Raw genomic sequence first — 144179 nt, 5'->3', positions numbered from 1 at the left:
GTCACAGGATGCAGGCTGTGATGTTATCCATGCGTCTGGGTAAGACTACTCATTAACATGGTCCATCAGGAGATAGAAGTGGTCGAAAGCGATCGAAGGGTAGCGGTTGTAAGAGCAGAGGAAAAAAAGTGCCAAGGCCAGCGCCAAGGGAAAAAAACCTCTGCGACAGTAGGACGGGTAGTAAGGGCAGTAGCGGCTTGCTATCTGCGACAGTGCATGCAAGGTGTGGTTGTGTTAGTTCGAGGTATCGTGCATCGTTACCTTTGTCGTTGTTGTAGCTTGTTGCGGCGCTTGCTGCAGTTGCTGCGTCCCTGCAACAGTTCAAGGTCGTTGTGGATTAGTGGGCGATCGGTCATAGATCGGCTCACGGACTGTGTAGGGGGGTGTGTGTGGCTGGTTTGCGTGCTGTGTACAGTACGGTTTCCTTGCGGTTGCCTGTTTTTCGGCTAGTCGCACATCTGGGTTTCCAGTAATAACTGTGTTGCAGGGGCTCGCCAGTACTGTCGTGTTAGCGTTCTATAGACCATAGATGTTCAGTTCCTAGCCAGTAATGTCTTTGGTCTGTTATGCTTCCATCTATGGTTGTGGTCATAGTTACCCAGAGAAAGGATAAACGGGTTGCGCGAGTGTCTCGTGTTATTGTACAGTCGTGTGGGTAGTTTTTGGAATACCTGCAAGATAGTATCTAGCCGGTATTCCCGGTGAAGGTCCGCGATGCGTGTGTAGCGCGGAGCGTTGCTTATGATTTTGAGTACTTTGTTCTGTATGAGCTGCAGACGGCGCAGGCGAGTTGGCGCAGCGTATCCCCAGACAGGGGCTGCGTACGTCATCAGGGGTCTAATAAGTGTCATGTACATGGACCTAGACACCCTCCTGTTTAGTGTGCTACGCCTGTTAAGCATAGGGTAGAGTTGTTTGAGCCTCGCGTTAGCTTTGTTGGTCACGTGTTGAATGTGGTCCCCCCAGAGTAGTTTCCTGTCCAGCCAGACACCGAGGTATTTGACCTTCTCGCGGAAACGTATTGGGCGTGTGTGTAGTGTTATTGGGTTGCAGTGCTGATGTTTGCGCAGTTGCTTCGGTCTTCTAGTGAACAGAACGGCCTCGCAATTGTCGACGTTTACTCTAACACGCCATTTCACCAGCCAAGGCTCCGCCGTTCTGAGTGCGGTCTGTAGTCGTGAGTTAATGTTAGACGGCTTCCAATCTTGCGCAAGGATAGCAGTGTCATCCGCGTAGATTGCTACCGTCGTGTTATGTGTAGCTGGGAGGTCGTTGATGTAGAGGTTAAACAGTAAGGGCCCTAGGATACTTCCTTGGGGTACTCCTGCCTGTATACCATGTCGTGTCGATTGTTTGCCCTGCACGTCAGTGTTGAAACTCCTGTCCGTGAGATATGAGTGTATGAGACGTACGAGCCCGTCGGGGAACCCTGCGTCACTGAGTTTGCGTATTAGGCCGTTGTGCCATAGACGATCGAAAGCCTTTTCGATGTCCAGGAACACCGCCCCAGTTGCCTTGCTTGTGTTGTATCCGTGTGTTATGTATTCAACGACGCGGAGGAGTTGTTGTGTTGTTGAGTGGTGATTCCTGAAACCGAATTGCTCCGGTCTCAGGGTGTCGTTTATGATGCAGTGCCTGGTGAGTCGTTTTAATATTACCTTCTCAACGATCTTGCTGAGCGCGCTCAGCAGACTGATGGGTCGGTAATTTTGTGGGAGGGAGTGGTCTTTCCCCGGCTTCCTGAACATCAGGACCTTGGCCGTCTTCCAAAAGGCGGGGAAGTGTTGGTGTTTGAGTATGGCATTCGTAATGTGTGCTAGGTAGTCTACAGCTTTGTCCGTGAACTCCTGGAGGACACGGTTTTGAATGCCATCGTGACCAGGGGCCTTCCTAGCGGTGGTATGCATGATGGCCCATTTGATTTCTGCTGTACTAGCTTGTCGGATGTTGTTGCGCGCTGGTTGGGCCAAGATGCGTGTGACCTCCTGATCCGTATCAAGTGTGAATGCTGGGTCTGAGGGATCCAGGTTCGGTGTGAATGACGCTGCGAGTGTGAGGGCCATCAGTTCCGCTTTTTCTTCCGCAGAATATGCTGGTCCGTCTGGCCCTTGTAGCGTGGGGGTGCACAGTTTCTCCCTGGTGAAGTGTCGGGCTAGCTGCCACACGCCAGGCCGCGTGGTGTCTAGCCCTTCGAGTTTCTGGTCCCACTGTTGTGTCTTGAATGTTTGTATTTTTTCCCGGATTATACCCTGGAGCCTGTTAATGTGCCGTTTGAAGTGCTGGCGCCTGGTACGCTGCCAGTGTCTCCTGAGGCGGTTCCTCATTGAGATTCGGCCCAGGATTTCCTGGGGCAGGGCAGCACTGTGTTGTTGTGGCGTGCGGACTGGTATGGTGTTGGCTATTGCGTCCTGGACGGCGCCGGTGAGGGTTTCGACTGCCTCGTCAATTTGGCCTGTCTCGTTAATTGCGTGGGTTGTTGGGATGCGACTGTCAAGCGTTTCCTTGAACTGGGTCCAATTCGCGCGCCTGTAGTCTAACATCCTGCGTTGTTCCATGTTCTGCAGTGTTTCTTCAATGTACAGTATAACGGGTTGGTGATTTGAGGGCAGATCGTTTTCAACGGCAACGTTGAGTGTCGTTGTTATGCCCTTGATGAGGGCCATGTCTAACACGTCTGGCCTGTGTCCCCTCCGGTAGGGAATGTGCGTCGGTTCGGTCGGCGCTAGTGTGATGTAGTTTCGTCCTAGTGCATGTTCGTATAGTTTCTTGCCGTTGGAGTTTCGTATTCGTGAGTTCCAGTCCGGGTGTTTTGCGTTAAGATCTCCAGCGGCTATTACGCGCGGTGATATGTTGAGTATTGTGCTGATGTCGCATGTTTTGATGTTTTTGGGCTGTTGTATACTGACACCAACGTAGTGTAGGCTCCGTTGAACACGACCCTGACGGCGGTTGCCTCTAGTTTTTCGAGTTCAGGGAGCACTATGTTTGTGTGTTCTATGTCTTTGTGTATGATGATGGCTGTTCCGCCGTGACCGGAGCCGTCCGGTCGGTCGGTACGATAGACGCAGTAGCCGGTGAAGTTTAGTTGGTTGCGTGGTTTGAGCTTAGTTTCGCTCAGCAGTGCGATAAGGATACCCTTACGCTCCATGAATGCGGCGAATTCCGCCCTTTTGTTATTGATCCCGTCTGCATTCCAGAACAGGATCTGTGTCAGTGTCTGGTTGTTTGCGATGGGGGCGGGGTGTGGTGTGTTATCCATGTATGTGTGTAAACAGTGTGGTGAACGCTGTTTGTATGGCAGCCCAGTACCGCCCGGGTTGGGCAGTTGTGAGCTGTGTGAAGAGTGTGGTGACGGCCGCCCAGATCTTGTGAAGGATCTGGGTGGTCGTGTGACGGGGGAATAGTGTTTACAATAAACCCCCAGATGTTGTGTTGGCGTTGTGTGTGTCGGCCTGTGGCTCAGTTGTGGTGTTAGCGGCCGCTGGTGCGGGTGTTGGCGTTATGGATGGGCTGGCGCTTGTGTTGTTGTTGTGTGGAACATTTTGAGGTGCCTGTGTATTAGATGTGGTGGGGGGAGGAGTAGTGTGTGTGCTGGTGTTGCTGGCTTGCTGACTGTGTGTCTGTGTGTCATTGTTTTGTTGTCGCTGGGTATTCTGTTGTGGTGCGCGCGTGTTCCCGCTCCTGTTTCCACGTGTTCGCCTACGCCTTCTCTGGGTTTTTGGTTCTGGGGTTCCCTGTGTTAGTGTGTTTTCTTGTGTGTCATGTGTAGGTTCGCAGGCAGTGGCTACAGGGGGTGGGGTCGTGTTGTTTCTGGGGGCTGGTGTTGGTACTGGTGTGGGTGCAGTGTCGTGTGTTGGCTGAGACGATTGTGTTGCTGTCGCAGCGGTTGTGATAGGTGTGTGTGCTGGGCGCAGAGGTTCCGCGGCCTGCACTGCTCCTCCAGGGCGTGTAGCCATGGCGAACGACACACCGTTCCTGACAGGGTTTGGTGCGGGCCTTGGTCGTGTTATGACGTTGGGTGGCTTCGACTGTTGGTTTTTGCGCCTCTGCGCCTCTCTGTATACGTTGCAGCCCCTGTAGTTGGCCGCATGGGCTTGGCCACAGTTGGCGCAACGGCGTATGTTTTCGTGTATTAGTGTGCATGCGTTGGAAGCGTGATTGCCAGCGCATCCGTGGTAACGGGGTGCCAGGCCGCAGCGGAGGCCCGAATGACCGAACCGCTGGCAGTTGTTACATTGTTGGGGGACTTGTGGCGGTTCGTAGGTTTCTACCCTTACGTCCATCTGCAGAAGGCTTTTTATCTGAAGAAGGCCGCGGGAGGCGGCCGTATCGGTCATCTCGACCAGGTAGTGTGGTAGACGGTGGTGGGAGCGGAAGTCTGTCATCCTGGAAGCACTTTTGCAGTCGAATCCAAGGAAGTTAAGCGCCGCTTGTACTGTGTTGTTTGGGGTGTTTGGGTCCACACTCTTTACCACGTACTGCTGTGTCCGTTCTTCGGCGGTCCTGTACGTATAGTGCTCGATTTCCTTTTCTTTGAGGAAGATAAGGAGATCTTTATATTCACTGTTAGTGGATACGTACAGTGAGGCCCTATCCCCAGAGTACTTCGTGTGTAGCGTGCAAGGTGAGTGCCTTTCCGCGAATGTTGTGTTGAGGACGCTGAGGTCCCCGTAGTTCTGGATTACGACTGGGGGAAAACCAGTCTTCTGTTGTGTGGGCGTAGCTGCGGTTGGTACTTGTGTGGTGTTGCTGACCGCAGGTCGGGTCGTGTTTGTTGTTGTATTGGTGTTCCTAACATGAAGCGCGGGTTTTGGTGTAGGTAGCAGCTCCTTTCGGCTACCTTGCGAGTGTGGTTGCTCGCTTGTTTGCGTGGTGTTTCTTTGTTTGCGTCGTGGGCCCTCCACCTGCCAGGGCCCAGTGTAGTGTTGTTCTGTGTCCGCATCTGCGGCTGCCGGTTCCGCCGTTGGAGTCGGTTGCCGCAGTGGGACAGTGGTGCATGAGTCACCAGATGCAGGTGAATGTAATGTTATGTGCAGTGTACTTGTCCGCGTGGGGGACTCACTTGTGCCGCAGAGGTCGGTTATCAATCGACGCTGGCTCAGCAGTTCCTGCGCTTGCGCAGCGATCTGCCGGTCCTTGTCGGCCAACACCTCCTCAACGGCGGCAAGCGGGACGCTGACGTCGACGGGAACAGCCAACTCTCGCGCCTCTTTAGCTGCAGCCTTGCTGCGGGTTAGGGCGGAGGAAACACCGGCGGAATCTGCCATCGTGTGTTTGCAGGAGCTTTATTTGGTATGGGTGGGCACGACAATTATGCTTTTTCTGAAAAGAAAAGGCTAATAGTAGGTCCTATAGAAGAGGGGGAATGCCCTACGGCCTACCGTGCGCCGTTGGTGCAGTGGCGCGGCACCTAAAGGAGGTGCGGAGGAAGAGAAGTGGCCTACAGTACGCGGGGTGGTCCGACGTGAACGGGCCCCTGGCACTGATCAACCCTAACACAGAACGAGAGAGTCTCGCTAGGTTTGTAACCGAAGTTACGGGTTACTGTGAGTCAGTGACTCTTGACGACAATAGAGCTTCTCCGCGAGCTACGCGGCTTTTCGACGAAAGGGAGCAAGCTCAACCTTCCGCCGATCCACCGAGCGCTACTGGCGCCTCGAAAGGAACTCTCTGTAGAGCAGAGCGGTCAGCGAGGCCTAAACCCCAATAGCTACCGTTGCACCGGCCATCACCGGCTGAGAGCTCCTTCCGCTACGACGGCAGGAGCGCGTCTTTGGGATATGACAGCAGCGTTAGCCTCCATTTTCTCCTGCAGCTCAGCGCAACCTGAGTCATTTTCCTACCAATTCACAAGTGGGGTAGGGAAGGGGAAGTGGATTGTGGAGGCGGGTGAAGAGAAATTAAAACTATGCCAGAAAGAACATAGCCCCCCTACTTCAACTATCTCACATAAAATGGGATATGACAGCAGCGTTAGCCTCCATTTTATGTGAGATAGTTGAAGTAGGGGGGCTATGTTCTTTCTGGCATAGTTTTAATTTCTCTTCACCCGCCTCCACAATCCATTTCCCCTTCCCTACCCCACTTGTGAATTGGCAGGAAAATGACTCAGGTTGCGCTGAGCTGCAGGAGAATAAGGACATAAGGTACTGTCTTTATTTATTAACTTTATTTATTTTTGAAGGTGTTAATGTGCTGGAAGAATTTCCTGAATTTTGGCAGGGAAGCCGATCTAACAATTACCCTACAACCTCAATGATTCAAATTCAAATAAACACAACTGCTTAAAACTGTTGGGATAGTATAAAAATGCCCTCACGAAAAAACGGATCTCGTGACAAGGAATGGGTCTTGAATTCATGCAATATACTGTTTATTTACTTAAACAGCAATTAAATTAATTAAATAAACTGCAGGAAAATGTGTTTAATTGACGAGATGTTGATGTTGGACAGAGAGGTTGGTTCAAATGGCTCTGAGCACTATGGGACTCAACTGCTGTGGTCATCAGTCCCCTAGAACTTAGAACTACTTAAACCTAACTAACCTAAGGACATCACACACATCCATGCCCGAGGCAGGATTCGAACCTGCGACCGTAGCAGTCGCACGGTTCCGGACTGCGCGCCTAGAACCGTGAGACCACCGCGGCCGGCGACAGAGAGGAGATCAATAATTGTATTATCTGTAAGTATACAGCTGAGAACCACATCCACAGCCTCCTTCAGGAGGAGTGGAAGGAGGTTATAATGGATGAGTGTGGGGGGAATACTTTTCAACAGATAATGGGTGGACTGAGGATGCATTTCGCAACTCCTAGAGACTACTGCCTGCACGGGAGCTGTTAGTTTTTTAAATGGCTGGTCAGTCCACAATGCAGGAAACAACCTTGTCATATTCCTCTATCTCAGACTGAATGAAGAAGAGGTGCTTGCCTGGGTGTAAGGGGTTCGACTGAGGCCACTTGAAGAGGATTTTGTTCCCTTTTCCGGTCGCGCGTCTGTGTGTGTGTGTGTGTGTGTGTGTGTGTGTGTGTGTGTGTGTGTATGTGTGTGTGTGTGTTCGCCCTATTGCGTGCCCTAGTCCACAATACCTCTCGAAATTGGCGGGGAACTGTCCTACAGTGGCTACTGGAAGAATGGCCTCCAACTGATCCACAGGTGTATAGTTGCTGAGACACTTATATACAGATACATGAGGAGAAGGGATAGGACAGCAGTCTATTACTGAGATGTAGGAAGAGTAGCCTCCTACCGATCTACATGTAAAATAGCAGCTGAGGAAGTTGTACACACACATACACACATGGTAAGAAGGGACAGGCTAGCAAACTATCACCAAAGTGTAGGAAGAGTTGCCTCTTGCCGATCTAGAAGTGAAATAGCCACTGAGGAACGTGCACACAGATACATGGTAAGAAGGAATAGGACAGTAAACTGTCACTGATGTTTAGAAAGAGTTGCCTCCTACTGATCTACAAGTGTATAGCTGCTGAGGATCTTGTATCCATACATATACGCATGAAAAGAAGCAATGGGGCAACAAACTATCACTGAAATGTAGGAAACCCAGTACATGCTACTACAACCGACAGACACATCGAAATCGTCGTGAAAAACCCATCACTCGTAAACAATGGATCATAATGCAAGAAACATTCTGGGAATTGAGAAAAATCATTGTAATAATACAACTACCACAAAAACTGACCGAAAAATATCGTCTGCGGGCGAGAGTGGTGACAGCTGCACGTGTGTTGCCCTCGATGTGTGGATAGAGAAGCAGGTCAGAACCAGAATTACCTTCCCTTCTACCTACCCTCCTCTCTATCTCTCCTCCCCCCATATGTAGGGATGTCAATTTTCCAGCGTTGATCTAACCTGTCGTTTATGGTACACAAAGAGATCTGTCTGCTGCAGTGATATGCTGTTTGTATTTCTCATAAAGAATGCCCTCCCCTCCCCCCCCCCCCCCTGGAACAATAGCGAAGTACCCGACTATTACCGAGTGAGGTGGCGCAGTGGTTAGAAACTGGACTCGCATTCGGGAGGACGACGGTTCAATCCCGCGTCCGGCCATCCTGATTTAGGTTTTCCGTGATTTCCCTAAATCATTCCAGGCAAATGCCAGGATGGTTCCTCTGAAAGGGCACGGCCGACTTCCTTCCCTAATCCGATGAGACCGATGACCACGCTGTCTGGTCTCCTTCCCCAAACAACCAACCAACCAACCCGACTATTCGTCATAACTCTACAGTTAACAGGTAGAAATGAAACATATTCCTGGGAAATGCCGATCCCTAGAACAATAGTGAAACACTTGACTATTCGTCACGGACAATTCTCTGAGAGAACAGCATGCTACGGCCCTTGGCTACGTCTCGTGGTAGGAAGAAGCGGCTGCAGGGGGCTGCACTCGCCAGAGAAATGAGCGCTGTGACCAGTGGCCGTTGCGGCTGGTGTAAGCTGTTGCTGTTGAGTACGCTGGTGCCGATCATTACCATTACCTCAAGCTGTTTCCATAAGCCTCCTGTAGACTTCGCACACTCCTAGCCTCTGAGTAGTCATAGTTAGTGTCTGTGGAAGTTTTGTAAATAAATTGTCATGTATGTTTGGTATTACATACATTTCAGAGCCACAAATATCAATACAGAACAGTGGCATTCGTGTTATCTGTTCACACACATCGAAAAAAAAGACACGCATTTTCAGACCCAATACCAATCTACAATTCGCATCCCCTTCCTCCTCGTTACTTCATAACATTCAACAGAGTAAATCTACAAACTCGGTCTATGATACTGTTGTCCTTGACAGATGAGCAAACTATCGAGGTTGGAGCTCTATAAGAATCATATCTGTCGCATTTTCCTCAGTTTTTCTTATTTCCCATCAAGTTTTGCAACTGTAACGGATTTTTCATAATTTCAATGCATTTTATCCAATTACTCGAGTTTCAAACTACTGCTCTTAACAACATGCCCCGTTTACAAAACAACTGATCGCACCCATCTCACTTTGATATCAGCCAAAGTGACATTGCAGCATGGTTCTCAATTTCTGCATCATTGCCAAACCACCCTCTCCATTACTTGCGAGAGCTATATGCATGTGGGCATATAATGAACCCTGTTGCACTACCTACTTCGCATGACACAAATATTGTTTTGCAGTGTGGGAAACTGCCAGCAGCAGTCAGGAGATGCAAAAAATATTTTCCTTAGTCAAAACACTTTATAATTTCGGTAAGATTTTGTTATGATTGATCATCTCTCTCTATCTGGATGAGAGTAACAAAGTGTTCTCGCATTCACAGGATAAAGTCGGAGACTGAAAAATATCACCGACATCTTTGATGTTTACCAGCCCAACAAACGAATCATATCCTAGCAGCACTTTAGACATTTGTTTTGAAACGAGCAGCCCCTTCATTGAAGCTATCGGCTAAGAATCCTCAGCAAAACTCTAGATACATCTTGTAACTGTTCCTCTGTATTTAACCCATCCTCTCTGCAACATTGTCTCCGATTTAATTTGGAACTGACCAGAAGCAGGAGAGCACTATACCCGCTACATTCGACATCTCGTGAAGAAACAGAATGAGCTGAGTCCCACATAATCAATACAATTCAATATTTTGCTTTCGGAAAGAGGATGACATGTGTTTGGAACTTGCACAACCAACTGATTCTAGTGATACAGACTGGTATTCTCATTCCACTTTGTACACTGCCATAGGTTTTGCTTTTCTACCATGACTTAGAGGTCTCTGTCAGGTGCTAAATTAACATTAACACATATCGATCCATTGACTCTCACAGAAAGCTGGATTTTGCATAGTGTAAGGTAAGCTGTTCCCACAACACACTGTATGAAATAAATTACAGAGGCGATCTCTCTTGTTGACAAAATGTGGAAGACATCGCGATATATTGATACTGGAAGAGCGGCCTTGTGGAGCGTTTCAGTCAACTGTCTGGAGGTGATGACCTCTATATTTAATCTCATCTTTCGCAGCAGCAGGGTAGTCGAAGACTCGGAGTTACGGTTTCAAAGAGGGCAAGAGCACTGATTCCTCATTTTGTGGTGCATATTGCAACTAGATATAAGATTACAGTTTTGGTGTCCTAGATGTGGTCATCGTGACCTCCAAATCTTTTAACACTGGGTCTTTCATCTTTATGGCTTACAATGCATAGCTGTATGTGGAACAAGGGGGAAATTCTGTAGGTCTTAAACCCATAGAGGATGGAAAGTATGCTCCTCCACATTTTTGTTATATTTTTTTCAAGTTTACCTGCTTTCCACCAACTTTCGAAACTTCACCAGATCTTTCCGTAACTTCAATAATTTTACCCCATAACTCGAGTTTCAAACCACTGCTCTCGACGACTTATCACGTCGGCAAAACGTCTCATCGCGTCAATCTCGTGATGCTATCTGCCACTGACATTGCAGGATGCTTCTCAATTTCTATATCATTGCTAAACCATCTCCTCCATTATTTTGCGAGTGCCTATACATATGGTCATATCGTGAACCCTGTTACATTGCCTACATCATATGACAGAAAAAGTATAGTGTGGGAAATAGCCAGCAACAGAGAGGAGGTGTAAAAACTACTTTCCTTAGCCAAAACACATTATAAATTCGGTACGATTTTATTATGAATGGCCGTTCTGCCTCTGTGGATGGGAGTCACAAGGTATTCTCAAATTCATAAGATAGTCAGAGATTGAAAGATCTCACCAACACTTTGACGATTACCACCCTAACAAACGAATCATATCTGTAGCAGCACTCTGCCCTCTATTTCGAAATGTTCTGCCATTTTGTTGAACCTATTAGCTAGTGATATAGATCAATATTCTCAATCCAGTACTGTAACTGCTGTTCTGTGAAGACTGTTCTATATCAGTCTTACTCGTGTCACCTATCCAAGTATACAGGATCATTCTAAATGTATGCACGTTGAGGAGATTAGCACTCCTTATTGGTGTATAGTAGATATGAGCCTGATAAATTTGAGAGTGTTGTGGTAATATAACAGGCAGTTTAAAAAAATAAGAAACATTTGGTTTATGCATGACAGAGCTCCAGATGGAAGAATTGGAAACATTTTACATAAATCACTTGTGCTATCAATTCTGGGGTATTTAAGAGTTTGAAGTCCATACCATGAAGGTGTTGGAAAGAGAGATATTATCGTAGAACCCCAACATACACTCCTAAAGCTACATGGTTCTGCACTTAAACATGCTATAATGTTACAACAGAAAGAGGAATGATCTTAGAACGTAGACATACACCCTGAAAGCTACATTGATCTGCACTAAAACATGCTAATGTTACAACAGTGTGGTTTCTGATATATTAGTCGTGGGAGGCAAAGCCGTTAATACTCCAATGTAGGAAATATATTTCCAAAACTTGACATACATTCACCCTGCACTTTTTCTATCCCATTCACTATGATGACAGCGTTTAAGATGATAAAACTAACACTTTCTACACGAAAGAAAAATAGAGTCTTTGTGTTTACTTAACAGCCTTTTAAAAATCGCTCTTTATTAAGCCTGACCCTGTATAATTTCTGAACCGTGATCAGATGTGAGCAGTGGGCGTTATGCACCTCTGCAAAGCTATATTGAGGATGTGTCACAAAGGATCTATGTTTTAAAGAAGTAGTTTTTTTCATTTTACAGTTTGTCAACATAGTTTATCGTAGAGAACCCTGCAAGGAGACTGTATGTCAACCGCTGAAGACATATTTCTTACACTGGAACATTAACAGCGTTGCATTCCACATGACTAATAGGTAAGAAACAACACCGCTCTAATGATATAGGATGTTTTAAGTGCAGAACCGTGTAGCCTTAGGAGTGCTTATGTTTATGTTCTCTCTTACCAAAATCTTCTTGGTACTGATCCCAGACATTATAACAATACTTTAGAGTTGGCAGTGCAGTTGACTTATGTAAAATGCTTCAAACTCCATCTGTCTGGAGTTCCGTCATGGATAAAAATCACCCATTTCTTCTTCTTCTGAACTGTCTGCTATTACATCACAACACTTTCATAACTGCTACTGTACACCGATAAGGGGCGGTAATCTCCTCAACATGCGCGCATCTACAGAAATCCTGTGCACTTGTATGGATACCATGAGCAAGATTGGTGTGGAGCAGCAGTTACAGACAGGGGTCGCTCTATTCCTTCACGAGATGTAGGATGTAGTGGTCTACTTCCGGTCAGCTGCAGATTAAATCGGTGACAGTGCTACAGGGAGGATTGGTCAAAGACAATGCGAGGAGATCTTTCAATCTCTAACTTTATCCTAAGAATGCGAGAATGCTCTGTGACCTTCATCCACATAGGGAAAGATCGTAAATTATGCACTATGATCAAAGTGCTAGATCGCTGTCTGGTATACTTTGGTGTATATGTTGGAGAATTAACAATGAATGGATGTACTGCACAGCATCTATCTACATGTGTAATCAAGTATATGGTCCTCGCAAAGTAGTGGAGGGGCAATTTAGCGATGATTGCCGTCCCCAAGCTGATAATACAATGCTCTTCAGTTAAGGAAGACGTAAAGTTTATCATAGTCATACGTGTGGACACTTTATAAAGACCTTTAAGGTAACTTTGGGATCACACAATGCCTTGTGATCCAACCTATATAAATTTATTACTCTATATTTGTTGGTCATCCTCGATCAATTACTGTTTCCCTGGTTGCCAGTTATCTCATGTCGACTTTTTCTCGTATTGTTCGTGCCGTTGCACTCTTGCTCAGTGTACATGAATTCTCCTGCACCAAACAGACATGTGAGTACTCTCTCGTTCTTCCGCAATTTTCCCGCATTTTGTCTTCTTCTTCCTCAATTTATATATTGTTTCTGTCAATTTTCGTAATTTTACCGATTTCGTGTGATTTTTTTCCATATTATTTCGATATGTATATGCTTATATTACTAACAAAACCAGGTGTGGCTTGATTTTATACGGATAATATTCGTCAACCTACTGAAAATCCTCAGATTTTCCCTCTTTCTGATGATCTATAAGTACATGAATGCATTTCAGCTCCCACTAGCATGAAAGTAATCGAACTACAGTGTTGAAAGTATAGTAACCTTCATTTCGTCGCTATATGAGACTCAACAAGTACTGCATGCAAAGGTTATACTGGAAACCTGAAGTCTGGAAATAACTCTGATGTGTCTGAGAGCATATCTGAAGACTCATGTAGTGGTGCAGTTGCTGGAAGTTAAAAGTCTGGAAACAATAATAAGATTGATAATATACTTCAGGATTGATCCAGAATGTTGCACTTCTGGCAATATTGTTCACGCTGGATCCAGCAATCAGTAACATTTTTTCTGGGTGCAGATCTACTCATACGAATCCTGGGTTAGCACCTGGGGTGGATCCATCTCCATAATAACTTCTGGATAATGTTTACTGGGAACCCACCCCACTGTACAGAATGTAAGTTAGATCCTCCTACGTTAGGTTTGATGCTGTCACCACAGACAAAGCATTCAATGTCGGTGAAGTGAGGGAGAGAGAGCGTGGGGCCCCTGCCTGGGAATCCATCACATGAAACAGCATAACTGCATTGTGTTTACAACAGTTAGCCATCTAACACCAAACAGCGATCCATGTACATGTGCTTTATCAACAGATTGTGGGCTTGATTGGGGGTATATGTCTGAGTTAGATGGTGTGAACAGAAATAGCAGACCACATCTGGTAAGAATTAAGAGCATATACTTATGAAAAATCTAGGCACCAGCAGCAGGAGGAATCAGCTCCATACACAGGTCAACTCCCTGTTGCACCTGTATTCACACTGGAGAGGGAATCGAACCACCATAAAAACTGTTTCCAGGCTTTGTGCTTCCATCAACTGCACCTCTATATGAGTCTGCAGACACACTGATGTACCACAGTAGGACCCTAAATTGTTTTCAAATTTCGAGTTTCCACTACATACTTAGCACGCAACACTCATCGAGTCTTACCTAGCTATGAAACAAGGGTTACTACACTTCCAACTTTCTAGTTAGATTACTTTCATACTTGTCCCAACTGAAATGGTTGATGTAGATCATTGGAAAGAGAGAAATTCTCAGGACATTTTAGTAGATTGACAGATACTATACATACAAAATGAAGCCACACCTGGTTTTGTTAGCAATATAAGCATATTCATATCGATAAAATGTGGTGAAAATAACACAAAATCAGTAAAATTACGAAAACTGACAGAAAATAAGTATAAATTGATGGAGAATACAACAAAATTTGGGAAAACTGAGGGAGAATGAGAGAGTACTTACATGAGTGCTTGGTGCTGAAAATGTGTCACACATGGGAATGAGGGTGTGGCAGCAAGAGGAATACGAGAAAAAGTGGACATGGAAGCACTGGGAACAAGGGAAACAGAACTGACTGTGGACAGTGATAAGAAGTCTGGAATAGACTGTTGAACATGGATGACCTCCAAATGTACATAGGGTAATAAATTTATATATGTCAGATCACAAAGTTTCGATCAAGCGTCTTACAGATTTTTATAAAGTGTCCATACATGTGACTATGACAAACTTTATTTCCCCCTTAGCTAAAGGGCATTGTATTACAAGCTTGGGAAATGCAATATAAAAATACAGAATGGATCATGTGTTTGACCCTGTGCAAGAGTGTTCAAGAGTTTTAAACTCTAACAAATATTATTTGCAATGTGCTTCTCTTTGTTCTCTACCAGTTGCAATCATGTGGTGTCACCTAACAACTATCTTCCAGAACAGTTGCTGCATGGTTTAAACAACATTCTGCAGTATGTCTACTGAGGTAATAGGAATATATGTAATTTGGCATGGGTGCTTTCCTAAGAAAGAGAACCATCTGCCTCTAAACTGACATGGGCCTCCGTTAAAGGATGATGGAAGTATATGGAGTAACAGGATAAGAGGGTTTGCAATGAGGTTGACTGATGATCCAGTTTAGAGAGAGGGCGATATTGTGGCAGGTCGCTTATTTCTCAGTTAACCATTTTTTCCATTGTTCTCTCAGGCTATATTAGTTGTGTGGTATAACCTGCGTCTGTCTCATATACACCTGTGTGTTCTAGGTGTGACTTAGAGCGTATCTACCTGCAACTGTTAACAGCAAACCTCCATATACCACAGCCAGCAGAAGACTTCAAACACAAGTGTGATGAATCATGTCCACCAAACCAATAGAAAACATATTTCAGCAACTTCCTATAGGTGAGAAAAGATGCATGCAAAACATACAATTTCCCAGAAATATCTTATGCTTAAATCGAGTCTTCAGTTTCATAACTACAGTTATTCTAAATCAGTGACAGGGTTTTGTGAGGTACTGTAATCCCTGTGTATACATTTGCTTGACAGTAGTTGTCTCTGTTCACAGAGTTAATGTAGCATGGCGTGTAATTTCACGTGTCAAACACCGCTGCTATGTATTTGTATATTTCTTCATAAGATGTCACTGTTTCGTGCATTTGCCATTACTGACGATAATTTTATCAGACTGATGTGAGCATAACATGATTTCCGACCCGTAATCAGATGTGAAAATAGGGCACTATAAACCTACAGAAACGTATATAGTGTATTTATTACAAAGAATCTTTTTTTTTTCTTTGGTGCAGAAAGTAGTAGTTCTATCATCTTAAAGTTTGTCACCATAGTGAGTGGGATAGAAAAAAGGCAGCATGAATGTACGTCAGGTGTTGGAAATATATTTCCTGCGCTGGAATATTAACAGCACAGCATTCCACGACTAATATATCGGAAACCACACTCTTGTAACATTATAGCATGTTCAAGTGCAAAACCATGTAGCTTTAGGAGTGTGTGTTTATGTTCTACGATCATTTCTCTCTTTCCAATACCTTCTTGGTATGGACTGCAAACACTAAACCAATACTCCAGAATTGATAGCACAAATGATTTATGTAAAATGCTTCAAACTCTTTCCATCTGGAGCTCCATCATGCATAAACCATATGTTTCTTCTTCTTCTTAATCGCCTGTTATATCACAACAACACTCTCAAATTCATCAGGCTCGACACCAGTAAGTAGTGCTAATCTCCTCAGCATGCATGTATCTAGAGCGTTTGTGTGTACTCGGATGGGTGACTTGAGTAAGACTGATACAGAACAGGCTTCACAGAATGGCAGTTATGGTATTGGAATGAGAACACAGGTCTGTATCACTAACTAACAGGTTCAACAAAAAGGTAGCTCATTTCGAAATAGAGGGCAGAGTGCTACTATGGATATGATTCGTTTGTTGGGGTGGTAATCATCAAAGGTGTTGATGAGATCTTTCAGTCTCCGATTTTATCCTATCAATGTGAGAATACTTTGTAACACTCATGTACATAGGGGGCGATGACCAATCATAACAAAATTCAATCGAATTTATAAAGTGTTTTGGCTGAGGAAAGTAGTTTTTGCACCCCTTCTCTGCGGCTAGCTGCTTCCCACACTACAAAACAGTATTTGTGTCATGTGAAGTAGGTAGTGTAACAGGGTTCACGACATGCCCACATGCTTATAGCACTCACAGATTAATGGAAGGGGTGGTTTAGCAATGATACAGAAATTGAGAGGCATGCTGCAATGGCTGATAGTATCACGAGATCGACTCGATGACATGTTTTGTTGATGGGGCAAGTCGTCGTAAACAGCAGTTTGGAATTCGAGTAATTGGATAAAAGAAGTCGAATTTACGAAAAATCTGGTGAAATTGCAAAATTGACAGAAAATAAAACTCAGGAAAATTCGACAGATATGATTGTTATAGAGCTCCAACCTTGATAGAGGGCTCATTTGTTATCAACAATAGTATTTTAGACCGAGTTCATAGTTTTACTCAGTTGGCTGTTATGAAATGACGAGGTGGGAGGGTCCACAAATTGTAGCTTGATGTCGGGTGTAAAAATAACTGTGTTTTTTTCCTGGCATGTGAATAGAAAGGGTGAAAGCTACTGTTCTATATTGATATTTGTGCATCTGAAATGTATGTAATACCTATTGCATTACAGTTTATTTACAAGACTTCTACAGACAATAATCATGAGTGATTGGAGGCTAGGAGAACGAGCGAGCTACAGGAGACTGCTGGGAGCAGCCAGTGGCAGCAATGGTGGTCACCGTTAGTGTATAAAATAGCGACTCCCCACAGCGACCTCAATGTCTGCTGGTCATGTCACCCATCTGCAGCCAAGTACAGTGCTCTGGAGCTGCTTCTTCCCATCGTGTGACGTAGCCGAGGGCCATAGCATACTGTTGCCCATTCTTCTCCCAGAGAACTGTTTGTGATGAATAGTCAAGTATTTCGCTATTCTCCCAGGGGACGGCATTTTCTAGAAATACATTTGATTTCTGCCTTTTAACCATTGAATTCTTCATCCTTGATGAATAGTCAGATATTTCGTTATTGTTCCAAGGAGCCAGTCTTTCTGAGCAATATGTTTAACAACTTGCAGGAAGAGTCATGTTTTTGACTCTGTTGTCCATTTGTGACTGATTTCTGCAGACCGGAAGTAGCAGCAGATGGATCTTTTTGTACGCCCTAAGCAACTGGTTAGAACAGACTTGGGAAACTGGTATGCCTTCCTATGGGAGGAGAAAAGGGAAGGAGGACAGATGTAGGAGTGGATGTATGGCTCATTTTAAGCAGCTTTGTCTGTATCCACACATCAAAGTGAACACCCATACAGTTGCTGCCACTCTCTCGTGGCGAGATCTTCTGGTGTCTGTTTTTGCAGCAGTGGTATTATTACAACGTTTCTCCTCACTTTCCAGTGTTTGTTTCCTTATGATTTGTTGTTTACGAGTGGTGTTTTTTCACAATTCCAGTGTGTAGTTGTGGTAGTGTATATTGGCCTTTCTACAATTAGACGTTAGTTTGCTACCCTATCCCTTCTGTCTGTGTATTGATGGGTGTGTATAAGTTACTCACCAAGTAAAAACTTTTATTAGATCAGTACCATGTAGCTCTTCCTACATGCAGGAGGCTATGGATGCAGTCCTCAGCTGTATGGTTACAGGTAACAACACGCTTATTAAACTTCTCTCTATCCAACACCAAAATCTCGCCAATTGAATACATTTCCCAGCAATTTAATTAATTCATTTAATTAATGTTTAAATAAATAAACAATACATTACCTGAATTTACACAGTCCTGAGATCCGTTTTTTCATGAGAGTACATTTCTAGCATCAATTTTAAGCAGTTGTGTTTATTTCAATTTCAAGCAGCAAGGGTGAACAGTAATTTTTAATTTGGTTTCCACAGCAACGTAAACGAACTTCTTCCAGTGGGATAACATCCTCAAAAATGAATAAAGCAAATAAATAAAGGCAGTACCTTATGTCCTTCCTCTCCAGCAGCTCAGCATAGATTGCGTCTTTTTCCCACCAATTCACAAGTGGAGGAGGGGAGGGAAAGAGGGTGAGGGGTGGGCAAAGTGTGGGGCAGAGAGGTAGTGTGGGAGGGTGAGGAAAGGGGTGGCAATGTTATCAGTGTGACTTCGTCGCATCTGCACCCCAAGGGGCCCCACATGCACAGTCGCCATCTTTAATAAATTAAAACTGTGCCAGAACGATCATAGTCCCCCTACTAGTTGAACCAACAGTATGCATTTGACTTACCCATGCACGAAACAGTCACTGGTATGACTCCAGGACGAATTAGAGGAATTGGAGTTATGAGAAGCAGTATGCAGGAGTTCTATAAGTAACCGTACACCTCTGAGTGATAGCATTTCTCTCTCAAGGTAATGTTAAAAATAGAAAGTGGAAAGAGTCAAACTGAAAGTTAGGAGAAGCAGTGACTGCACACCTCTGACTGAATAGTAGCTGAGGGAAACATGTCGAGTAGGTTAGCAGACAGGGCTGGACCTGCATAAACATATTTTGCATCAAATGCTGCAATACCGGTACTCTGGAAGTTGGATTCAGTCTTTACAGAGCCTGTCCTAGTATTCAGAGTCCTTCATTTACTCCGTCAGTATTCTGGGTCGGCCATCTTACGCCGCCATCTTGTATTTTCGACTCGCAGCCGAGCAGCCGACCCGAGGAGACCGCCGCTCTCTGCACATGGCGTAGCTGCCTGCTGATAGCTCTCCAGAGTGGTCACTAACAAGCTGCAACAGGTGAAGCTGCAGGTGACGCTCTTCTGAGCGCCGCGAACCAGCGCAAGCCGCTTAACGCTTCCGAGCGCTAAGCGGCAAGAGCTTCGGCTCAACACTCCACAAATTTGGTTGCAAACCCAGCCACCGGGACTCTCCCATTCTTTGGTAGGATTTTTCAGTATCAGGGGCCCGTTCACGTTGGATAACCCCTCTCTTCTACCCGCGCTCTCTTGCGCCGTGCATTGCACTTCGTGCAGATAGGTCACAGGGACTCCCCTCTTCCATAGGTACTCAATGTATTGCAGTCTCGCCGAAAAAAGCAGAAGTTGTCGTTTCGAAAAGAGCAAAATTGTCGTACACCCCTACCTATTCAAATAAAACGTCCCTATGCAGGAGAGATGTCTGATCTTTCCTGCATATCCCCCTCAGTAAACCGCAGTAAAACTGCAGCACAAGAGGCGGGAATGCTGGCTGTTCCCACCAGCATTTACGTCCCACTCTCCACGTTCCAAGAGGCAGTTACCTCGAAGGACCAGCAGATCGCCGATCAGCATCAGCTGATCGAGCTGCTGATTGGGGGGGGGGGAGGGGGGAGGTGGAAGCACACAAACAGCGACACACGATCCACACACACAAGCGCCTGCTGCAAACACGAGAGATATGCCCTTGCTCGCACCTCTGGCGGCTCAGGCACTGACCGAACTGGTGCCAGAGCCAACAGAAGACACTAACAACTCGGAAGACAGACCATGGCAGCAGGTTGATCCACGATGCAAACCACTTCAAAACGCACGAACAAGTGAGCCCACAAACTCACAAGTCAACCTCCGAGTGCTGCTACCAACTCGAACTACATCGCTAAATAACAACACCAGCAACACAGGGAACAATACGAACAACCGTGTGACTGCAGCACACAGATACACACAAGCAGCTATGCAGATTCCAAACCATTCCTCATCTGGCTTCCCACCAGTCGTCATACACCACTATGGAGACCTTAGTCTCCTAAATAAAGAATTTAATAAGAAACACAACCCCACTACATTCCACAAAAAACTAGTCGCGGACCACGCCACTCTGTATATGACGAAAAAATCAGATTACTCGAATCTGCTGGACTGTCTGAAAGAAAGAAAGGTTGAAAATTTCACGTATAGGACAGTCCTAGAAAAAACACAGCAGTACATGATCAAGGAGATAGACTCAGGAACTCCAATCAAGACGCTACAGTCTGGAACCGCGTGGCCGCTACGGTCGCAGGTTCGAATCCTGCCTCGGGCATGGATGTGTGTGATGTCCTTAGGTTAGTTAGGTTTAAGTAGTTCTAAGTTCTAGGGGACTGATGACCTTAAGTTAAGTCCCATAGTGCTCAGAGCCATTTGAACCATCCAATCAAGACAGTACATGAGGAACTCATCACCCTCGGATGGGAGTGCATTCGTGTAAACCGAATGACAGAGTTCGACACAGCGAGACTATCTCATGACTGTATGGTAGAGTTGGCTGGCACAGCCAAGTCCCGTGACCTGTTGAAGTTAAAATTATTGCTTATCATGGTTGTCAATGTAGAAGTCTACAACATGCTGTGCACCCCCCAAAAATGCCACAACGGCCAGAACTTTGCACACGTGGGTATCCAATGCAGTCTCGCTCCACACTGCTGCAAATGCCCTGGTGGTCACACGACACAACAGTGCAAACTCCCCAAAATAGCACCACACAAATGCGCCAACTGTGGTGTGGCCCATCTGCGCAACCGCAGGGGTTGCATTGCACACAAATAAGCTCTGAGGCCCAAAATAGCGAAACACACCAAAACTACCGCCTTCATAGCTCCGAAACCGCCCCTGCGCCCAGTAAGAAGTGGAATATCCTTCACTGAAGTGGTCGCTGGCAGCCCCAGTAGCGCAGGCCGGTCAGAGGAGACTCAGAGCTCAGGACACGCACAACAAACACCCCCAGCAACAGATACACAACCAATACACACAACACCCAACACCACACCCGCATCAGATACACCACACAACACCAACAACAACAACACCCTACTCCCTGAGATCGCAGACTGCAGCCCACTACAGGCTACAGAAGATGCACCAACACAGGGACAACCACAACACCAGAGAAGGAGAAACAATCAGAACAGGAGGAACACGATCACACCACAACAAGCACACAGACAACAGGACACCAATCTGCACGAACACAATTGGAACACCAACACAATGACTCACACAACACACCCACTCTCCACAGAGGAAACACAGGCGCCCACATTCGTTACTCAAACGGATGACACACAAGCCAGCCCTCACCAGAAGCCGACAAAAGCACCAGCGGCCGCCAACACGACCAACAACTCACAGGCCGACACGTCCAACATTATCTCAACATTCCATAGAATAATGAAGACATTATTCCCCACACTCACAGCCACCAAAGTAGTCATGAAAATTATGGGGTGTGTTACATAACTCCTCACGCAGTTCATATCGGGCTCGCTCAACTGGACTAGCATCCAAGCCCCTATCACGCCACTATTTACTCCACTACACTGATAATACACCACACCAGCCCCAAAACGCAGACGCTAAAACAAATTCACAGACTCTGCTCTGGAACGCCAATGGGATCGCAAACAAAAGAACCGAAATCGTACCGTTCATGGAGCGAAAGGGTATCCGAATTGCCCTAGTGAACAAAACACCGCTTACGCCTCGCAAACAGCTAAACATCCCAGGCTATTGCATTTATCGTCCGACTGTGCGGATGGCAGGAGGAGAGGCGGCACAGCAAGCATCATGCACAAAGACATAGAGCACACGAGCATCAAACTCCCTGCGTTTGAGAGACTAGAGGCCACGGCTGTCAGAGTCAAGTTCAACGGAGCTAACATCACACTGGTACCGCTATACAGTCCTCCTAGAGAAATAGTAACACGCGATATCAGCACAGTTCTCAACACACCACCATGGGTAATCGCCGCTGGAGATCTAAACGCAAAACACCCCAATTGGAACTCACGAATGTGTACTTCCAACGGCAAGAAACTTAACGAACATGTACTAGGCCGAAACTACATTATACATGGGCCGGACGCCCCCACGATCGTACCTACACAGGCCTGACACAGACCAGACGTGCTAGACATAGCCTCATCACATGCACACTCAGCTTTATGGTTGAAAACGATCTGGACTCAGCCTGTAATATTGCACACGGAAGAAATACTGCAGGACACAGAACCACGCAGGACACTGAACTATAAGCGTGTGAATTGGACACTGTTCAAGCAAACGCTTGATAGTCGTATCCCTGACACCCACGAAATTAACAACACGCAACAAATTGATGAGGCTGTGGAGGCTCTTACTACTGCCGTCCAAGACGCAATGACTGACGCCATTCCACGTACAACACCAAAACAACACTCGACGGCCCTGCCCCAGAAGATCCTGGGTCTTATCTCAATGAAGAACCACCTCAGGAGATATTGGCAGCATACCAGACGCCCGTTCTATAAACTGCACGTCAACAGACTCCAGGCTATAATACGGGACAAAATACAAACATTTAGAAACGACCAACGGAGACAGAAACTCTCTGGGCTATATACTACACGGCGTGTGGAAGCTAGCCAGACACTTCACCAGGGAGCAATATTACATTCCCACTCTACAAGGACCAGACGGCCCGCTTACTCCACGATGGAGAAGGCAGAGCTTATGGCCACAACACTTGCAACGTCTTTCATGACGAATCTGGCTCCTTCAGGTCCAATATACATATTTGAAACGGACCAGGAGGTTACACGACTTGTAGCCCAGCCCACACACGATGAAATTAGACACACTAGCACAAATGAAATTACATGGGCTATCAAGCATACCAACGCTAGGAAAGCCCCTGCACCTGATGGCATTCAAACCCATGTCCTCCAGGAGTTCACGGATGGAGCCGTAGAATAACTTGCACACATAACGAATGCCATCCTAAAACACTAACATTTCCCAGACTTTTGGAAGGTGGCCAAGGTCCTGATGTTCAGGAAGCCAGGGAAAGACCACTCCCTTCCGCAAAATTACCGACCCATCAGTCTGCTGTGCTCGCTCAGCAAGATTGTTGAGAAGGTAATATTAAAACGCATCACTAGGCACTGCATCACCAATGACACCGTAAAACCGAAGCAATTCGGCTTTAGGAATCACCACTCAACAACACAACAACTCCTCCGTGTAGTCGAACATATAACACATGGCTACAACATGAACAAAGCAACAGGGGCCTTGATCCTGGATATCGAGAGAAGTTACGACCATCTTTGGCACAACAGCCTTATACGTAAACTAAGCGAAGCTGGTTTCCCGGACTCGCACGACTCATATGCTCGTATCTCACAAACACATGTTTCAACACTGACGTGCAGGGCAAACAATCGACAGAACACGGTATCTAAGCTCTAGTACCCCAGGGAAGCATCCTCGGGCCCATCTTGTTCAGCCTGCACATTAACGATTCCCAGCAACACAAAACATGGCGTTAGCCACCTACGTGGATGACACAGCCATCTCTGGGCAAGATTGGAAACTGTCGAACATTAATTCACGAATACAGACGGCACTCAGAACTGCCGAGCCTTTGTTGGGACGATGGCGTGTTAAAGTAAACGTCGAAAAGTGCGAATCAGCTCTGTTTACACGCAGACGGAAACTACTGTGCAAACGTCAACACAGCAGACAGATAACACTACATACACAACCAATACGTTTCCAAGAGAGAGTCAGGTATCTCGGTGTCTGGCTAGACCGGAATCTTACATGGGGGGACCACATTGAATACGTTGCCAACAGAGCAACGTGAGGCTCAAACAACTCAACCCAATGCTCAACAGGGAAAGCACACTGAATAGGAGGGTGTTGAGGTCACTTCTTCTTCCGTGTGTATTTGCTTTTAGGAAGCGTTAATTGTCTGGTGCTATTATTAGTGTTCCATAGATTTCGTGTTTGTTTTGAATACAGTCAGAGAGTCCCTTTAGTCAGCCATAGTGCCAGTAGAGTCAGTGTCGTCGTAACTGCCGTCTGCTTCACGTCTGCTGTGCAGCGAGCTACCTTAATTTAAGTATTAACTGTATTTTTCTTACTTGTCACTTCTTCTTCCGTGTGTATTTGCTTTTAGGAAGCTTTAATTGTCTGGTGCTATTAATAGTGTTCCATAGATTTCGTGTTTGTTTTGAATACAGTCAGAGAGAGTCCCTCTAGTCAACCATAGTGCCAGTAGTGCTAGTGTTTGGTTTCAATACAGTCCAGAGACAGGTAGTGCAATTTTCATTGTTTTCTACAAGAAGTGGCTAGCAACCCCAGTTTAGTGAACAAACAGCCGCCTTTAGTGAATTAGCAGTCTAGTTAAAGGTTGAACAACTCTCTTCAGTAAATTGATTCTTAGGATGGATAGGATGTGTGACTGTTGTGTACGGACGCAGGAGGAGCTGGCCACTGTTCGCGAACAGCTGAGCGTGTTGATGGCCGCGGTCAGCCGTCTTCAGGCTGCTGCCTCGGAGTGTAGCGGCAGTGGGGAGTCTGGTGCGTCGCAGGGTACACCCCAGGTGTTACATGCTTCACACACTGTCCCTGCTGTCGAGACATCTTCGCCGGTACCGGGCGCGGTTGGGCCACCCTCTCCCCAAGGGGAGTGGCGGGTTCAGCGGCGTTCGCGGCGCACGAGGCGGAGGGTCAATGTGGAGGCTGGCCGTGTGGCATCGCCCGCTCTGCCTGTGAGTGGACTTGTGGCTGCTCCTTCAGCAAGGTCCGAGCAGGCACAGGGGGGGAGGGGTTTATTAGTTATTGGGAGCTCCAACGTTAGGCGGGTGATGGAGCCCCTTAGGGAAATAGCGGGAAGGTCGGGGAAGAAGGCCAGTGTTCACTCTGTCTGCTTGCCGGGGGGCCTCATCCGAGATGTGGAGGAGGCCCTACCGGCGGCGACAGAGAGCACTGGGTGCACCCGACTGCAAATTGTTGCTCATGTCGGCACCAATGACTCCTGCCGTCTGGGTTCAGAGGTCATCCTCAGTTCGTACAGGCGGTTGGCGGAATTGGTGAAGGCGGAAAGCCTCGCTCGCGGGGTGGAATCAGAGCTAACAATTTGTAGTATCGTTCCCAGAACCGATCGCGGTCCTCTGGTTTGGAGCCGAGTGGAAGGCTTAAACCAGAGACTCAGACGATTCTGCGGAGATCTGGGGTGCAAATTTCTCGACCTCCGCTATCGGGTGGAGAAATGTAGGGTCCCCCTGAATAGGTCAGGCGTGCACTACACGCCGGAAGCGGCTACAAGGGTAGCGGAGTACGTGTGGAGTGCACATGGGGGTATTTAGGTTAGAGAATCCCCTCCCTAGGCCCGACAAGACGCCTCCTGAGACGCGGCAAGGTAGGAGTAGGCAAAATGCAACAGGGAATAACAATATTAATGTGCTAATAGTAAACTGCAGGAGCGTCTATAGAAAGGTCCCAGAACTGCTCTCATTAATAAACGGTCACAATGCCCATATAGTACTAGGGACAGAAAGTTGGCTGAAACCAGACGTAAACAGTAATGAAATCCTAAACTCAGATTGGAATGTATACCGTAGAGACAGGCTGAACAGTGAAGGGGGAGGCGTGTTTATAGCGATAAGAAGTGCAATAGTATCGAAGGAAATTGACGGAGATCCGAAATGTGAAATGATTTGGGTGAAGGTCACGGTTAAAGAAGGCTCAGACATGGTAATTGGATGTCTCTATAGGCCCCCTGGCTCAACAGCTGTTGTGGCTGAGCACCTGAAGGATAATTTGGAAAATATTTCGAGTAGATTTCCCCACCATGTTATAGTTCTGGGTGGAGATTTTAATTTGCCAGATATAGACTGGGAGACTCAAACGTTCATAACGGGTGGCAGGGACAAAGAATCCTGTGAAATTTTTTTAAGTGCTTTATCTGAAAACTACCTTGAGCAGTTAAACAGAGAACCGACTCGTGGGGATAACATATTAGACCTTCTGGTGACAAACAGACCCGAACTATTTGAAAAAGTTAACGCAGAACAGGGAATCAGCGATCATAAAGCGGTTACGGCATCGATGATTTCAGCCGTAAATAGGAATATTAAAAAGGGTAGGAAGATTTTTCTGTTTAGAAAAAGTGACAAAAAGCAGATTTCAGAGTACCTGTTGGCTCAACACAAAAGTTTTGTCTCAAGTACAGATAGTGTTGAGGATCAGTGGACGAAGTTCAAAACCGTCGTACATTATGCGTTAGATGAGTATGTGCCAAGCAAGATCGTAAGAGATGGGAAAGAGCCACCGTGGTACAACAACCGAGTTAGAAAACTGCTGCGGAAGCAAAGGGAACTTCACAGCAAACATAAACATAGCCAAAGCCTTGCAGACAAACAAAAATTACACGAAGCGAAATGTAGTGTGAGGAGGGCTATGCGAGAGGCGTTCAATGAATTCGAAAGTAAAGTTCTATGTACTGACTTGGCAGAAAATCCTAAGAAATTTTGGTCTTATGTCAAAGCGGTAGGTGGATCAAAACAAAATGTCCAGACACTCTGTGACCAAAATGGTACTGAAACAGAGGATGACAGACTAAAGGCCGAAATACTAAATGTCTTTTTCCAAAGTTGTTTCACAGAGGAAGATTGCACTGTAGTTCCTTCTCTAGATTGTCGCACAGATGACAAAATGGTAGATATCGAAATAGACGACAGAGGGGTAGAGAAACAATTAAAATCGCTCAAAAGAGGAAAGGCCTCTGGACCTGATGGGATACCAGTTCAATTTTACACAGAGTACGCGAAGGAACTTGCCCCCCTTCTTGCAGCGGTGTACCGTAGGTCTCTAGAAGAGCGTAGCGTTCCAAAGGATTGGAAAAGGGCACAGGTCATCCCCGTTTTCAAGAAGGGACGTCGAAAAGATGTGCAGAACTATAGACCTATATCTCTAACGTCGATCAGTTGCAGAATTTTGGAACACGTATTGTGTTCGAGTATAATGACTTTTCTGGAGACTAGAAATCTACTCTGTAGGAATCAGCATGGGTTTCGAAAAAGACGGTCATGTGAAACCCAGCTCGCGCTATTCGTCCACGAGACTCAGAGGGCCATAGACACGGGTTCACAGGTAGATGCCGTGTTTCTTGACTTCCGCAAGGCGTTCGATACAGTTCCCCACAGTCGTTTAATGAACAAAGTAAGAGTATATGGACTATCAGACCAATTGTGTGATTGGATTGAGGAGTTCCTAGATAACAGGACGCAGCATGTTATTCTCAATGGAGAGAAGTCTTCCGAAGTAAGAGTGATTTCAGGTGTGCCGCAGGGGAGTGTCATAGGACCGTTGCTATTCACAATATACATAAATGACCTGGTGGATGACATCGGAAGTTCACTGAGGCTTTTTGCAGATGATGCTGTGGTGTACCGAGAGGTTGTAACAATGGAAAATTGTATTGAAATGCAGGAGGATCTGCAGCGAATTGACGCATGGTGCAGGGAATGGCAATTGAATCTCAATGTAGACAAGTGTAATGTGCTGCGAATATACAGAAAGATAGATCCTTTATCATTTAGCTACAAAATAGCAGGTCAGCAACTGGAAGCAGTTAATACCATAAATTATCTGGGAGTATGCATTAGGAGTGATTTAAAATGGAATGATCATATAATGTTGATCGTCGGTAAAGCAGATGCCAGACTGAGATTCATTGGAAGAATCCTAAGGAAATGCAATCCGAAAACAAAGGAAGTAGGTTACAGTACGCTTGTTCGCCCACTGCTTGAATACTGCTCAGCAGTGTGGGATCCGTACCAGATAGGGTTGATAGAAGAGATAGAGAAGATCCAACGGAGAGCAGCGCACTTCGTTACAGGATCATTTAGTAATCGCGAAAGCGTTACGGAGATGATAGATAAACTCCAGTGGAAGACTCTGCAGGAGAGACGCTCAGTAGCTCGGTACGGGCTTTTATTGAAGTTTCGAGAACATACCTTCACCGAAGAGTCAAGCAGTATATTGCTCCCTCCTACGTATATCTCGCGAAGAGACCATGAGGATAAAACCAGAGAGATTAGAGCCCACACAGAGGCATACCGACAGTCCTTCTTTCCACGAACAATACGAGACTGGAATAGAAGGGAGAACCGATAGAGGTACTGAAGGTACCCTCCGCCACACACCGTCAGGTGGCTTGCGGAGTATGGACGTAGATGTAGATGTAGATGTAGACGTAGATGTAGATATACATGACACTGATTAGACCTGTGATGACGTACGCAGCTCCCATCTGGGGATATGCAGCTCCTGCACGCCTGCACTGCCTCCAGATCATACAGAACAAAATGCTGCGAATAATTAGCAATGCTCCACGCTACACACGCACCATGGATCTTCACAATGAGCACCATCTTGGAACCCTCAAGGGAGTAATCAAAAAACATCCCACACGACCATAAAGGAACTCGAGACACTCGAACAATCCTTTCATCCTTACTCTGGGAAACTATGATCACAACTATAGATGAAAGCACAAGCGGCCAAAGACACTACGAGCTAGAGCATAACCACCTATGGCAAGCTAACATACACCAACAAGCGACAAACTTCGACAAGCCCCTCATATCAGCAACGTTGACTGGATATACCAGCTGCTATTAAAGCCGACCAACAGGCTACAGCAGGGAAACCGACGAGCTCGTCCACTGACGCACAAAAAATCGCCAACATCACTCTACACTGTGCATCTGATATATGACCTATCGGACATAAAACGATGATAAACCTAACCACTACAGGTATGCTGACACTGACTGAGTTATCAACACTGACACCCAGAGGCAGCCGCTGAGTAACAGCACTGCACAACGTCAAAGGTATCGACACGCATGATATCCACTACTAACATAGCTTACCCTTGCATGACCTGTCGCAGGCAACAAGACAACCGCTCTTGCGTTGGCACTTTTTTCCCCTGCCCTTCAAACCGCTACCCTTCGTTCGACTTTCGACCCAATCTATCTCCAGATGAGTGCGTATTAATGGTTAATCTTAACCAGACGTATGCAAACATCGCAGTACCCACATCCTGCAACACCTCACTTTAGTGGAAACTAATCCTTATGCAGAGATGGCAGTACACCTTTTGAATTGGCCATCAAGCCAGTGTGGGCGTGGAGGGGCTCCACCTCTTCGTTCTTGTATTCTGACGGTGTAGCAAGACTGCACTAATATTCCAAGTCTTGGGCTGTGACGTCATACTAAGAGTGCACCAGAATTCCAGGTCAGCCATGTGTTATCCAGGTTGGCCATCTTGTGTTGGCTATATTTTATCCAGGTTCGCCATCTTGTATTCTGAGAGCATAAGATTGGCAGTATTCCAGGTCTTGGTTTGTCACATCACAGAGCCTTTCCCACTATTCCAAGTCAGCTGTCTTGTGTTGGTTATATTTTGTCCAGGTCATCCCTCTTGTATCACCTTCTTGTTTCTTGATGTCACAGAGCCTGTTCCAGTATTTCAAGTCATGGATTGAGACGTCATAGAACCTGTTCATGTATTCTAAGCATAACAATGGACCATTTTGAATTTCCTAGCAATTCATACTAAGAACAACAGTCCTACTTTCACACTAGCATGGTAAGGCTATTTTTTTAATTTCCCGCCAAAATGAGGAATTTTCTGCTAAAATTTAAATTCATGTCATTTTATACATAGGGCAATTGGCCTTTCTCAAAAGGAGGTGTGAGTGGGGAAATCTCATGGTCCATCAGTGATGTCATTAACAATGTCATAGGTTGCACACTCTGTCCACTGTCTGAGAACCAGGCCTTTTATACGACTCAGTGATTCTTTTCACGAGATATTAATGAGAACAAATACATTAAATTGACACAATCGTCAGCTGAAAAATGGTTCAAATGGCTCTGAGCACTATGGGACTCAATTGCTGAGGTCATTAGTCCCCTAGAACTTAGAACTAGTTAAACCTAACTAACCTAAGGACATTACAAACATCCATGCCCGAGGCAGGATTCGAACCTGCGACCTAGCGGCCTAGCGGTTCCAGACTGCAGCGCCTTTAACCGCACGGCCACTTCGGCCGGCGTCAGCTAAAGACAAGTAATCTACCTCACGTCAGCCACAATTAGAAGCTGACCAATAACATCGATGAAGGAAACAAGAACACAGTGCAAACATAAATATCTTTCGCTCGTCCAGCAGACATCCAAGCCAAATCACCCATCTTTGTGCATAAATCAATGAGAATTTTCCCGCAAGAAGTGAATTTCGCGTCTTACTGCTACATTATCATCTGGACTATGCATAAATGTTATGATCTCAACGGGATGTCTATGATTTCGTTCGATATCTCTTTCTCATGGACTAAAATACAACGTATAAGCGTCTTGCTTTAAGAATATGTCATTATTGATATGTGTGTTTGTAGTGAAGATAGAATAGGACAGGATCAAAATTAAGCACAAATAACTGCAATATTCAATCCTCAATCGCTGATAGTGTTGCTGATTACAGTGTGTAAGAACCATCCAAGGGCAGTGAAAACGTACATCAACAACAAGAATACTAAGCGGTGAGTGCTTCTCATCTCACTTAATGACCTGCCTAAAGTGTTGTCACTCCATGGTTTGGTACGTTTTACACAAAGTGTGTTGACATCAGATGTCGGAATCAAAGATGGCGTTGCAAGATGACTAACCCGGAATGCTGCCTCTATGATGTCAGGATCCAAGACTTAAAATACAGGGACAGGTTCTGTGATGTCAAAATGCAAGATGGTCATCGAACATGGCTACCAGGGAGCATACTTGCGCAGCTCTATGCCTTCAATATCCAAGACTTGAAATAGTGGCACTGGCTTTATGACATCCCAATACAGCTAAGACCTGATAGTCTATTTACAAAAGTGTAGAAATCGAGCATACTGGTCTCTGAGAAGTGTATGCACACTGCATACTGCTTTCTTAGCTCTGAGTGTATATCTCTCTACTTTTTATCCTATACAAACACTGGGGAGGGAAAGCGCCTCCACCCCTGCCAGCTTACTTCCCCCACTCCAAGTTCACCTGTGCTATGCTCCAGTAACCCTCCATACCCTCTCTGTATTACAGTTTAAACTATTTACCCCTCCACTCAAACTACTATAAGTCCAAACGGTGAGAAAATCCACTTACCTAAAGTTTAAGGTGATGGGAAATCTGCTGACTGTCACACTAGTAAGCACTCATCCTAACTTTAGAAATTAATAGTTCTACGTTGTTGTCAAACACTCATCACTGTTGTATGTAGTTGGGGAAAGAAATAGGAGAGGTATTCTCTAGTATCTTTATTTAAACACCGCTACATCCATACCACACTGAACATCAGTCATGTTGTGGATTGACTCACGTCACCTGCTCCACATCTAGCTGTTTGTGCTGCATCAGCCAGCAGTTTGATGTGTCTTCATGCAAAGTGTAATGACACGACGTTATTAGACACCACATGCATTGGGAGGAGGAAGGACACCTGAGACTATCAGTCAGTATGTTTTAAAATAGTACAGGGCAAGTACATTTATTTATCTAAATGAACATTGTGTGTTGAGATCACCACACAGCGTATCCTGTATGTAACATTGACCAGACGTCAGTAATGTTAAATTTATGTTCCAACAAATACTTGACAACATTATTGAAGAGTAGTGTAGGATATGTCCACCATAGAGTCCTCTCTCTCATTTTTGCAGAGTACAGCCTGCACAAGTTCACCACAATTGAATGCTTAAAGTACACTACTGGCCATTAAAATTGCTACACCAAGAAGAAATGCAGATGATAAACGGGTATTCATTGGACAAATATATTATACTAGAACTGACTTGTGATTACATTTTCACGTAATTTGGGTGCACAGATCCTGAGAAATCAGTACCCAGAACAACCACCTCCGGCCGTAATAACGGCCTTGATACGCCGGAGCATTGATGAAACAGATCTTGGATGGCGTGTACAGGTACAGCTGCCCATGCAGCATCAACACGATACCACAGTTCATCAAGAGTAGTGACTGGCGTATTGTGACGAGCCAGTTGCTCGGCCACCATTGACCAGACGTTTTCAATTGCTGGGAGATCTGGAGAATGTGCTGGCCAGGGCAGCAGTCGAACATTTTGTGTATCCAGAAAGGCCCGTACAGGACCTGCGACATGCAGTCGTGCAATATCCTGCTGAAATGTGGGGTTTCGCAGGGATCGAATGAAGTGTAGAGCCACGGGTCATAACACGTCTGAAATGTAACGTCCACTGTTCAAAGTGCCATCAATGCGATCAAGAGGTGACCGAGACGTGTAACCAATGGAACCCCATACCATAACACCGGGTGGTACGCCAGTATGGCGATGACGAATACACACTTCCAATGTGCATTCACCGCGATGACGCCAAACACAGATGCGACCATCATGATGCTGTAAACAGAACCTGGATTCATCCGAAAAAATGACTTTTTGCCATTCGTGCACCCAAGTTCGTCGTTGTGTACACCATCGCAGGCACTCCTCTCTGTGATGTAGCGTCAAGGGTAACCGCATCCATGGTCGTCGAGCTAATAGTCCATGCTGCTGCAAACGTCGTCGAACTGTTCGTGCAGATGATTATTGTCTTGCAAACGTCCCCATCTGTTGACTCATGGATCGAGACGTGACTGCACGACCCGTTACATGTGGATAAGATGCCTGTCATCTCGACTGCTAGTGATACGAGGGCGTTGGGATCCAGCACGGCGTTCCGAATTACCCTCCTGAACCCATCGATTCCATATTCTGCTAACAGTCATTGTAGCACGTCTTCTTCGTAGTGTAGCAATTTTAATGGCCTGTAGTGTAACTTGACAGAGGCATGTATTCATTCTCCCATTGCTCCATATGTAGATGGAATAGCAAAAGACGCCAACTATGTCAGAAACTGCACATTACACCTCTTATTTCTGATGAATTGTAAGAGTGCTTGTACTTGAAAATGTACTATAATAGGTCTACAGTAGCATCAAACTGCTCCCAACTTCTAGATTTACAATATGGTCTTCCTATAAGCCTGCAGGCGCAATATTGTTATACAGTCTACATCATGCAAAAGTATGTTGCACAGGTTCTGGTTCTTAGAGAGAAAAAATACACTCATGCTCATAAATTAAGGATAATGCTAATACATGGTGAAACAACGCTCTGGCTGTTAGCGGGTTTAAATCTCCTCGGGGTATGGCCGTGCGGTGCATTTGACCTGCGGTCGTCGCACGGTGGCGCCGACAGTAGTCCACATACGCAGAGGTGTGTTGGTGCATGTCAGAGTACGGTGCAGCGAGAAGTGTGCGGACGTTTTCAGACGTGCTAATGGTACTGTGTGTTGAAAATGGCTCAAAGAACACATATTGATGACGTTATGAGGGATAGAATACTAGGGCGACTGGAGGCTGGTCAAAAACTGCAGGTCGTAGCATGGGCCCTCCAAGTGCCACAAAGTGTGATCTCAAGATTATGGCCACGATTCTAGCAGACAGGAAACGTGTACAGGCGCTACAGTACGGGACGTCCACAGTGTACAACACCACATGAAGATCGATATCTCACCATCAGTGCCCGCAGATGGCCACAGAGTACTGCGTGTAGCCTTGCTCGAGACCTTACCGTAGCAACTGGAACAGTTGTCTCCAGACACACAGTCTACAGACGACTGAACAGACATGGTTATTCGCCTGGAGACCTGCAAGGTTCATTCCACTGACCCCTGGTCACAGGAGAGCCTGTAAAGCCTAGTGTCGAGAACACAGTACATGGTCATTGGAACAGTGGTCCCAGGTTATGTTCGCAAATGAGTCCAGGTATAGTCTGAACAGTGATTCTTGCCGGGTTTTCATCTGGCATGAACCAGGAACCAGATACCAACCCCTTAATGTCCTTGAAAGGGACCTGTATGGAGGTCACGGTTTGATGGTGTGGGGTGGGATTATGATTGGTGCACGTACACCCCTGCATGTCTTTGACAGAGGAACTGTAACACGTCAGGTGTATCGTGATGTCATTTTGCACCAGTATGTACGCCTTTTCAGGTGTGCAATGGGTCCCACCTTCCTCCTGGTGGATGATAACGCATGGCTCCACCGAGCTGCCATCGTGGAGGAGTACTTTGAAACAGAAGATATCAGGCGAATGGAGTGGCCTGCCTGTTCTCCAGACCTAAACCCCATCGAGCACGCCTGGAATGCTCTCGGTTGATGTATCGCTGTACACCTTCAAACCCCTAGACACTTTACGAGCTCCGACAGGCACTGGTGCAAGAAGGGTAGGCTATACCACAGAAGCTGCTCGACCACCTGATCCAGAGTATGCCAACCCGTTGTGCGGCCTATGTACTTGTGCATGGTGATCATATCCCATATTGATGTCGGGATACATGCACAGGAAGCAATGTCTTTTTGCAGGACACGTGTTTCGGGACAGTTTTCTCAACTTATCACCAATACTGTGGACTTACAGATCTGTGTCGTGTGTGTTCCCTATGTGCCTATGTTATTAGCGCCAGTTTTTTGTAGTGCCACGTTGTGTAACACCACATTCTGCAATTATCCTTAATTTATTAGCATGAGTGTACCTAACAGCACCAAGGAGCTGCAAATAGCAGCTTAATAATGTATTCCTTTAGTCATGGAACTTAATAAATTCGTATATAAATTGTGACCACCTAGGCTATAGTCAGGTCACAACGCAGTTGCAGAAATAGATAGCAACCTTCTATGCCAGGAGCAATAGATGTAACTGTTGTGAGGGCTATTTCCTGTAATTCACCTCTTACTAACATTATTTATAGTGCACAAACCTACCATTGCCATAACCATCTGACCTACTTTCACGTTAACGTTTGGTGTTCAATTACAATAATGTTGTGTGGAGGGAAGTGCAAAAGTAGGAAGATACCAAGGGATTCTAACGGTAAGTGTGAGAGAGATGCTCCAAGAACTTAAATGGAAGTCTATGGAAGAAAAATGATGCAGTTCTCCCAAAACCATTTTGGTTAAAGGGATGTAAACATCGGCATAGATTAAAACAACACCGAGACTTAAACAATTCAAAACCCAATGCTCATACACAGTATTTGTACATACAGTGGATTTTACTACAAATTTACCCAATTTCATTGTGTTTTCTCTGTAATTGCGGTGGTATTGTTAGCATTGTGTAAAGGACTCTTATAACTATTATGAACATATATTTGCAAGGTCATGAAATGAAAAGTGTAGGGGATAGATTTTCCGGGACAGCGTCCCATTGTTTCATCCAACAGTTCTCTGGAGTACAATTTCCGATTACATGTTAAGCAACAGCATTGCAATTTCAACTGAGTTCTCGCCTAAATTAAAGGTATTTTATATTATAAATAAGACTGGAAATACCAGAGTGACACATGATCTTCGATATCAGAAGTCAAAGTCATCCCACACAGGTGAAAGCTGTTGATGGAGACGTCTTTGTCTTTAAAAGGACTTAGCTACATTACACACAAGAGAACAGTTGTCATACACGCCAGAGAATTGAATCTTAAGCGGATAAATCTTAAATAAGGCTGAATCTTTGGTGTGATCTGAAACACCAAATACTCCGAGTGCAGTGCACAGGAGTTTCAGGTACCCTGAACCACCCTACTCAAAACCCTCTATGTCTTTAGTGGAGAAACATTTAACTAATAGAATTCAGTGCGTTATAATATCGGTGTTTAGTCTGTATCTTCTCTGGAGTGTAATTTCACACACTTGATCCTGCAGCTGCCAGTGCATCTGCAGCCGTTAATAATTTGAACTAACTGACCTGGACGAGGGCAAAATAGGAGCTAAACGTCACAATCTACTAGAAGCATATGGAGGTACTATATCTATTGTTACAGCGACATATGTAGCTCCATGACGCTCTGGAGCAGAACCCACAGAATTTTCTCCAGATTTTGCTTTACGGAAGCTTGTTATTTCTAGTCCATTTTAAACTTGGGAGAGTGGATTTTCTCGCCATTTCAATTTATGGTAGTTGGTGTGGAACGATAATTGCTTAAACTCTAATACAGAGAGAGAGTGGAGTGTTGTTGGAGTACAGCACAAGTGAATTTGGGGTGGAGAAAGGGAGCTGATGTGGGTGGAGAGGCCTTTCCCTCCTCAGTGTTTGTTTAATATATAAAGTAGAGAGATCCGAACTTACAGTTAGCAGAAGCAGTATGTGGGGATCATACGCCTCTGAGGGGCTAATATGTCGGAATTCCGCACTCTTCTAAATAGCTCAACGGGTCTGAATTGGATTTGACGTGATAGTGACAGTGCTAGTACTCCAAGCCTTGAACAGTGACGTCACAGAGCTGCGCTAGTACGCCTTCAGCGGCCATGTTCGGTCACCATCTTGTATTCTAACGTCATAGAACCTATCTCAGTATTCTAAAGCCCGGTCCACACGCAACGATCTGTCTGCGCAGACATCGGCGCAGATGTCTGTACATGCAAAAGATCGCTGCAAAGGTGGTGTGTTCACACGACACAAACCCCAATCTACTACTCGCCCGCCATCTGTCGGTGTAGAAAAGAAATATTAGTGGCAAGCGACTACGCTCCCCGAAAACGTCAAAATTTAATTAAGTTATTTTGAAAAATAGAAATGGAGGAAGTTCTGTTGTGGTCTGTGTTCACAACTTGTGTTGCAAAAAACATTCAGACCAACCGCAGGAAACAGAGAAAGCGGTCAAAATGGTGCAGACAGTGGCTGCTAAAGCGAAAGCAGTTTTGTCACGTAAATTTACTGCGAGAGTTGCAGGGCGAACCTGTTTTGTTTTACATAACCTCGTGTTCCATTTCCTCGCACATTGGCACTCCAATTTCATCTTCAATTGTACTCCTGCTTGGTCTTGGCGTTTCTTGATCACTAAGAAAGCCAAGTAGATCAAAATACCATAACGTTGGCTAGTATACTATATCTACTCCTACACCAGATCTTCTAGATTTCTGAACTTTGGATAACTCTTTTCGGTAAACAGTTCGCTGACAGACTAATTTACTTGACTTGCCTTCATGAACTCATCTTTCAGGAGAGCGTAAATAGCTTCACATGTGTTGGGTATTATTTCACTCAATGCTTGTTTCGATATTGCAGATGAAAATTCCAAATCATTGTAGCTCCTTCCTGTTGCTAGGAATCTTAATGTTACTGCCAGGCGTTCATGAGGAGAAATTTCCCTTCTCATACAAGTATTTTTCTCATAATATGAGGGGTTACATGCTTTAAGAGATAATTATAAGTTTCGACATCCATCCGCAAATAATTTCGCCAGTTCGCAACGAAATTATTTTTTTATTACCGTTTCTCTGTTTGCCGAGGCGCCAACTGCCCGCAATTTTTCAATTAGAGCATTGTATGCTGCTGTCTTTTTGTCTCGGTCACTATATTCTTTACTTTTAATCTTCCACAAACATGGGTGGTTTCTGTGTATTTCAATGAATTCACTTACAAACTCTCGAGAACACTGACGAGTATCAGCCATTTTAATGCCCTGTGCACACAAATACAAACAATAGACTGAGCAAACAGCTGTTTCGCGCCAGATTTGCGACGATCTCCTGTCCACACGCTCCAACTTGTCTGCGCAGATGTGGTTTGAACCGACAGATTTGAGAGGTTTCGCTCAAACCTCCAACTTCAACTTCCAGGTTTGCACACACCTCAGGTTGGTGCAAATCTTCTGTTCACACGCAACGATCTGTCTGCGCAGATGTGATGTGCGCAGACATTTGCGCAGATAGATCGTTGCGTGTGGACGGGCCTTAAGACTTGGATTCCGACGTCGTAGAGACAGAATTCCAGGTCAGCCATCTTGCATCGCCATGGCTCTGAGCACTATGGGACTTAACATCTGAGGTCATCAGTCCCCTAGAACTTAGAACTACTTAAACCTAACTAACCTAAGGACATCACACACATCCATGCCCGAGGCAGGATTCGAACCTGCGACCGCAGCGGTGGCGCGGTTCCGGACTGAAGCGCCTAGAACCGCTCGGCCACCGCCGCCGGCTTCGATTCTGATGTCATAGATTCAGTGTCATTGCACTTTGCGTAAAACATACCAATCCATGGAGTGACTATATTTTAGCGATGTCCTTAAGTGAGATGTGAGGCTCTCACTGCTTGGTTTTCTCGCCATTGCAAGGACGGAAGTTACAAGGGTTACTCTGAGATGACGTGGTTGGCACAGGAGAGGAATTTGTGGCGGGCTGCATCAAACCAGTCAGATGACTGATGACACAAAAAAGGAAATGTACGTTTCACTGCTTTTGGACGGTTCTTACACACTGTAATCCAGTAACACTACCAGCGTTTGAGAGTTGAACATTGCAGTTATTCGTGCTGAATTTTGACCCTGCCTTATTCTATCTTACTACAAATACACACACGAACACACACATCAGTAATGACATGTTCTGTAAAGCATGACGCTAGTACTATGAATTTTAGTCCATGACAAAGATACATCGTACGAAATCATAGACATCCCGTTGGGATCGTAACGTTTATATATCGTGCAGACGAATGTGTAGCGGTATGACTCGAAATTCACTTGTTTGGGAAAAACTTTCATCGATTTAAGCACAAAGTTGATTTGGCTTGGACGTGTGCTGGATGAGCGAACGATGATTGTGTTATGCTGTGTTCTTGCTTCGTGCGTCGATTTTATTGGTCAATTTGTAATTGTAGCAGAAGTGAGGTAGCATTAAATATGTGCAGCTGTCGACTGTGTCAATTTAACACCTCATCGTTTTCAGTAAGAACGTGGGAATAGTACGCCAGCGCACACACCCCAAAAATTGTTTCAGTATCTTCCAAGCTTACGTGATGTAGGGTGCTTTTATGTACTATACATGAAACAGCATGAAGACTCTAGTGTGATCAGTTCTAGACTCTTATTTAGTAATTTAGCAGGCGTGGGCTACACATTATATTAAACTTGCCATATTTTTCTCAATATAGTTCGAAGCAAATGTGCAATGCTGCATTCTCATACCTCCCATTTTAATTTAGCTCACATTGAGCTGTGGTTATACGCAATCACAAACATTATTCAAGCTGTACAGGAATGAAGTACTCCTATGGAAACCCACAAATGATTTTTGTTAGACTGAATCGATGTTGTATTTGATGTACAAAGTAGTTTCATCCTCTTAAAGTTTGTGTTGAACACTCAGTACAAGAGAAACTTGCTAGGCGAATGTATACTAGGTGCCAGAAATGGATTTCCTCACATTACAGAGTACACCGATTTTGGCAGGGCACATGGGCAGCCAATAGCAGCTTAAAGGCGTGAGATGTGGTTTGCATTCCTCACTGTATGACGTGACGCTTGGTGCTCTAGAAATATACTGGGAATTTGAAAACAGCTGGTTACACATGGGACTATACAGTGTCCGCAGCTCGTGGTCGTGCGGTAGCGTTCTCGCTTCCCACGCCCGGGTTCCCGGGTTCGATTCCCGGCGGGGTCAGGGATTGTCTCTGCCTCGTGAGGACTGGGTGTTGTGTGATGCCCAAGGGTTAGTTAGGTTTATGTAGTTCTAAGTTCTAGGGGACTGATGACCATAGATGTTAAGTCCCATTGTGCTCAGAGCCATTTGAACCATTTTGACTACACTGGATAATCTAATGGTCAGTTTAAATACAAAATGCGCAGTGTAACTGTCTGAGGATTGCGTCAGCAGATGCCGTCTCTTAGTGGGGTGGGCAAGCTGCAGCACTGGTAAGGTGGCAACAGCAGTAGTGTAGTAGTGTGCAGAGACCATGTACGCTAGTCCAGTAATTTCAGAACCATTTCATTGCACACCTCTTACACAACAATATGCAGCCCTGTTCTAAAATTAGACAATGTCTAAGTGTAAAAACATGTAGTCTTACGAATACATCAAAAAGCACATGGACTGTGGCGTGAATGCACTGCTATAGACAATAGGTGCAGTGGTGGCCAATTCACATACATACCTATTGCACCCTCTCTGTAGCTGTGAGTTCAGGGGACATTTGTTATCATGTTGTGAACTCCTAGCAAGTGCTGAGTTACGCATGACGTATCCAGTACAGCACATGACCTGGCACAGCTCAACACAGTGAGGTGTGTTGGAGTTGACACAAGCCGGCATCCATAACCTGACTGCCGATTGGCAAAGCGCGATATGGAGGCAGCGGCGTTCAAATAAAGATGCAAGTAAATACCTCTCCCAGTCCTTTCCCCCAACTACATAGGACAGTGATGAGTGTTTGACAACCATAGGGTATGTGAATGAGCTGTTCAGTTTTAAATTTGGGATGAGTGCTTTATAGTTTGACAGCCAGCAGGCTTCCCATCGCTTTAAACTTGGGGTGAGTGGATTTTTAATTTTGGCTTCCTATCGCTGTACAGGTGTGGTTCCTGTATTTTTCATGCTTTCCCCTTCATTTTAAGTCGAGTCATGTGGGCTGTGCTGTGGCTGTGGTGCTATCACAACAGTGTATTATACGGCAAGAAAAAAGGAATAAAAGTGAGATAGTGTTAATACTTTCATCCTTCTTTACCTCCTCTGCATTACTGCAGATGACGTGTCACTGAGCACATTTGTAGTCTGCATGCAGTACACGTGAGGTGCCTAGTTGTTTCCACTGCCCTGTGTGGAATACATATGTTCTTGTACACTTCACTAACCTGCTGTCTTCCTGATGATGATGTCCCCAGCGCAGATAACAGCACGCAGGTCGTGGGTTCTTTTTCTTGAGGCTGAAATTAACTTCGCAAGGAACTGCTGCTACGAACAAACTATAACTCATTTGGGATGCCACTCGCGTTTTTATTGATATAGACCTGAGAAACTATTCTTGATCACAACGTATTGAACACATTTTTCCACAGTCATTATATCTGGCTAAAATAACATGAAATACATCCTGCCACAGACAACATGTCTGTCTACTGGAACCGTCAGAACTGCAGAATAACATTACATGAGTCAAATACTACTATTACAGACAACATGTCTGTACCTAGCGACGGTCGGAACTGTAGTAAATAAAACTGCATGAAACAAATACTGCTATAACAGACAACATGTCTGTTTACTGGAATGGTCAGAACTGGAGAGCCGTACTGCCCGAGACACTTCGCGCACCAAGCCAGCAAGGCGTGACCCGAACGCCACCGAAGTGCATCGGCAGTAATATCGTCAATCTTTTGTTTTAGTAATACTTTGATTTTAATAATTTTGAAATGACTGATTGATAGCTGGCTATTGAGAGATGTTTATTTAAAAAAATGAAGTAATTAGGATGACAGGTTTAATTAATAATATCAACTGAAGTTTAACGTTTTGGCACCCTACCGCCGAACACAGCAGCCAATCACAGAGCAGCAGCATCATACAGGCGGTCTTTCTCTAGGGAATGGTACCGAATCTAACATCTGTCACCGGTACCTCATCCCACATTGCGTCATCTCTATGCTTCTTGCATCTCCACTGCCCACGGAATAGTTTCCTGGAGCCTAATATGATAGCTGAATAAGCCAGAAATATTACAATTAGCATTGGTGATCAGGGCTTCTATACTCAATTTGTTAGGTTATAAACTTGGTAGCAGATGTGTCGTGTCTCTTTGAATGGAGCTGTCACTGGAGCATGGCAGGTGGCTCCAGGCTGCTTAGCTCTTAGTGGGGGCACTGCGGACAACTGAACTCACTAACATAGTTGACAAGGGCATAAAATTCAGGTCACAATCCAGATCGAGTACAAAACCTCAAGCAGCTCACCTCAGTCTTGCTACACAGAGCATATTCATTAAAAACTGACATTATGGGGCTTCCCTCTATTTTAAAAGGCATCGTTCCTCCACCCAGTTCAATCGCTGCCTGATGGGCATTCATAAAATCGGTCCTCAGAATTGCTCCCATATTCAGCAACAGCGCAATGAAGAAATGACACTCAAATACCTTCCCTTGACACATAAAAATAACCTGAGCCTGCCTTTTGACATCGACACTCCTTCCATGGATCACTCCCCTCACCTTCGTTCCTCGCAACAGAAAATGAGCCAAGCTCCTGCCTCTTCACACTTCATCACACTTCTCATCCAATTCTTCATGTTTTCTACATTACCTTATAGGAATATTGTCCCCTTTCTCAGCTGTAAGTTTCTTTTTGCTTTAAATGGCACAGTAACTTTTTCCCTGTTTATTTCTAAAATCACAGAATCCTCATCAAAATACATCTTTCCTTTGTGTTTATTGAAAAAAAAAGACTACACCAATCAACATTTCAGTGCTCAAGCCAGGAATTATAAAATAGTTATGACACAACTGTATACCATGTATCTTAATAGATAACATCACTTCATATTTAACAGGCTTCCTTACATTTCCAGTGGCTATAATTATTTCAGGATCCATTACAGGCATTATTACAAACGTCTCCATATTAGGGAATGCAGCTAATCAGCTCTGACTAACAATACAAATATAGCTGCCAATGTCAGCTAATCATTGCACTTTTTCACTTATCGTCAACTTAGTAACTGGTTGTACTGTCTTTTCACTTTATTATTGACTTCAGAATCTTCTTCCTGTAAACAGCGTACAAAAGCCCTTCTGTCAAAACCTTCTCTGGGTCTAGAGATTACATAAATTTGTAGGACTGCTCTAGTAACTCTCCTCAGCCCCCTCCTGACCCCTGCAACTTAAGGGCCAGAGCTAGGATTTCCCACTAAGAGGCGAAAAGTGAACCGTCATCCACCCGTCATCACAAGGATGCTAAGGGGTGGATAGAGAATGTCCGTATATTGTACGTCATGTTAGCTTTGGGCCTCATCCTCTTCTCCCTGGAATTCCTTAGATTCTCTCACAATGTTATCCTCTTCCACACTTCCTCTAATTGACTGCCTGCCATTATTATCATCCTCTGTCTGCACATCTAAATCTGCTACAAATAAATTCTCCTTAACTGCCTCTAACACCTCCTCCATACTTCCTTAATTATGAGATGGCAATCGTTCATTGTGTCCTCTCCTTTCTCCTGATAAAATTCTCTATTGGTTTTACTCTACATGCTTACTTGTATATCAAATAATTTGTCCTTTATACTTAAACCGCTCAACAAATTAGCTGTACTGCAGTGTTTACTTTGTTCTTTACTATTAAAATATTCTTTGCAGCCACCGTTAAACGTGACCACTCTAACATCATTTGTCTCAGTAGCCTCAGTTGTATCACTGCTGTCATTACATTGATACTTTGTTTTTGTATACAAAGGGCATGGTTAACAAGTTCAAACTACTGTGGGAGGTGCAGGGGTGGTGGGTGGCAGCATGTGGGTTGTTGCTGCTGAAGGAGGAAGTTCAACAATTGAAGAAGGAATTGATAAACTGCAGTGCTACTTTATTTATAGTGTATACAACTGATAAACATTGATTCCATTGGGCTGGGTGCAGAGGCCCTCTGAATGTTAACCAGTTGTGCATAACAGCTGTTATTGCAATGTCGTGGAGAGGCCCATAGCACTGGCTCGCATCACGGCAGGCATTGGCAAGGACTCTGGCTGCGCCATGCTCCAAGCTCAGTTGCGGAGACTTGTGTCGTATCCCCAGCAAGGGCAGGGAAGGCTGGACCTCTTCGTCTAGTCCCCTCAGTTGCTGATGGCACAGATGGTGGCTCCTGCAGTAGGCATCCAGGTGATGGGCAAGAGCCCAGGGTCTGGTGGCAGCAGAGGCAGCTACATAATCTGCAGGGGCCGGATTGTCATGGACCAATCATACATCATGGTCCATGATGCTGACAAATGATGAATGACAGCAGGATCAGACTTAAATGTGATGCTGCCTGCTGATTGTATGATATTGGCGTCATTAATCTGTCATACCGAAGAATCTCGTCGTTACCATATTTGGTAAAGTATTTGTGTCTTTCCAAAGGCGCCCAGGTGTCGTAACTGGCAGTAGGTCACTTACAGTAACTTTTCTGGCTGTCTGGGAGCACCATATGATGTAACAACTTCCTCAGCAGGGCGACAGCCAGCATGAAGTATCTCCATTTCTATCTCCTGTGACTTTCTCTGATCCAACCTCTGTTCTGGGTCTTCAGTTTCTACATCAGAGTTACCCAGTAGCAGATGCTAGTCATTTCACGCATGGGATCTAGTTTCCTGTACTCTTTGATTCTGACTCATTTTCTAATCTTACCCCCACCTGCAGTCTATTTTGAAAATCATTATTGTCACGTATTGGAGAATGTGGGTTATAAACAGGCTCTTGCTCTCTGTGTATTGATCCATTTGTTGTAGCAATGCACCAGCCCATTGCACATCTCCCACTATTGTTCTGGAACATGCCTATTCTGTTTACATTTACACTGTGATGGGTTTTTACATTTCCCTGTGGCATATAACTTCTATTAGCCTGCTCCTCTTCCTACAATAAATTTTCAACCCTTACCAAGTAATTAATAAGTTATGTCATTTCTGGGACCAGCAATGATTTTGTTACCCCCCTCTAAATGAGTTATTATCTGTTCTCCCTCTAGTTATTCCTTAAATACGACAGATTAGTAATCTACTTCAAGGGAAATCTTTTCATGGTTTCCTTTCTAGGATTAAACAATTTTTACAACACCATTTGCTTTTATTTACTCTAATATTCTCAGAAAAAGGCTTCCTTAAACTAACATGTTATACTTCTCAGTAGCAGCCCCCCGCCCCCCTCCTCATGTTCTAGATTCGCCCAATAACTGTGACAAAATAAAACGCATCTATCCACAAACTAGGAAAACATTTTCAAAATTATTGCTAATTTCTTTTGGATGCAGAAGTCTTGATGGATCAAAGTGTAAAAACTGTCTATTATGTAGGGTAGTCAAATGAACACCCATCACAATGGGACCATGGACTGTTTCCAATCAAAAGTAATCACCACATGCTTTTGGAAATTTATCCCACTGAGAGACGAGATGATCAATTTCGGTTTCATAGGATATGGTTGGCCGCTGACAGATCCACAGTCACACCTACTCTTTGCATTTTCTCATCCACCTGAAACAGAGGTCCACATTTATCTTTCTCCAGGTCACCAATGGCATGAAAATCACACAGCGAAAAATCTGGATGGAGGCTGTTGCAGTGTTTCCTAGCCAAATCGCTGAAGTGTAACCCCATCCAATTGGCAATGTAAGGGTGGGCATTATAGTGCAACAGGATGATTTTGTCCGACAGCATTCCTGGGCTTTTTAACTCTTTGAGGGGCAGGTAAACACCACTAAAATTTACCCTAGTGGGGCAAGAAAAATTATTTGCAAATTTCAAATTTCTTTTACTTGTAACACATTTATTTTATTGTTTTGACTTGTTTTATACATTGAGTTTGTAAACATTCACTGAAACAACAACAAAATATTAACATTAAATGTGGTCACTACAGGTAACCACCACCCCATTACAGTATTCCAATTCGATATTTGGTGGTTGAACTTTGAAATAACTAGTTTTTAATTTTCGTGGTATCTCTTGAAACAGTTCTTGCCTGCTCTGAGACACAAAGGTATATCCATACTGTTCACACTGGATTTTTCTTTGAACTGCAAACTGCACATCTTCTAGATGATGAGTGAATTGGTTGATGTTTACTGCTTTCGTGGCGAATACTTTCGTCTGCGTATGGTTTGTGTGATTTGATCTGGGTTGCTATACTACTTTGGGATACAGAAGCAAAGTTAGCTGCCACTGAAACTATTTTTGGAACCTAAAGATTCTGTACACCTCTCGATGAAAGTCTTTATTGGAGAACTGCTCCATTTCGATTTCTTTGCGCATAATGAAAACGTTTGTCACACTGTAGTCTAAAAAGTGAAAAAAAATCTCATCCACTATTTATTGCTTTTCCTGTCAATAGCATAGTCTGACTTTAGTCGATCAAAATTATCCACATAGTTCATACTGGAATTGAAGTCTTTTAATACAACTGGACAAGTGATATTGGTTATTGTTCCATCTTTTATTTTTCGAGTTACTGTGGACACATCTGATGGTGAGTGACATGTTGAAATCAAGTTGACTGCCCTGTTATCTTTCTACCTATAGATTACTATGCCATCATTGCTTATTTTGTAATCGAATTCCCCTCTTTCCAGTACCTTTTCCTCCTTGAGTTTTGGCACATTTTTCCTTCTGGGATTTATTGTTCCACAAGCGTACACACCGTTGGATTTTAGGTCGTTGAGCAGATCATATTATGTAAAATAATTGTCCATGAAAATAATGATTCTTTCCATGAAGACCACTGCTTAAATTTAGAACCACTTTCGATCCTAGCCCCACTACTGGAGAATGTGAAGCTTTTCCCGTATAAACATCAAATTTAAGGTTGTATGGCGACTGATCACATAACATCGACACTTTGTACCCTCTTTTTATAGGTTTGCCCCACATATATTGTTTGCGAAATGATCTGCCTTTGAATTTAACCATTGCTTCATCAATAGCAAGTTTTTGATGTGGTTTGTAGCAATACTGGAATTTACTGTTCAAATGGTCTAGAAATGGACGTAAGTTGTACAGTTTATCATAATTCTGACTGTTTTTGTCGGGAGCGACCGAATTTTCATTGAGGTGCAAGTTACTCAGTAGCCAACTAAATTGTTTTACTGGCAACAGCTTTGATATGTAACTTTCACCAAGATCTGGATCAGTGCTCCAGTAATCTCTGTAGCTAGGCTTTTTAGTGATACCCATATAAAGATTTATTCCAATAAAAGTCTTAATTTCAACTTCGTTGGTTGGGCACAAAAGTTTTGCCTTTCTGTGTATCATACAAATTAGTTTGGAACACTGTGTGTTTTATTAGTTTTTCATCGAAAAATTCACAAAACAAGTCAATTGGCTTTAGGTTCACTTTGTTCTTTATTTCTGCGATCACACCACCTTCTCCAATAAATAATGGCACTTAGTCAACACTTGTTTCTTGGCTCCAGTTTACTGTGACTGTTGATGGAACAGTAGATGGTAAAATATTGTTTTCACTGACGTCATCTGTTTCACTGTCATCCCGAGAATCACTACTGCTCGACACACGACTGCACACAACACTAGAACTTGCAGAACTTGTCGTGAATGTGGGGTCATTTCCATCACTGCCGTCACTGTCAACACTGCTGCCACTAGAAGGTATTTCTTCAAATAAAATTCGGTAACATTCGGCCTCAGTTATTCCTTTTCAGCTAGACATATTTGATGGAGACGAAGAAAATATACTGGGTGAAGCAGAAGGGCGGTGGTTAGCAGCACTAACCACACAGAAATTTGTCTGTAAAACATGGAAAATTCTATTTCAATTTAAAGTTACATTACACGTAGACTTATATATGTTCAACACTTAAATATAAGCAATTACTTACCAAAAATAGGTGTATGAAGAAAAGATACAGATAATACTGCCCGCTGCTTCCAAGAACAGTGCTAACAATGAAGAAGTATCAACTATTGTTCTGAATACACGGCAACAATTCGCGCAGAAGACCTGCACTGCCATCTAGCGGCATTTTAGGCAACAATTAGGTTGTTGGCAGACAGACTACTGGCCCCTGAGCGGTAAAGGGAGAAAATATTATGTGGTTAGTCACAGTGACCACCGCCCATTGAAACCGTTCAAATGGTTCAAATGGCTCTGAGCACTATGGGACTTAACAGCTGTGGTCATCAGTCCCCTAGAACTTAGAACTACTTAAACCTAACTAACCTAAGGACATCACACACATCCATGCCCGAGGCAGGATTCGAACCTGCGACCGTAGCAGTCGCGCGGTTCCGGACTGCGCGCCTAGAACTGCGAGACCACCGCGGCCGGCATTGAAACCGTCTACATATGTGGTTAGTTACAGTTTTGCCTGCCCTTCAAAGAGCTAACTCTGTGGTACACTGCAGTTTCTGCAAAGTGTCTTTGTAGTGCTGCACATTGATTGTGGGTTCATGCTCGAGGAACTCGATGACATGAGGGCCCCTGCAGTCAAAGAAGAAGTTCATCATGACCTTGCCAGAACTTATGTGAACAGCTTTTGATTTCTTTGGCACGGCTGATGTGGGATGTTTCCACTGTTGGCTTTACCATTTGCTCTCAAACTCGAAATGGTAGCACCATGTTTCATCCCCTACAATGACACAGGGCAGTAACACATGCCCTTTATAATCGCTCTTTCCCTACAGTAATAGATTTTAAGTGTTGATTTCAACAGATAAAGTAAGCAAATGGAGAAAGTGTGATTATAACAATTATGTGAGCAGTAAAGAAATCGGCGTAACTAGTTGCTGTCAGTTTTTCGTTAGTAAAATGATACGAGACTGTGGAAGGAAAATCAAAAAAATTTTAAGAGCTGACTTGTTTTGTAATAAAACGATTCTTCAAACGTGACATCGATCTTCGTAATGTAATTTTAAAATGAAGGCAGGTTCTTGCACTAATAATGTGTTATGTATTTAAGGCTGCTACAATAGCGGCTATGAATGGCATCAACATATTAAAATGACTAACTTGATTCAAGCTCTCTGACAGAAAGCTGAAAAAATTTTAAAACAGGTTAAGCCAAGGAATGTTTAAAAGCAGTAAGTAATTGTACTAAGAATGTAATTATCATAAGATATAGAATTTAAAAAAATGAGCCACTTCTGCCTAATGTGCAGTCAGGAGTGGTGCCAGGTGAAGAAAGTAGCAGTTGCCGCAGTGGCAGCATTTATTCTTTAAACAAAATACAACTGAAAAGTGAATATAGAGCTCTTTTATATGAGACATATAAATTACATCATATTATCTCTGTCTTTGGGAAGCTGTCAATGTTATTATGCAATGTTCTGTCATACAGCCCCCTTGAATGATGTTGGCATAGTTTTCCACATAACTTGACGAAATCATTCAGCAAGTTAATAGTCAACAAATAATCACTCAGTTGAATTCGCTGTCTCTCACAAATGGAGTCAGTCTATCTTTTCTAGTCCTTGAACTCACTCAATGAATACTAATTGCAGCATGTATTTGTATTTAAATTAACTAACGAACTATTTCTATTGATACAAGTAAAAGAAAGGTTACATGTACAGCAATAAGCTTTCCTTTTCTTTAGTCTATAGAGTTTGTCATCTTGATAGACTTTGTTAAAATTTGATATTCAAGAATAAGATAGATAGAAACGATCGTTGAATCTTCATTTTACAAAACAATTACACATCAGTTTAAATATTCACTTTTCACAAGCAGAGATCTGAATGGGTTTCATTGATAGACTGTCAACATTGTCCCTCTGAAGCATACAACATAGACCCATGGATGACAGGTGACAGCAGATGACAGAGGTTGACAGACAATAGCAATCAGAAGGAGAGGATCAAGATGACGAGTTTCTTGTTTCTACTGAGACAGTGAATAGTAGCAGAATAGGTGGGCAAGTAAATGATGGAAACTGATTAATAATTGTTGCTTGAATAATTAACAAAATTAATTGGAAACAGTAATTGAATGAAATTGGAAGGTGCACATATCCTGGGTGAACTTTAACTGGTACTAATATCAACAGACCTGCAATGTCAATACGTTTAAGATCAATATTCGTCATTTAAAGTTACATACTTCTTCTCATTAGTTGCACTGTTCATAGAGCTGATTATGACATTGCTGATACAGGATCACCCCTCCACTGCTCATGCAAATTCCTCTTGTCTGCTTCGAACTTCCTGATGCAGGATTCTTGGGGCGTGCGAAATGATGAACAGATGGATGTGATTAATGCAAATATATATATGAATAAACTTACCTTCCTAATAACTTTTATAATGCTTTTTAATATATGGTTGTAATACACACTTTTAAACAATATTAGCATGGTGGAGTTAGTCATACATCTGCCCGCTACCACTTACAGAAACAAACAGGTGAAGATATAGAAATTAATCAACTGAAGAATGTATTCTTCTCCTTTGGTTCAAAACATTATCTCTGGCACAAAAGAAATAGTTACTTTACCGTTGGTTTTATATATACATAAAAGGAAAAGATGTAGAAAGAAAAATAATACGATCCGTTACAACAGGGATGTCACTCATGCAGGCATCAAGTGCTCTGTAAGAGCCAGAGCCACGCGGGATTAGCTGAGCGGTCTAAGGCGCTGCAGTCATGGTCTGTGCAGCTGATACTGATGGAGGTTCGAGTCCTCCCTTGGGCATGAGTGTATGTGTTTGTCCTTAGGATAATTTACGTTAAGTAGTGTGTAAGCTTAGGGGCTGATGAAAAAAATGGTTCAAATGGCTCTGAGCACTATGGGACTCAACAGCTGTGGTCATCAGTCCCCTAGAACTTAGAACTACTTAAACCTAACTAACCTAAGGACATCACACACATCCATGCCCGAGGCAGGATTCGAACCTGCGACCGTAGCAGGCGCGCGGTTCCGGACTGTGCTCCTAGAACCGCGAGACCACTGCAGCTGGCTAGGGGCTGATGACCTTAGCAGTTAAGTCCCTTAAGGCTTCACACACATTTGAATATTTTTTTGCAAGAGCCAGATTTCATGAAACAGTTCTAGTGCAGAATCAGTGATTCCTTTGCACAACACATGATGGTTGTGCTGAACTAAAAGTTTTTGAATACAAAATTTCCATTTTAGAAAGCATATAAAAACATACATAAATGTTTTGTCTTTATCTAAGAAATTCGCTCAGTTTTATTATGGGGTATGATTTTTTTACAATTTATTTTTCATAATGTCTCCTCATTTTCGTTGTAGTGCAATTTTACGAGTTCTTTAATCACTACACTATACAACAAGCGTTTAGTCGATGTCACATTCCACCAATATTTGCAACAGCCACAATATATGTCCATATTAAGCCTTCATTTTATATTTATTTTAGTCATATCATTTAAAAGTTGGTAACGGCGCCGCATGAGCGGCACTCCGTTACGACAGTCAGGTTTGTCTTACATAATGGGGATGTCATTGAGATCACTCGTGTGGGCGCGCTAAACAGTCAGTTACTGCATCCGCATAGTGACCAAAGCCTTTGCACGTTCTGTCTATATGGACTGCCTCGCCAATCTTTCCATGGACATCGCTCTTCCACGTTTTGAGCCTCAAGCAACCAGCTGCTCACGGGATGAAAACCAGGTAAGTTAAGTTATCACGTTCTTTAAAGCCCCTGCATCAGTGAAATTCTCAGGTTGCACACAACTACACATGCCAAACATGGGATTTCAGCAAATTCCTTATTTCAATCATAAACATTTAATTGTTCTTTAAAAAGACGCAATGACTTCACTACAGCTTCAACTTAGAGTTTTCACTTTCGAGTTTTGTTAATTATAACACACAATCGTATTTCAGGTTCACCCCTATGGATCTCATTAACTCTATCTCTTAACATTATTTACACAAAGGGATTAGTATTTTACATTCATCTTTGCATTTCTTTCTTGCCCTTTGCACAAACGTTTATATGACACCTTTTTAATAGGTGAATAGATGTTTGGATAACGGTTAAGCCGATTCAATTTTAAGAATTTATTACTATATGGGCTCAGAATTATTATAAGCTTGGACAACAGGCATCGCCTATCCTTTGAAAGTAGACTTATTTGCACATGGCAGACGAAAAATATGTGCAAGTGCTAAAATACGTTTAAGATAAACTGTACATGAAGAAAGTCTCAGTCAAAAGAGCATTACATTTTGACATACGTAAAACTTTCCCATTAAAATGATCATAGATACATGTGTACCTAAAGTTAACGGATCACTGCCTCAACTAGGCGCAAGAATTTTCATTGTATAAACATAAATTATTATAATATAGCATGATTACATCTAAATTATTAGTTCCAGAAGAAATATTTACGTTTCCTTCTCAGGGCTCTTCTTGAGGGCTCATATTAGCTTGAAACACTTTCGTATTACAGTTAAATGACCATTTATTTGCACAGTAGAATTTAAAGACTAATATGTACAAACACTCAAACCAACTGATTGCCATGATAAGTAGTGACATTCGTAACTCCTGGTATGGTATGGTATGGCGTGATACTTATATGACAAGAGCGATTTCTCCAGATGAGCAGTTGACAGCGACTTTAAGATTTCTGGCAAGAGGAAGAAGTTACACAGATATAGAATTTTCTATTGCTGTTTCGATACAATCATTTACTGAAACACAAGAAAAACTATTTATGTTTTTCCCCAAGGAGAATTTCAGGAAAGCTAATAAAGTACTACATACTACATCAATTGCAACAAGTCGTAGGTAACATTTTTACATATTTAGACGTGTATGAAACTCTGTATATTCTCCAAAAAATTGTCCCTTATTTTCTCTGTTGAAGTTTTGTGAACGGCCCCGTGTTCTTATCTCGGTCGCCGTGTTTCTTGCTCTTAATGTTCCGCAAACATGTATGACTCATATATTTCAATAAATTCAACAATAATTTATCTAGAACGTAGAAATGTATCTGCCATTTTAGGATTCACTATGCACACACAGATGAGAAACAATAGACTGAACAAACAGCTGCGCAGATATGATTTGCACGCACAGATTAGAGCAATTTTGCTCAAACGTCCAACCACAACTACCACCTCTACACACATCTTATATATGTCCAAATTTCCTTTTCACACACTATGGTATGTCTGCGTAGATATTATGTATGCAGTTATTTGCGCAGACGGATCGTTGTCTGCAGACCAACTCTAACATGAGTGAGCGCGGCGAGAAAAAGTTAAATTTTTGTTTCGCAGACGACGCCACTGCTCCCACCCACCCTCGAGAAAACTTGGCATTGGTGTCGTACTCTGTTGAAGTTCGGTGTGATTTCCGCTATATGAAATGCATTGTGAAATATTTTTACTTTTTAACCAGCAATGTCCAGTGTGAAGTGACCTTTCCCTTTCAGATACAGGGCCTCGTTTATGAGAAAACTTGAAGGAAACATATCAAGTCCCAATGAATCTTATTACAGCACTACTTCTATTCGGTAGCATAATTTTTAGAAAACATATAAGACTGGAAACTAGGTGAGCAGCTATTCCGAGTAGTGCAAGCCCTTCTACAGTTAAAGCCAAAAAATCATTTATTTGCTGAAATGTTGCTATTTCTGCACTTAATGTAAGAGTAAGTGTGTGTGTGTGTGTGTGTGTGTGCGAGCATAGTCATATTTGTGCACACTTTCATACACAATATTTGCACTATATCCAACAGTCTGGTAAGGTTTTTGGACGAACCAACAAATTAATTTATACTTTTGTTATTTCCCGCAAAAACATAGCAGAGTATATTATAATTAAAGCTCAAGACTGGGTTGCGAACAGCAGGAACTCAGAAAACGTAGCGGATCTGTCCACCATGTACACCACCACCACGAATAGGTCTAGGAGCTTACAAAATAGCGGTTGCGCAGCTTATAGGATTTTCTCAAGCAGTTATGTTTTACAAATTGAGGAATGTAACAGTATGTATCCTCTCTTTCTAATAAAAATACACAAACGGAATTAATAACTTCTTGACCAGTCCAATATTTTTTCTTTTCCTTTACCTCACAAAAATCACTTCGTTTACATTAACCGAAGTTTTAAAAGTCAAGTAGCAACCTGACGAACCAGCCACGACTGAAATGCGGAAGTGTTTGCAGAGCGAAATCGGAATGTCGAAGCTGAAATCCGACACTCTAATCCGCATTTCCAACAGCAATATTGAAATAAAACGTTTCAAAAGCATTTGTGGCTGGTTGCGTCATTCGCCAACAATCATTAACTCCGACGGAGTTCAAAAGATGCTACATGGATAAAATAACAGTGTGTTAATTTACACGACCAATCATAAAGGATATCGGGAATTCAGTTTACAGAAAATTGGACTAGAGTGTGATATTAGATCCTCTCGGAAATCTTGGTTGTGGTGACAGCCTGATCTGCAGCGTAGCTCAAGAGCTAGGTTAATTTGACTAATTTGATTCTAAGTAGGCGGAGAAACGTACGAGTGGACTCAACATAAATTCAGAGAGACTTTTTATTCAATATCGTCTTCCAGTACTTTCTTCACAGGTGGCAAGCTTTGGAACAACTGCAATGAACAGAGATTACAGTAGTTTGGGAACAGTGTTAGCATGCGTAGTGTTTTAAAAAATATCGGTCATATGTAAATGACACGTTTGGAACGGCTGGTCGCTAATGACTTAGGAAGACAGTGCGTTCAATCTAAATTAGTTTTGTGTTGTTGTGTCACAGCAGATCACATCGTTGGAGGTTGTTGGTGTCGTCGAGAAGGCCATCTGTCGTGCATGTGCGCCATTTTGCTAGGGTTTGGCACAGAGCTGGAAGGCACTGTGTAGATATTTAAGTAGTATTTGGTAATCTAGTTGTATTACCATTGTGATTTTAAGATGTCATCCTCTTACAACAATACTGAAGAAAGTTCTTCTGATCGCAACGTGGAAATATGGAAAATAAAGAAGTTAATTAAAAGTCTGGAGATGGCCAGAGGGTGAGTAAACATGTGGTCACATACGTGGCTCTTACATATTGCAAAACATGTCGCAAAATTTCAGAAAGGATATTTTAAATTAATGCTGAAGATGAAACTTCGTGCAGTCAGTTGCTTTTAATATCAACTTGGGGAGTTGATTTTGCTGCCAATATCGAGTTAGCAAATTACCGTGTAGTCATTTTCGTTCTTTTTCAGAAATGGTACCAGCATGATATCGCTCATAATACCACCAAAAGATCAAATATCGAGAGTAAGCAAGATGTTGGCTGATGAGTTCGGAACAGCATCGAACATTAAATCTAGAGTAAATAGATTGTCGGTGTTGGGCGCTATAACTTCCGTGCAACATAGATTAAAACTTTATACAAAAGGTATGAAAAACATTTATTATGTTTTGAGCATTATGAGAAGTCTTAAGAACCTCGTAACGGTGACCGCTTTACCTTAGGCAGATCATGACCTTCGGCAGATCATGCAGTAGTGTGACATGTTTGGTTATGTTATATAGAGGCCGCCAAACCATGACAGTGTAATTCTTGTGGGGTATTGGAGTATATTCCGCGAGAGAAAGAGATATTTTGCTTTGGTGGTAACATTTGGCTATATTATAATACGACTGAAATTTGCAATAGTCTTGTGTTTCAGTGGTAGTTTTGTATTTGTGTGTACATAGACTAGTAGATTTGTCATTTTTGATGAATTATCAGGAATTTGAAGCTCCCTGTGGTTATGATTGAAACTATCTTTGAAAGTGGATTTCACTTCCCTTTCTGTAGCTGAGGTCATAATAAATGCTCCACTAGAAACCAGAGAGCTTTCCAAGGCCTTTATTAATCACTCATAGTGTTTCCAGTCTAAAAAAAAGATGTATTGAATGGTTTTAATGGGTATGCAGAAAATCATAGGTGTATGGAACGTTAGCTTTATTCAAAAGCCTGTTATGGATATAATAGTAAAAGAAATTTAGCTTTTGTACTACTTTCATAGCTGCTTTGTTTGGAGGATATGTGTCTCACAATAATATGGAAGAGGAACTATTCTCATTTCACATGATGTAGACTAAATATTTTTCCTATTTTGCATATGCTGTGTTGGTTCACCTCAGTAGAGCTGTTGTGTAGGTAATTAAGAATTTAAAATTTAAGATTTAAGCACTAAAACTTAATTGAATATGTGATTACCTTGAAGTAGTCATGGTAATATAGTTTTAAGAGAATAAGAAAATTCCGTTTAGTTTCTATTTGGGATTAAGATGTTTTATGTACTTGTTATGTTACTTTATAAATTGAAGAATTGATGTAGAAGTTGTGTGTGTAATAAGATGTGTGTAATTTGATATTTCTTTGCGCTTGAATACTTCGAGTAATCTATTAAATTGTGGATAGAGCTCACACAGAGATCAAGGAACATATACCATATTATTGCCATAATGTGAAAATTTGTGGGGTCTAGTGCAGCAGGGGATACAACCCGTCGGCTTTGAACAATGACGTCATTCCTTAGTCATAGATCGTAATGTCTTCACTTCGAGGCATAGATAATAAAGCAGTTCTGTGTTCTAATAAGCTTTTGCTGTTATGTTTCAATTTCGTTTTTTTACTGATTGCTTAATAAAGTAGGATCAGTTTATTCTATCTCGTGAGATTTTTTTTTAAAAGCCAAAAAAAACACTATTGCTTAATAAAGTAGGATCAGTTTATTCTATCTCGTGAGATTTCTTTTTTAAAAAGCCAAAAAACACTTATCAGCTACTGAAGGCAGCTACAACACTACGAAGAATCGCTTCTCGGCTTTTGACAAGATATTGCTTGATAAAGTAGGATCAGTTTATTCTATCTCGTGAGATTTTTTTTTAAAAAAAGCCAAAAAAACACTATTGCTTAATAAAGTAGGATCAGTTTATTCTATCTCGTGAGATTTCTTTTTTAAAAAGCCAAAAAACACTTATCAGCTACTGAAGGCAGCTACAACACTACGAAGAATCGCTTCTCGGCTTTTGACAAGATATTGCTTAATAAAGTAGGATCAGTTTATTCTATCTCGTGAGATTTTTTTTTAAAAGCCAAAAAAAAAACACTATTGCTTAATAAAGTAGGATCAGTTTATTCTATCTCGTGAGATTTTTTTTTAAGTCAAAAAACACTTATTACGTACTGAAGGGAGCTAGAACATTAAGAACAATCGCTTCTCGGCTTTTGACAAGATATTGCTTAATAAAGTAGGATCAGTTTATTCTATCTCGTGAGATATTTTTTTAAAAAGTCAAAAAACACTTATGCTTTTGACAAGATGAATGTTTATCTCTCTCGCATTCCTTTGTTTCTCAACATTATCCTCAGCTCTTTCATCTCTGTAATACATGCTCTCTGGCGACTTGTGACGTCATTGTTCAAAGCCGACGGGTTGTATCCCCTGCTGCACTAGTCCCAATTTGTGTAATGTACATTACTTTCGATGCTTTAAATAGTAGGGTTGTTATTTTGTGAAAATTTTTAGTGCATTTTTAGATGTTGAAATATTGGCACATATATCTGTAAAAACAAATGTTTTGGAAATTTTCTTATTTTAAACTGGAATACATTGGTTTCAAAGAAAGCAAGCAAGCCATTTTTCCAAACTCGAATGATAAATTTGTGATTCCTAGCTAGAAAATTGGAAAACTGATAAATTACTCTTATAGACATCACTTTTCTTTGTGTCCAAATTCAGAAATGAAAATGTGTGATTGTATGTGGTTTCTGAATTGACAATATTTGAACTATTAATTCTTCAATGTTTCAGTGCCACCAAACGGGCTGGTAATATATTGTGGAACAATAGTTACTGATGAAGGCAAAGAGAAGAAAGTTAACATAGATTTTGAACCTTTCAAACCTATAAATACATCATTGTATTTATGTGACAATAAGGTAAGAGTAATAAATGTTTGTTCCATAAGGAAGTTTATTTTCTAAAAGTAAATTTTGGTATTAATGGGAAATAAATTAGAGGTTAGCAATATGAGTGAAAGTGTGCTGATGGGATGGTGTAATATTTTACATTTAATTTTGAACAAAGTTGGACTGTTAACTGAACATTATCTGCATTTTTTTTCAGGGAAGGGTTATTGCCTATGAACTGAATCATGTTCAGCCTTGTATATTCATTCATAATTGTAATTAACCAGTAATTGAGTTAAATTTGAGCCAACAGTTGCCTTAGAATAATTAGTTTCCTGGTAAGGCTGTCATAACTTTTTAATTAAGGAGTTAGACAATAGATTTAGTTTCTGGGCCATGCAATTTTTCAATGTATGTAATGTGGTAGTTAAAACTGCTACAGCTTTTAAAGGCATGTAAAGGTCTTCCACGCGAGAGGTTATCATGAGAAACTAATTGAAGAAGCCTGGAAGTGTAGACATTTTGTGATTTGTGCATTGCAAAAGTGGTTTAGCGAGAGAAAGTTGTTACCAGTGCAACCATCAGGACAAATCAGGTTTGTCAGTTTCTCTATGGCCAAGCTCCGAACTGGTAATCCCTGGGATCTTTCTGGTCAGATCCAGTACAACATACCCTACTGGTGAGATCCAGTACAAACCAGTTTGCTCACTGAGGTCAAAGCCTTACTCTTTGTCTCACCTGTTCCCATTGTTGTGATTTAACCTTAATATAGCAAAAAGTAAAGTAACTCTGACAATACCTAAATGTAATGTCAGAGATATTCTAAAATCTGAGCAGCATTCTTTTTACTGACAGTTAAAAGTGCAATATTAAATACCTTATTAAGAAATGCTCATAACTTCAATAAGAGTAGATGAGGTTATTTCTTTGTTTTTCTGAAGGTGTATACTCTTATTGGAAGAACAGATAAATATGAGAAATTTCAATTTAAATAAGTCTCCTTTTAATTATTGGAAGCATTGAATGGTTATAAGAATGTCCTTACTTTGGCAATGGTTGAGACATTATAGCTTGTCAGAGAAATAATTAATCATGTGAAACTTTCAAAGAATCCTTAGAATTAAGCTACACTATTTAGAACATTTTGATATTGTACTATGAAAGAACTAATTTTGTAGGTATTATGTTGATTACTCTGAAATCTCAATTCACCACAAGTCTCAATTGATTTATGTGGAAAACTAATAGATATGCCCTTTTTACAGTTTCACACAGAGGCCTTAACAGCTTTGCTTGCGGATGATAATAAATTTGGTTTCATTGTTATGGATGGTAATGGTGCTTTATTTGGAACATTGCAAGGAAACACGAGAGAAGTTCTTCACAAGTTCACGGTAGATTTACCGAAAAAACATGGTAAGTGTGTGTGTGTGTGTGTGTGTGTGTGTGTGAGAGAGAGAGAGAGAGAGAGAGAGAGAGAGAGAGAGAGAGAGAGAGAGAGAGCAAGCATTAAAAATACACCAGTTAGGTATTGTTAATCTGTTGGAATGGAAATAAAAAATAACAACTTTGTACTTACAGGAAGAGGTGGTCAGTCTGCACTTCGATTTGCAAGATTGAGAATGGAGAAGAGACATAATTATGTGCGCAAAGTTGCAGAGGTTGCAACAACTCTTTTTATAACGAATGATAAACCAAATGTAGCTGGAATAATATTGGCTGGCAGTGCAGATTTCAAGACTGAACTTAGTCAGTCAGATATGTTTGACCCAGTGAGTACATTTTTGGCTTTGATCTTTTATTTTATGCCAACTTCTAAGAATTAGTTACCTCACCAAAGTACGTATGGTGTTATTTGCTATGTATATTTTATTAGAACAAAGTAACAGACTTTTGCATGAAGAGCAAATGCAGTTTCGGGTGTGTTCATCAGATTGTCTGTGTGCTAGTTGTTCGGTTTACTTTTCTAAAGGATTCTGACTGAAGTTTTTATTTCACTTATATCAAAGTGTCAGGTAATGTAAATCTCTTGTATCTATATTTAACTGATTTTGCTGGTGTCTGCTATAGTTTCTGAATTATGGTTCACATTCAGAAGTAGGTTTAGAATCCCCATCCAGTCTTTTTTTCCCGTTGTTTCTCTGAATTCCTGAAGTTGAATGCCAGGATAGCTTCTTTGAAAAGTATACAGTTCATTTACATCTCTACCCTTGCCCAGTATGAACTTGTGGTCCATATCAAATTGACAGAATGTTAAACTCTAATGTATATTTTTTGTTGTTGCAGGATATGTGTGTGTGTGTGTGTGTGTGTGTGTGTGTGTGTGTAAAAAAAATTGTTGATATGATTGCATTGCTTGTAGAGTAACAGGGATGTTGGGCATGAATTACAGATGGTTGTATGACGTGCTTTGATACTCGTAAATCACATTTCATTTTAATGAATTAAGGTCGTTTCTGATTGGAAGGGTTGCAGCATGCATATGGCACCTCATAACTGTAATATTAGTTCTTTCGTAAGACACACGTTGATCATCAATCGTTTCCTTGTATGAGGGCATGTAATTGTTACATCAAATAGTTATGTAGCAACAATTCATGAAAACTTGTAAAGCTGCGTGCATGTAATAGCACAGAGTGTGGTGCCATGGAAGTTGGGATTCAATTATATGTAAAAATTTTCAGTGAAAGCAAAACAAGATATTAGCTGGCTTGTGAGATTGTTATTTGCATCAAAATGCAAACATCTTTATCGCAATATCGTCATAACAAAGAAAACAATCAATTTTTAACAAAATAATGTAATTGGATGGATAAAAAATCTACTCTCCAAATGGTGGCAGAATGCATACCTAAAAAGGTTATAATTAGGCAAGCTTTTGGAACCAGTGACTCCTTCAGGTAGAAGGGTTGAAGAGAAAGGAAGAGGGATGAAGGAAAAGGACTTTAGGTGTAGGGAAAGGGGTAGATTTTGGAAAAGTCACTCGAAAATATCGGTCAAGGGAGATTTATCGGGCGGGATGAGAACGAAAGACTGAATCATTATCCAGGAGTGCTAGTTACGCAGGGGAAACCTTGAACTTTGTAAGGTAAGAGGGGTACAGGTAGAAGTACAGCTGTGAGGACAGGTGGTGTGTTTTACTTGGATAGCCCAGTTGGTAAAGCACTTACCTGCAAAGTGCAGATGACCTTGATTGAAGTTCCAAAATGGCACAAACTTTTAATCTGCCACGAAGTTTCCCTAATATTGTTACCAGAATGGAGAGTATTGGAAGGATTTTCATTTGACATATCTAGAGCCATACCTTTCAACATGGGAAATGAACTGGCCCTTTAAGGCTGAGGAAAGGAGCCAAAATTGAGTTTCAGTAACCAATATTAGAAAAATGCTGTCCTCGCATTTGACATTTGTACGTGGAAATCGTGAAAATGTGAAATGCAACATTTCATAAAAATAATCACTATAACATGTTTCGCATTATCATTCATATGTAATTTTCCTGCCCATACCTATTGTTTCGTAAATAAATTTGTAAAATATTTGACAGCTTGACTTATTGGGCTCCTATTATGCAGTCATTTATAAAAGCCAGGACCCTGCTTCAATTACCTTGGTACACTGTCAAATATATTGGGAAATATCTATGGCAAAGTTATTTTCAGTGATGTTACAAGCTATGTATTTGTAATTGGATAGATAAAAAATACTCACCAAGTTACGGCAGGAGAACAAACACACAAAAAGGTTTTACTTGTGCAAGCTTTTGGAGCCAGTGGTGTCTCGTTCCAGCAGAAGAGTTGAAGGAGGCAGAAGAGGGGTGAAGGAAAGGAACTGGAGAGGTTTAGGAAAAGGGGTAGAGTCGGCAGTTCCCCAACAGCCGGTCTTGCCTTCTCATCCCGTCCAGTAAGTCTCCTCCAACAAGGGCTTCTAGGTGACTTTTCTGAACTCTACCCCTTTTCCTAAACCTCTCCAGTTCTTTTTCACCCCTCTTCTTTCACCTTCAAGCCTTCTGTTGGGAGGACCCACTGGCTCTGAAAGCTCGCATAAGTAAAACCTTTTTATGTGTGTTTTCTCCTGCCGCTGCTTGGTGATTGGTTTTTTATCGATCCAGTTACGTTATATTGTCCAAAATTATTCTTGTTGTTAAACTATATTTGGCCACTCAAAGCATATTTCTGCTGGAAAATGTGTGTTTAAATATTACAGTCATTTGATCAAAAATATTTTTGAAATAAAGGAGACAACTGATTGAGAGCAAAAGCTTTGAGTCCTCGACAAGTACACTCAAGAGAAGGAAAACTTTGCTAGGTTTGAGAAAAGATCCTTTGATGAGCTAAAGTACAAATATGCACACACGAAAACACTTCTGCATGCACACTCAAACCTGTAAACAAGTCATTGTTGCTCAACTGGACAAGCTGTAGTAGAATCAGCTCCATTAATGGTATCTATTGGTATTTGTTTCAGGTTAACTGAACTTTTGAAGGATAGACAGCTCTTGAGTGAAAGCTTCCGTATATTGTACAATTTAGACGCAAACAGTCACTTGTAATAACCAGTTTGATATTTGACCAAATGCATTACAGGAAAGATTACAAAATAGATTGTTTACCACAGAATGCTCACTCAAACATTCCACACTTCAGTCCTTTGAATGTTCAGTTCTCGATCCTGGCTTGCACATTGTGTGACACAGGTTTTGGTTAATTTAGAAGTCGCTGATTACACACAAAAATCAGAATTTCATGTGTTCATCTTTCTCACTTGTTTGCGTTTACTTTGCAGTGCTCCACAATCAAGTTTTATTCATTTATATGCAAAATTATCACATACATTCAGAACTGCTTATATTTTCATCTGAACATGGATGGCTGAGCTCCGAACTCCCTGAGACTTCAAAAAGCGATTCTCATAGTCCACAAAATAAACACAAGCATATAATCCTAAAGTATAAAAATAACTCTTTTCAAAAACCTGATTTATTGTTAGATGTTTGTTTTCCCAGTACCATAAACTGGCTAGTTACACTTTACAAACTTTCCTTGTGAGGAAAATTGATAAAATTCCCACAATATCATTTACTCAGTTACTTTATGTAACTACAGTCATTTAATATATTTCTCCGCACTCGCACCACCATTCACAATAATAACTACATGTATTAAATCATCAGTAATTAGTAGAAGATAAAATATTCACAAAAGATACATATTTTGTTTCATAAGCATGGTAAAAACCCTTTCTAACGAATCTCTGGGTAATGTTTTTTGCTGGAGTACATGAAGTCACCTAGGATCATAATTCCAAGCGTTTTATGTCAGGTAATGCTACTTAATTACAAAGTTAATTGCTACAAATTGAAATGCAGTAAATATACAGTTATTAAACTTTTCACAGAACGCATCCTTTATCTTTTTGTTAAAAAAAACTGAGGTCTTGTTTTTGTCCCTCCAGAATATTGTAGTGAAAGTGGTTGTTGCTCTAGCAGGTTGATTTCTAAGGTCTTCAGGATCTGCTGTTCTATTCATAACAAAAGTAGTGTTTTTATGTTTTGGAAATGTCTGGGAATTAATAATGGAGGCAACTTTTCACTTCCATCACAATGTTATTGTCACCATTTCTCTCGCAACAGAATATGATTTTGCAGAAAGTAGACTATAAAAGACTCCAGTTTCACCAATGTTGGAAACATATCTGGGGTCATGTAATGTTCTTCCAATAGTTTCACTTTTCTATGACCGGAGCCTCACTTTCTCCATTTGTGCTTTGAAATGACAGATTGTTGTTTTTAAAACCATTCAACCAGCCATTCAGTGCACTAAAATTTTCAATGTTGATCTTCAGAGTGATTTAATGAGCTATCTCTTGCTGTATGTTATGTTAAAATTGCCATTCACAGCACAGATGATTGTTAGCTTTAGCTGAACTGTAAGCTTTCAACATTTGCAGGCCATAACTTCACAAAAGTAAAATTGAGAACTTGCGCAATTCAGTAAACGAACAACTTACTGCACTTTTGTGCATTGTAGACTCAGTGACTGTGATGTCACATCATTTGACTTAAGTCGCATGGAAATAGATTTCCGATTCTTTAATGCATCTGCTAGTATTGCAACAAGGGAAATAGTTGACGAAGATCTATGTACGTGTCGACTGGTTGAATTGTGTACCATTTACTTCATGTGACAATAAATTTGGCCCGTGTGAGATGAAATGGGAAGAAATCAAAAACTCACTTGGGTATTTCCTTAAAAGTGGGTTTGTTAATTGGAGATTTTACTGTACACTGTTTTGACTATTGGCATTCATAGTCCGTAAGATGCTGACATGTTTCAGCCACAGCCATTACTGTTTTGAAACTGGTGCTGGATGAGAGCGCACATCTATATCTAGAGCCATGATTCGTGTATGAAGGTATCTCCTGGCTACTGTTGTACACAAGTGTGACACATGATGCCAAACCTCAGGGGTAACAGGACAAAGGAAGAGGAAACTGTTGGTTGGATGGTCTGGGTACAGTGGGTAAGAGGAGACAGAGGCCACAGGCATCTGGGAGCAAAGGTTGTGTTGCAAGTATACAGCTTCCATCTGCATTGTTCAGAAAGCTTATACTGGAGGGAGGGATCCAGGGAGAAAGTTGCGAACTGCCATTGAACTTCAGTATGTTGTGCTACCCAGTGGGTTGTGTCACAGGATGGTAAATTTGTTCTTGGCCACAATTTGATGGTTGCTGTTCATCCTAGTGGGCAGCAGTGCCTCATTCAGTTACATTCTGCCAGAAATCTCTTTTCTAGATTTGTGATAAGCAATAATGGAAATTCCTGAATAGAACAATATGTAAAAAAATAAGGAAAAGGCAACCACTCATGTGTAACAGATTGGTGTGTAACATGTAACAGAAAACAATCACTCTAGCTTTTTCTAAATTAACTACACACATAACCACAGTGATACCCAAATGCACACCCCTGTGGTCATGGCCACAGGAGAGTGTGTTTTGGTGTCTGTGGTTGTGTGGATGTGTACATTTTTAATAGAAAAAGAGCAAGATCTTGATAGTTACTGTGAATACTGTTTTCTGTTATGCATTTGTTCTACATGCAGAAGTCTGCTTTAGGCGAGTGATTTCCTTTCCCTTATGTTAAATACATTTGTGATCAAAAGCATTGAAAGAAATACAGCAAGTCAAATGTTAGAGAGACTGTCAAGGGATTTTCTCATTTGTTTATGCATTGTCTGCATTACGGTTTATGTGCACGATCTTTCACGTCGCATAATTTGCAGTGTTTGTCACCCTATTAAATTGCTTTTCTAACTAAAATATAATAGTATTTCCAGAAAACTGATGGAATTTCAGGAATGAGTATTCACTTTTTTATGCTGATGACCTTATTCTAGAGTTTTGGAAGAACATTGTGTTCATTGTTGTTAAAAAGTATTATAGTTGGTCATGAGCTATGGCGGTAGAGTTTAGGCCTGTTGTGCACATGTCATTGTGCACAGCCAGTGAGTCAGTGAGTGCCCAGTGGTGGTCAGAGTGCTGTGCTGTGAACATCATAGTCAGTGTGAACATAAACATGATCATAACTAGTTATTTAGTGAATTTTTCTTCCATTTGTTGCGAGTTGTCCTGGCAGATGGTGGCAGACAACAAATTCTTCATATGCACTTAAAGTGGAAAAACTTATCTGTATGCTTACTGCAACTGTCACTCGGAATTGAGAAAAGTGCCGTTCCTGTCTGTTCCTCAGCCTGTATGGAATGCCATTGTTCGTTAGTCACCTGTCGTCAAGGAAACAGCAGATGATCAGCTATCAGTGGGGAAATTTTGCCTTTAGAGATAACATTACAAAATATTTGGAAAAATATGGTCAGTGTGACTCCTGCTTACATGCAAATATGTCCAGTTCGTGGGAGAAAATAGTTGCAACGTGTGTGTGTGTGTGTGTGTGTGTGTGTGTGTGTGTGTGTGTGTGTGTGCGCGCGCGCGCCATATTTTCAGAAGAGTGTTGTGGGAGCAATTGATCAGTGATATGCTTCCTGGTGTTCAGCAGACTTGTTCACATTTTATACGTAGCATTTTGATGACTGAACCAGCTGCCTTAAAGTGCTTAGTTTTGCTGTTACATGCACTTGCTTTCTGGAGTCCAACTGGACAGTGTGGTCGGACATTACTATTTATAGTAGAGTTCGATTCCAGCAGGCACTCACTTTGCTCTTTCACATTCTTTGGTTTTCCAGAGCATGCACTGATATCCCGAAAAATGCAGATTATCTCGGCATTTTCCAGTTGTTGGATGTGATGGCCCATAAGATGTGAATATGCAGATTCTCAGCATTTTCCAGTTGTTGGATGTGATTGCCCATAAGATGTGAATAAATGCAGTACTGGACCCCAAGTCATCTTTAAATTGAAACCTCCATCCTGTTTATTAGGTTTTTGTTACATCTTTTTGTTAGACTTCTTAATTATGCAATCCCAGAAACTTCGTACATTAAAATCCCCCTTTTTACACTTTCCAGGGGACTGATCCAAAAAGTGTAAAATGCATGAAGGTGTAAAATACGGAAAAGCATAGGAAACGCAAGAAGTGAAAACAAATAAATGACTCCTATTGTACTCTTTGTTGTTCAAAATATAAAATTACAATAATTCAAAATTTTCCTTCTTATAAGAAAATCTGAAATGATTTCTTTCTAACAGGCATTAGCTTTACTCTTTTATGAAACACACATTAAAATATATATGCATAGTCTAATGTGAGAGTTATTGATAATCATTACTAAAACTATGGTAAATAAAACATGTAACACTATTGGCTGAAATTTACAAAGGTTGTCAGTCTGTGTAAACAGAGAATGGGTACGGAATCTAAAGCTTGTTGCTGATAAGGGCACTTGGTTCAGGAGTGTCCTGGGTGAGGAGGGGGCAGAAACTGTTATGTTATGGAGCACTGTAAGGGGGAATTTTTAAGTCCGGCATCAGGTCGTATCAGCCTAAGGCTGCATGCCTGGTACAGATTAGTGTATATTACACAAAAGTAGTGATAATTCATGAAAGCTCATTAAATACAGCCGTCTTCAAAAGTGGTGTTTATTCATGTAAATGAAGGAAGGTTGCCACTAGTCGCTATCGTCAGATCATGGTTATCATTAAAGCAGTGACCCAACATATTTTTCCTATTCCAAACACTGTGAACCTGTAACGCAGGTAGTTGTGTCCCCAACATGCCGACTGAAAATCTTGTTTACCGCACTAACTCTATGTACGTGATCAATAACTTCACAAATAGTCTGTTTTCCTTCTTTTTTTAAAGGCTGTCTTTGAACTGGTATACAATGCACTTTTTGCAGAAATCTGTATGAAAACGTTAAAGGCATAATCCGTATCACTTCAGGCAGGGGGGTTTACCTTCAATTTAGCGTATGTTGAAATTAAGGAGGAAGTAATAAACATAAATTTTTTGTTTTCTCCAAAAAAATTCCTCCCCTGAGATACGGGCCTCCAAAGATGACACTGCAAACAACCATTTTGAAGATGCGAATTTTGGAAATTTTTGTAAAATGCTATGTCTTTAACAGTTTCAGATATTTTGTTAGTTTTTTATTCGAAAGATAATTGCTTTATAATTGCAAGGATATTCTCTGTTTGGACATATCTGTCAGTTCTTGTACTGTCGTCTTTTGAATTTTTTATAATTAACAGAAAATTTTTTTGAACAATGCCAATCCAGGAAAGTTACACATTTTTCTTTGGATTAGTACCATGTAGTACTACGTTCTCTGTAAAGGAGAGCTTCTGCTTTTAAGTTGGACATCATATCCTTGGCATATTATATGAGTGGAGTGTATGAGGTCCGCTCCAGATTTTTATTCAAAATTTCCTGTCACTTCGTACTTTCAGTGTCCAAGTTGGTGCCTCCCACAGTTCCCCTTCACCCAGAAGAATGGGGTCTTGCAGGACTCTGTATTGAATGTATCTCTATTTTTAGTGGCTATTAATGGTCTAGCAGCAGCTGTAGGGCCGCCCATCTTGCCTTCTCTGTATGCAGATGACTTCTGCATTTCATACTGCTCCACCAGTGCTGGTGTTGCTGAGCGGTGCCTACAGGGAGCCATCCGCAAGGCACAGTCATGGGCTGTAGCCCATGGTTCCAGTTTTCGGCTGCAAAGTCGTGCGTTATGCAATTCTGTCGGTGTCGTACCGTTCATCCAGAACCAGAATTTTACCTTAATGATGATCCACTCATTGTAGTTGACACACATCGATTCTTAGGACTGGTTTTAGACACCAGATTGACGTGGCATCCTCACCTTCGTCAGCTTTAAGCAGAGGAGTTGTCAGCATGTCAATGCCCTCCACTGCCTGAGCAGCACAAATTGGGGTGCAAATTGCTCTATGCTGATGCAGACAGAACCCTTGTTCGATCCCGCCTTGACTATGGGAGTCTAGTTTATGGTTCGGCGTTGCCCTCAGCGTTGCGTTTACTCTACCCAGTGCACTGCAGTGTCATTTGCCTAGTGACAGGGACTTTAAGGACAAGTCTGGTGACCAGTGTACTTGGGAAGTCGGAGTCCCTCCATTGCAGGTTAGGAGTGCACAACTGCTGGCCAGTTACGTTGCACAGATTCGTAGTTCTGCACATCCAAGTCACTGTTTCCTTTTCCCGCATCGGCAGCCCAGGTCTGGGCTTCCAAATGCAGTTCGTGTCTGATCCCTTCTTTTCGAACTGGAATCCTTGCCTCTACCACCTATATTTGAGATCCATTCACGTACACCTCCATGGTGTACACCTAGGCAGTGCCTTTCACCTTTCACATGGCCGTAAGGACTCTGTTAACCATGCGACTCTTCACTGCCACTTCTTCCAGGTTCTTGACATGTACAAAGGCCACGAAGTGGTTTACACAGACAGCTCGATGGCTGATACTCACATCGGCTTCACGTATTGTCCATGGAGGAGATATTGAACAACATTCCTTGCCCGCTGGCTGCAGTGTTTTCACTGCTGAGCTGGTGGCTATATCTCGTGCTCTTGACCACATCTGTTCATGCCATGGGGACTCTTTTCTTCTATGTACTGACTCCTTGTGCAGCGTAAAAGCTCTCTACCAGTGCTAGCCTTGTCATCCTTTGATAGCGACCATCCAGGAATCCATCTATGGCCTGGAACCGTCCGGTCGTTCATTGGTGTTTCTCTGGACTGCAGGTCACACCGGAATCCCAGGCAACAAACTTGCCGACAGGCAGGCCATACTGGCTATGTGGAAACCACTTATGGAGATCGGCTTCTCTGCAACTGACCTGCGTTCAGTACTACGCCATAAGGTTTGGCGGCTTTGGCAGACAAAATGGTATAACCTCAGCACGCACAACAGACTGCATGCCATTAATGAGACTACGAATGTGTGGCAGTCCTTCATGCGGTCCTCTCGCAGGGACTCTGTTTTTTTTTTCTGCCGACTCTGCATTGTCCACACTTAGGTGACACCCGGCTACCTCCTGTGATGACCCACCTCAATGTCGGTGCGGTGCCCAGCCGACAGTGGCCCATATCTTGGTGAGCTGTCCTCCTTTGGCTGCCCTGCGATGGACTCTTCAGTTACCGGACTCGTTGCCATTAATTTTAGCGGACAACGCCTCATCGGCTAATTTAGTTTTACGTTTTATACGTGACGGTAGGTTTTATCATTCTATATAAGTTTTGTCCCTTTGTGTTCTCCACTCTAATGCTTTTAGGGTGGATGTTTTAATATGTCACAGAGGGGCTGGCTTTTCCTTTTTATTCTCGTGGTCGGCCAGCCATAGTCATCTGCTCTCTTGTTTTTATCCCTTCCACCCATTTCTTGCTTCTCTCTGTGGTTTTCTTTCCCTGCTTTGTCCATAGTAGTGTTGGTTGTCCTTCTGTTGTTCTTCTGGTTCTTCCTTTCTCCTGTTATTGTGCTGTAAGTCTCCTTTTTCCTGACCACACTCTTCAACGTAGAAATTCCATTTTCAGAAGAAAATTAACCAAAGCACTCCTGCACCTCTTGTCAGGAATTTTTTCGCAAATATCAATTCACCTGTTGAATATTGTGCATACTACAGTGAAAAAGTGCGTTTTAACTGTTATTCCAGAGACATATTCAAAGAAAACAATTTTGAACCACGTTTCATCAGTATCAAAAGTACATGGTAGACAAATCAAGAAATGTGAGGTCTGCAAAAGGAGTCTTTGGAAGACCATATCCCTATTATGGTCATCCTGTAGAAGCAGCTCAAGTTCAAATAGTGCAGTCATTTTATTTGGGAGATGAATGGGACTGTTCTCGTCAGAGTGCCAACAAAAAGACATTATAACAGCTGAAGGTCAAAAAGATGTGAAAGGAAAGAGGTATACAACTCACAGTATTAAAGAAACTTTTGCAATTTATAAGAACAACTATACAACTTCACATATTGGAAGATCAAAATTTTATGGACTATGGCCTAAGTGAGTAGTTACACACACACACACACACACCACACACACACACACACACACACACACACACACACACACACACACACACACACAGAGAGAGAGAGAGAGAGAGAGAGAGAGAGAGAGAGAGAGAGAGAGAGGTCTGTGTGTGTGTGTGTGTGTGTGTGTGTGTGTGTGTGTGTGTGTGTGTACTGCACAAATTTTGAACTTCATGTGGTAACTTTGAAGCGTTTACTGAAGCATGTGACATGTCCGTTGGGCGTGTGAAGTCATTAGTAGTCTGTGATGTAAAGTGAGATGCTTGTGTCAAGAATGTGGTGTTCACTTTCTGTTTGCGATGTTTTGAGGATTGTAGTGCTCCAGTTCCTATTGGTTCAATAGAAAGGCCTCACTCTATATCAAAGGAAGATACTGAAGCTGTGGAACACATTTTTAGTTCATTGACCGACTAATTTCAGTACAAAACACAGTGTACAGAAGTTGCATAATTGAAACCTTTTAAGTCTTTGGAGCTTTCACATACATTTTGGAAGTATCTAAAATGCTTGAAAAACCACTCTTACTCACGTTTCAAACCTAAAATTGTTACATAAGGCTAGGTTTTGATTTTTATGAGCCTGTTATGTGATAATGTGGTAATAAAACAGGTTTTATGTGTGGTAAAAATTTCGTTTGTTTATAAAACCTGGCGAAAGGCTATTTACAATTTGTACAGAAGCCAGATGGCAATTATAAGAGTTCAGGGGCATGAAAGTGAAACATTGGTTGGGAAGGGAATGAGACAGGGTTGTAGCCTATCCTCGATGTTGAGCAAGCAGTAAAGGAAACAAAAGAAAAATTTGGAGTTGGAATTAAAATCCACAGAGAAGAAATAATAACTTTGTGGTTCACCAATGACATTGTAATTATGTCAGAGACGGAAGGATTTGGAAGAGCAGTTGAACGGAATGGATAGTGTCTTGAAAGGAGGATATAAGATGAACATCAACAAAAGCAAAACGAGCATAATGGAGTGTAGTTGAATTAAGTCGGGTGATGCTGAGGGAATTAGATTAGGAAATGACACTTAAAGTAGTAGATGAGTTCTGCTATTTGGGGAGCAAAATAACTGATGATAGTCAAAGAAGAGAGGGTATAAAATGTAGACTGGCAATGGCAAGGAAAGCATCTCTGAAGAAGAGAAATTTGTTAACATCAAGTATTGATTTAAGTGTCAGGAAGTCGTTTCTGAAAGTATTTGTATGGAGTGTAGCCATGTATGGAAGTGAAACATGGGCTATAAATAGATTGGACAAGAAGAGAATAGAAGCTTTCGAAATGTGGTGCTACAGATGAGTGCTGAAGATTAGATGGGTAGATCACATAACTAATGAGGAGGTATTGAATAGAATTGGGGAGAAGAGGAGTTTGTGGCACAGCTTGACAAGATGAATGGACCACTTGGTAGGACATGTTCTGAGGCATCAAGGATCACAAATTTAGCATTGGAGGGCAGTGTGGAAGGTAAAAATCATAGAGGGAGACCAAGAGATGAATACACAAAGCAGATTTAGAAGGATGTAGGTTGCAATAAGTTCTGGGAGACGAAGAAGCTTGCACAGGATAGAGTAGCATGGAGAGCTGCATCAAACCAGTCTGAGGACTGAAGACCACAACAACAACATAAAACCTGTCCAACCTAAAAGTGGAAGCCCTCCTTTTCAGGGGATGTAGAACTATATGGTACTAATCAACAGAAAAATAAATTTTGTGGACTGGCATTTATGAAAAAGAAAAATTTCATAAATTATAAAGTTCAGAATGCTATAGTAAAAGAACTTTGACAGCTAAGTCCAAATGGGGGATTTCTTTGTAATCATAAAGCAGTTATCTTTCAAATAAAAAAACAATAAAATATCTAGAAATGTTCCAGAGATTCACCATTTTAAAAATTTTCCAAAATTCACATCTTCAAAATGGTATGCGCAGTGTCATCTTTGGAAGGCTGTATCTCGGAGCAGAAATCTTTTGGAGAAACAAACAAATGCATGTTCCTTATTTAGTCCTTCATTTTAAGGGGATACGGAATCGGATTTTGGGTTAAAAAATCGATTTGTTTTTTATTGGCGTATTATATTCTGCCATGTTTCCTCTTTAAAATGACGTATCATACATAGCTCTACTACAATTATAACTATTTTATTTTTATATATTTGTGAGATCGGGTATTGCGCTTTAGTTATACACGTCTCTCGTGGCTGACCATGAACTTTTTGGTAGTACCTTTAAAGTGACATGAATTCAAATATCCCGGTTTCCAGCGACTATTTATACACTAGTTGCCCGAAAATGTTTCTCTCTGGTTTCCTCAAGTTACTCTTTGACTTTGTGGCGGGACTGTTTTGTAAACAGTGTGATATAAGAAAGTAGTTGTTGTTGAGTTATTTCGTATTTAGTGCTTCATTTTTCGCAGTGAAAATGCCTAGAGCTAAAGCAAAAGTATTTAAAAAGCGTGTGAACTGGCAAAAGAAAAGAAATAATGATTCATTAGCAAAGCAAAGCAGTTCATCATCATCACTGTTGGAAAATGTGAATCCACTTATTACTGATTTGCCGAACGAACTTACACCAAATGAAAACAGTGCTTCTCATAAAAAACTAAGAGATTTGGAAGAGAAATATAATTTACTTGATAGAGGGAATGAAGTTTTTGAACTCATTGATACGAATATATTGTGTGAAGCTCTTGAAAACAGTTTGTGCTGCAAAAAATGTCATGGAAACGTTTCTCTGAAAGTAGAATCCCATGTTGGCCTGGCTGCCCAGTTTAATTTAATATGCAGTGTTTGTAAATACAGCTGTAAGTTTCCAAGTTCGGTTTCAGTAACTGTAAATAATGGATACAAGAAAACTGAACTTTATAGTGTAAATATTAGGTTAGTTTATGGATTGCGAGCAATTGGTAAGGGCAAAGCAGCTGGTGATATGCTATGTGGTGTTCTAAATCTTCCAAGTGCACCTTCAAAGTTTGAAGCTTACAATTATGTACTAGGATCTGCAGTTGAAGATGTAGCACAGAAGTCAATGCAGGTTGCTGTGGAAGAAGCAGTGGAAGAAAATGACGGCAGTCGTGACCTCACAGTGGCGTTTGATGGCACGTGGCAGAAAAGGGGCCACACCTCCAACAATGGTGTTGTAACAGCAACTAGTGTTGATACTGGCAAGGTTATTGATGTTGCAATAATGTCTAAATACTGTAGGTGCACAGGCAGGCTGAAAAATGAACACAGTGATGACTGTATTGCTAATTATTATGGTAGTAGTGGTGGCATGGAGGTTGCTGGGGTGAAGAAAATTTTTCATCGCTCTTCACAGTGGTATAATGTTCGCTATGTCAAATATCTGGGAGATGGTGACTCTAAAGCATTCAAAGAAGTTTTGGAAAGCAAACCATATGGGAACAGTGTAAATATAAGCAAACTTGAATGTATAGGACATGTGCAGAAGAGAATGGGTGCCAGGCTGAGAAGGTTAAAATCAGTTATGAAAGGGAAAAAACTAGATGATGGGAAAACCTTGGATGGCAGAGGAAGATTGACTGATTCCAAATAGACCACATTCAGAACTGCTATGGCCTTGCAATCAGGCAAAATACAGGCAATCTTGAAGAAATGAGGAGAGCTATATGGGCTTTATATTTCCACACCGCATCCACGGATGAGCATCCACAACATGGTTTGTGCCCCAAAGGTGAAAACAGCTGGTGTAAATACAATAGGGGACTAACAACAGGAGAGAAATACATTCACCACCACAGTCTACCATCAGCCATCATGGCAGAAATAAAGCCCATTTTCAGAGATCTGGCTGACAGAAGTCTTCTGATGAAATGTCTTCACGGAAAAACGCAGAACCCCAACGAGTGCTTGAATAGTGTGATACGGCATCGTCTCCCAAAAACAGTGTTTGTCGGAATTAATACACTACATTTTGGTGTGTATGATGCTGTGGCAACCTTCAATCTTGGAAATATAACTAAATGCCAGGTCCTTCAAAAGTTGGGTATGTGTGTTGGTTCCCGTACGGTACGTGCTATGTTCTTTTTAGATCAGCACAGACTAAGGCATGCTGATAATATAATCAAGACATTAGTGAAAAAAGCAAGACAGGTGCAGAGGGGTGCCAAAAGAAGACTTGAAGATGATTATGAAGACTGTGAAGGGGGTATTAGCTACGGATCAGGAATGTTTTAACCTTCTTTCTCCGTTTCCCGTAAGTTTACTTTTTACTTCATCTAGGAACATTATCTCAGGTACTGGTCAACCTAGAAGTCTGAAATTTTTATGACGTAGTGACATAGGTCCCTATTACATACTGAAACAACGATTTTTTAATTACTTGATTTACAAAAGACTTAGGGGTGATAGTCTAGTAAAAAGCGATGGAAAAAATTTACTTAAAAATAAATGTACAATATCTCTGTAAGAAAATACTTTGACAATAAACTGTTGTTTCAGTATTGTTGTAACATATGAATGCACATACAGTAAAATTTTTACCTCTCTGTCTCCAGTAGTTTGTGAGAAAATGTTCCCTATAGTAGGCATATATTAACATTGCGGGGATAGGTGATTCCGTATCCCCTTAACATATACTAAATTCAATAACATCGGAGACTATGAAGGTAAGATTTTTTCCTAGCCTGACTGAATTGATATGGACTTGCCTAAAGGTGGTGATAACATGAAAGAAAACATAAAATCTTGGAAATGTTGTAACATGGAATTGTTAATGACTGGAAAGTGACATATTGAGAGAATAGGACTTCTATTCTGTCGGACATAAGTGGGAAAACATATAATGCGGAGTGTAAAAATATGATTTTACTATATTTACACCACAGTTTCGCAGTATTTCATTTCTTGTTGAGTGAGTGCTTGGTGGCAGCCGATTTGCTTGGTTGTAGTAAGATGTGTTTCTAATTTTATTTGCATGGTATGCAATACACACCTGCCTTTTGGAGACGTAAATTATCTTTAGCATTATAAAGTATCCAATGGAGCGAAATACACTGGATGCCATATTTCCTTTGGAAGCTACTGATATCTCTGTGTATTTGGCCAACATAAGGTAGATAAGCAGTTTTTGCCTTCTCTTCTTTGGTCCCTCAACCTCTTTCTTAGGCATTATTGATATTAACTGCATTGCTTGTTCAGTTTATATGAGGACCCATTCCTTCAGGACATCATTTGTAGATGTTGTAATTCGTTTGCAAGGCTCTTGTTGTATGGATGTCTTGGAGATCTGTGGACTAAATTCTCAAGCATAATATTTTTGTCATTAATGGTGATGGCTTAAGGTTTTTTATATCCGGTCAGTGTGTGTAGGTTTTCTGTATGCTACGTGACTTCGGGAACTGTCCATTCTTCTCTTAACTGACAAATCAAGGAAAGGTAGTTGGTCCTCCTTTTCAGTTTCCATCATGAATTTTATTACGATGGATAGTTTTCCAGAAATAAGGCTTTTCTGGTCCATGTGGCCCCAACACAAATGTGTTGTCCACATACTGAAAGAAAGATATTGGTTTCAACTTGGCCAATTCTAGTGACTTCGGTTTGAAGTATTTTGTGCTGCAGTTCATCGCAGGAGGCGATTACGGGCTACCCATTGCCACACCATCATGTTCTTGATATTTTCTGTCGAGCAGCAGGAAGTGGTACCATCATTAAGAGGGAGACTACATCAGAACTGCCCCTACTGTCTGTATCCTGCACCCACAATTGAGGCAGCATACAAAATTAGCAAAGTTGCAAATATGGTATTCACACTTCCCTACGTTTTCAGAGACTTTGTGCCAATATTCTAACTATGGGTCTTAGAGGAATACTTTCCTTGTGTACCTTAGGAAGGCTGTATACGTGTGATGATATTGCTGCTCATGTTTTGAGACCCGTTATGATACATGGCAAATGTGACTCTTTGAGAAGAATGCTAAAGGACACAGTGGGTGTCGGGAGTCGAATTCGGCTATAAACAGCAGTGAGAGTCCAACAATAGTTGTCTGGTTAGAGTCCATGTAGTGAATACACAAACAGCAAAACTTAAAACAGCTAAATGCGGTGACTTTGCTGGCCATTGAAATGTTGAAATGTAGTGCATAAAGTGGGAACAACAATTTGACATAACCCCGGAACCACATCATTAACTAGTTGGACTGAGAAAGTGACTGAGCTCACATCACTCCATTCTATAAGGAGGAATTTTCCATTACACACACAGATTAGATAACCTCTTTGAGAAGAAAGATACACCCAGTATGCTAACCTTCATAACAAGGTGTTGAGATAAACAAGCTGCACCTATATTTGCTAAAATAAAGCATCATGTTAATACCAGCAGCAAATAGAATACGTGCCATGCAAGCCCGGCTCTAATACAGTAGGGAATTTGTGACACCTGATGAATGCTAGATGACACTTTAAAAAGCTCATTCACCTTCACCAACTCATTCGAGCCAAACACTACATATTCTTCGGAATGGGTTGACAATATAACATGATCACAAGCAGAATCAGTGAAGTTGAAAATAACTGTACACCAGAAAGTGAAATTTGATCACCTGCAGAAGAATCCAAGACAGATTGCAGGAAGTGATACTGTAATTTAACTGACAGACAAGTGGACAAGGATACAGTGAAAATCCTTGCTAAAGGGCTAAATTTTGCAGCAACCCAAAAAATTATTCTAGTTGCAGATTGCATAAGCTCCATGGAGGCAGAAGAGGTTCACCACAAAACGTGGAGCATTTAACAAGGCATCAGTATTAAGATCAAACATCTCCAAGGAAGAAAGAATAGCATTTAGAAAGCTCCAGGAGGACAATGAAACTGTAGTTCCGCCAGTGAAGGGCATTGCTGTGGTCCTATTGTCGTGTGGACTACAAAAGAAAGTTTTAGTCTTATGAATGACATTGCATACTGACGTATGCCTATCTTAAGAATAAAATAAAGAGGAAGCTGATGCTTCTCAATGAGTCAGGCATACCGTGTAAAAGCATTAAGGTCTTGGAACATGAGCAGTGGTGCCATCAGCCTATATGGCCTTCCTAAGGTACGTAAGGAAGGAATTCCTCTAATAACCGTAGTTAGAAATATTTGTGCACGTACATGCCAGGCAGCAAAATACCTGATGGCATTCTTGGTAGACAAGTAGGGAAGTTCAGACACCACATTCACAATTTTTCAGACTGTTACACTACATCTGTTGAGGCTCCAGGATACAAGTAATATGATCTCCCTGTTCACGAGTTTTCCATTTTAGGATTCCTTGGAACTAATCATAGATAAGTTTGGCAGTTGTTTCAAAGAACTTTTTAGGCATGATATGACATACATATTTTCTATTTGGTGAAAAATATTATGAACTATAACCAATGGTATGATGATTGTGTAATCACGTTGAAGTAAAGACACAAATATCTGCCAAGTTGATACCAATGTGTTTCCATCGGTACGTGGATGACATATTTGCGATGTGGCCAAATGGAGCAAAAAGAAACTAGAGTTCCTAGCACATCTAAATTCTATTTATAGTAATGTAAAATAAATGATGGAAGTTGCAAAAGAGCCAACTACCATTCCTCGATGTGTTAGAGAATAACGAACAGATCCCTGTGTCACAGTGTGTATGGGAAACTTATAGGCCCTGGCCTTTATCTCCATCTGTTATAAGAAATTCGGTGCTTAAGACTGGTTCGTATCACTTGAGACAAATGAACCTTGCTGAAGAATTACACCATCTACAAATAGTGATCTGAAGGAGTAGGGACTCAGATCATCCACATCTACATTTATACTCTGCAAGCCACCCAACGGTGTGTGGCGGAGGGCACTTTACGTGCCACTGTCATTACCTCCCTTTCCTGTTCCAGTCGCGTATGGTTCGCGGGAAGAACGACTGTCTGAAAGCCTCCGTGCGCGCTCTAATCTCTCTAATTTTACATTTGTGATCCCCTCGGGAGGTATAAGTAGGGGGAAGCAATATATTCAATACCTCATCCACAAACGCACCCTCTCAAAACCTGGCGAGCAAGCTACACCGCGATGCAGAGCGCCTCTTGCAGAGTCTGCCACTTGAGTTTGCTAAACATCTCCGTAACGCTATCACGGTTACCAAATAACCCTGTGACAAAACGCGCCGCTCTTCTTTGGATCTTCTCTATCTCCTCCGTCAACCCGATCTGGTACGGATCCCACACTGATGAGCAGTACTCAAGTATAGGTCGAACGAGTGTTTTGTAAGCCACCTCCTTTGTTGATGGACTTCATTTTCTAAGGACTCTCCCAATGAATCTCAACCTGGTACCCGTCTTACGAACAATTAATTTTATATGATCATTCCACTTCAAATCGTTCCGCACACATACTCCCAGATATTTTACAGAAGTAACTGCTACCACTGTTTGTTCCGCTATCATATAATCATACAATAAAGGATCCTTCTTTCCATGTATTCACAATACATTACATTTGTATATTTTAAGGGTCAGTTGCCACTCCCAGCACCAAGTGCCTATCCGCTGCAGATCTTCCTGCATTGCGCTACAATTTTCTAATGCTGCAACTTCTCTGTATACTACAGCATCATCCGCGAAAAGCCGCATGGAACTTCCGACACTATCTACTAAGTCATTTATATGTATTGTGAAAAGCAATGGTCCCATAACACTCCCCTGTGGCACGCGAGAGGTTACTTTAATGTCTGTAGACGTCTCTCCATTGATAACAACATGCTGTGTTCTGTTTGCTAAAAACTCTTCAATCCAGCCACACAGCTGGTCTGATATTCCGTAGGCTCTTACTTTATCAGGCGACAGTGCGGAACTGTAAGTCAAGGAAAATGGCATCTACCTGGGAGCCTGTATCTAATATTTTCTGGGTCTCATGAACAAATAAAGCGAGTTGGGTCTCACACGATCGCTGTTTCCGGAATCCATGTTGATTCCTACAGAGTAGTTTCTGGGTTTCCAAAAACGACATGATACTCGAGCAAAAAACATGTTCTAAAATTCTCCAACAGATCGACGTCAGAGATATAGGTCTATAGTTTTGTGCATCTGCTCGACGACCCTTCTTGAAGACTGGGACTACCTGTGCTCTTTTCCAATCATTTGGAACCTTCCATTCCTCTAGAGACTTGCGGTACAGGGCTGTTAGAAGGGGGGCAAGTTCTTTCGCGTACTCTTGTGTAGAATCGAATTGGTATCCCGTCAGGTCCGGTGGACTTTCCTCTGTTGAGTGATTCCAGTTGCTTTTCTATTCCTTGGACACTTATTTTGATGTCAGCCATTTTTTCTTTTGTGCGAGGATTTAGAGAAGGAACTGCAGTGCGGTCTTCCTCTGTGAAACAGCTTTGGAAAAAGGTGTTTAGTATTTCAGCTTTACGCGTGTCATCCTCTGTTTCAATGCCATCATCATCCTGGAGTGTCTGGATATGCTGTTTCGGGCCACTTACTGATTTAACGTAAGACCAGAACCTCCTAGGATATTCTGTCAAGTCGGTACATAGAATTTTACTTTCGAATTCACTGAACGCTTCATGCATAGCCCTCCTTACGCTAACTTTGACATCGTTTAGCTTCTGTTTGTCTGAGAGGTTTTGGCTGCGTTTAAACTTGGAGTGATGCTCTCTCTGCTTTCGTAGTAGTTTCCTAACTTTGTTGTTGTACCACGATGGGTTTTTCCCGTCCCTCACAGTTTTACTCGGCATGTACCTGTCTAAAACGCATTTTACGATTGCCTTAAACTTTTTCCATAAACACTCAACATTGTCAGTGTCTGAACAGAAATTTTCGTTTTGATCTGTTAGGTAGTCTGAAACCTGCCTTCTATTACTCTTGCTAAACAGATAAACCTTCCTCCCTTTTTTTATATTCATATTAACTTCCATATTCAGGGATGCTGCAACGGCCCTGTGATCACTGATCGCCTGTTCTGCACATACAGAGTCGAAAAGTTCGGGTCTGTTTATCAGTAGGTCCAAGATGTTATCTCCATGAGTCGGTTCTCTGTTTAATTGCTCGAGGTAATTTTCGGATAGTGCACTCAGTATAAGGTCACTCGATGCTCTGTCCCTACCACCCGTCCTAAACATTTGAGTGTCCCAGTCTATATCTGGTAAATTGAAATCTCCACCTAAGACTATAACATGCTGAGAAAATTTATGTGAAATGTATTCCAAATTTTCTCTCAGTTGTTCTGCCACTAATGCCGCTGAGTCGTGAGGTCGGTAAAAGGAGCCAACTATTAACCTAGCTCGGTTGTTGAGTGTAACCTCCACCCATAATAATTCACAGGAACTATCCACTTCTATTTCACTACAGGGTAAACTACTACAAACAGCGACGAACACTCCACCACCGGTTGCATGCAATCTATCCTTTCTAAACACCGTCTGTACCTTTGTAAAAATTTTGGCAGAATTTCTCTCTGGCTTCAGCCAGCTTTCTGTACCTATAACGATTTCAGCTTCGGTGCTTTCTATCAGTGCTTGAAGTTCCGGTACTTTACCAACGCAGCTTCGACAGTTTACAATTACAATACCGATTGCTGCTTGGTCCCTGCATGTCCTGACTTTGCCCCGCACCCGTTGAGGCTGTTGCCCTTTCTGTACTTGCCCAAGGCCATCTAACCTTAAAAAACTGCCCAGTCCACGCCACACAATCCCTGCTACCCATGTAGCTGCTTGCTGCGTGTAGTGGACTCCTGACCTATCCAGCGGAACCTGAAACCCCACCACCCTATGGCGCAAGTCGAGGAATCTGCAGCCCACACGGTCGCAGAACCGTCTCAGCCTCTGATTCAGACCCTACACTCGGCTCTGTACCAAAGGTCCGCAGTCAGTCCTGTCGGCGATGCTGCAGATGGTGAGCTCTGCTTTCATCCCGCTAGCGAGACTGGCAGTCTTCACCAAATCAGATAGCTGCCGGAAGCCAGAGAGGATTTCATCATATTGAACAGGTGATGCAGTCAAAATAAAGAACCCCAGAGAAAGAAGTTGAACCCGAGACCAAGCAAGAGAAGCCAAAAATTTCTTCTTTGCGTTATGCTGTCCCTGAAGGCTCCTATGGAAACATGACATTCAGTTTATATTGCTTCCGTCAATTAAGATGAAAAGTATTCTTTGTAACATTAAAGATAATTGATTCCCTGTAAGGTGAGTGCATGTTTTCATTCCCCTTGTGATTATGGCATATCATACATGGGACGGACTACGACAACAGTCGAGAAGAGACACAAAGAAAATCAGCAACACACTCAACTAAAACAACCAAACAAATCAGAATATAATAATGAAATGAAATATTGAGAGACCATGGTTCAAATGACAGTGTCTGGGATAGCATAGTTAAGCAGGCTATTGAAATAATCAGTAAACCTAATAAACAGAGGTGGTTTTAATTTAAATAAGGCTTGGGGTCCGGCACTAAGTTTATTAAAATCTTGTTGCTCATAACATCTACCAGAGCTGGTAAATGCTGAGAGGATTTCCATATCTTGGAATATCAGTGAGAGCTCTGAAAAACAACAGTATCAAAGAACATAATATATTGAAAGACAAATCACATACTTTTAAATGCATAGTAGATTTTCTAGCCCGTGGAAATTTGTAACTGTTCCATTACATGAGGTTAGCTGTCTTTGAAAAAATATTGAAATGAATGTGAGTAATTTGTGTGGAGGTACACTACACCTTGGGGGTGAGTGTATGTAACACAGTGGCATTAAAGTTTCATCACGCGAAAGACAGAAAGAAAATTTGTTACAGAAGTTCTGTGTAGATTAGCTCGTGTTAGCTACTTCATCGTAAAAATTGCTGCACAGTAGTAGTAAAGTGTCTCTAGAAGATGGAATATTGATAGTGTCGTTTTGAGAGTTATAGTCTGATAGGTGTGAAATGGTCCAACTACTCTCTGAAAATATGTTCCATTATTTAGAGTATTTAATTTTATAAAGCAGTTTCAAATATGGCCATATGTAACTCATTGTTAATTTAGGAGTGAAGGCAATGGATATAAATGTGGTATGGAAAGTTCTGATGGCAAAATATGTTACCTTTACCTCTGAGTTATTTACATTCTGGGAGAACTTTCCACAGCATTTTTATGTTTCTATTAATTAACAGCGGGATACAGTTTACAATCTTGGTTTGTACTTTGTCGAGTACAGATTTGTACATATCATGCCAATAACAAAAGTCTGTGGTAAAGACAGCTGGTTATAGATGTGTGTGAGCGTTGATTACCATCTGCATTTCTTACTTAACATTTGTCTAGATGCACATTCTTTCTCCATATTAGGTTTGCTTCCTATACTAGACATTCTTCTATCTGTGATTTTGAATCATTGTATGAGGTTTTCTTGTACTTAATTGGAATTGTATTAATTTACTGACAACAAGGAATGGATTATGGTCATTATATGGATTGTCGTATAAAGTATCATACCGTAGAGAACTCCTGCAAATGAGTGTTATGAAACTGTTTGTATTTCTTTAAACTGTCATGGGACTGCAGGACTCTTGAATCAGCCGGGAACATTGTACATAGAGCGTGTTAGTGCCAATCATTTGTTTGCGTGATGTTGCTCTGACTATCCAAATCATTTTCATATTTTATGCTGCCATTTGGAATCATTCTGACCTCCAGATATGCAGCTGCCCAAGAAACTCAAATCTAGACTCCAGTACGTGTGGCATCAGTCTATGGTGGTGTCTCAGGTTGAAGTAGCAACAAAGCAGTACTTCCTTTCAAAATGCTTTGGAACATTTGAAAAGTATTAGAGGTACAATAACTTTTAAATGAAGTTTCACAGGATTTCGCATAGTCGTTATTGTTCATTAAGTAGTGATTGTAATACTGCTTGTATGAGTGTTATAATTTGGCATTATTTTCAGAGACTTCAAGCAAAAATCATAAAGCTAGTTGATGTTTCATATGGAGGAGAGAATGGATTTAATCAAGCAATTGAGTTAGCTGCTGAATCTCTTCAGAATGTGAAATTCATTCAGGAAAAGAAGCTTATTGGTATGTAGTATTTTTTAATAAATGTTACTTTTTATCTGGGTTTTCAAAATGTACTTGAAGTTGGAATCCATTGTAAAATTCATGGCGGCTCTTCAGTATTTTGTGTTTTACAGGACGTTATTTTGATGAGATCAGTCAAGACACTGGAAAATATTGCTTTGGTGTTGAAGACACTTTAAGAGCGTTGGAGCTGGGGTCTGTAGAAACTCTGATCTGTTGGGAAAACCTAGATATTCAGAGATACGTGTTGAAAAACCATGTGACCTCAGAGGAGAAAATACTGCATTTAACTCCAGAACAAGAGAAAGACAAGACTCATTTCACTGATAGAGAGGTAAGATATTTCTCCTTTACAGAATGCATTTGAACTTCCAGATATTCCACCCTGGGGGTGGGGGGGGGGGGGTGGGGGGGAAGAAGGGGGGGGGTGTACAGCTGTACAAATGTAATGAAAGAGGAACAATTTTGTTTATACCAATTGGTATGTACCTTTATTCAGTAAAACAAGCCCACACAATACATTTTCTAGTGGCAATTTCTTTGTTGAAGTTGATGGCATGACACTAGGTGCACAGACTTTGTCGAGGACATTTCCTACGTATGGGAAACACAGATGGAACAATGCCAAATGTTTGTGTCTGGTGTTATTGTAAAGTGAAAACTGAAAATGTAACTCACTGTAGACTTCAATAAATGGCAACAGGAGTGTGCCACCAAACAAAATGGTGCACAAATGAGTTTCCTTGCCTGTAGCATTGCAGGAGTGAAATCCAGAAAATATTTTGCGTACAGCAGCAAGACCATTAAGCTGTGACATATCCTTCAATGGGGAATTCCAATCTGGTTTTTCACTGATGATTCTAATAGCAGTAGTTCTATACTGTGTAATGTCTGTAAATATGTAATATATTTAGTTTGTCATTCAGGATGTGGAAATTTTCTTGTAATTATATACTCATTCATATTTTGCAGAGTGGAGTTGAACTCGAGTTAGTAGAATGCCAACCTCTTTTAGAATGGCTGGCAAACAATTATAAAAGTTTTGGTGCTACACTTGAAATTATAACGGACAAATCGCAGGAGGGTTCTCAGTTTGTCAGAGGATTTGGTGGCATAGGAGGTATGTGTAAATGACTTTTTCTCAGAACAACTGTACATAAATTACACATTTTACATTGCAATGAAATTCCATAAATAACATTATTTCTCCTCTTTATTCACATCTTTAAGTTTGATGCTTAGTGTTGAGCTAAAAGGTGCAAAATACAATGGTTTCTGCATAGTACTGCATATCTTAATATATTTTTCCATAGTTGTAAACAAGGGCCCAGCTAGGGACTGCACTACAAACTTCTGAATATAATTAAAGGACTGTTATTTATATTTGTCAGGTGGTCTGTTTTGCACTTTTTAGTGGGTTGCTCTTCAGTGAATTTTATTGGACTTGACAGTGCAATATGTACCTTTGCACTGTTTTCTCTCCCTTGTGATTGCTCAAATTGAAGAGTTGTTGAGGTCACGATAAATGTTGTGTTTTCATTCAGGAATTCTGCGCTACAAAGTTGACTTCCAGTCTCTTCAGGCAGATGAGCCTTTGGATGATGTCGACCTAGATGATTACTAAGATCTTTTGGCAGATCACATTTCATAAGGTAGTTAAGGCAGTGCCCCGCACTTGATAGTTGCTGTAGTTTCTGCTGCCTGTACTGCCACAGTTTAGCATTTTGTTGTTTCTGCACTTTTGCATTTGTGCTTTTAGTTTTCTTAAATTCATTTTATTTTTGTGTTATAAATATACATATAAATGAGAATGTGTAAATTTTCTGTTAGTTGGTCTTAAAAATGAATGTTCAATGAATTAAGATCAGATTACTTCAGATTAGCTGGAGAATGTAGGTTTCAGTTATTTTACAGATTTTGCAGTCATTTTAGATGTTCAGTATATTACTGGGCGGTTCATCCTTTGCCTGTAGACAGTGAGCTCCTGTAATAATATTTTACATGAATTATCCAAGTATAGTAGTCTTCCAAATCACTAAATATTTAATCAGGATGATTGTATCAGAATGACAGTTCAAAGCAATAGAAAAAAGTTACTTTTGATAATGCATTTCAGTAATTCCTGTTAAATTTCTGATACTTGGCTGGGGACTTACTTCTGACTAAACCAAATTTCTACATGCTTTTTCTTGAAGGGGGAGAGTTAGTCTGCAGTCCTTTACTCATTTTTGGTTGGAAGCTTCTGAGTTATTTAGTATGGCATGCTATATTTGCATGGTTCATAGATTTGTTGAGATCACATTTTGTAACCGTTGAGCACGACTGAAGTATTTCCATTTTCAATGCATTTTGTCTCTTAAATTAGAAAAGCATTCAACATATTCTTACAAATGATTGACTTATTTGTATGTGTTGTAAGTTGTTTATGAAATTAAACTTGACTAATCCAGAGCAGAAGCAAATACCATCTGTATTGTAATGCTATATCCTTTCAGAATCAGTGGACAGACTGTCCTTGTCTTCAGTCAGTATTTTTATTTTAATGTGGGTTTTTGTGTTTCCAACAAAGATAGTATGTCAATTATGTCTGTTGGCTGACAGCATTTCCTTTGTTGCTGTTATTACAGTAGTGGTGTAGTTTTTTTAGAGTGTGGGAGTATTTTGTGTTGCCCTGCAGTGTGCCTTTTGTTATTCCTTTTGTCATTCCCAGAATCTGTAATTAACATAAAGTAGACTTGTATCCGTAGTGTGTAGTTTGTTAGTTGGCAATATAAACACTCGAGATACACTTGCTTCCTGTTTCTTTTACTGAATTTTGTAGAATGTAGTTGTTTGTTGGCAAAACTTATGTTGAACTGTTATAAACAACATTTGTGTTATACAGCAAGAAAAGTAATTACTTTCTGCGAATATTGTTTATCAAAAAACAGGAGTATGCTGCTATTATAACTGACAACATTTGTCTGCTGAGTTGTGTTTAGTCATTCACAATAAAGCTTTTGTGTGTAAAATTTGGCACTGATCTCTTAATAAGCATTAGGAGTGGTTAACAACTGTTAAAAGGGAATTAATGAGCCATAAATAGAAGTCGGTGAATTCTCTCTCTCTCTCTCTCTCTCTCTCTCTCTCTCTCTCTCTGAGCACTGATTAATAATGAAAAGCAATGAGAACAAGAAAAATTACAAACTGTAGTAATAAGACACAAACACATGGTTTTGAGGATTTTATATTAAATAACAGAAGCATTGCATTGAACAGTTGTGGAACTTAATCATTAAGTGACATAATGCGGAGCAGCTTTGGATTTTATAGTTCCTAAATTTCTTGTGATGGGACTGTAGTAGGAGGTAAGGTGGGATGAAAACGATGAGAAAAAATGAAACTTCCTGGCAGATCAAAACTGTGTGCCGGACCGAGACTCGAACTTGGAACTTTTGCCTTTCACAGGCAAGTGCTCTGCCAACTGAGCTACCCAAGCATGACTCACGACCCATCCTCACAGCTTCAATTCTACAAGTACCTCGTCTCCTACTTTCCAAACTTCACAGAAGCTCTTCTGCGCACCTTGCAGAAATAGCACTCCTGGAAGAAAGGATATTGCAGAGACATGGCTTAGCCACAGCCTGGGGATGAGAAAAAATACCAAATAGTTCATTTAGCAAACAGTTAAAATGTAACACTTAGTGTATTACTGACACTAGTTGTAAGAATTTCACCAAAAGTACAGGGCAAGAAAAAATTGTGGGGAAAGTCTGATCTTGTGACTGCAGTGAATGGAAAAACTTCCTTGTTGCTTAAAGATACCTGGAGTGGTATGTTGGAAGCAGCATACCGATTGGATGTTCAAGACTTGGTAATACTAGATTTAATTAATCAGTAATCTGTTGTACTGTAGTATTTCAAATATTCTGAAGGGAAACGTGTAAGAAAAGATGGAGCTCTCCAGTTATTATTTTAATCTGAATTTTATTAGCTAATATTAGAGGAGGAAAGTTGCTACTCACCATATAGCAGAGAGGCCAAGCCGCGATACACAACAAAAAGATTCACACTATTACAGCTTTCGGCCATTAAGACCTTTGTCAGCTACACACACACACACACACACACACACACAAACACACACACAAACACACACACACACACACACACACACACACACACACGAATGCAACTTGCACTCATATCTGCAGTATGACAACTGAAACCACACAGCCATAATTGTGTGAATCTTTTTGTTGTGCCTATTGCGACTCCGCATCTCCGCTATGTGGTGAGTAGCAACTTTCCTTCTCTCATATTATTACATTCCATCCTGGATTTTCCATTGTTTGATTTTATTAGCTAATTGTAGACAGCCTTTCATAACATAATTTGAGTGAATTATCAAGGTTGGTGTAGAGTTCTCGAAACTTGGGATATGAAGGTGTGAAATCTCATAAATGTGATAGTCACTTAAAAGTGAGACTTGCTGTAAATTTTCAGACTCTGTTAGTATCTGGACTAGGAAATTCTTATTGGCCAGTTGCGCATGTTATTACATAAGACTGATACATTATCTTCAGAAGTTGCTGGGTAGCTTTAGAAGAGATGCTATGACTGCAAGCAATCTGTGTTTTTCAGCTGTTGTGCACCGACGAGGGAAGTATCACAGTATGTTGTCACGCAAATTGTATTCATACATCCTAAAAATGGTAGCTGCTATGGACTATTAGAGCAAGAGATGTCATTAAATTTACCATGAGAATACTGTGTGTATGAATGATTTATTACACAAATGAATTGAGAAAAGTAGTCAATTATATGCAGTGAAACTCTCAAAGATTACTTCTCGACTGCACTATTGGAGACAAAAAAATGTGAGTCAGCAATAACAGCATGGTCAGTGATAGACAGTTCACACAGTGTGCACATTTGATGAAAGCATGTTGGTCACAGTTCTCATGGAAACACTCTCCTGTTAATCTGTATTTGAAACAGTACTCAAAGGTTGTTGGAAATACACCAGGAAAGTCTTTGTTGTAGCAACATTTAAAAAATACTAATTTGATTAAGTTGGAGAATCGTGCTGCTGAAAACTGGAAATATGATTGCAGGTGTAAGAAGTGGTCTCTCTGCCATATTAATGTCAATGTCAGAATATACCGTCGTTGTATCTGTGATAAACTTCACAAAATTATTGCACGAATGGAAGAAGAAAATGTCGGCACATTGCACTATGGTGGAATCAGCTTCTTCATGCATTAAATGCCTTAAGAAACTGTAAAGTTATGTAGTTCAGGAGTCGACCAAAAGAAGGGCTTTAGTGTTTTTATGTTTGTTTCCACATTACTACTGCTGCTGCTGCTGCTGCTACTACTACTACTACTACTACTACTACTACTACTACTAGGAGGAAGATTTTGAAATCCCTCTTCGCCATACTACACCATACTACAAGGTGTAAAACTTTGCTTCCACCTTTTGCCAATAGGTGGCGACAACCATAAGTAGTGGTCAATAGAAACAGATTGCAGATGTCAGGCAGTTAACTTGGACCTTGGTCAACATAACCTCCTTCAAACATTACTCAATATGTGTCTGCATCATAAAGCTGTTCTTGATTGAAAATGTTAGTTTAAGAGCCTAATTCTCGTCATTTGTGGGAAGTGTTACTATTTTGTTTCAATATGAAGAAAACAGTGGCTGAGCCTCATTGAATGCTCTCAAGTACATACGGTAAGGGCGCTACTAGTGATAGTAAGTTTCGTGAGTGGTTTCAATGCTTCAAGAATGGTGATTTTAACATCGTAGACTGGCATAGTGGTGGAAGAGAGAATGTTTTCAAAGATGCAAAATTGGAGACATTGCTGAGTGAAGACTCACATCAAACTCAAGAAGAATTGGCATGATTAGTGGGCACGACACAGTAAGCCATTTCAAAACGTCTCAAAGCTATGGGCACGATTCAGAAAGAAGGAACTTTGGTCCCGTGTGAGCTGAAACCAAGAGACATTGAACGGCATTTGTGTGTTTGTGAACAGGTGCCGCAGAGGCAAAAATTAAAGGGATTTCTGCATCGCATTGTGACTGGGGACGAAAAATGGATTCATTACGATAACCCTATATGCAAAAAATCATGGGGATATCCCGGCCATGCACCCATGTTGACAGGCAGACCAAATATTTACAGCTCAAAGATAATGCTCTGCATTTGGTGGGACCAGCTCGGTGTAGTGTACTACGAGGTGTTAAAACAAAGTTAAAGAATCACAGGTGCTCGTTATCGAATGCAATTAATGCGTTCGAGCAGAGCATTAAAAGATAAAACAGCTGCAGTAGAGCGAGAGGCACAATAAAGTGATTTTGCAGCACGACAATGCTTGACCCCATGTTGCAAAAGAGGTCAAAATGTGCTTGGAAACATTAAAATGTGAAGTCCTACCCTACCTACCGTATTCTCCAGACATTGCTCCCTCTATCACCTGTTTGGCTCAATGGCACATGGCCTGGCTGACCAAGACTTCCAACCTCATGAAGATGTCATAAATTGGATTGATTCGTGGATCGCGTCAAAAGGTAAACAATTTTTTCGACGCAGGATTCGTACACTGCCCTAAAGGTGGGAGAAAGTAGTGGCCAGCTGTGGAAAATACTTCGAATGATACACATATAATCAATTTGTTTCATTAAAGCCTCAAATGTTGGGGAAAAAGATGGTGTAAGCAAAGTTGTATGCCTTACAGTAGATTTGGTAGCAAGTATTTTGATATTTGGTAAATTTGTATCAATATTTGCAGGAAAATTGCTGGTGGGCCCAGATACGGGCATGCAAATGGGGTAGCAGTGTATCATTCATCATCCCAGGCATTATTGTACACGTGTGTGTGTGTGTGTGTGTGTGTGTGTGTGTGTGTGTGTGTGTGTGTGTGCGTGTGTGCGTGTGTGCGCGTGTGCGCGTGCGTGTGCGCGCCACTATGAATCCAATTGCACTAAAGATGTACTTGCTTCCCTTCACTGCAAGAGTCTGTCCAGATTGTAACTTTTTATCGAACCTTGATTGGTCAGCGTTAAGTGCTTGATATGATGACAGGTGGTGCTTTTCTTTGGTGAGAGATCTGATTTCTCTCACGAACTGGTAAGCTGTATCTAGAATGTCGGCATACATTTCAGCCAACAGCTTGCTAACTTTGTGGGCTATTTTGTAACAGACGATTTTATTCTTACATTTAAGTTCGTTACCCACAAGTGGAAGCTTTGAACTGCAGTGAATTGTGGGGGTGGGTTATCTTCATTTTCAGTGCCTAAAGTCTCAAGGTGTGGTCATGTATTATTGCGGTTTCCTGTCTCTTTGCTATAGAATTCTCGCATAATTCACGATTTATAATACCTTGCAGAATTTTTGGGTTTGACGAATGACTTTGAGTTAGCATGTTTTCAAACTGTTGTTACAGTCTTGCTTTTATGTTTCTTTTCTGTGACAACACTTGTAATTTTCAGGCACGGTTTTGTGTCAGCTGCTAGTCCAAGACAATGCAGACAGGGAGGATCAACATTTCCATCTTTTTCCATTGGTTATTCTTTGTCCATATCTTGTACGCTTGATCCAAATATGTTCTGGAAACTTCATTCATTTTCTTAGAAGAGATGACTCACAAGATGAGCTGCAGCTTTCCTATAAATCAGCCATTGGTGAAATAGCTTCATTCCACACTACCATTTCACTGTCAGTTTCTTCACTTGATGCCTGTTGATCTATTATGTGTAGTAACCTCTGCTATCCTCTTGTGTCAACTGTTGCTGTATTTGTTCATAAATAACTTTCTCTTCTCCTGTAGGTACATCTTCTGTAATACCAAAATACTCTATCAATAGTCACAGTTACTGTGCATCTCATTGTTCAGGTTGCAACACTCTGTAAACACACTTCTATTACTGAGTGATACTTAAAAGAAGGGCTTCGTTGGAGAAAGGAACCTAAGGAATTTTCTTTCTAGTCAGGAAGAAAAGAGAGTTTTGTTCTGTTCTTGGCAATGACTACTGTGATTTCTTTGTGTGCTAGCTGTCCCCTTGTTATAGTAAAGTTGGAGATAGAATAGCATATGCATATGAAATGCCACTCACAAATTAGTAAAATTACTGTTAGCGAAGAGTATCAGAGGGTACTTTAAGGTAAACTGACTGAATACCACAATTTAGATATATGACAGTAAAAGAATGATTGGGATTACAGAACTATAAATTTGGCTTCAAAAATATCTTTACAGTGTGAATCCCCTGCATTCCATCAGTTTCTGAATTTCATGGGATATGTTTAACAGTGTGAATCCCCTGTGTTCCATCAGTTTCTGAATTTCATGGGATATGTTTATAGGGAAAATCCAACAGCTTTGCCGCAGTGGTAACACCGGTTCCCATCAGATCACTGAAGTTAAGCACTGTCGGGCTTGGCTCACACTTGGGTGATTCACTGTCTCGGTCTGCTGAGTGCTGTTGACAAGCTGGGTGAATTTGGCACTTAAGGCCAATTAAGGAGCTGCTTCATTGGGAAGTAGCGGCACTGGTCACGAAAACTGAAAACAACTGGGAGAGCAGTGTGCTAATCACATGCCCCTCCGCATCCACATCCAGTGACGCCTAAGGGCTGAGGATGACATGGTGGCCACCTGGTACTGTTGGACCTTCGAAGCCTATTCGGACAGTGTTTGTTTATAGGGAATGCCACTCCCTGTGATTCATTTGTGTGTAAAAGTAAACAATGTTGCTGGAAGACCATGACAAAGTTGCTGATCAACCTGGTTCCAAATGTTTCTGATGAGCAACATGTCAGGTGAGGTTGTAGGACACCGTGGTATGGACAATTTTTCTCAACATGCTTGCATATTCCCCTGTGAATGCGGCTGGGTGCTAGCCATCTGAAATACGGAATGATGCGTTGTCCGAAGGATGTGTAGTGCCACAAGGGGAACTGCCCTGTATAAAAGGTGGTGGGAAGTACTGCATTGTTAATAGAGGAGGAGGAGAGCTCAGGGAGTTCGAATGTGGAGGAGTCATCAGTTGTCTACGGAGCAAAAATCCATCAGGGACATTTCAACCTTCTAAAGCTGCCCAAGTCTTATGTTTGTGATGTGGTCATTAAAAGTAAATGCAAAGGACATAACACCTAAACCATGAGCAGGCAGACCTCATGTGCTGACAGACGGTCAAGGACCATTGAACATTACAGGGGGTGGTTGTAAAAGATTGCATTAATCAGCAGAAAGAATTGCACAAGTTTCAAAGTGCTACCAGTAATCCAGTTAACACAATGACTGTGAATTTGGAGTTACGAATGGGGTACAGTGGTCGAGCAGCTTCTCATGAGTGACACATTTCTCTAGTCAGTGCTAAAAGTTGCACTCGAGGTTATGTGAAGAGCAGTGTCATTAGACAGTGGATGACTGTTCTTGGAACGATCAATTGTGCTTTACCCTGGGGCAATCTGATGGAGAGATTAGGGTTTGGCAAATGCCTGAAGAAATTCCCCTGCTATCATGTGCAGTGCCAACAGTGAAGTACGAAGAGAGTGGTGTTGCAATGTGGGGGTGTTACAGATGGTTAATATGTGGTTCCTGTTTTGCACTCACGAGAAACACAAATGCAGTAGGATGTAAACGTGTATTACAGCATTATGTTCTGTGTACAGTTGAGAAACAACTCGTAGACAGAGATTGTTCATGTCAGCATAAAACACAATTTGTAATTAAGTGGCATCACTGAGACGATAGTTTGTGGACAGTAGCATTCCTGAAATGGACTGACCTGCCAGGACTCTGACTTTAATCCTGTCTAACATCTTTGGGATGATTTAGAATGTCAACTTTGTTCCAGGCCCCAGCATCCAACATTCTTCCCATCTCTGGTTTCGACTTTTGCAGAAGAAGGGTCTGCTGTTCCTCCATATACATTCAGACACCACACTGAAAGTGTCCACAGCATAGTTAAACATGTCATACAGGTGACCCTTTATTAATGTGCATTAACAGCTGTCTAAATACATTTTCTCAGATTGTATGTTTTGCTTCTCAGTAGGCCAGTGACATTGTTCAATTCAGTCTAAGGTCCTGCAGGCTCAGAACATGGAAACCAGTGAAAGCTTTTGTGTGTGTGTGTGTGTGTGTGTGTGTGTGTGTGTGTGTGTGTGTGTAAACTACAGTGCAGAATTGTTGATGCAGAGAGATCTACACACATTGCTTCAGCATCAAGCTGGCAGGAATGTCAGAGTACTGTGGTACTTCATGCTGCTGCACACAAAGCAGTTGTCACACTGTGCTCTGGTTGCATTGCTTGCCTCAGTAGTCACTCTTTTGCCCCATATGATCCTCTTGTATCCAGTTGTTCACCACTGTCAGAGCACTGTGGATTGAAATGTTATGGAATCACAGGCAAATTGTTCTTGAAATCGCCCCTTTTGAACTGCCTCAAATGCAGACATTTTGAAATTGAACACCCCCTCCCCCTACCCCATTATTTCTTCATCATTTGAAACTTCTTAAATAGTTGAACATGGAGCTCTTCTGTCTCTCAAGAGTTGGTGTTCCTAGGGTTTGGTGTGCATTGTTTGCATTTTATGTATTACTTCCTAAGTAATTACATGTCATTGGTATGCTTTCCTAAAAAACATGTGAATTAAAATTCATTCAGATTATTCTTCCAAGATGTTAAAACTTGAAGAAATTTTAATCAGGTTTTAAACCAGGAATATAGCCATAAAAATTTCACTTGACTGACAATAATATATAAGATACAATGTAGTTTTAAAAGATCTATTTTCAACATAGTCTACAAAATTTGCTCTGAATCTCTTTTAGTGTGTGCAAAGACCATTTTTGATCCCTTTACTGACAGTGGTAAAGTTCTTCAAATCTCTGTATGCTCCTCACATCTAATGGTTGTTGGTTTCACCAGCTGTAGTTCATTTGTTGTGACATAGATTTTGAAACTTCCTGACGGATTAAACCTGCGCCACATTGTTGCTTGAACTTGGGACCTCTGCCTGTTGCTTGAAAGTGCTCATCAACTGAGATACCAAGCATGACTCGACTCATCCTCAAAACTTTACTTGCACTGGTACCTCATCGCCTGCCTACCGAACTTCTGGTACTGGCAGAAATAAAGCTGTGAGGAATCGTGAGTCGTCATGCTTCGGTCTTTGAGTTGATAGAACGGAAAGGCAAAGCTTGCCGATTTCCAATCTCGGCCCGATGCATAGTTTTAATCTATCAGGAAGTTTCATATCAGCACACATTCCTCTGCAGAGTGAAAATTTCATTCTGGGATAAAAATTCTGTCACCAAATGTCTCTTGTGCATTTGATGTTTTTGAAAATATTCATACCACCAAATAACAAGGCCATTGGGAAGTTTAAAGGCAAAGTAGTTATTCCCTGAGACATAGGACATATACTTAACAACAAAATTAATATTTCTTTTTGTGGGCTATGGGAAGTGTACTTCCAGCCAAATTGTTTTGTTATGCTCATGGGAAGATGACGTAACTCCTCAAGATGTGCTTGACATTTTGGGGTAGAACGCTGTGCAAGGTGTATGAAAACTGGTACGGCAGTCAGTTTTGGTTTGTTGTGAGTTAATTACTAATGTCACTTATGAAGTTCGAACACATCGATTTGTTTCTACATTACATTCTACAGTGATTTGTTGTACCTTGGCATACTAAGGGAAGTTAATGGAAATCACACAATTTTCAAATCTGCGGCATAGCATGTGGATGTTTAGTGTTGTAAACAGTATTTTGAAGGTTTGTGTAACGACAATCTGTAACAGATCACAGAATGGCAGTGGGAAGAATACTTCCTACAATAGGTTTTGGTCACCTGCATCACAAAAACAAAATTACAAAAAAAGTAAATTGATTAAAACTCGAATATGGTTAAAAAAAAGCTAACCTGACCTGAGTCACTAGCAAAAATGTACCTGTGAAAGGGTTAAAATTGTTTTTGTAGAGTTATCTAGCCAAGCTGTTCATCAAACACAATTGAATAAATGATGAATAGTCATTTTGTGTTGGTTCTTAAAATCCTTTTGGATTATGTTACCAAGGGTGGAAATGGCAATGTACAAAAGTTTTCTAAGCAACACCCCATAATATCTAAAAGATATTTGCAAATGTTCTACCACTGCCTAAAAACATTACACTCTAAACTAACTTTTTAGCAGAAGTTGTTGCTGTTAACATTCTTCACTTTTTCTTCACAGTGGCTCTTCCTCTCAAACAAATTTGTCTTGAAGAATGGGTTTACTCTGGAAAGTATTTCAAGCCCGTCTCTTTTTACTGTTGTGATAAGATTGAAAGATACAGACTAAATAGTTCACTCACTTCCCCCTTCAGTTTAGCAATTACGGAATGCCAGCAGCCGTCAGTCTTCAGGGACTGAGAATTAAGACGAAAATATTGGATTTAACCTCTTATCGTAAAAGGCATCAGTCTTTCAACCTGCTATTGTTGTGCTTGTGAGCACAACTGTTAAATTCCTGAGTTTTTCATTGTGATGCTTAACATGATTTTCAGGCCTGAAGGACATTAAGGTGATGACCTCAAGAGGCTGGTGAGCTGTGCCCCCCCCCCCTCTCTCTCTCCCTCCCCAGTTGCTCAGCTAGTAATAGCATATCCCACTTTCATTTAAAATTACAATATCACATACGTCTTATTCTTTTTCACATTTTCTGTCTAGACAGTGCACAAAAGTAGACATGTGGAATTTTAAAATTTGATGTCATTAAGTTGAGTTGTTGTTTGTTTGTCTGTTTTGGGGTCAGTATTGTGCACTTGCTTAGTCAACAATTGTCATGCACTACCGTGTTTTGCATTTATTGTTCAGATATCGCACAGAATGTGCAAACAAAAGATTGATTCTACTGGGTATTGTAAAATAAATGTGAGATTCAAAGTTATGTAATTATTAAGTGTCCTCCTTGAACTTAATATTTGTTAAATTTGTTTGTTCTGTCTTATAATAATTTCAATATGCTGCTTCTTCTTCTTCTTCTTCTTCTTCTTCTTCATCAAACAATGCCACATAAGAACACCAGCTGTTGTGATCCTGTAGAAAATCTGTGCCTGTGGTAATAATAGAAGCAAGGAGTAAATCATAATGTAACTGCTAAGAATACAGGTAGTCAACTCTGTCATCACTGAGTTGTTCTGTGCAGATGTAGTTATCATTCTGAACATTATATAAGGTGCTGCAGAGAAACAAAAAAATTTGAAATAATTACAGAAATGGAGTATTACTAAACGTCATCCAAGATTCAAAATGTTGTTCAGGACTGGAAACCACATTTTAAAAATTGCGTCAGTCAGATGCTGACCATTTTGCGCACACAGCCAGTAAGTCATTGTAGTGGGTTGTGCTAAGTGCGGCACTGTGTTCCCCAGGGATTTTGACAATTTCCAATTTCGTCTGTAGTTTGAGGTAAGCCAGTGTTTTGGTGTAGTCTGATGCTCACCAGACTTCTCCGTAAAAAGAAGTCGGATTGAAAGACTGGCCCAGTTGCCCAAATGTTTCACTGCTACCATAGACTGTCTGGCAGTGTGTGAGGTGGATCCGTCTTGTTGAAACCAGGAGTTGCTAAGGTGTCAACATCGTGATCAGCTGTCACAGTGACGTCTGCACCTCATTCGTACTTAAAAGACGACTTGTCACTCCACGGCCTGGAAATGAACATCATTCAGTAACTCTGATATTGTGTAACGGTTCCTATGAAGTTGATTATTGACAAAACATTTAAGTGAAAATTGGCTTCATAACATATCCAGAAATTTTAAATGAAGTTTGCATCGTCAGTGCTTTAGCAAACAATTCTTTTACAAATTTAGGATCTGGTTAGTGTTGCCTAAACTCTTGTTGTGCAGCTGTAAAATTGTTGCCATGTTTGTGAAACACGCGTGCAGTGACTACCTACCCTGAACAGGTATTTCTGCTGGCAACTAAATGTATGATTGCTATGTAGCTCAGCACCTTTCGCCCCCCCCCCCCCCCCCCCACTCCCTCCACACCTTTCCCATGATGCAGGGGCTTTGGATATCAACTTCAAATTGATGCTAATTTCATGCATGGTGGAATTATAAGTTCACGGTGGTGTGTGTGTGTGTGTGTGTGTGTGTGAGAGAGAGGGGGGGGGGTTGTTGATTGTAAAGTCTGGAAATGGCTTTATCATTTAATCTCTAACACCAATTATACAAAATGATGCAGCTTCTTTTCACTATCCATACTGTAGATTCCTTGTTCTAAATTTTTGCTCCACTGCATCATAGAACAAACTGTTGCTGCTCAGTCCAGAGTTGTATGGCCACTATTTTGTGCACTCTTAAACAGTCTTCAAGTAGGATCTTCATACAATATCATTAATGTACTCAAATGTGTGTAACCTGGAATTCTGTGAGGTGATAAAATTTTACTTCAGATGTTCACTGCGACAGCACTGCCTTGATCCATACCACTTTGTGGCTTCCCTCGTTTATCATCCTGCTGAAGGATAGGTGCAGAAACTTTTTTGTTTGGGATCCAGTAACATGATTTTGGGATCCAGTAACATGATGGATATTACGTAAAGTTGGGTTTTTGTACACCTTTTCATCACATAACATGTAAATTATTTTGTTGTTGTTATTGGTTTGTTGTGTTTTTCATTTTCTATGAAGTAAAGCAAAAACGTTATTGTAATGCTTCCGCATGTCTTAATTGTTTCCAACAAATATAATCAGTTCTAACAGAAAAAAATCGTATTATTAAATATAACTCTTTCTAGCTGCAATGTTTATGGGATGAATTAGCTGTCTTTGCCATGGACTAAGGCATTAGCCACTGAGGATGGGTCGGTGACTAAAGGGTAGTTACTGGCTTAAAATTCCAAAAATCTGGGGTTAAATTCTGTGTTGGGTCTCATACATGGTCTTCTTGTGCCGCTTGCTTCACATCGTATACTTGCTAACGTGAAAAAGTGACAAAATAGCACCATAATAGGAACATGACTAGTAAAGCATAAGTTTTCAAACCAAACTTACACATTATTGGTTTAAGACAGTTTTGTTTTACTTGAGTCACAGTGAACAGGTGAAGTGGATGTATTGCAACTACACACTTGATCTATACATAAGGTAGTGCAATTGTTTTGAAAGTTAACAAATGGATTACAGCAAGATAGTTAAAAAACGGATTTATTTTGGTTATAATGCTTGCTTGCTAGCTACTGATTGACGGTTGTTAACGAGATCAGAGCACTTTCTGTAGCCAGAGTAGGATAGCATTCTCTGTAACACAGTTAGGGTTCAGATGTGATGGCTGCTTTGCACTATCAGTGATAGGTCCTTGATTCCACTGTTTGACAAACTGCATAAATAATTTAGGTGTAAGGAGTCCACTTGTTGTCTGATGCACGAAAAAAAGGGATGAAAAGGTGCTTAAACACACTGACAGGAGAGCAGGTGGGGACAGGCAGGGGAGGGGGGGGGGGGGTATTTGGGTGAGGTGATTAGAGGGAGAAGGAATCAGTAGGGGGTGTTGCCCCCCCCCCCCCCTACTGATTCCTTCTCCCTCTAATCACCTCACCTGACAAAAAAAGAATGAAAAGGTGCTTAAACACACTGTGCTGCGATAACAGGACAGCACGTGGACTGGGGGCTGAGGGTTGTCGGGTGAGGAGATTAGAAGGAGAAGGAATCAGTGGGGGGTGTTAAAAGGAGGTGGCTGAAGGCTCGGAGGGAGGCAGGTGGTGTGCAAGGTAGAACAGGATGCAGAGGCAGCAGGTGTATGGATAGGATAACTCCCATCTCTATAGTTCAGAAAATCTGGTGAAGAGGGGGGACACGGAGGATCCAAGACACCACTGGTTGTGAAGCTGTCATGTCAGCAGAGCCTGTTGTGCCACTGGGAGGTCAACTTTTTGGCCACAGTTTGACAGTAGCCATGCATTGTGGTTGGTGGTTACGCCCACGTAAAATGTGCCGTGCTGAGATTGCAACGGAGCTGGTACAATATGACTGAATTCATAGGTGGCCCTGCCTATGATGGGATAGGATAAACCTGTGACTGGACTGGAGTTAGTATGTGTTGGCTGGGTGAATCTGGAAGGTCTTGCATCTGGGTCTTTTACATGTGGCAAGGGGTTGCATGTGGAAGTGGCATATGGGTGGACCAGAATGTTCTGTAGGGTGGGTAGACATCAGAACACCATTTTAGGTGGGGTGGAAAGGATTGTGGATGTGGTCTACTCATTTCTGGTCAGCATGTTCAGGAAGTCGATGCCTTGCCAAAGGACCTGGTGAAGTTGCTCCAGTCATTGTTGGTACTGGGTGATAAGTGGGAGGGGGCTCCTTTGTTGTTTCTTTGGAGAGTGGTGGCTGTGGTGGTGCAGTTAGGAGTGTGCAAGAAATCTGGGCACTAGGTTTGAGGGATAGGCCTTTGAGACCTGCAGCATGCAGATACCGTCAACAAGTGGTGGGCTAAAAGGGATTAATTTTTTAATGTGCAAAGGGAGGCAGCTACCAAAATGCAGGTACTGCTGGGTATTGGTGGGTTTCGTATACAGAAACATGTGCATGGTGCCATCATATACAGGTTGAAGAGGACCAAGTAATGCATACGGGGAGAAGTGTTGAGGTTGTGGAGGAATGACACTAGGGTATCTTGACCCTGGGGTAATACTATGGAGCTACCAGTGAATGTGAACTAGACAAGGTGTTTCAGGTTTTGGGAAGCTAGGAAAGTTTCATGTGTCTAACACAGCTACCCATCCTAGTTCACCTGCCAAACTGCAATACCAGCATTTTGTGTCCAGCTGGAATGTTATGTGCCTAAATTATTGAAAAAATGGTTTTCTTGGTTTACAAAGCCCCCTTTCTGCAATACACACAAATGTTTGGCTATTTGAATGCTATTATTTGTAATTGGTTCTAATACCTTACTTATTGTTTCGTTGTCAGTTGTAGTAAACAGTTAGCGAACATTATAAAGATAGACAGAAGTTATAAAGAAATTTATCATTTTGCATTGGTGTGTTACTCCTTGTACTTTGAAATTTCTTAATAGATAAAAACTGCAGTTTATAAGTTTTTAAAGAGAAAATGGTATGGTTATTGTCATTATGAACTGAAATTTATTGTATTTTTCAGAGGCAATTTACTGATGTTTTTGGTATGTTGTTTGAGAAAATAGGAAAGTCAGTTTTATTGTACTCGCGTAGAGAATTTCCAAGGTTTTAACTATCAGCTTTGTACTTTCTTTATAATGCGTACTTGAAAAATTTGTGTTTCATGACATTTCTTAGACATAATTTAATTTTATGCATGTGTGGATGTAGTGCGAAGTGAGTGTGTGTGTGTGTGTGTGTGTGTGTGTGTGTGTGTGTTTGTCTGTCTTGCATGCTCAATGATATAAGTCATTCTTCTTTTAAACTTTGTAGGCTTCTTATCTTATTAATTACCTGTGAATTTTATGAGCAACATTTATACAGTATTAAAATTTAATTTTTATTATTCAGCTTGCTCATATAAGTGCCCACAAAACAGGTGAGTTTACTTTATTTAGTTTTTGTCTAAATAGCTTCTTTCAATTATTTTGTCACTTTTTGAGAACCAGGACTCTTTCTTTACATTATGAAGACAATGAAGAATTGTGTAAAATATTTTTAATTATGTCATAAATACCAAAGTTTTTGCTAAAAATATTATTTTCCATGTTTTCATTACTGTGACAGTTGCCATGTCTGAGCTGAAAGTCTTAAGTTCAGAATGTGATGTTGCAATTGAGAATATTACCCTTTCTAAATGTTCGTTGCTCTTGATACTAAATTTAGTTTCTGATGGTTTTTGTTTTGGTAAAATGACATACACTAATTTACTAGTCATGTTTAAGTAGAAATGTCAGCTGCATTCAATCTTCAGGGTAGCACCAGTTACGAGCAATTTTTCTGTTAACTGTGATGGTAGAAGCTGATAAATTTACAGCTTTTCTGCTGGGCTAGTTTGAAGAATCCCATAGATTTGTTTTCTTTGGTATCAGATATTTTGAGCAGGTTTTTGTGAATAAAACCTTTCATGTTGTATCACTTTCAAAATTATTTCTGTGAAAAATCTTTTGTAAAAGTTTGTGAGTGTTCTTGAAGAATAGGTCCTTGTCATACACTTACTCATCCAAGTGTAATCCTGACTGTATCCAGTTGCAGAATATTTCATATATATTCCTCTTTGGTCTTCAGTTAAGACATGTGACCTGTGCATGCGATTGATTTTTCTAATGCAGCCTGTTCATTACATCTTGTGTCACTTGCTGGACTTTCCGAAATAGCAGAATCCAGAAATAAGATTTCCTCTCTGGGTGTAATACTGTGAGAAAATCTGATGTAAATGTGTGTGTGTAAATATTTACAGTGAATAATTTGACATTTCAAATCAAACACAATTTTAATCTGATTCAGAATGTTGCATCATGTAGAAAAAACAAAAATTATTGAAATTATTTTGATATCAGTTGAAGCAGAAAAATTATTGAAATTGTTGATATCAGTTGAAGCAGAAGAAAAAAAGTGAAAATGTGCATGCACCGAGAAAATGCTTATACCTCAAATTAGATTATCCAGCATAATGTGACAGAAGATAAAGCAAAATAGGCTGAGTTTTATAACTTTTCTCTGTTTTGACTCCATCTGTACCATTCAAAACACCTTTTTAATACCAAAACCCAATTTTATTAACATTTCTGACTTCTCCTGTAATACATGCTATTTAAAAGTGTTGAAGTAAAAGCTGCATCCCTAAAAAATGATTGTGGGAAACAAACTGATGTGCTTATAAAGCTTGAATGTATGATCACACATGTGAAAAGCCAGGCCAAACAAAAAGGATGAAATGTACAGGTTTGAAGTTTTAAAGAGTGTCTTTGATAGATGACCATTTCCCCTCATTTAGTGCTCTTTCATTCTGAAATATTGCTCCACTTATGTAAATAGATGATACCAGTTGGTATTGCTTCCTCGTGCTTAATAGTGCACAGCAGCACTGCCTGTCATCCTGAACCCTTTTGAATGTGGGATGAGATTTCTCATGTCATCCAAATCTCTCATGTCATCTAAATCTGTTTCCTCCTCCTCCTCCTCCTCCTCCTCCTCTCCTTTTGTGTTACTTCCCCCTGCATCACGATTTCCATAGTATTGTTGTCAGTTAGTTCACTAACTTGTTCATTTTGTCATCTATTCTGTGACTTCCTCTGCATCAACATGGTCAAAGCACAGTACGTATTTGAGCAACAAAATGGTATCGTTTTCATCTTTGTCTTCAGTTTCACACATGGATTCGAAGTTATAATGTTCATCACTACTGTCTATAAGGATTCTCAAAGACCTTACTAGTGATGCGTTAGTCTCTTCCCCTGCTTCGGCCAACCACCTTATGACATCTAGCAAATCAATCCTCTTCATTATGGTTACACAGTCTTATGATCAGTTGCTGATATTGACAAACTGAGATGGTGATGGAAATACTTATTCTTTAACATTACAAGTATGCCATGGTCCATCAACTGACAAAGAGCTGTCATATTTGGTGGTAAAAATAATGCTTTGATATCTCCATCTGTGACTTTATTATTGGCATGATGTGAAGGCATGTTAAAAGCAACAGTAGAGCTTGCCGCAGTAAATTGTCTTTCAAATATCTCTACAGCTAGTACAAATTCATTTTGGAACCAGCTTTCAAAGATTTCTGAGTTCATCCATGCTTTTTTTGAGTATAATGTAGGAGTAATGATTGTTTTTTAGGTTTTTGAAAGATCTAGGTTTCCACAATTTCTCTATTAATGTAATCTTAAAATTTTGTCAGATAAATCACTGCAAGCTGGTATAGTACAGTAACTAAATGCTTTTTCTTGTATCCAGGTACCACAGCTTCCTTTTTTAAGCAGTCATTTTCGTTGGGAATATTTTGTAATTCAAATCACTTCTGTTGCAGTTCTACAACTGTCCACCAGAAATTCCCTCCTTGTCAGTTATCTTAATGTCTTTAAACAATGGCACAACCTCTTCATCAGTTGATAAATTCTCTCCACTAATGGCGGTAGAATACCGATTCGTTTTTCCCTTGATCTGACCATCCATCACTGGCGATAAATTCTGAATCTTTTTCCATTTACTGCTGAAATTGCAGTTCTTTTTCCTGCAATATTGGCCCAGTAATGGGCAAACCTTTTCCTTGTAAATGTTAATGCCAGAAATATAAAGCAGTAGTTTTAGTTGCTACCAATCCTGGCAAAGGGCTTCTCTAAGTATCATTTGTTGAAGAGTGGCTGTTTATTTATTCAATACAAACAATACAGTAGTACCCTATAACTGTGGCTTCAGATGAGTTAGAAGCAAAAAACATGCAACAATTTGAAAGGCTACACAGCATTGTAGCAGGGTCCACTTGCCTAACCTTTGGGAAAGTACAGTACTTAAAATAGATTAATCCTCATTTTTATCACAGAATATTATTGTTTTGATATTAAGTAGGCTAAAGTTCTGCCCCTGGTGGTCTCTGTCAAAAGCCATATTTACAATATGTTGGAGAAGTCTGTTGTAATCGTTGCATTTCCAAAACTAAAGCAAGATAAAACACTAAACTGATATAGGGATAAGTTTGTCGTAGTTTTTTGAATATCAACTACTTTTATCTAACAGTTTCTCCTCTTGTAGTTAAACATTGTAAATCACAGTAAGGATACCAAATTCTCTGCACATTTTCTTTTGTTTGTCTTCTGCTACCACTACTTAGAAAATTTCAGTAATTTATGGGATACAAAATTTGGGGCAAGATTTATACAGATTTATTAAAGTAGAGTAAAATTTTTTGTCATCTTTTTTGTCCACTATAAATATCCATATAGTCCAATTCTGTATTGTTCATGTAAAGTAGGTGTGACATGTTGATGCTTTTGTGTCTGTATAAATTTCTCAAGATTTTTTATCATGTCCATAGTGCCATCTGTTGAGTTCCCTGCTTCCAAACACTCAACTCTTCCTATGCCATTATTTGTGATCTGGGGCTGTTTTCTTGCCAGAATTCTCTGTGTCCTGTAGACTCACCCAGTATTAACACATTTGTGCGTGCAGTGAATTTCCCTTTCGTTATTCCTAAATGTAATCAACTTGAGTTTTGCAGTCACTGGGTCTTAACTTGCTTAACTTTTTTATTCGATTAATCTGCGTTAGATGCTCCATATGTTTGCTATGTTTCCTTCTCCTTCAATTCCCAACACTTCTTTATTCAAGGAAGTTTCAGGGAATAAAATTACTATCATATCTTTTAACTGTTACTTGAAAGCTGTTATGTGGAACAGTCTCATCTGTGAATTATTTGTGAAATTCATCATTTGGACTCTAATTGTAGAAAGGATCTAAAATTTCAGAAGGAAATTAGCCGATGTCATGACAGCAAAAAAAAGCTGTTCTGTAACTCAGACTTCTAATCTGATAGTTTTCACTGTGAGTTTAATATGCTCCACTATTTCATACCTTACCTTAAAATGAAGAAAACGGGATATTAGTGTGGTGATATTGTTTCAGTAGGCAGCTCGAAAGCCCATTATGTCAATTGAGATTCATTTTATGACTTTGAAAGTGTAACCTAAAATGCAAGCTATGTAAGACAGAAATGACAATTGTTTCTTGGAGTGCTGGTGAAGCTTTTGTTTGAATGTCATAAAGATGAATACTGTTTATTGTTGCAGGTTTACTTCGATACAAGGTAGACTTCCAAAGTATGCAGTGTGATGAGTTGGAAGATGATCTATATGACATTGATGACTACTAGGAAACAATTGTAACATAGTTTTTATCTGAACTGTCGTCTGCATGTGGTGGCCAAGTCTCCGAACCATGTTTTTGATGTTTGTGAATGTTAAAGTTTTTGTGATTATAAAGAATGCCTTTATACTGATTGGAAGAGTGCATTAGTCAGGTCTTTAAAAACATGGTTGGTGGAGGAACTTTAAAATAAGACTGCCATGTGGACAAAGAATAAGAAATTTCTAGTAAATACCACAGAGTTGACTTCACTGTCAAGTTACACTGAACAAATGAAATGCTCAAGGTACTGACTTAAGACCCTGAAGTGCTTTCTCAAAGAGTTTTCATTTGGTTGTAACAGAGAATTGGAAACAATGAAAATGTTTATTCTACGATTATTTACAATTTTTCATACCGTTATGTTTATACATTTTAGTTATTTATGTCAAATGTTCCAAGATAAGCATCCTTTGTACCTGTGCTTCACTTTCACTGCTGTAAATTTGAGATTTAAGCTGCTCTATTATACAAACACACCAGGAAACTTCTGTGGATCAGAAAGTTCAAGAATTTCTGGTGTTGCAATTAACCTGTTTATGGAAAGATTCTATTGGTTAAGGTTTTTAAACTAATAACCTGTAAACTGCCATTGATAGTGGAGGTAAATTGATGTTGATTGCAGAGTATTGTCATGTTTAATTTCTGACACTATATACATATATATTGTGGAAATGAATTTCTTTGTGCATTTTGGCACAACTTTAATATTAAACATGTGATGGAGCTCCTTTTGTTTTATTTATTTATATTAGATCCTTCTACATAAATGATACTAGACTTTCTTTATAATTGTTTTAGAGTATGGGGTTGTACTATGTAAAAGAAGTAATCGGTACATAAAAGCTTTTGTAATTCTGTTTGTCAACAGTTTAATATATATTTTGTATGAAATTAGCAGTTTCATTTCATCTACAGTATGAAGCATAGGTGCAAATTGAAATGCTGATCTGTTACCCATTTTCACTCTGTACTAAATTTTTGAGTAAGATGAGAATAAATCATACAGAGTGATTTCTGGCACTACTGTAATTTTTTGATGTGGGGACAAATGTTTCTGGTATTATTAGTGACATGCAGTTAAACTATATATGGCTAATCACAAAGGAACTTAAAGTATTCCTTGATTTGTTGTATTGATTTGAAAAGTGATATAAAAATGTTCGCAGTTGCTCCCACCAGCTCCAAGTGACCAGAATTTAAAAACATTGTTATTGAGTGAAGCATATGAATAAAAGTGAGTGTCAGAAAGTTGAAGTTCATAAATGTCTAATTGAGATTTTGATGGTCTGTGTGTGATCCAGTCATAATCAGCAATTAGTGACATGTATCCATGCATAATTTGCACAGCTTCTGTAGAAATTTTGCGCATTGAGTCAGCCTAAATGTTATGTAAACATAATTGGTGTGTGTGGCATTGTGCTCTGAACAGTGGCATAAACGTCATACAAATTTTTGAGATGAAAACACGTTGCACACATTTGTGTGTATTGAAGTAATTTTGTTCATTGTACAAACTTCAGGGGGGAAGAATGCCTGGCAGCAAGATGTTTTAGAGATTCTGAATGTCATTGAATGAAGTTACCAAGCAAGGTTGTACAGTGGTTAAGACATTGCTCTCCCATTCTGGAGCACTGGAGTTAAAATTGCTTGCTATTGAGCCATATTTGGGTTTTCTACAGTTTCTCTAAATGAGTCAACCTAAGTGTTGTCTCAGCTCATTTTAAGAAGACTCAGATATTTTTCACTATCCTTCTGTATTCATTGCTTGCTTAACCTCTACTGACCTCAACATCAGCTGGATTTTTTAACTCGCAATCTTCCTTCCATGAAGAATGATTTCGCACGTATGAAGAACTCCTGTAGAAAGATGAGAGAAATATTGTGCTGTGCAACAGTGTTGTGATGTTTTGCTGCAGTTTTTAGATGTTTTTAATAATCTTTTAGGTGTATTTTTCTTTTTTAAAAGTGTGCGAAGACCTGAAATGTTATCTTTTTGTGGTAAAATGTACCCGAATGGAAATTTTATCATACTTATAGGTTATGCAGTATGCTCTGTGAGTAGTTTGCCCTAACAATTTGGGAGCAATCACAGAATACAAAAATCAGCTTTTCAACATTAACTCCTAGACTCATGCAACCTACTTTTTAACAAATTGGGGCTTACAAAAGGATGGTCTTTTATACTGTCTTCGTTGTAATAATGGAACAAGAGATGATTATTGAGAAGTGTAACACCTTTATTTGTATATTTTTATAAATCTGTAATGTACTGTTTGTATGAAATGAAATATTTGTTAACAGCAAGGTAAGCAATATTATGAAAATGTTGCTAAGCTTTCAGGTGACAACATACTTCAGAGCTGAATAGCACTGAATACCTATACTTACACACATACACATACACTTGCACAACTACATTGTACTGTTGCTGAAGCTCACCCATGTACAGATGCATGTTTATGTGTTTATTGATCACTCTGTGCCTTAGATATTTTTGAGAGCTCCTCCCATTATTTATATTCCATTTGGAACATTACATAATTGTATTCAGATTATGGTAAGTTAAATTACAGCCTAAACCACAATGAATGTGGTGTAAACTCCTACAGGAAGAAGTGAACAGGAGGACCTAAAGAAAATTATGAAACAGAGATTACACAATTGGTATTACTACGAGATGAGATGCTGTAGCTTTGGTAATGGCTTCAGTTCGGAAAGGCAGTGTCCCTTCAAGTTTCTTCAGGTCTGCAGTGTCCAGCTGAAGCAGCCCATAGATGATTAGATCCCAAAGAGCCAGCACACAACAAGAAAGGTGGTTGCCAGATTTCAAACATTGTTCCAAGTAGTCAAATATTCTGTAGGTTTTTGGTCAGCTTATGCAGACCCATTTCACATTATTGTTGTTGGGGGCTTCTGATTTGTATTCTGCATGAAGGCAGTTGGACTTTGTGGAAATCAATTCCTTTTATGTCTTGTCACTTTCCTCTGAGCAGAAAATATCTAGTCAGGTTCTGCTGTTTGCTGGTGCTGAAACTTCAGGACTACAGAATTTCTTTTAGGGTTTGATCTGTTGTATTTGTAATTAATGAATAAAACTTCTATAAAGTCACTTTGTTTGAGAGACTAAAAGTGCTTCTTCACAATACAATGTCAGTCTACGATGATAACCATAATGCCAGAGATCAAGATATTAGTTTGTAGGAATATGCATTTGTTTAAAAAAGTTAAGGAAGAAATTTTGAAACAGTCAAAAAATAATAATGTTACATAGCTAAAGACTGCTTCACTTCTATCGTTGCTTAGTATTGCAGTATAATTGAAAAGGTTCACAGCCTGGGAAGGCTGCACCAGTCAAGGTGCAATAAGTTGCCCCAGTATTAGTCAAAACAGGAATGTATAAGTGCAGTTCTGTGAGCGTGGCTGTCAACAATTTGAAAGATGGAGGGGGGGGGGTGTCCAAAGCCTAATAATAATAATAATAATAATAATAATAATGGTGTAGAGGAAAGGGCAACACTTTCTCAAAAAGAATGTTGAAATAAATGTCCTGGTTCACCTTCTTGAGTATCCGAATGAATGGCCTAGTCATGGAACAAAAAATTCACAGAACTACCTGAACTACACCCTTCACAGCATATTTAATGCACTCAACACCTCACATTTGAGAAGCAAAATTGTCACTCTTTGAACTAAAGTACATGCCTCCAACCAGCTACTGTCCATTTCCATATTTGGACCACATAGGCAGTGCAGTTTTGTTCTGTGAGCAGTGGCCTATTGTGAGGCACCAGACAACCTTCTTGTGTTCTCATAGACTGATCTCAGATGAACTGCATTCACCAGTGGTGGAAATTGCTGTAGGGTTTGAAACTGTTATTGACCAGGTGTGGTACTTGCGTATGGTCTGTTTGTGAGGATATTTTTATGGTCACTATTCCCACACTGCAACTTGGTTGCCTGTGGTATAAAATTCCTTGTTGACATGGGTAGTCTGTCTTGCTACACCAGTGAATCTGGGCAACTTCATTCAGTGTGGTCATGTGTGTCCCAGTATGATGGCTCCTAGTTGTCACGTCTCCTTGTTGAGCTAGCTTAACTGCACTCATTCTATACAAGGAACTGGCACGTACCACTTTACTGCCATGACTTGTGTCTGCAGTGGCAGGTTACATGACTGCCTGGTAGCAGTTCTACATTACGATTTCTGCTGCATAATCCACAGTGCTTTGAAGCAACCAGTGTGATCTTGAGCCGGTGTCTAATATTGTCTGGTGAGCTTAATATACAACTACTATGAGCTTAGAAAGAAAAAATGTATCACAGACTGTGTATTGTATGTTACACAACTATAGGCTGTTTCCACAGGTTCTAATTTGCTTCTCTCTTGTTTTGAATTAGCAAAACATATTTAACATGCTCTGGTTAAATATACTGTGTGTGTGTGTGTGTGTGTGTGTGTGTGTGTGTGTGTGTGTGTGTGTGTGTGTGTATTTCCTTTTAAAACATTTTCAGTTAGCAGGGATACTGGAATGCATGTAGGACTTTGGACAGTTTGGGAAAAGCACGGGTGTAGGCCCTCTACCAGGGTAAGAAGTTCTTAAGTTCTTGAAGTTATATAATGGACAATCTGTGTTAATTTATCTCTCAAATTTATCTTTAAATTTAGATGATGAAGCACACCAGTGCCATAATGTGGATGGCATGTGATGGTCTATCTCTTCTGCAACAACTATGTTGTCTAGCTTATGCTGAAGAATTTGATGTACATTTGTCCTTTCTTTTCCTCATTTAGGACATGGATTTCCTTGAAACATGGATGAAAAAGTGTAGTTATGTACTGAGAATTTTGTTCATTGACGTCCTAAAAGAGAAATTTTTCTCCTATTTCAGTATTGCATTGCCATCTTCACAGTGGCATTGATTTTGTAAACTAAATGCCTATGCACTTCTAAAGGAAATGTCAATTTTTTTCCACTCCTTAGGTCATTTGTGACTACTTCAAAATTTATACTATCCATTACATCAGGTTGATGCAAAGATATCATTTCCTGTTTTTCTCCATTAGCAAGTTCAGAATACCTTTTTGTTGTGAATGAAATGAATCCAACTACATACAGATGTTATCCATCTAGTTTCAATGTCTTGATGTAATGTTTCTTCTGGTCTTGCCATCAAACTGGATTGTTGCATGGATCCCTCTGTTCTAAACACAGCCTGGATGGAGATACGACTATCGGGCAGTTCTTCACTAAGGAACTTCTCACCCACTGTGTGTCTTTTTAAGCTGTCTTTATGCAGTGCACTGCACATGGGAACGTTGTGATTTTGAAGAGCTATATGGTTGGCCTTTAAACCATTACAAATGACCCTTTTTGCCACTGCCCCCCCCCCCCCCAAAAAATACTGCATTGACAGTCACAGGTAGTTCAATGGTGACCACTATCGGCTCTGGACAACATCAAACCATTACCTGAGTGATTCAGGCAGTAGTAGCAGACAGACAGACACACAGAGCAGCAGCGAAGTAATCGCTTTTGTGACAATTGAGAGTTCCTAACCAGGAGCGAATTTTATATCATCTGTGTGCTTTTATAGTTTAGTTTCTTGAGTTTCTGCGTGTAAATTTAATATCCAATAGCCACAGTTCTCAAGTTTTCGTTTGCGTCAGAAAGTAAACAGATTTTGTGACATATTACAAGTTCCCAATCGGGACGAATTGAAATTGAAGTAGATACTTCCTGTGAGTTATTATGGGTAGAGATCATTGTTGGCAAACGGAATATAAAAACAGTTGTTGATAGGTTCAAAGAAAACTTGTTTTTTTCAAACACGTACCCGATTCATACGATAATAGTTAATTTACCCTCGATATGTTGGCGAAAATACATGTTCGGTTCCGGAGGTACGCGTACAGTATCATCCGAAATTGTGTTAAACGCATTCTCTGAAAATTATTTCGAGCGTTAGTTCGTGAGCCCACGTGAATAGTAAACAGTTGTGAAAGCACACTTGACATCTTAACAACAAATAATCCTGAGTTAATAATGAGCATCAAAACCAATACAGGGATTAGTGAACACAAGGTTGTCGTAGCGACATTGAGTATTGTAATCACCAAATCCTCCAAAAATAAATCTAAGACCAGTTTGAGGGTACTCCGACATTGGATATAATGCAGCGAAAATTACTTATACCTGAAGCATGGGATACCACCCGTCTGCTTTTAGCCACGTCATCAACATGCATACGCACATCCGTTTAGCACTACCATCGCCCACTACTAGCGTGCGAGGGCACTACATGCTTGTCGAACTGGCTGCCAGCGAGTCAGTTGTCGAAACTGGTTGGCACTGCTTCGAAATGCTTGAAACAGTCAATGGCATCGCTTTTCCTACCAAAAACTGGTGTAATTCGTATTGCAATTACAAACACGAAAAAAATGAAATAAAAGTTTACGTCCGTGAAATAAATCTTCGGCACTCTTCAAAGTTCTCAACATCGTAAAAAAATTAATTTGTCAACGAAAAAGTTTAGGGGTACGCATCCCCCAGCGTTCCCCCAGAAAAACAGCACTGCCTAAGATAATTTCCACTCATTCCAAATTAATAATATAGGTGTAGACCAGACGTGACTTGAATTCAAAGAAATAGTATCGACAGCAATTGAGAGATTTATACCAAATAAATTAACAAACGAAGGAGCTGATACTCCTTGGTACACAAAACGGGATAGAACACTGTTGCAGAAACAACGAAACATGCCAAATTTAAACATGCAAAATCCCCAGATTGGCTATCTTTTACAGTAGAGGCTTATAACAGTTTCCACAACGAAACTTTGTCTCGAAACCTGGCAGAAAATCCAGAGATTCTGGTCGTATGTGAAGTGTTAGTGGCAAGAAACAATCAATGCCTTCTCTGCGCGATAGCAATTGAGATACTATCGAAGACTGTGCTGCCAAAGTAGAGTTACTAAACACAGCCTTCCGATATCACAAAAGACAAAGTAAATATTCGAGAATTCGAATCAAAAACAGCTGCCAACATGAGTAACGTAGAAGTAAATATCCTCGGAGTAGTGAAGCAACTTAAATCACTTAATAAAAGCAAGTCTTCTGGTCCAGACTGTATACTAATTACGTTTCTTTCGGACTATGATGATGCTTTAGCTCAATACTTACCCAAACCTTTCGCTCGACGAAATATCCGTACCCAAAGACTGGAAAGTTGCACAGGTCACACCAATATTCAGGAAAGGTAGTAGGAGTAAACCACTAAATTACAGGCCCATATCGTTAACGTCGACATGCAGGATTCTGGAACATATATTGTGTTCAAACATTATGAATTACCGCGAAGAGAAGTGTCTATTGACACAGTTTGCATGCGTTTAGGAAACATCGATCCTGTGAAACACAACTAGCTCTTTATTCACATGAAGTGTTGAGTGCGATTGACAAGGGATTTCGGACCATTTCTGGATTTCCGTCAGGCTTTTGACGCTACCACACTAGCGGCTTGTAGTGAAATTGGGTGCTTATGGGATATCGTCACAGATATATGATTGGATTTGTGATTCCTGTCAGAGAGGTCACAGTTCATAGTAATTGACGGAAAGTCATTGAGTAAAACAAGTGATTTCTGGCATTTCTCAAGGTAATGTTATAGGCCCTTTGCTGTCCCGTATCTATATAAACGATTTGGGAGACAATCTGAGCAGCCGTCTTAGGTTGTTTGCAGATGATGCTGTCGTTTATGGGCTAATAAATTCATCAGAAGATCAAAACAAATTGCAAAACAATTTAGAAAGGATAATCTGAATAGCGTGAAAATTGGCAGTTGAATCTAAATAACGAAAAGTGTGAGGTCTTCCACAGAAGTGCTAAGAGGAATTCGTCAAACTTCATTTACATGATAAATCAGTCTAATCTAAAAGCTGTAAATTCAACTAAACGAACAACTCAAATTGGAATGAACCCACACAAGATGTTTTATTGGCAGGACACTTAGAAAATATAACAGATCTACTAAGGAGACTGCCTACACTACGCTTGTCTGCCCTCTCTTAGAATACTGCTGCGCGGTATGGTATCCTTACCAGAAAAAAGTTCAAAGAAGGGCAGCACGTTTTATACTATCATGAAATATGGGAGTGTGTGTCACAGAAATGATACAGGATTTGGGCTGGACATCATTAAAAGAAAGGCGTTTTTTGTTGCAACGGAATCTTTTCACGAAATTCCAATCACCAACTTTCTCCTCTGAATGCGAAAATATTTTGTTGACACCGACCTACATAGGGAGAAACGATCACCACGATAAAATAAGGGAAATCAGAGCTCGTACGGAAAGATAAGGTGTTCGTTCTTTCGGCACGCTATACGAGATTGGTAAATGGAATGACACCATTAATAAATATAGACTTCGACCGTAGCTAAGGTAGAATATTCAAAATTTCTAGGTGTATGCATTGATGAGGGGTTGAACCGGAAAAAACACACTGAGGATCTGCTGAAACGTTTGAGTTCAGCTGCTTATGCTATTAGGATCATTGCAAATTTTGGTGATATACATCTGAGTAAATTAGCTTACCACGCCTATTTTCATTCTCTGCTTTCGTATGGCATCATATTCTGGGGTAACTCACCATTGAGTAAAAGACTGTCCATTGCACAAAAGCGTGTAATCAAAATAATTTCTGGATCTCATCCAAGATCATCCTGCAGACACTTATTTAAAGAGCTAGAGATCCTCACTGTAGCCTTTAAAAAAAATATATATATGTATATGTATATTCACTTATGAAATTTGTTATTAACAATCCGAACGAATTCAAAAGTAATAGCAGTGTACATGGCTACAACACTAGGAGAAAGGATAATCTTCACTACTCAAGATTAAATCTAACTTTGGCTCAGAAGGGGGTAAATTATGCTGCCACTTAAGTCTTTGGTCACTTACCTAATAGCATCAAAAGTCTGACAGATAGCCATATAGCATTTAACAGGAAATTAAAAGAATTTCTTAATGGCAACTCCTTCTACTCATTTGATGAATTTTGTACATATTGAGCTATTCATAACTGTTCAACCTTGAACATTGTGTGTGTATAATGTAAGGGCCAGTTATATACTGAATCATCATTCCACTAACAATGACTCATTGTACAATAGGCACTTACGTTAAGGACACAGAACATTCGGAGTTGAATAGCTCGGGATGTACAAATGTGATTAATGAAATCATTTCAGTACCACGCAAGTAATGGTTTGATAATTAACAGAGGTGTTTGAAAGTAGTCAACATTAACCTGAGTTCAGTGGGACTTAGACAAAAATAAAGAAATAATAAAAAAAAAACAAATTTGCTCAAATCCAGACTAATTATATTTAGCAGCAATCTTTCTTGCATAATTACATGTGCATATGTTCACTGTGTTTTTGTAGAAACAGCAAATTTGATTCGGAGAAGTACTTTGTTTCCTAGTTCCTACATGTTCTCGTGATTTACAGTATTAGTTGTGATAGTGTGATAAGGAATCTAGTGATGATTGGCCTAAGATTGCTTATCATAGCATGATCATTTTAGTCTGTGTCTTCCTTTTGTATATACATGATCTCATATCTCACTTCAATGACTCTTGAATAGGTTGGCTTGTGTTTTCGGAGAAGGTGACCTTTCTTATGCACTCACTGTGCCTTATTTGGTAACAAAGCTGATTAATTCTTCGGAAAAACTGATGGGAACCTGTGCCACTGACAATGTTGAAGGGCTGCAAATTCAATGCAAACACTAGCACGCAATTGTCCCAGCTTGGCTCTGCCACTCTTAAAGTTGTTGATGTTGAATGTTTGATATTTTTGCACTTATGTCTTGTACCTTATCATGCTTGTTGTGATTCCCTTGGCATCTATTTCTTTGTCCTGAACATGACCCTCATCACTACCATATTCCCTTTCCAACGATCATAAATTAAAAATAGTGCTAATAAACATTGTTTCTGTTAAATACCAGTATCTCTTTCACTTGCATCTTTAAAATAATGAAACAAATTTTTTGAAACCAGAAGGCAATAAAAAATTGAAGAGGAAAATATTATTTTCTCTCGTGGCCCAGAGTTGAAACTTGTATATCTCCTTAGGTGAAGATTGGGTAGTACCTACTTTCAAACTGAAATCAGAGGAACACTATTTCCAAATACGTTCTCAAAATTTATTTCATTGTCCAGTTACCATTGCAATTTTTTTAAACTGTTAACAGGTGACCCACCTTCCAGCCCTCCCCCCTGAACCCTCATCTGTGATTGAAAAAAAATTCAGCTTTGTTTTGTGTGTTACAGAGAGAGCTTCACTTCTCCAAATGGTTGTAAAAGTAAACAAGGACGATTTCAGAAAAATCTAATGATGTGGGCTTGGATGCATCATTCATCTGAAATTAAATGACCCAACTTCTTAAATAATTAGTACCTTAATACTACTCTGGTTGCAGCCACTTTTCCAATCCTGTACAGCGCTATTATGTATCTGCTAACATCTGTAAAATTGTCCTCCTTTGCCATAGCACTGTTTTAAGAATAAGTTGCACTTGCCATTGAGCCTTAAGAACATTGCAGAGCTGGCAGGCTAGCCATCCCAGATGTATTATCACTGGCTCTTGCACTACTACACCTTTTGACTGCAAGTTTGCAACATGACAGCAATGAGGTAATGGGGAAGACTGGGAGGCTGAGATGGCCAGCTCTCTGTACCACCTTTCTTGTAAAGGGGATACATTAATCTTTCTGTAGAAGTGTCTTGACATGATACATTAAACATTTGAGGAAGAATGATACATGCCGTTAATGCTTCTATCCTACTCAGAGCTTTAATTTTTGAGGCGGTCATTTTTCTAACTGCAAGTGGAGTGGGTAAAAGTAGTGCCATCAAATTTTTAGGAAGTTACTTTCTCAAGATCAGGCTGTAGTGTAAAGAGATGTGATCATCCTGTAAATGTATGAGGTTCATTCAAATGAAACATGGTCAGTGCATCTATCTTTGCCTTACATCTAAGGTGGCACCACGTAAGTGTGGGTATGGTGGCACCACCTATTGGTAGAGAGACCGACACATGCCCACCATTTGATGTTGCATAATGCCAGTGTGGTTTCACGCCGAACAGAAGGTTGTCACACAAGTTACCATCCACTAGTGGGCATGCAGGAGAGTAAGCAGGAACAATGAGGTGTGATTAGATTTTTGGCGGCGGAGGGAGTTGCGCGTGAAATATATCGATGGATAAAGGCTGTGTACGGTGAGTACAGTTTGAGTCATTCAAGTTTTGTGGAACGGCGCAAATGATTCCTTGAGGGGCATGAGTCACTGGAAGACGATGCTCATCCTGGGCAGGCTCATCGTGTCATCACACTGGAAATGATTGCAGAAGTGAATGCTTTAATCTTGGACAACCGCAGACCCACTGTGGACAAGATCCATCGGTTAATGGGTATTAGTGTGGGCACCGCCCACCCCATAATGTATCAACACTTGAACTTTCAAAAAATTTGTGCGCAATGGGTTCCTCACCAACTGACTGCCAAACAGCCCAATACTCGAATGATGCTGTCTTTGAGTCATCTGTAATGCTATCATGAGGAGGAATATAGCTTTCTGACATGTATTGTCACAGGTGGCAAAACATGGTGTCACCGTTTTGAACCAGAAAACAAGTGTCAGAGCAAGCAGTGGAAACATGCAACTTCACCAACCCAAAAAAAAAAAAAAAGGTCATTATGTCCTCTTTTTCGGCCACGAGGGTCCACTGATTGTCGAGTTCCTGGATGGGGAACCGCCGTCAGTGCCCAGTGTTAGCAAGCTACTTTACAGAACCTTAGATGAGCCATAAAGTCAAAATGCCGAGGCCTGTTGTCCAATGGTGTTATCCTCCTGCATGATAATGCCCGCCCACACATGGCCAATATGGTGAAGACAACATTGCAGCAGTTTCGGTGGGAAATGCTGGAACTTCCACCGTACAGTCCTGATCTTTCACTGTATGACTTTCATGTGTTTGGATCTCTAAAACAAGCTATTCGTGGACATCGATTTGCAACGGACGATGAAGTGTGCGACTGGTCCAGGCCTGGATCCAACAGCAGCCTACTAGCTTCTTAAAGGATGGAATAATTGGGTTAGTGTCACAAAGGGATAAATGTGTGTACTGTGTATAACTACATTTTTGAGTTAATAAAATTTTTACTATTCTTTACACTAGTGACCAGGTTTCATTCGAATGCCCCTTGTACACAGTTTTCATTGCACAGGAACATGCTGTAAGGATATTATCCGGTGTCCATATGCTGAGCTTCGTATAGGCTACTGAAAAATTAGGCATTCAGCTCCATAATGTAAATACATTCTTGTGAAATTTGTGGTGAAGAACCTGGTGCTATTTGAAAATAACATTTGTAAAGCTTTCACAAGGAACAAAAATAGCCCCAAGTATCCATAAGTTTTTCTTGCTCAGAAAGGAATAAGGTATGCAGTGATAAAAAATATCTGACCGCTCCCATGTGTGTTAAAAGTGCTGCCAGGTTATGAAAGTTTTTGAAACAATTTGGAATTGTTATTGCATGACAACTCGTACTGAATAGATACATCTCGTTGCAGATGGTATGTGTGTTCGTGTTTTTCACAAATTTTATTGTAGATTGATTTAACAATGGCAATGATGTAAATGGCCAGCATGTAGCCATGCTTTCAGTGAAAATTTATCTCACTTTTAAACCCGGTGTCACATTCCATGTCACAGGTTGTCATGAATATCAATCATGGCACAAGCAAAAAATACACGTACTGGAGAAACTAAAGCATTTGACAAGCAAATGCACTAGCCTGAACCTTTTTTTTTCTTTTTCTTTTTTTTTTTTGAGTGACGAAGACATTGGGATATGAATCAGGAGCAGCACATATCTTACAATTAAAAAGGTGAAAAATATAAGGAAAAAGGTAGATTGCTACTCACTGTAAAGATGACATGTTGAGTTGCCGACAGGCACAACAAAATGACTGTTACATGTTGAGCTTTCAGCCAGAGTATTCTTCAGAAAAGGAAACACACATCCATTCACACAAACAACACTCTTCTTGTGTACATGACTGCAATCTCCAGCAGATCAGACCAGCATTCTGGAATGCAGGTTGGAGCTTTTGGAGATGGTTGGTTCTCACTGCAATTCAATGTGTGATCTTTATGGACTAACAAAGTAAGGCAGGGCACTGAAATTTGTATATCTATATCATCCATGCATTCTAAAATATTGGTGAATTGCCCAAAAATTTAAAAAAAATCAAATAAATGTAGAGTAGCTTCAGTGGAACTGCCAGCTGTCATCAAACCAAATTTAACCTGCATTGTGCAACTACTGACAGACCTTTTCATTTCATCATTCAAGAGTGTCATATTAGCAAATTATTTAATAACAGAAAAATTTTATAGCGCTGCACAAGAAATGTGACATGAAATTGCTAACATAGAATGTATATCTATTTCCAGGCTGCAAATAAAATATTGAAAAATTACTTTGCCTAGGTAATTTGTTACAGCTGTTAAATAATTGAAGAAAAGCATTTTTTGCAGTCATCAGCTGTACACATTCAATTTTATTCTTTACCAGTTTTGGTTTTTAAAATAATCATTGGTAGAAAAGTAGTACATCAAATGAATCAAAAGCACATACTACTTATAAGCCTGAGTAGCATACCAAATAAAAGATGTCTCACAGTGGTGTGTAAAATACATTGAATTTAGTCAATGTCATTAAACTTGCAAAGGTTACATAAAGGCTACTGACAGGCTACAGGCAAGTTTCACAAAAGTCCTTGCCTTTGGTGAAACTTGTCTGATAACTGTCAGTAGTCTTTACGCAGTCTGTCTGTGTGATTATGACATCTGAATTGTGTGTACAGTGATAAGCCGAAACATTATGACCACTGCCCACTGCACTGTTGGGTGCTACCTGGTGGTGTGCGGGCATGTGACGTGGTAACAAAAGTATGTAAGTGGAGCAGAGACAGATGGGGATGAGGCTAGTGAAGATATGGGTTGCAAATGGGAACATCCATTTAGATAACCAACTTTGAGAAAGGGCAGATTATTATCATGCAGAGCCTGTGAATGAGTGTCTGAAAAACGGCAAAGTGGTCAAATGCCATGTGCTACTGTCATGGACATCTACAGAAATACACTCCTGGAAATGGAAAAAAGAACACATTGACACCGGTGTGTCAGACCTACCATACTTGCTCCGGACACTGCGAGAAGGCTGTACAAGCAATGATCACACGCACGGCACAGCGGACACACCAGGAACCGCGGTGTTGGCCGTCGAATGGCGCTAGCTGCGCAGCATTTGTGCACCGCCGCCGTCAGTGTCAGCCAGTTTGCCGTGGCATACGGAGCTCCATTGCAGTCTTTAACACTGGTAGCATGCCGCGACAGCGTGGATGTGAACCGTATGTGCAGTTGACGGACTTTGAGCGAGGGCATATAGTGGGCATGCGGGAGGCCGGGTGGACGTACCGCCGAATTGCTCAACACGTGGGGCGTGAGTTCTCCACAGTACATCGATGTTGTCGCCAGTGGTCGGCGGAAGGTGCACGTGCCCGTCGACCTGGGACCGGACCGCAGCGACGCACGGATGCACGCCAAGACCGTAGGATCCTACGCAGTGCCGTAGGGGACCGCACCGCCACTTCCCAGCAAATTAGGGACACTGTTGCTCCTGGGGTATCGGCGAGGACCATTCGCAACCGTCTCCATGAAGCTGGGCTACGGTCCCGCACACCATTAGGCCGTCTTCCGCTCATGCCCCAACATCGTGCAGCCCGCCTCCAGTGGTGTCACGACAAGCGTGAATGGAGGGACCAATGGAGACGTGTCGTCTTCAGCGATGAGAGTCGCTTCTGCCTTGGTGCCAATGATGGTCGTACGCGTGTTTGGCGCCGTGCAGGTGAGCGTCACAATCAGGACTGCATACGACCGAGGCACACAGGGCCAACACCCGGCATCATGGTGTAGGGAGCGATCTCCTACACTGGCCGTACACCACTGGTGATCGTTGAGGGGACACTGAATAGTGCACGGTACATCCAAACCGTCATCGAACCCATCGTTCTACCATTCCTAGACCGGCAAGGGAACTTGCTGTTCCAACAGGACAATGCACGTCCGCATGTATCCCGTGCCACCCAACGTGCTCTAGAAGGTGTAAGTCAACTACCCTGGCCAGCAAGATCCCCGGATCTGTCCCTCATTGAGCATGTTTGGGACTGGATGAAGCGTCGTCTCACGCGGTCTGCACGTCCAGCACGAACGTTGGTCCAACTGAGGCGCCAGGTGGAAATGGCATGGCAAGCCGTTCCACAGGACTACATCCAGCATCTCTACGATCGTCTCCATGGGAGAATAGCAGCCTGCATTGCTGCGAAAGGTGGATATACACTGTACTAGTGCCGACATTGTGCATGCTCTGTTGCCTGTGTCTATGTGCCTGTGGTTCTGTCAGTGTGATCATGTGATGTATCTGACCCCAGGAATTTGTCAATAAAGTGTCCCCTTCCTCGGACAATGAATTCACGGTGTTCTTATTTCAATTTCCAGGAGTGTAGGTAGGAGGGCAGTAAAACTACCGCTAGGTGGTAAATGGTTGGATGCCCACGACTCTTCAGAGAACACGGGTTTTGAAGGCTTGTCTGCTCTTTTAAGTAGGACAGATGGTGATCTGTGGTATCTCTGTCGAAGGAGCACAGTGGTGGTGTATGCACCAGTGTTTTGGAGCACACCGTTTGTCATACATTGTTGAACACGGAGCTCTGCAGTAGACCAACTTTACATGTTCACATATTGACCCAACATCATTAACAGTTATGATTGCAGTGGGTGCAGGACCATTGGAGTTTACTGTCAATAAATGGGAACATGCCGGCTCTTTGGGTGAATCACAATTTTGCTACACTAGATTGATGGTTGTCTCCACAGGTGTGGTCACTGAGGTGAATGATGGCTCAGAATGTGCAGCATGCCACAGATGCATACTGGTGGGAGCAGTATTATGCGATGGGAGACATTCTCCTGCCCTTGCATGGGACCCATGGTAGTAACCAAAGACACACTGACAGCTGTGAACCATCTGCATCCCTTCATGCTTGACATGTTCCCCAACAGAGATGTCATCTTTCAGCAGTATAATTGTCAGCATCTTGGAGCCAGAACTCTGCTACAGTGGTTTGAGAAGCAGAAGTGAACTAATGTTGATGTCTTGGCAACCAAATAAGTGTTTATCTGCAGTCCAAACACTAGTTGGATGGAGGCCTCCTGTCAATCCTATGCAAGCCTCTGTGTAACTGGTGTAACCTACATTCTTTTCAATTGGCATACTGTTTTCAGGCCTTGGTCCCCCCCCGCCCCTTACCTCTGCCTTTTTTCCATTATGAAATTAAGTATTCCTTGATGCGTCAGTAGTCACAGCATGTCCTATCAATCTATATCGTCTTTTTAGGCAAATTGTGCTGTAAACAGCTTTTCTTGCCAAATCAACTCAGTACCTCTTTAATTTTGTTATCCTATCGACCCATGTCAGTTGTCAGATTCTTGTGTAGCACCACATTTCAAAAGTTTCTATTCTCTTCTTCTATGAACTGTTTATTGTCCACATTTCCCTTCTGTAAAATATTACATACAAGACAAATACCTTCATGAAAGACTTTGAAATACTTTAAATTATTTTCGATGTTTGTGTTTCAGAAACGCTTTTCTTATAATTGCCAATCTACACTTTACTTCCCCTCTAGTTTGCCCATCATATGGTAATATTGCTGCCCAGATAGCAACTCTTTTACTGTTTTTAGTGCCTAATTTCCTAACCAGATTCCCACTGCATTACTTATGGAATTTCACTAAATTCCATTACCGGTATTTTACTTTCGTTGATGTTCTTATAACCTCTTTTCATGGCACTATCCATTCTGTCCAGTTGCTCTATCAAGTCCTTTGCTGTCTGTGTCAAAATTCAAGAAGTGTTTTCCAATCAAGATTGTTAAAAACTTTCTCTAAATCTGCAAGTGCTATAAATGTAGGTTTGTCTGTCTACACTCTTTGGCTTCTCGTAAGCCCTTGCATGTTCCTACATTTCTCCAGAATCCCAATTGACCTTTCCTGAAGCTGACTTCTAACAGTTTTCCTTTCTTTTATAAGTAATTTATGACAGTATTTTGCAAACAAGACTTAATAAACTAATAGTTTTGTAGTATTAACACCAGACATCATCTGCTTTATTCAGAATAGGAACTATTTAAGTTTTTCTTGCCACAGTCTGAGGGTATTTTGTCTATCTTGTATTTCAATTCTGAGGGAACATCACCTACTCCAGGTGCATTGTTTCGACTTCAGGTATTTCAGTTCTTTGTCCAGTTCTTCTTGCATATCCAGTGTCCCATCTCAACTTACATGCTTCCTCTTCCCTTTTCATTGTATTATTCCCAAGTTTGTTTCTTTTTGTAGATTCCTCTCTTAAATTCCTTCCACTTTCAATCTTCCCTTCTTTGCTTTCTATTGGTTTGTGTTTCAGCTCTCAATATTCATACAGGTGCTTATGTTTTTCTCAAAAGTTTCCTTGAAATTGCTAGTGGAGTCATGTATCTTTCTCATAGTCATGCATGCTTCCACATCTTTCTTTCTCCTCTAACCATCCCTGCTTTCCCATTTTTACATTCCCTGTCAAACTCATTAAGGCACATGAGACGTAATCACTTCAACTAAATGTATTTTATTTCTTGACAGTTACAATGATGTAAGCTCGTGGCAGTTGAGACTCAACAAAATATAAACAGTTCAGAAGGGTGGTTAACTCAGGTACTTAACTTCTTCTCATTCAATATCCAGTAAGTCTTCACAAGCACAGGATTTGGTTGTAATGTATATCCATTCAGCATGCTATGTGAAATAAGTAAAAGACACACCCTCAGATGGTTTATTTATTACTCAGAATGATACACATTGTCCTATGTGAATATTGAGCTCACAGTGAACCATGAACTCTCAAACTTGTGCCCTTATGTACGCTTTCAACAAGTACTTCATTGTTGGTATTACAATTTTTAAATATTGCAATTAAAAACTTAATTTGATGTACATCCAGAAATGTTACAATTGCTAATATCCATTTCAAACTTACAAATTGGTCAGAAAACAATGTCATAAATTGAATTTACATCAGATATGCAGAACAGAGAATGATCTTGACAATTTCATTAATTACGCAATAACAAAACTAAGCCCCGTTTCTAGCAGCACATTTGATTAGAGCTTTTGAGCAATATTAACATTAATTATTCTGTTTTTTACTGAGGAAAGTATCTTTTCACAATTTGTTCAAGTGTATTGGGTTTCATTACTTCACAGATTGTCACAGTTATTTTGAAAATAAGTAATCTTTTGTCACATTCAGTAATTACAATAACAGATAATAGCAGTTCTCATGTTATTCCAAACATTACTTCAAGTATTTTGGCTGATGAAACAAAAGTGAGTGATCTATTTCATTACATGTTAACTAAAACAATATGAAAATTTCAGATTCTCATACCAACTGAGTTTCATAGGTTTGATTTGTTGTTGCTCCATAAACATTTACTTACATAATTCACAAGGTAGAGATTACTGGTTCTGACATTATAATTATCTTGTTAATTGCAGTCTGGTTGATGGCTTGCCCACAGTGATTTGAGAGTTGTGGTACTGATCCGTCCAATATGCTCAACAAATTGGTCTGTTATGTTTCACATAGACTCCGTGTTCAGGTCAGTGGAGGGTGTCACAATTTTTTACTGCCACATGTTCTTATATTTCTCCAAAATCCAGCCTGATCTTTCCCGAGGTTGGCTTCCACCATTCTTCTGTACGGAATTCATGTTAATATTTTGCAACCATGACTTATTAAACAGATAGTTCAAACAATGGAAAATCCAGGATGGTATGTAGCAGTTCAATAATTTTCACATCTGTCAGCAACTGATTTCTCTGGAATTGGAAGTACTACATTCTTCTTGAAGTCTGAGAGTATTTTGCCTTTCTCGTACATCTCGTAGACCTAGTGGAAGAGTTTTTTCATGGCTAGTTCTCCCAAAGCTATCATTAGTTCCAACAGAATGTTGTCTACCCCTGGGGCCTTGTTCAGATTTAGATGTTTCAGAGCTTTGTCAAATTCTTCTCGCGGTATCATCTCTCCCATCTCATCTCCATCAACATTAACTTCCCTTTTGTAATACTGCTTTTGAGTTCATCTCCCTTGTACAGAACCTCTATATACTCCTTCCAGCTTTCAGCTTTCCCTGCTTTGCTTAGGATTGGTTTACCATTTGAGCTCTTGATACTCATACAGCTGCTTTTCTTTTCCCCAAAGGCCTCTTTAATTTTGCTGTAGGCGGTATCTGTTTTCCCCCTACTGAACTGTGCTACTAAATCCTCTGGCCATTCCTGCTTAACACTAGAACCACTGATATTTTGACATACCTAGAACCGCGGATGGACCACTAATGACTGACGTAGCTTTCCCTTTTATTCTCCTGTGTCAGTGGGTTATTGTTATTACTAATGAATCTATTCTTTGAAGTACTGGGCATTTTATTATGAAATCAACAAAAATAAAGTAGCTCTTCACAAATTATCATTTATTATTTTAAAAAATGTACACACATTTGCTGAGTGCCTTTACTGGTACCAGCACATAATGAGCACAAATAATCATCTTTTAATGTATGTTTGTTGCAGACAGTTTTCTTGCACATATGACACTTTACGAATGATTTGTTTCCTTCACAGTTAGACTTTACGGGGCAACATGTTTGCATTTCTTATCTTCAGGTGTGACAGAGGTACTCTTCTTCCTGGTTACTACATAGTTCTCAGCAAGCTCCTCCCCCAGCTGCAGTATGAAGTCTGGCGTTTGAACTTTTCCTTGTTTAGAGCATTGTACAATACTCAGACATTTATTCCAGCTAAATTTAGCAAGTTGTAAAATGTGTGAATAAGTATTTGCGAGCCATTTGGTCGACCACGTCCACTTCATACTTAGAGCCATTATAAAATGTAACTGTATCTGACTTCTTTTTCAAACCATTTTCAGTTTTAACATAAGGATGCTGGTAAACTATCAGTGTAGTGTCATTGCTCTTCAACAATACTGTGCTGTATAACACTTCTTTTGCCTTCTTGATACAGACTGGAATTTCCCTCCGACATCAATTTATGATGCCCAATAGACCTCTATCATTTGCTTTCAAGGTTTCAGAGAGAACCAAGGAGGTGAAAAAATTGTCACATGACATTTCTTCCTTTATTGAGGTAAGGTTGCATCAATTTTTTCACAACAAAATTGGTAAGATGCTCTTCGGTCTAATGTCATCCTTTTCTAGATTAGGGAAAGCATTCACAATATATTTGCAGTGTTTATCTACTGTCATCCAATACTTTTGCCTGTCCGGTTTTGAGGCCATGAACTGTGTGAATATGCAAAGGCACTTTGAAGGAAAAAAATGTTTGTTGATTGTTATATATGGACCGGGTATGTAGGTACATTGTGTGTTTGCAGTGAACTCATACCAGATTTCTGATACTGAAGCAAATGTGTCCTCTTTCAGTCGTTCTGATGTTATGGATCTAATGTCAGATCTGAGATAATGCATTCTCTCTCTGAATCTGTCATGAGCCATTGTTGACTTCACAAAATTTTTTCCCCACTTCATTGACCACGGTGTATCTAGTTCTAAGCTCTTCACTCCTATAGCACCCAGCTCCAAGTAACTACTGCAACCTACATCCTGCTGAATCTGCTTGGTGTATTCATCTCTTGATCTCCATCTATGATTTTTACCCTCCACACTGCCCTCCAATACTAAATTGATGATCCCTTGATGCCTCAGAACATGTTCTTCTTCTAGACATGTTGTGCCACAAATTCCTCTTCTCCCCAGTTCTATTCAGTACCTCTTCATTAGTTACGTGATCTACCCATCTAATCTTCTATTCTCTTCTTGTCTAAACTATTTGTTGTCCATGTTTCACTTCCATGCATGGCTACACTCCATACAAATACTTTCAGAAAAGACTTCCTGACACTTAAATCTACACTTGATGTTAACAAATTTCTTTTCTTCAGAAACGATTTCCTTGCCATTGCCAGTCTACATTTTATATACGCTCTACATTGACCATCATCAGTTATTTTGCTTCCCAAATAGCAAAACTAATTTACTACTTTAAGTGTCTCATTTCCTAATCTGATTCCCTCGGCATCACTTGATCTAATTCGACTACATTCCATTATCCTCGTTTTGCTTTTGTTGATGTTCATCTCATATCCTCCTTTCAAGACACTGTCCATTCCATTCAGCTGATCTTCCTGGTCCTTTGCTGTCTCTGGCAAAATTACAATGTCATCGGCAAAACTCAAAGTTTTTATTTCTTCTTCATAGATTTTAATTCCTGCTCCAAATTTTTCTCTTGTTTCTTTTACTACTTGCTCAGTATATACATTGAATAACATCAGGTATAGGCTACAACTGTGGCTCACTCCCTTCCCAATCAGTGCTTCCCTTTCATGCCCCTCAACTCTTATAACTGCCGTCTGGTTCTGTACAAATTGTAAATAGCCTTTTGCTCCCTGTATTTGACCCTTGAAAACTTCAGAATTTGAAAGAGAGTATTCCAGTCAACATTGTCAAAAGCTTTCTGTAAGTCGACAAATGCTAGAAACATAAGTTTACCTTTCCTTAACCTATCTTTTCGATAATTTGCAGTGTCAGTATTGTCTTACGTGTTCCATCATTTCTACTGTATCCAAACTGATCTTCCCCGAGGTCAGCGTGTACCAGTTTTTCCATTCATCTGTAAAGAATTCTATAAGCTGGTAGTTCAGTAATTTTCACACCTGTCAACACCTACTTTCTTTGGGATTGGAATTATTATATTCTTCTTGAAGTCTGAGAGTATTTCACCTGTCTCATACAACTTGCTGACCAGATGGTAGAGTTTTGTCAGGGCTGGCTCTCCCAAGGCTATCAGTTGTTCTAATGGAATGTTGTCTACTCCCGGGGCCTTGTTTTGACTTATGTCTTTCAGTGCCCTGTCAAATTCTTCATGCAGTATCATATCTCCCATTTCATCTTCATTTACTTCCAATTCCATTTCCATAATCTTGCTCTCAAGTATATCAACCTTGTACAGACCCCCTATATATTCCTTCCACTTTTCTGCTTTCCCTTCTTTGCTTAAAACTGGTTTTCCATCTGAGCTCTTGATATTCGTACAAGTGGTTCCCTTTTCTCCAAAGGTCTTTTTAATTTTCATGAAGGCAGTATCAATCTTACCCCTAGTGATATATGCCTCTACATCCTTACAAATCATTCTCTAGCCATCCCTGCCTAGCCATTTTGCACTTCCTATCTATCTAATTGCTGAGTCGTTTGTATTACTTTTTGTCTGCTTCATTTACTGCATTTTTCTATTTTCTCCTTTCATCAATTAAATTCAATATCTCTTCTGTTGCCCAAGGATTTATACTAGCCCTCATATTTTTACCCACTTGATCCTCTGCTGCCTTCAATATTTCCTCTCTCAAAGCTACCCATTCTTCTTCTACTGTATTTCTTCCCCTTGTTCTTGTCAATCGTTCCCTAATGCCCTCTCTAAAACTCTCTACAATCTCTGTTTCTTTCAGTTTATCCAGGTCCCATCTCCATAAATTCCCACCTTTTTGCCATTTCTTCAGTTTTAATCTACAGTTCATGACCAACAGATTGTGGTCAGAGTCCACATCTGCCTCTGGAGAAGTCTTACAATTTAAAAACCTGGTTCCTAAATCTCAATCTAACCATTATATAATCCATCTGAAACCTTTCAGTGTCTCCAGGCCTCTTCCACATACACAACCATCTTTCATGATTCTTAAACCAAGTGTTAGCTATGATTAAGTTATGCTCTGTGCAGAATTCTACCATGTGGCTTCCTCTTTCATTACTTACTCCCATTCCATATTCACCTACTACTTTTCCTTCTCTTCCTTTTCCTACTACAGAATTCCAATCCCCCATGACTATTAAATTTTTGTCTCTCTTCCTTGACATTTAAACTTGTGCTACTGTGGTAGGCGTTTTAACGAAATTGCTGTTTAAATTTCGTTAAAGAATAAAATTTGCTTTTAAGTTAATTTTCTTTACCTTACTTTCTTTGCGTGCGAACTTTGTTGTAGAACCTCTCTCTTATTTACGTGTGGTAATAAAAATTTTCACTTTCAAAAGAATTGCGTACATTTAAAAATTACGTGAACTCATATTAACTGATTAAGAATATTTGGTTGAAAATTAAATTCTTTACATCATTCGGCCTCGGCACACATTTTCTAAATGCAGTGGATTTTTTGTTAAATATTTTTACTGAATTCTTTCCCAGCGTTAGCTTTTGAACACAAGATTATCACTATTAGCAGAAAATGGTTAATTATTACCAAGCCGACATTTAATTATCACTGATCAAACCTACTTCGCTATACATTAAAGTTATTTGAAAGAACCAAAATTGTTAAATTTCAATGTTAACTATCCGTCTAAGAATGCACAAATGTGTAACAATTTTTTAAAATCTCAGTCAGTCTCTGGATCGCTGTAAAAGAAGAACATTCTCTTAATTCACTGTTAATTTTTTATCTATCTGTTCCCGATTTACGGGTTTGGTTGATTTTTCCTTTAGCGGAACAATTTTTTAAATGTGCCGCCGCTGCAAATCGATCGGTCGCGGCACAGCCCAGCAACACCGCTAAAAGATGCTGAAAACTCTTTAAAGAAATATTATAGATGACATGGGCAAGCTAATTTACATTAATAATACACACTTTTTATAAATTTCAATATATATTACCACAACAAATATTCAACTCACATTAGTTCGCAATTTCTCCTTCAATGGCGGCTAAATCTAGATACAGACAAATGACGTCTACCCATTCACCGAATACATCGACACAGCTTCCTACCGCTTTCAGCTCTAAACGAGGAAGACCAAAGAATACATAGTGCATTGTGCTTTTATAGTATTGCTGACTATTAACATTTCTTTGTAATTTCACGACATTATTTCCCTCTGGCTGAATTTCACGTCTCTGTTATCACAGATATTGACACATTTCGCAATTTCATATTTAATATAGAAATATTACCATACTAAATACAGAGAGAATATTACTACAAAAAACATTACAATAATAACAAATGTCTTTTACGCAAAATTCAATAATTTTTTTTGTTAAATAATTTCATTATATACAAATGCTCAGAGTGGCATATATGGTACAAATAAATTTCAGTTTGTTAATGTGTGAGTTTGCCAGGGAACGTTACATTGCCCCTGGCAGCATTTGGCAAAGAGTTTCTCTACTTTGACACAATGGTGCCAGTAACGTTCTTTACAATTCTGTATTTTTTTATGGAATGGCTCTTTTAATTAGTCCCAGGGTTATATATGTTTATGGCTCCCCCATTTGGGCGAAGGCAGACAGGAAACCTGGGCAAAACTGTGCCGGAGCCCAGCCATCCCAGTTGGTTCATGATTAATCTTGTCTCTTTAGCAGTCATTCTTTTGAATTGATTTAACAGTTTGTCATCAACGGTTACATAATATCATTGTCACATACAGTTCAACGATATACCGCAAGGTCACTTGTCCTAGGATATATCACTTAGTTTTTTGAAATCATTTAGCACAGCATCACTTTTTATAATGTTCCCACTACCTACGTGTCACAAATTCATCTCCTACACTTGTTAGTGTTCATTTTCTCTTATCAGTTCACAGGTATACATAATAAATGTTCAATGTTTATCAAAAATGGAGTCATTGACATGTTATGCAGTTTGTGTAAATATTTTGGAAAATGACAACAATGCTGTAGTCGGTGAGCGGTGCAGAGTGATTGTTGAGCGGCGCTCGGCGCGGCGCGTCGGCTCCGTGTAGGTCACCGCCCCCGGTGTTGACAGCTACGGCGCGGAGGGGCGTGGCTGTCTGGTCTGCTACGGGCTGCTGCGGCCGCTGCATGGCTGAGGTAGCCAGATGCGCGTTGGATATCAGCTCGCCCGTGTGACGTCTTCTTGCAGTGCTCCAGCAAACATGCAACAAGTTCACAAACAGTGTACTATCCTTATGGGCATTTTTCCTGCTGTGGGAAAGAACGCACACAGTTATTGGCAGTTATTATTCAGTAGGCCCTCACTAGTCTGGTTTGCACAATGTTTCGTTGTCACAGTAACACGTTTTATGGGCACACAATATTTTTCACCATGTCATGACTTGTTATTAGTCACACGCAAGTTTCACCTTAGGACAAAATGTATCTCTGTAGTCAATGCGCTTTTCTGGCGTCCCTTGACACACAAAGAATTAAAGTTTGACACTAACTTGGTCCACCGTCCGTTATCGGCTCACTGTTCGTGTCGTGCTAGTTCCTTGTCCACTTGCACACACGGCGATAATACAGTTTTTTATTACTTATACACAACAACTTCGTGACGTATTGCTGCAGGTTTAACAGTCACTGTCTGTCTCTGCCACACAATACTGCACTTTTGTTTAAGTTCCTTTATTTTTATTTACAATGTCTGCTGTGCAATTTTTGTAACAGCACATTCGTAACTCTTTACCAAGGTGTGTAATATTTGCGTACATGGTAACAAATATTAAAATTTCGTATTAGTTTGCCCAAAAATCATCTATATTCGTGTTCGAGTAGATTTTATTTGTGCATTCCAGCCGGATTCAGGCATATTGTTCAATAACTCCTTTGAAATCATTTCACACTTTACTATCAAGGTCCTACGTAACTACAGTGTAGTCTCTGTAGGTTAAAATTGACTTGGACTGTATCTGGCTAGTTCCCTTTTTTTTTTTTTTTTTTTTTTTTTTTTTTACTGATTGAATCTGCACATGCTTTAATTGATGCTTCTTTGTGCGTAACTTTGCGCTACTTAAATTTGCAATAAGTTTGCCTCCCATGGTGCCCTCGGGTCACTACTGGGTGCATTATTCTTTTTGATAACATTGGTTAGATAATAAAGTTCTCAGGGTCTCATATTATTGATATTATTCTGGGTTCGAATCTGTCAATCTGACAGCTACACATACATACATACATACATATATAATAGAAAAGATTGTGCCAGAAATATTTCAAGTTTGACACACATATAAAAAATTATGCAGTACACTAACTAATCATTGCTAAAATGTTCCTTTTGACTGAACTCTTGTCACAGCTTAACACTACAAATAATTGCACTAATCAGATTATCTGTGCAGACATTCAGAGCATGTTTTAGATAACACAAATTAAAAGAAGACATAACACAAATATTCATAAACAAAAGAGAAAGTCAATCATATTCTTATAACTAAATACTTCTACATTGGTACATTATCTCTACAGATCACACATCATTAATGTTCATTATTTACAAAAGAATGGTGTCCTCATAGGACTATTAGTCTTTTACTGTATGAATATTTTTACATCCTTACGCGGATACAGTCCCCGTACTCTCCCTGAGTGGGGATCTGCTAAGAGATAGCTACTATTTCCTTCTTGGACTAAGGAATGGAGTATGAGGCTCGACAGTAGGTTTTGTGAGGTTTCACCTCGATATTGTACTGATATCCCTTAACAATTCCTGGTCGTTCTGAAAATACATCTGCATAATTAGATAATAACTGTACCAAATCCTGCTGTTGCATTGAATTCGAATTTTCGGACTGTGATACTTTGTTCACAAGTGCGTCGACATTTGCTTTTAATTGATCACTTTGTACGACTGGATAACAGAGATTTTGTCCTAGACAATGATTGTCTAAATGTAGTATCCACTGATTCCTACACTTTATGTTAATAGCATTACAATTAGGCACAGGTACCTCTTCAGATCTGAGCATGGACAATTCTATCCTCCTACCCACGTTCATCAAACTTAATTTTCCCCGAGAAAGGTCGATTACTGCGTCCCTTTCTCTCAAAAAATCTACCCCCAAAATGCAGGCTACCCTTAAACCCTTTACTACCAGGAATGAGCACGCTATGGCTTCATCCCCTAAATACATCTCTACCCGCACTTGGAGTTTAATTATTTGTCGCTGTGCACTTATGGCTCCAGTGACTTTACAATTATTCACGGGAAAAGTCAGCATACGCTTTTCTTTCCCCAATACTCTGAATAAGTCCATACTCATGACACTGACAGTAGCACCTGTATCTACGATTGCTTGCACATCAATATTGTTAATTTTGATCTCTATTATCGCTTGTACTTTGTCTTTGTGCTCCTTTATGCACGTGGATGGTTCAGTTATTAATTCATGTCCCATCTGTACCCCGTCATTATACCTAAGGATACAGATTCCCGATGTTTTGTTCTGTGTCGGGCTGCTCTCACTCCAAACCTCAGCCGACCATGGAGAGCGTATCTCGGCTGAATCTAGTTTGTTGGATTATTGCTGGTGGATGGGTGTGGCTGCTCTGTGTCACTGACTTCCACTATGTGTAAGTTGTGTTGCGTCGGCCGCCACGGTTGCGCAATTGGCGCATTTTGTGGTGGCGGTCGGTTATTGTCATATCTTTCACTGTTTTGCCGGTCCGGACTGGGCCTCTGGTTCTGTGGCCAAGTTCGGTTTGCATCATTATAAGTATTAGTGTTCCATGGCCCCCTGGCATTTTTCCATCTACTATTGCTTGGTGGGCCTGTTTCATATCGGTCATCAGACCTCCTTTTCCGGTCATTATTCACCGGCGGACTATTGCCGTTCCGGTCTCTGCCTCTATTCCCGTTTTGTACATAATCTTGCCTCCTATTGTTACCTCCGCCGTTTCCATTATTTGGTGGAGGCGTGTTATTTCGACCATTTCTGTAACCGTTTCCGTTACTTCTAGCCTGTTCAGAGGCTGCCTTAACATCCTCCTGAATCAGGCCAATTGAGTCCAGAACAGACAAGAAATGTTCCATATCGTTTTCGGGCACGTGTATAAGTTTTTCCTTTACGTGTATCGGCAAGTGTGATTTCAAAAGTCTGATCAAATCCCGGGATGAAATCTGCTCGTCCCAATAACGGTTCTTATTAATGTACTTCTCAAAATATTTTCGCAAATTGCCTAATCGTGGAGAATACGGCTCTGGATTATATACCTCCTTCCGTAATCTCTCCTGAATACATGTTGACCAATATTTGGCCAAGAATGCCTTTTCAAATTGCTCATATGTATCGCAACTGTCAGCTGCTTCGGTTGCCCATAATGCAGCATCTCCTTGTATGTAAGACATAACGAACTGTATTTTCTGTGTATGACTCCAAACGCTAGGCAAAATGTTTCTAAATCCCTTGATAAACACTACAGGGTGAACAGATTTCTTCTCCGTTGTAAAGGTCTGAAACTGTCGGTTTCTAATCAGGCTTTCTTCAATCACTACTTTGGAATGACATTTATTTGTTTCGCTTACATTGGTTGCCTGTTCTGTCTTGCAGTCGCAATTTTTTACTGCTGTATTTATAAGCCTATCATTGTTGGACCTGGCTGGCGTGACACACCCCTGCGCGTCGCCGTGCAGCAAGCTGATTTCTAGCTTGGCAAGACGACGGTTGACATTCCGCTGCCATAGCGGAATGTCAGTGCGCACCACCCTTCCAAGGTCCTGCATTTCCGCATTGGAGCCCGCGTCTTTGGCTTCAATCGCGGCGTGCACTTTCTCGTCTATTTCCTTTTTAAATTCACTTTCCATTTTGTGCACTTGTTCGGACACTTTGTGCTCAATTACTTGATTTGTGTCAATCTCTAATTGTTCCACCTGGTTGGTCAGTACACTGATTTCCTCTACGATACTGGCGTTAGCCACTTGGATACCATCTACTCTTTCGCTTAGTTCTTGCACCGTTTTGGGTATGGTTTCATAGTTTTGTTTCAAACTAACTATCTCACTTTGCATAGCTTCCAAAGATTGCATTAACTGCAAGTCTCTCTCATGCAGGCGTCGGTCACGCTCTGCTTGTTTAGCATCACGTTCTCTTTCGCGTTCTGCTTGCATACGGGCAAATTCAGCTACCAATCTCTGGTCACGCTTTGCTTGTTCAGCATCACGTTCTCTATCACGCTCTGCTTGTTCAGCATCACGTTCTCTATCACGCTCTGCTTGCATACGTACAAATTCAGCCTGGAAATTGAGCATACGCTCGAACATAACTCTTAATGATTGCACTTCTGACACCTCACCACTCTCTGGTCCGTGTCCAGTGCTTGCGGGTGGCACAGTATTTCCGCTATCAACTGAATCACTGGGTAGCAGTGGCAACATTTCTTGCCCTTCTGCCCCCAGATTCTCACATTGTACTTCCTGAACTACGTCACTAACATTACTTTGTGTCCCACTTTCTAACTCGGTATCACTACTTACTGACTGTTGTTCATTATCCATGTTGATATCCTTCTGACTACGCAATCTAACCATAGTAAACAAAAGAAATAAATAATTACTACTAAAAACAGTCTTGATCACGATTTATTTTATAAGGTGACCGGTTTCGACCACTACTGTGGTCATCTTCAGACCATTGAGTGGGAACCCCTTTCTGTTGGAGAATCACAGTTGTGATTCTCCAACAGAAAGGGGTTCTCACTCAATGGTCTGAAGATGACCACAGTAGTGGTCGAAACCGGTCACCTTATAAAATAAATCGTGATCAAGACTGTTTTTAGTAGTAATTATTTACAAGACATTGATCACTGCTGTTCCCATAATGCATTCAAAAGTAAAAGAAATAAAATCTGAACTAAATATCCTAACACTCAGGTTTCACTGACATAATCACACAAGAAATGGACATTAACTAATACACACTTACTATATACTACAATGACTAACTACCTAAATGTCCTGTTATTTTAAAACAATTTACTAACAACAAGCACACCACTAATGATCCGAGAACACTGCACTGAGGCTACTTTACTACCCACAGGACAACTACACTGTAGCTTTACCTTTTGGTGATCTATCTTGGGTGCAGCTGCCCCCTGATGTTGTGGTAGGTAATTAATTTTTCGAAATAATGAGCTCTCTTCTTCAGCTTGCCTCTGGGTATATAGTGTTCTCATGCAAAAAATCATATACAGGTATTACCACACAATATTGGTTATGCAATACATACAATACATGGAAAAATTATTAAATGTTCTCCAACAAAGTTCGACTATAATAATTCCCTAGTTATCTCATGGGTATTTAGTGGCCACTGCATATTCGTGCCCCACGTTGGGCGCCAATTTAACGAAATTGCTGTTTAAATTTCGTTAAAGAATAAAATTTGCTTTTAAGTTAATTTTCTTTACCTTACTTTCTTTGCGTGCGAACTTTGTTGTAGAACCTCTCTCTTATTTACGTGTGGTAATAAAAATTTTCACTTTCAAAAGAATTACGTACATTTAAAAATTACGTGAACTCATATTAACTGATAAAGAATATTTGGTTGAAAATTAAATTCTTTACATCATTCGGCCTTGGCACACATTTTCTAAATGCAGTGGATTTTTTGTTAAATATTTTTACTGAATTCTTTCCCAGCGTTAGCTTTTGAACACAAGATTATCACTATTAGCAGAAAATGGTTAATTATTACCAAGCCGACATTTAATTATCACTGATCAAACCTACTTCGCTATACATTAAAGTTATTTGAAAGAGCCAAAATTGTTAAATTTCAATGTTAACTATCCGTCTAAGAATGCACAAATGTGTAACAATTTTTTAAAATCTCAGTCAGTCTCTGGATCGCTGTAAAAGAAGAACATTCTCTTAATTCACTGTTAATTTTTTATCTATCTGTTCCCGATTTACGGGTTCGGTTGATTTTTCCTTTAGCGGAACAATTTTTTAAATGTGCCGCCGCTGCAAATCGATCGGTCGCGGCACAGCCCAGCAACACCGCTAAAAGATGCTGAAAACTCTTTAAAGAAATATTATAGATGACATGGGCAAGCTAATTTACATTAATAATACACACTTTTTATAAATTTCAATATATTTTACCACAACAAATATTCAACTCACATTAGTTCGTAATTTCTCCTTCAATGGCGGCTAAATCTAGATACAGACAAATGACGTCTACCCATTCACCGAATACATCGACACAGCTTCCTACCGCTTTCAGCTCTAAACGAGAAAGACCAAAGAATACATAGTGCATTGTGCTTTTATAGTATTGCTGACTATTAACATTTCTTTGTAATTTCACGACATTATTTCCCTCTGGCTGAATTTCACGTCTCTGTTATCATAGATATTGACACATTTCGCAATTTCATATTTAATATAGAAATATTACCATACTAAATACAGAGAGAATATTACTACAAAAAAACATTACAATAATAACAAATGTCTTTTACGCAAAATTCAATAATATTTTTTGTTAAATAATTACATTATATACAAATGCTCAGAGTGGCATATATGGTACAAATAAATTTCAGTTTGTTAATGTGTGAGTTTGCCAGGGAACGTTACAGCGTGGGCTTCATGCCTATCTTGGCTACATTAATGCATTCACTTTGCTGTTTGTAGTAGCTTGCACGCCTTCCTACTTTTTTATTCATTATTAAAGCTACTCCTGCATTGCCCCTATTTGATTTTCTACTTATAACCCTGTATTCACCTGACCAGAAGTCTTGTTCCTCCTGCCACTGAACTTCACTAATTCCCAGTATATCTAACTTTTACCTATCCATTTCCCTTTTTAAATTTTGTAACCTACCTGCCCGATTAAGGGATCTGACATTCATGCTCTGATCCATAGAATGGCAGTTTCCTTCCTCCTTAATAATGACGTCTTTTATAGTATTCTTTTCCCCTGTTTAAATCAACAGTTGCTTAATGCTCTATTTGAAACTCTCAATAATCTCTAGTTCTTTTGACAACCCAGGTCCCATCTCCTTTAATTCATTTCCTTTCTGCAGTTTTTATCTGCTATTCATAACCAATAAATTTTGGTCAGAGTTCACGGAACTCCTGGAAACGTTTTGCAGTTTAACTTCTGGTTTTGAAATTTCTGTCTTACTATTATGTAATCAGTCTTAAACCTTACAGTGCCTCCTGGTCTCTTGAAATCTACAACTGTCTTTTGTGATTCTTATATTGTAAGGGTTAGCCATGATTAAATTGTGCATTGTGCAGAATTCTACTAGATGGCTTCCTCTTTCATTCTTTCCCCCCCAGTCTGTTTCCTTCTACTATCTTTACTTCCTGTCTTATTCCTTCTATTGAGTTCCAGTGCATCATTATAATTAAATTTTTGTCTGCCTTGATAATCTGAATTATTTCTTTTATCTCACCAAACACTTTCTTTCAATTTCTTCATAATCTGCAGAGGTAGTAGGCATCTAAAATTGTGCTACTATGGTGAATGTTGACCTTGTCTCTGACTTGGCTATGACCTATGATACATCACTCCTCCCTGATACATTTAGATATGACTCTGACGGGTGACACATACATAAGCATCCTGTCGTATCACCTGCATCCATTCATGTCCATTGTGCATTCCGATGGACTTGGGCAGGACAATTTCAGAAGGAAAATGTGACACCCTACATGTCCAGAAATGCTACAGAATGGAGGAACACTCTTCTGAGTTTAAATGCTTCCACTGGCCACCAAACATCCCCGACATGAACATCACTGAACGTATCTGGGATGCCTTGCAACTTGCTGTTCAGAAGAGATCTCCACCTCCTTGTGCTCGTACAGGTTTTTGGACAGCACTCTAGGATTCATGGTGTCAGTTCCCTCCAGCACTACTTCAGACATTAGTTGAGTGCTTCCCATTTCATGCTGCGGCACCTCTGAGTGCTCGAGGGGGCCCTACACAATGTTAGGCACATGTACCAGTTCTTGGTCCTTGAGGTGAGGGAGGTGATCTGCCTCCACCAGCGTAACAGATCTGCAGATGGAGTTTGCCATGGGTGCACAAGCAGATCTGATTCTGATGTTGGCAGAACAAGTTGTGGCCACTAGGACCAGCTGGCACCCTTGTTGGGTGGTGATAGAGCCACGTTGATTAAACCCAGCTACGTCCACCTTAAAATGTGTATCTGCATCCTCTGCTACCGAAGGAGACTACTACAGGTTTTGCATGGATACCCATGCAAGAGTCCCATCAAGCTTTGATTGTGGATTGGTGTTGCCTTGTAAGAGGAATGGCATATTGTTAATGTGATATTAGAAAAAAAAAAGAAAAAAACAGCATTGTGATCTTTGAGATGTCCTTTCAGATGACTGTGACTTGGGGTTCAATCTGAAGAACAATGACTTATGACTTGCCATCAAATGAAATTTGTTGCCATTCAGGAAACTTAGAAACTTCTGATATTGAAGATAATTGTCAGTGCTTTCTTCTCTGCTTGGCAGTAATTCTCTTGCCATGTTGTGAGGTCCTTAGAGGAAAACGCAACAGGCAGTTTTGAACCATTCAGGCACTTAAAATGGTACAATGTCTCAATGCCATATGATGACATGTTAGTGGCCGGCCAAAATGATTGGTAAATGAGACTGATACAAAGTCAGCCGAGGTGTAGTTTGGAGACATTGCTTCAGTCCAAGAAATTCTTGGTGACAAGCTGCAGGTTACTGGAAAGTTTTCCCTGCAGACAGTTCGGTGGTTGAGCTATTGTTACAATTTGTTGGATAATTTGGGAATAATAGGTATCCTTGCCCATTAAATTCACTTGTTCTTTACGTGCATTGGTGTAGGAATATGGAAAATGGCTGCCATCCTTGCTGAGGATATGTCCTATGTCCTGTACTTTATGAGAAGCTGAAAGAAAGGAGCATTTTGACAAGATACACTAAAATATTCATAATGGATAAACATAATCAGATACACTTTAACCCGAATTGGAAAAGGATAGAAAATGTTCACTGGAAATTTGCTTTACGCTCCTCCAGAGTTCATCCTGTGAGCACTGTGGCATCTAGGTAATTGATGCATTGAAGAATATTGGCAACAGTGTGTTCTAAAAAAATTTGAATGATTCGTGGTACACTAGAAATGCTGAAAGTTAACTTGTTATACTGATAGAAGTTGTACAGAATATTTAAAACCAGAATGGCTCTGGAAGCCTTGTTTAAAGGAAGTTAAAAATAAGCTTCCAAAAGACTGGTCTTAGAAAAATACTGACCTCTGCTATTTTTGGAAATAATTCTTCCAGATACAGAAGGGTGATATGAGTCCACAAACCAATTGATCATTTACCAAATTTCAGGACCCCACAGAGGCATAATGTGAACAATGCTCAGTGATGAGGTTCATCTTCTATAAGGAATTGGGGAAGCACTTTTAACTCCTCTGAGTGATCCAGTTCTGCTTTAACTTTGTCCACAAGGTAGAGGTATAGGGCATGCTTTGGGAAATTTCAAGCACACAAATTAGAATCCTGGAGAAAACAAGAGCATACTGGAGACACAAAGAATCTACTTCTGCACATGGAATGGTAGTCTGAATTGGTTGGACTGATTGTTGGATAGAAAATCCCAAGGTCATGTAAGCATCCAGGCTGAAAATATTTTCCACCTAGAGTTTTGCTACTACAGAGGAGGTAAGGGTTCTGGTCACTTGCGTATGTGTTAATCCCAAAAGTACATTTCCTAGTATCGGAATTTCATGAGTGGCAGCCCATAGCTTAGCTCACGCTGATTTTAAGGGTGAAGATGCCAAAAGAAGATGTTTAGAGATATTAGTAATTGAGACTGACCCCCTAGATTTCAAAAAGGAATAACATGGAAATGCTGTGAACTGTATTTGACAGAGTAAGACAGTGTGGTGTGTGGTACCATTTATTAGCAATGGGTAGATAAAAAACTCACTCACCAAGTGGGACAAGAGAAAACACACATTAAAGTTAAGGAAATTCGCAAATTTTTGGTGCCACTGGCCCCTTCTTGTGGCAGAAGGGATGAAGGAGATGAAGGAAAAGGACTGGTTAGGTTCAGGATATGGAAAGAGCTATGGAAAATTCGCCCAGAACCCCAACCCAAGGAGACTTACTGGACAAAATTTGCGTTGGTGCACATGACTGCTGATGCCTTGACTGGTTCTGATAGACAACTACTGTATGACACTTGCAAAAATGCCATTGACAGACATCATTGAAATGTGGGCAACTATGTTTAGCATGTGAGGAAAAACAATCAGCATAACTGGGCTGTCTGTGAATATTTTGCCAAAACTGAATGGAAAAGCGGTTATGGCACTGGGTATCTCCTGCCCTGTCAAGTGAGAGCTGCTCGCTCGACTGCCGCCTGCAGCCACAACATTTTTGCAGTGTCACTGTTGGACAGACTAGATTATGCTGTAGTTGCTGATGGAGATGAATGTTCTGATACCACACAGTCTGTGGAAATGGAAATCCAAGCAACTTGAGTAACCTCAAAAGCCCTAATAATAGACAAATTTTCAGTTAAAGAAGCACCTGATTGTCATGGTGCTCGAGCACACGCTTACTGTCCAGTGCAAATCTAATCACCACATCATGTATTAATTATTTTGCACATGATAGTCCACAACATCATACAAACTTGCCTTTTCTAGCCAGGCATTGTAGTTCTGCAATCCATATTGCATAACTGTCTACTGTTGCTTACAATGTTGAAGGAACTTTTAAAATGTGTGGCATTTTTGTCGCAAATGTTCACTTGAAAGTGATGAGTAGTCTTGAGGGGCAGCACTGATGGGTCAGATAAAAGGGGCCAATTTTGGCACAAGAAAATGGATCTGCCAGCTCCTGTATGAGCTCATGCTGCTGTTCTAGCTGTTGTTTCCAGTGGTCGAAAAACAGCATGTACATCATAGTCGAAACACTCAACAAAGTGGTCCAACTTTATTAAACACAAATTATGTACAAATAAATTACAAAAAGTAATTGTTTCTGATTCTTCTCGAAATACACACAACGAAAGACTTCTGGAGGTGGATACCTCTTGATTGATACAGTACTCTGGAAGTTTGTTGTGTGACTCACATGTTAGTGAAGGAGAACATTGTTTGTAGCTCCAACTGGGAAGCATCTGAATATGAACCATGCTCTCAGTGTTTCCATATACAGTGGAATAGAGTGCGGAAATAGTATGACATAAGGCAGACAGTCAATTCCGTGGTTAGACAAATGTCACCTGTAGGTAAGAACCAAGTCCAAATCACTGTTTAGGTGAAACCACATAGTGCAGGGTCATCATCAGTAGAGTCACTGGTTGGTTGATAAGTGAAAGCAGTGGTGGTCCACATGAGCCCTCAAATCTGCCATAGAGTTTTGCCATATGACCTGGTGCCAGCAAATATTTCCTTCTGCGCTGTGTCTCGCAATCTTGCCAGATGTTGCATAATGATGTTGATTGATCCGTCAATATACCTGACATGTGTCCCCCACTTTCTACATGTAACATGTGCATGTACATGTACATGTACATGTAACATGTGATCAAACATGGATGTACCTCTGATACAACTAAGGTGGGTACTGCTTTCTTCCAGTTGTTGTTGTAGTCTTCAATCTGAAGACTTGTTTGATGCAGCTCTCCATGCTGCTCTATCCTATGTGAGCCTCTTCATCTCAGAATAACTACATCAACTTATATCTTTCTGCATGTGCTTTCTGAATCATCTCATAGTCTCCCTCTACAATTTTTACCCCAAACACCTCCCTACAATAGTAAGTTGATGATTCCTTGATGTCTCGGAATGTGTCATATCAACTGATCCATTCTTTTGCTCAAATTGTGCAACAAATTTCTTGTCTCCCCAATTCTATTCAGTACTTCCTCATTAGTTATGTGATCAACCCATCTAATCTTCAGCATTCTTCTGTAGCACCACATTTCGTAAGCTTCTATTCTCTTTTTATCTAAACTGTTTATTGTCCATATTTCAGTTCTATACATGTCTACAATACAGAAAAATATTTTCAGAAAAGACTTCTTAACACTTAAATTTATATTTGATGTTAACAGATTACACCTGATTTAATTAGACTATATCCCATTATCCTTGATTTGCTTTTGCTGATGTTCACTTTGTATCCTCCATTCAAGACACTGTCCATTGCGTTCAACTGCTCTTCCAAGTCCTTTCCTGTTTCTGACATAATTACAATGGCATGAACAAACCTCAAAGTTTTTGTTTCTTCTCCCTGAACTTTAATTCCCACCCCAAATTTTTCTTTGTTGTCCTTCAATGTGCATGTTGAATAACATGGGATATATGATACAACCCTGTCTTACTCTCTTTTCAACTACTGCCCCCTTTCATGCCCCTCAACTCTTTATAACTGCTGTCTGGTTTCTGTAAAAGTGGTAAATAGCCTTTTGCTCCATGTATTTTACCCCTACTACCTTTAGTAGAAAGAGAGTATTCCAGTCAGCATTGTCAAAAGCTTTCTCTAAGTCTAGAAATACTATAAATTTAGGTTTGGCTTTCCTTAACCTATCCTCTAATATAAGTCATAGGGTCAGTGTTGCCTTGTATGTTCCTACATTTCTCCAGAATCCAAACTGATCTTCCCCAAGGTTGGCTTCTACCTTTCTTTCCATTCTTCTGTAAAGAATTTGTGTTTTGCAACAATGACTTATTAAACTGGTACAGTATTATGGAAAGAATAGTTGCTTCTCACCATATAGTGGAGATGCTGGGTTGCAGTTAGGTGCAACAAAAAGACTGTCACAAAATAAGCTTTCATCCAACAAGGCCTTTGTCAAAAATAGACGACAGACACCCACACACTCACGCAAATACAACTCACACATACATGACTGCAGACTCTGGCAGTTAAAACCAGGTTATCAGCTGCCAGAGACTGCAGTCATATGTGTGTGTGTGTGTGTGTGTGTGTGTGTGTGTGTGTGTGTGTGTGTGTCACCTGTTCTTGACAAAGGCCTTGTTGGCTGAAAGCTTATTTTGTTGACTGTCTTTTTGTTGTGCTTATCTGCAACTCAGCATCTCCGCTATATGGTGAGCAGCAACTACTCTTTTCATAATATTGTAATTAAACTGAGAGTGTGATAATCTTCACACTCGTCTTGAAGTCTAAGAGTATTTCGCTGCCTCGTACATCGTGTACATCAGGTGGAAGAGTTTTATCATGGCTGGCTCTCACACAGCTATGAGCAGTTCTGATGGAATGTCATCTACCCTTCTGGGCCTTGTTTTTACATAGATCTTTCAGAGCTTTGTCAAATTCTTCACACTGTGTCATATTTCTCATCTCATCTTCATCTATGTCCACTTCCCTTTCTATAATATTGTTTTTCAGTTCATCTCACATGTATAGACCCATACATACTCCTCCCACCATTCAGCTGTCCTTTCTTTGCTTAGGACTGGTTTATTATCTGAGCTCTTGATATTCACACAACTACTTCTCTTTTCCCCAACAACCTCTTTATTTTTCTTGTAGGTAGTGTATATCTTTCCCCTTGTGAAATATGCTTCTAAATCCTTACATTTGTCCTCTAGCCATTTCTCCTTAGCTATTGTTGTGCCAAACACTGAGGCAACAGTAATTCAGCTCATTATTTATTTATTAGAATAAAAGCTATTGCGTAGTGTCTAAAATGTACCATGTCACTTACTTTGATTACAGTATTAAACAATAATAGCTACACCGATATTACATTTTACATTGGTGCTAACTCCAAAGAGCTACCACTCCACCACTATGACATAAGGACATGTGTCCCTACTATCAAGCTAAACTGACCTTCTCACCTGCAACACCCACCACTATTTTCTAGACTACAGCACTCAATTACTTCTTAAAGCACATCTAAATTATATGCTGAAACAGTTTTAATGATGTTAGAGTCGATTCAGAGTCTTTTGCTTCTAGCTTCAACTTTCTTAGCTACTCATATCATCTAAACAAAAGACCAGCCTGAAACTTGGGTATCCTACCAACACTTAAGGACTGCAACAAATGTAAGAATCTGTTTTTTGATTTAATTTATTGATTTGTGTTTTAGGAGAC

At 40.6% G+C, this 144179-nt stretch overlaps 2 protein-coding genes across 4 annotated transcripts; one reads left to right on the top strand and one right to left on the bottom strand.

Annotated features, from left to right (window-relative positions):
• Positions 1-54360: 54360 nt before the first annotated feature.
• LOC124714971 (eukaryotic peptide chain release factor subunit 1) lies at positions 54361-105782 on the top strand. 3 transcript variants are annotated; one of them, XR_007005649.1, is made up of 11 exons: positions 54361-54793; positions 54992-55167; positions 57578-57705; positions 58941-59091; positions 59257-59447; positions 83073-83202; positions 83316-83536; positions 84175-84322; positions 84747-84854; positions 100719-100746; positions 104939-105782. XR_007005649.1 is itself a non-coding variant. In XM_047243076.1 (10 exons), exons 1-9 carry the CDS (start codon positions 54693-54695, stop codon positions 84824-84826), a joined length of 1326 nt encoding a protein of 441 aa, XP_047099032.1. In that variant the 5' UTR covers positions 54361-54692; the 3' UTR covers positions 84827-84854; positions 104939-105782. The 3 variants fall into 3 exon arrangements, 2 of the variants coding, with proteins under 2 accessions (XP_047099032.1, XP_047099024.1); XM_047243076.1 differs by lacking the exon at positions 100719-100746; XM_047243068.1 differs by lacking the exons at positions 84747-84854; positions 100719-100746.
• Positions 105520-134583, bottom strand: LOC124777299. Its single transcript, XM_047252655.1, has 2 exons — positions 133703-134583; positions 105520-105586 (listed from the first exon to the last, which is right to left on the bottom strand). The coding sequence occupies exons 1-2, from the start codon at positions 134581-134583 to the stop codon at positions 105520-105522; spliced, it is 948 nt and encodes a 315-aa protein (XP_047108611.1).
• Positions 134584-144179: the final 9596 nt, after the last annotated feature.

Source organism: Schistocerca piceifrons, chromosome 1, assembly GCF_021461385.2.
Source record: "Schistocerca piceifrons isolate TAMUIC-IGC-003096 chromosome 1, iqSchPice1.1, whole genome shotgun sequence".
NCBI lineage: Eukaryota > Metazoa > Arthropoda > Insecta > Orthoptera > Acrididae > Schistocerca > Schistocerca piceifrons.
This window is presented reverse-complemented; position numbering and strand designations above follow the sequence as displayed.

Coding starts and splice junctions, on each gene's coding strand:
- LOC124777299 (XM_047252655.1), bottom strand. CDS start 134,583: ATGGATAATGAACAACAGTCAGTAAGTAGTGATACCGAGTTAGAAAGT. Junction 105,587..133,702: donor CTGCACGGCGACGCGCAGGG/GTGTGTCACGCC, acceptor TTCCATAAACAG/GTTAATTGCAACACCAGAAA.
- LOC124714971 (XM_047243068.1), top strand. CDS start 54,693: ATGTCATCCTCTTACAACAATACTGAAGAAAGTTCTTCTGATCGCAAC. Junction 57,706..58,940: donor TGTATTTATGTGACAATAAG/GTAAGAGTAATA, acceptor CCCTTTTTACAG/TTTCACACAGAGGCCTTAAC. Junction 83,203..83,315: donor TCAGGAAAAGAAGCTTATTG/GTATGTAGTATT, acceptor TGTGTTTTACAG/GACGTTATTTTGATGAGATC.